The sequence below is a fragment of the Eleutherodactylus coqui genome, chromosome 9 (assembly GCF_035609145.1).
Source record: "Eleutherodactylus coqui strain aEleCoq1 chromosome 9, aEleCoq1.hap1, whole genome shotgun sequence".
NCBI lineage: Eukaryota > Metazoa > Chordata > Amphibia > Anura > Eleutherodactylidae > Eleutherodactylus > Eleutherodactylus coqui.
Window position 1 is genome coordinate 113,135,548 of NC_089845.1, and position 144,179 is coordinate 113,279,726.

A 144,179-nucleotide genomic window follows, 5' to 3' on the forward strand; every position below is an offset into this window, starting at 1 on the left:
TGGCTTCAATAGTAAGAGTGTAGCTATCTGCTTCCTGCCGAATTCAGTTCAATACATGAGTGCAGCAGCCCAACAAATAGCTGATCGACAAGGGGCTTGGACGGTGGACCCCCACCAATCTACTATTGGTGACTTTTCTTGAGGATAGGCCATCAGTCATTTACAACTGGACAACCCCTTTAAATGTATTATATGAGATTAGAAGGAAGGCGCTATATTTCTTCAGTCAGTGTGCCATTCATGTTCATGACAATGTCTGGTATTGCAGATGTCCCATTAGCTACTCCAATATAAATACTGTATATTGATTGCTATTTGGGTGTCTGAATATTTGATGACCGTTATGAAAGTCGTATTTGTGGCTTTTTTTGGTTGTCTATTTTGGATGACACAGGGGACGGAAATCCAGAAACTATGAAATGACTGAAACTACCTTGCCATCTTAATGTTAATTAAGTTGTCAGGAATTCTATTCAAAGTTCCTTGAGTCCTCCAAAGGGAATAATTCTAAGTGCTTCCCTCCATCCACACCTAGGACATATTATCAATGAGGTTTAATAAGTTTTTGTGATACATTGTATAGGAAATAGTCCTTCAAGATAACTGATTGGTTTCAAAGTCAACTATAATAGGGTTGTCTTCGGCTGAACCTTTGAGATCTATTATTGGATCACCGTCTGACTTACAGAGGATATTCTAGTATTTTGGAGGGCCAGTCCAACCCTGGTAAATGATATACCATCCAGAATGCCTAAAAATAAGCGAACAGACTAATCATAATATATATAAAACATCAGTAAATTCAAACAGCCAGTCGGTTTTACCTCAGTTGAGTAATATGAAGACATCCAAATGGTGCAGGGCATTGGACTATATTAGTGTTGCGTGAAGTGTAATATATGCAATATGGTCAGACATGGATGATCAGGTGATATGACTTGAACGTTTTGCTCTTTTTTAGCTCTTGGGCTTCATAGATAAGTAACTTACTGTAGAAGCGTAACATTTTCATGGATAATTGAGCCAAAGTGCCTTATATTATAATCATGACAGGTCTGCCTACCAAAGAAAAGATTATACTTTTTTTTTTTTTTTCGACAGATCACATTGGAATATATTTAGATTATAAAATAACTCCACATGTAACTGCGTGGATAAAGGTTCTGTAACTTAGCAACCGCTTATATTCATACTGTAAATTGTGAACATTGCTACAAAAATATAATTTTAATCTACACAGTTGCTATGTGATTATTCGGTTCTCTTCATAGGTGCCCTCTGCGGTGCCTCTTTTATCAGTGGTTTAATTGTAGTCATGGCGTCAAACAGCCACATCGTCGGCAATCAAATTAAGTAAAAACTATAAAATCCCATGAAATGTATCCCCGTGTTTGACTAGTCATTGACGTCTTGCCTTTTGTGGTTATAAAGGTCCATTATAAAAGTTGCTTATTCTTAGCTTCTATAACAGTCTCCTTTATAACTCCCCCGCATTCTTCACTGTGGGTTGTACAGCAAATATGTATTTATTTTGTTGTTTTTTAATGACTATTTTGTTAATGCTGATTTTTTTAGATACTGATTTTTTTTACATTGTACTTTATGATATAAAATGAATAAATAAAAGATACATTTCATCATGTTTAAATGCTCACTGACTTTTCAAACAACCTATGCATATATGATAGCCAGTGCGATAACTAGCAAAACTCTCATTTACTTTAGCTAAAATGGCATTTTTGTGCTTAAAATCCCTTTAAAGTGCTAGCCACTAGGGGTTTCCCTTCCTCCTAACTTGCTGTCACTGCCTACTGTCAATTTTTTTTACTGGCACAACAGCAAGACAAAAAATGTAAGAGGAGAAAAAGTCATTATGCTGATTGGAGTTTATGAGAACATATGGGAGGGAGAAGGAGAGAAGGAACAACTCCCATAGATACTAACTACAGCTAAAAGTAAGGGATTGTTTACTGTGATTTTGCTACTGAAATAACACCTACACTGCTCAGTACTGCTGTAGTGTCCTCCATGATGATGTTATGTCTGTGTGTGTTACAGACAGTTAGGGCTCCCACCCACTAGCGATATTTTCTCCACTGCGATGCGATTCTAAAGTTAAAGTCTCGCATCGCAGTGTGAGAAAAAAATCGGCATGACGCCGGGGATATCGGCATCACGCCAACATATCGCCAGTCTTTTCAATGGGGCCAGCGGCAGCAGCGCTAGCCCCATTGAAAAGAGATGGAGAATGCCGGGGACTTCTGCCACAGCTGTAACAGCTGTGACAGCTGTGGCAGGAGTTTTCTTCATCCCCGCGGTCCCCACGGGGATGAAGGAAACTCCGGTCACAGCTGTCACAGCTGTAGCAGAAGTCCGCGGCATTCTCCCAATGCTTTCAATGGGGCTAGCGCTGCTGTCGCTAGCCCCATTGCAACCCTTTGCGATATGCCGGTTCTATACCGGCCTCTTTCTTGCGCTGCGATGCAAGATTTTTCTCGTGCTCTCGCAGTGCAAGAAAGAAAATATCGCCAGTGGGTGGGAGCCCTTAGAGACAAGAATTTGCAGTTTTTTGTGCACAGTCTTTAGAACACAACACGGCAGTCAGGCTTCTCCCACCAGGCTTGAGAGGACTAAAAAACAGATGTACATGCTGCAGAGGGGGGAATGGGGAAAATATAGGATACATCATGTAATGGTCAGAAATAGTGTTATTTCACATGTACACACGGGGCACCTTATTCTGAAAAGTTAGGTATGCTTTAAGGATTTTTTAGCCTTGCCTTAGGGTAAAGCAGATTACAGGCTGCTGTTTGTGGCATCCCGTAACCTGTCAATGTGCTTTAGACTATTCAGCTAAGTGGTTAAATGTCTCAAAGGCTTTTCAAACCATCCATGCACTTGGAAGGTGAGCAAAAATTTGGTGTTAGAAGAAAGAGTTTAGATAGTATGCCTGAAGGATCAGACTAGGGTTTGTTTGGCAGTAGCCATGAAGACACATAGGTCATTATAGGAGCTACAAAAAAAAACAAGACATGAAGCATGTGTTTGTTACTGCACAGGAGCTGCAGACACAAGACAGCAAATTGTTATCAAGACTGCAAACTTGTTTCATTTTTTTAATTACGCAAGTAAATATATTACAGCAATAAGAAAACTGGTTGCAAAGCTGGACATAGTCTGTATAATGTAGTGTGTACTGTGATTATTTTCCACGCATTCTCAAAGAATATGTGAGCATAATTCTCTGTGTGCCGACTTATAAAATTGGCTGCCCATAGTATTTTATGGACACACATGAGCTCAAATACAGTTTCCATGACCTTTCTTATTAGTACAATACAATTTGAACCCTTTTTATACTTTACGCATTCAGTATTTATGTGTGTAAGGCCGGCTGCACATGAATGGGTCGGATTCCAGATGCGGTATCCTGCAGCGGAATCCGGCCCTGTCCCCAGCCAGTGACCCCATTTACCTGTTGTTTTTTTTTCTGTACTGTGAATGGTCCAGACAGCTTGCAGTTGGACATGCGCAGTACAGATTTTCCGACACCGTCGCTAGGCCATAACGCAGGTCCCGCGACCCTTCCACAATGTTAATTGAGGAAGGGCCGCAGGTTGGACAGCTTCCATTGACTTCAATGGAAGCTGTCCATGTGGAATCCACTCAAAAATAGAGCATGCTGTGATTTTTCCTCCACGAGCGGGAAATCGTGATAGGTTTTCACTTGTGTGCAGGAAAAAGCGCTTTTCCATTGCATGCTATGGCGGTATTTACGGCGGTAGCCGGGGGGCCGAAACCTGCTCCGAATTCCACAATTCAAAGATGCCTGTGTGCAGCCGGCTTAAAACATGTGGACAAACCCATATAATAATGTTATGATTTATTAATATTTTTAAGCACATCCTACCGTACTTTTCTCCCTTAGAAACCACTCTGCTCCAGCTCATGACTCTGTTATCCAGTACTTAAGGTTATGAGTTCCCTTCCCTGAGAATGAACTCATCCCAGCACTACTGATGAAGGGGTTTACCCCGAAACGCGTTTATTAGCTGGACTTTAAATTTTAATATTCTAAATAAAATGAGAAGTTGGATATTCATCTAATCGTTTTGGTACCTTTATTGGAACCTCCGGAGAGTTGTGCCTACACATCAGATTTTACTTTTAGTATATCCTACCCTCTCACCATCAGGTAATCTGGGTGGGGATGCCTCCTGTTATCTACCATATCCAATCTAAGCACTATAAGACCAGGGTATCTTCCCGGGCCTTTTAGTCCCAGTTTTCATTGTTGGTTTGCTTCACTTCTCTCTACACCCATTTCCCCGAAAATAAGCCCTACCCAAAAAATTAGCCCTAGCTAGACTACATTTTAAAAAAAAAGGAATACATTACCTAGAACGCTCATCCAGGTCCCTCTTGCTGCTCTCCGGAAGTCCGCCCGATTCCCATAGTCATTGGAACTCATACAATATCACTTTCTGCTGACGGGATTCATAAATCCTGCTTCCAGGAAATGATGGCTGTGATTGGTTCTTCAGATGATGGCGCTCAGCCAATCAGAGCCGTCGCTTCCTGCATTTACTGTATGAATTGGCTGAACGGCGGTGAGTGATGGCCGCCCCTGAGCCAATTTAAAAATCTTTCCCACACATGCAATGGCTGTGATTGGCTGAGCGCAGGAGGGATTTTTGAATTGGCTGAGCGTCATCCATCGCTCACCGCCGCTTAGCTAATTCATACAGGAAATGCAGGAAACGATTGCTGTGATTGGCTGAGCAGGCGCTTGTAGGGGAGGGATTTTTGAACTGGCTGAGCGTCAGTGAGTGATGGCGTCCGCTAAGCCAATTCAAAAATCCTTCCCGCGCTCAGCCAATCACAGCCATCGGTGGTGGGGGAGAGATTTTTAAATTGGCTGAGTGGCAGCCATCACTCACCACCATTGAGCCGATTCAAAATAAGACATCCCCCTGAAAATAAGCCAATTTAAAAATCTTTCCCCCACAAGCAATGGCTGTGATTGGCTAACAGTGGGAGGGATTTTTAAATTTGCTGAGCGGCAGACATCACTCACCACCGCTCAGCCAATTCATACAATAAATGCAGGAAGCAATGCCAATGATTGGCTGAGCAGGCACTTGTGGGGGGAGGCATTCTTGAATTGCCTGTGCCACGGCAATTGCTCACCGATGCTCATCCAATTCATACAGTCAATGGGTGAAGCAATGGCTGTGATTGGCTGAGCGCCAGTGCTCCGCTAATCACAGCCATCGCTTGTGGGGGAGAGATTTTTGAATTGGCTGAGCCACGGCCATCGCTCACCGCCATTCAGCCAATTCAAAATAAAACATCCCCCTAAAATAAGCACTAGTACATCTTCTGAAGCTAAAGTTAATATGACACTGCCTTATTTTCGGCGAAGCACAGTATTTGCAAGTTTTGACATTTTCAAGATGCACATTTTGATCTCAGTAATGTTAATGTATAGAGCATGTGATAAACACCCAAACCACAGTTTCCTGTTATGTCATTTTGAACCCACAAAAAGATTTTAAAATACTGTCAATAGTTCTATTGAGGCCAAGGGGTCAGGCACGTACGAAAAAGGAGCTGTCTGTTTTACAGGAAATATCAGACATTGAACTACAGAAAACCTTAGGTGTTACAAGTGCCTCATCATTTTAGATTGAATCAGGTGAGTGATTTCTTTTAGATGCCACATAACAGCATGTCCACTCATCAGTATAGCAAGCAAACAAGGACATGTTTGTCAAAAAGCTAAGTAGTGCGGGAAGAGGGTGCAAAAACATTTTTACTTATGGGAGGGAGGTAACTACCTGCAACTGCAATGATTTTCTGAATATGAAAGATTCACATGCATCAGGATTAGAGATGAGCGAGCACCAAAATGCTCGGGTGCTCGTTGCTGGAGTCGAACTTTTTGCGATGCTCGAGAGCACGTTTCGAGTAATGAACCCCATTGAAGTCAATGGGCGTCTCGAGCATTTTTGTATGGGACCGATGCTCCGCATAGCTGATGACTTGTGAAACTCTGGTAAACCTCAGAAAGTCATGGAAACACCATAGAAACGGATAGGGAAGGGCAGGGACAGCATGCATGGCTGCATCTCAGGCTCCCAGGTCCCACTATTAAGCCACAATGGGGGCAAGAGTCTAGCGTCACCCCCCTAACAATTTTTACTTCGGTAAAACCCTCATTAGCAAGGCACACTTTAGCTAAGCACCACACTACCTGGAACCTGGGTTACATGCTGCCCAACCCCCCGCACGACCCTGCGTCCGCAGCGCACACAAAAGCTTCCCGGCGCAGCCTTCAGCTGCCCTCATGCCACACGCTCGCTTCATAGCTACACCACCCTCATGTCTATTTCTATGTGCGTCTGCGATGAGGAGAACCTGGAGGCACACACTGCAGAGGGTTGGCAGGGCCAGGCAGCGACCCTTTTTGAAAGGGGAGGCGATAGCCCACAATGCTGTTGAGAATCGATGATAAATTGACGTACGATCATCATTCCAATCCCGTGGCACCTCCGTCGCAAAGCTGTCAGGAGCCGCATACGTGGGCATAAAGGGGACTCACATCTCCACAATGCAGCAATACTCTGTGTGGGAAGCACGTGAGTGAGCCCAGAGTCAGGCTTGGTCCCAGCCTCCATCTTTTGTCACCCAAGGTGCCACGAGTTACATAGCAATGGGAAATCCATGTGTCCCCACACAATTCATTCTGTGTAGGTGTCAGATAGTCTTTGTGTTCCTTGGGCTCGCCTATGGCAGAGTGTTACCCCACCAAGGACCTCGGCCCACATTTCTACCCTAGTCAGTCAGTGTATTTGTGCCAGACAGGTAAAACACCGCTATGGGAAGTCTTTGTGCACCCACAGCATAGGTGAGCCCAAGGAACTTAAGGATGGTATTACAAATAAAGTGTCCAAACATGGCAGTTTCACCCTCATTAATCATGGGCATAAAGCAGACTCAGATGCTTGTGCAGCTATGAACATTCTATTAATGCACTAATGCTCCTTTTGTTTGGCCCAAAGCAGTGTCTCAGATAACTGTGGTATCACCATAGAAAATACATGTTGCCCGCAAAGTTGTCAGGAGCCACAAGCGTGGGCATAAAGGGGACTCAGGTGCCAGCACTTCTAAACATCTCCACAATGCAGCAATACTCTGTGTGGGAAGCACGTGAGCGGGCCCAGGGTCAGGCTCGGTTACAGCCTCCATCTTGTGTGACCCAAGGTGCCACGAGTCACATAGGACAATGGGAATTCCATGTGTCCCCATACAATTCATTCTGTGTAGGTGTCAGATAGCTCAACACCGCAATGGAAAGTCTTTGAGTTCCTTGGGCTTGCCTATGCTGTCGGTGCACAAAGATGGTATTACACAAGAGGAAATCAGAGCGCCCAAACATGGCAGAGTTTCACCCCGCCAAGGACCTAGGCCCACATTTCTACCCTAGTCAGTCAGTGTATTTGTGCCAGACAGGTAAAGCAATGCAATAGGAAGTCATTGTGCACTCACAGCATAGGCTAGCCCAAGAAACTCAAGCATGGTATTACACATGAGGAAATAAGATTGCCCAAACATGGCAGAGTTTCATGGAAGAGCCTCGGCCTACTTTTCTGCCCTAGTCAGTCAGTGTATTAGTGTCAGACAGGTATAATGAAAATCAAGATCTGGTACCGTGTTAGCCAGTAGAGCAAAATGTGATTGTTCTCAGCAAGAGAAACCAAGTAATCTTGTAGATATGATACCTTTTAATGGCTAACAAAAATACATGATGTAATAGCGAGCTTGCAAACCAACGCAGGGTTCTTCTTCAGGCTTAATGGATTGGATCTGAATAGGCATGGATATTTATACACACTTATAACATACATACTTATGACAAGGCACAGATATGGATGTGATTGGTTCGCACTTAAAAGGAATTCTGCAACAGCAAACTAACTTTTTTTGTCTAGGCACCAATAGCGGAGTGAAAGTTTTATAGTCCTAAATTACTGTTGGGGGGGGAAGGTCGGCAGGCTAGAAATGCTACAAGAGGTACACTGACATTTTTAACTAAACACTGATAAGGGAGTGAAAGTTTATGGTCACTTAATTACTGTTGATGGGGGGTCTTATCTGTATAATAAATGTCTCACATCTCCCATTCACGCATAAATCCTGGGGAATAATTTAACCCAGTATACAGCGTGTCAAAGGTTGTTATCAATTTATATTCCCAAATTCTTCTGTGGTTTTGTGACTTGAAACCATCCTTCAATATCAAAACTCTCATATCTCCTACGTTATGTCCATGGTTAGAGAAGTGCTCGGCCACAGGCAATTCTCTTTTTCTGTGTTTAATCAAGTGGCGATGAGATCTCATCCTTGCTTTCAGTTTCTGTCCTGTTTCTCCAACATAAAGACCCCCAACAGGACATTTGCTGCACATGATCAGGTACACAACATTGGAAGAGGAACATGTGAATGTCCCTGGGATCTTATAGTCCTGCTGTGTGTTGGGGATCCGTATCCTGTCCACAGTCAGTACATGTGAGCAGGTCTTGCAGCTCCATACATTACAGGGATAAGTTCCTTTTTGTGTGTCAGAGGTTAATGCACTCCTGATTATAAAGTTCCTCAAGTTAGGAGGTTGCCTGTAACACAGAAGCGGAGGGTCCGGGAATATGGTTTTCAGATGGTCATCCTTGTGCAGGGTATGGTGGAGATTCTTTGCGGTTTTCCTTAGTACCTCTAGTTGCCGATTGTAGGTCACTACTAGAGGCACACGATTGTTTCTTTCCTTCTCCTTGTAATAGAGTAGTTGATTCCTGGGTATCCTGGTGGCTCTGGTGATTTGGTCATCAATTGAGGTGGGATGGTAGCCCTGATTTATAAATGTCCTTTTAAGATGGTACAAATGTTCCTCTCTGTCTGTTGGGTTGGAGCAGATCTGGTTATACCTGATGGCCTGGCTGTTTCCATCCTAAACACATCAAAAAGTCCATTGTCTACAGTCCCTCTGAACTGCGCCTTCTGCCACTAGTGCTGTCAGATGGGAAGTTTAGCATCACTTTTTCCACCAGGGCCCTGTGGTATTGCATCACTCTCACACCCCTTTTCTTAGGGAATGAAAGTGGAAAGGTTCTCCTTATACCGTGGGTCGAGAAGGGTGTACACCCAATAATCCTTGTTGACCAGAATGCGTCTAACGCGAGGGTCATAGGAAAGGCAGCCTAACATGAAGTCAGCCATGTGTGCCAGGGTACCAGTACGCAACACATCGCTGTCCTTACTAGGAAGATGACTTTCAGGGTCCTCCTCCTCCTCTACAGCCCATACACACAGAACAGATAACAGACAAGCAGCATGGGTACCCTCTGCAGTGTGCCCTGCTGTCTCTTCCCCCTCCTTTATTATTGAACCAGATACATCCTGATTAGAGATGAGCGAGCACACTCGTCTGAGCTTGATGCTCGTTCGAGCATTAGGATACTCGAGATGCTCGTTACTCGAGACGAGCACCACGCGGTACTCGAGTCAATTCCATTTCCTTCCCCGCATGTTTAGCGCCATTTGCTAGCCAATAGACATGCGGGGAAGGCATTACCACTTCCTCCTGTGACATGCAGCCCTATCCCATCCCCCTGCAGTGAGTGGCTGGTGAGATCAAGTGACCGCGAGTACTTAAAGCGGTCCCGCCCGCGGCTCGCCTCAGAAACACACTGGCAGAGATTAGGGAAAGTGCTGCTGCTGATATAGGGAAAGTGTTAGAGTAGGATCCTGTCTTCAAGAACCCCAACGGCCCTTCCTAGGGCTACATGTGACCGTGTACATTACTGTTGTGGCTGGCTGGGAGCAGTAGTGCACAATTTTTTTTTTTTCATCTCGGGCTGTGCAGGCCATTACAGCTATAGCGTTCTCATTCTGCAGTGTATTATACAGAGTATAGGGAAAGTGCTGCTGCTAATATATAGGGAAAGTGTTAGCAGAGGTCCTGTCTTCAAGAACCCCAACGGTCCCTCTTAGGGCTACATCTGACCGTGTGCATTTTACTTGGGACCTGCCATTCTAGTACTAGTAGTGCTTCCATTTTTGTATAACGCAGCTAGGCCTGTTTGCAGCTTTTCCGTTATACTTTTTTTCTGGCTGCAGTGCCGTAAAATACCGCTCTCGTTGTGAAAGTACACTCAAATTATTCCTAGCCTGCTGCAAACTAGCTCATTTATACTGTTCTCTGTCTGCAGTGAATTAGACGCAGACTTTTGGGGCACAATTCTATAGGGAAAGTAATATACACTATACAGTCCGTATCCTCCATGCAAAAACCCCAAAGCTCCTTCTTAGGGCTACATCTGACCGTGTGCATTTTACTTGAGGCCTGCTGGGAGTAGTAGTGCTTCCATTTTTGTATAACGCAGCTGGGCCTGTTTGCAGCTTTTCAGTAATACTTTTTTCTGGCTCCAGTGCCGTACAATACCGCTCTTACCAGGAAAGTGCACTCAAGTAATTTCTAGCCTGCTGCAAACTACCTCATTTATACCGTTCTCTGTCTGAAGTGAATTAGACAGCGGTCTCACCGCTAAACAGTACTGTAATATTACCAGGGCCACTGCAAAGTATTTCAGCTCTGCCGCTGTGCAGAGCGTCTCACAATACCATTTCCGTTGGTGGGGTTGAGACAGCCGCAGTTACCAGCACTATCCACTGGCTTTACAGTCTTCTCCCCCTCCACACAGCCTCTATTATCTACAAGTTTCTGCGAGCAGTAATTACCCCTAGGTATCAGCGCAAGACAGCGGGTTACTTTTTTCAAGTCACAGCATAGAGCCTCCGCTATCTACAAGTCTCTGTGTGCGGTAAATTAAGGCCCCGTTGTCTGTGTTGTACAGTGGAGTAATTTATTTGGGCCCTGCTCTATTCTTAATTCACCATGATGAGGAGTAGGGTAAGGGTCGAGGACGTGGACGCAGACGTCCAAGTGAGTGTGTGGGCACAGGCCGAGTTCCTGGTCCAGGTGAATCACAGCCGGCTGCTGCGGGTTTGGAGAGAGGCAAGTTTCTGCAGTCCCCAGCTTCATATCACAATTTATGGGTCCACGTGGTGGACCTTTATTACAAACAGAGCAGTGTGAGCAGGTCCTGCAGAAAATGCATCCAGCAATGTATCGACCACCCAGTCTTCTACGCAATCCACTACTCCCGGCTTAGGGACTGCAACTCTGAATCCTCTGGCTGCTGCTCCTCCTTCCTCCCAGCCTCCTCACTCCATGAAAATGACATATTCTGATGAGCAGGCAGACTCACAGGAACTGTTTTTGGGTCCCTGCCATGAGTGGGAAAAACTCGTTCCTCACTCACCTGAGGAGTTTGTTGTGACCGATGCCCAACCTTTGGAAATTTCCCAGAGTCCGGGTGATGAGGCGGGGGACTTCCGGCAACTGTCTCAAGAGCTTTCAGTGGATGAGGAGGATGATGATGATGAGACACAGGTGTCTGTCAGTGAGGTAGTACTAAGGGCAGTAAGTCCGAGGGAGGAGCGCACAGATGATTCGGAGGAAGAGCAGCTGGACGATGGGGTGACTGACCCCACCTGGTTTGCTAAGCCTACTGAGGAAAGGGCTTCAGAGGGGGAGGCAAGTGCAGCAGCAGGACAGGTTGGAAGAGGCAGTGGAGTGGCAAGGGGTAGAGGCAGGGCCAGAGCGAAGAATCCCCCAACTGTTTCCCAAAGCACCCCCTCGCGGCAAGGCTCCGTGCAGAGGGTTAGCTGTTCTAAGATGTGGATGCTTTTTAGTGAGAGTGCGGACAACCCACGAACAGTGGTGTGCAACCTGTGTCACACCAAGATCAGCTGGGGAGCCACCACTACCAGCCTCACCACCACCAGCATGTGCAGGCATATGATGGCCAAGCACCCCACAAGGTGGGACGAAGGCCATTCACCGCCTCCGGGTCAAACCACTGCCTCTTCCTCTGTGCCCCAACCTGCCACACAGATCCAATCCCCCTCCCAGGACACAGGCACGAGCGCCTCCCGGCCTGCACCCACACCCTCACCTCCACTGTCCTCCACCCCATTCAGCAATGTCTCTCAGCGCAGCGTTCAGCTGTCGCTAACACAAGAGTTGGAGCGAAAGCGCAAATACGCTGCCACGCACCCGCACGCACAAGCTTTAAATATGCACATTGCCAAATTAATCAGCCTGGAGATGCTGCCGTACAGGCTTGTGGAAATGGAGGCTTTCAAAAACATGATGGCGGTGGTGGTCCCGCACTACTTGGTCCCCAGTCGCCACTATTTTACCCGGCGTGCCGTCCCTGCCCTACACCAGCATGTCTCCCGCAACATTATACGTGCCCTCACCAACGTGGTTACTGGGAAGGTCCACTTAACCACGGACACGTGGACAAGTACTGGCGGGCAGGGCCACTATATCTCGCTGACCGCACATTGGGTGAATTTGGTGGAGGCTGGGACCGAGTCAGAGCCTGGGACCGCTCACGTCCTACTCACACCCAGAATAGCGGGTCCTACCTCGGTGCTGGTATCTGTGGCAGTTTATGCCACCTCCTCTAAACCCTCCCTCTCCTCCTCCAACGCAACCTCTACCTCTCAATTAAGAAGTGTGAGCAGTATGTCACCAGCAGTTGGTAGCGCGCGGCAGCACAGCGGTGGGCAAGCGTTAGCAGGCTGTGCTGAAACTAATCAGCTTAGGTCACAAGAGGCACACGGCCCCCAAACTGTTGCAGGGTCTGACAGAGCAGACTGACCTCTGGCTTTCGCCGCCGAGCCTCCAATCGGGCATGGTCGTGTGTGACAACAGCCGTAACCTGGTGGCGGCTCTGCAGCTCGGCAGCCACAGACACGTGCCATGCCTGGCCCACGTCTTCAATCTGGTGGTTCAGCTGTTTCTGAAAAACTACCTGCACTTGTCTGACCTGCTCAGCAAGGTGCGCCTTATCTGCGCACATATCCGCAAGTCCACCATGGACGCTGCCACCCTGAGGACCCTGCAACATCGGTTTCAGCTGCCAGAGCACCGACGGCTGTGTGATGTGCCCACACGGTGGAATTCTACGCTGCACATGTTGGCCAGGCTGTATGAGCAGCGTAGAGCAATAGTGAAATACCAACTCCAACATGGGCGGCGTAGTGGTAGTCAGCCTCCGCAATTCTTTACCGAGGAGTGAGCCTGGATGGCAGATATCTGTCAGGTCCTCAGAAACTTTGAGAAGTCTACCTAGATGGTGAGCGGCGATGCTGCAATCATTAGCGTTACCATCCTGCTGCTATGCCTGCTGAGAAGTTCGCTGCGAAGCTTAAAGGCCGATGCTTTGTGGTTGGAACAGGAGATGGGGGATGAGAGTATGTCGCTTGATAGCCAGACGACCCTCATGTCTATATCTCAGCGTGTTTTGGAGGAGAAGGGGGAGGAGCAGGAGGAGGACGGGGAAGAGACAGCTGGGCACACTGCAGAGCGTACCCATGCTGCTTGCCTCTCATCTGTTCAGCGTGTATGGGCTGTGGAGAAGGAGGAGGAGGATCCTGAAAGTTATCTTCCTTGTGAGGACAGCTATGTCTTGCGTACTGGTACCCTGGCACACATGGCTGACTTCATGTTAGGCTGCCTTTCTCGTGACCCTCACGTTAGACGCATTATGGCCAACATGGATTACTGGGTGTACACCCTTCTCAACCCACGGTATAAGGAGAACCTTTCCACTCACATTCCTGAAGAGGAGAGGGGTACGAGAGTGATGCAATACAACAGGGCCCTGGTAGAAAAAGGGATGCTAAACTTCCCATCTGACAGCACTAGTGGCAGAAGGTGCAGTTCAGAGGGCCAAGAAGCAGGGGAGACGTGGAGATCAGGCAGCATGTACAGCGCAGGCAGGGGAACACTCTCCATGATCTTTGCCAGCTTTATGGCTCCCCAGCAAGACTGTGTCATCACTCCCCAGTCAAGGCTGAGTCGGAGGGAGCACTGTAAAAAGATAGTGAGGGAGTACGTAGCTGATCGTACCACGGTCCTCCGTGATGCCTCTGCTCCATACAACTATTGGGTGTCAAAGCTGGACACGTGGCACGAACTTGCGTTGTACGCCCTGGAGGTGCTGGCTTGCCCTGCCACTAGCGTCTTGTCAGAGAGGGTGTTTAGTGCAGCTGGGGGAATCATTATGGATAAGAGTACCCGCCTGTCAACTGCCAGTGCCGACATGCTTACACTCATAAAGATGAACAAAGGCTGGATTTCCCCAGACTTCTCTTCTCCACCGGCGGAAAGCAGCGGAACCTAATGATTCTTTTCGCTGCAACAGGTGAAAAATGCATCCTCTATCACCACTAAAAAGGGGGAATTCGCTTTGTCAATCACTCTCGATATTACTCCTCCTACTACTACTCCTCCTCCTAAAACAGCATGTCATCATGCTGAACTGCCAATTTTTCAGAGGTCCAAAAGGCTCTGTTTAAAAGTTTTTTACAATTTTTCAGCGTTTCAAAAGTATTGATACTTTAACAATTGTTTTCACAGGGTTGCCTCCAGGCTCTGTTACAAATTAAGCAACAGCGAGCTGTATCTTTTAAAAATGTTTATGGGTTTCACCTGCCCTCGCGATGGAGCAATTTTTCAGGGGTGCACTTATAATCTTGGTACACCAATTTTTCTGGCCCTCGCCTATACTGTCATCGGACTAATTTGTCCGTCCTCCGCCTACATTCTTGGTAGCCAAATTTTTCAGGGGTTCGCCTATCCTCTTGGTACACCAATGTTTCAGGGGTTCGCCTACACTCTTGCTACAGAAATGTTACAGGGGTCTGCCTATACTTTGGCTACAGAAATGTTACTGGGGTCCGCCTATGCAGTTTCTACTGAATGGTTTGAGGGGTTCACCTATACTTTTGCTACTGAAACGTTACTGGGGTCCGCCTATACTCTTGGTACACCAATGTTTCAGGGGTTCACCTACACTCTTGCTACAGAAATGTTACAGCGGTCTGCCTATACTTTTGCTACAGAAATGTTACTGGGGTCCGCCTATACTCTTGCTACAGAAATGTTACTGGGATCTGCCAATACTTTTGCTACAGAAATGTTACCGGGGCCCCTTCTATGCAGTTTCTACTGAATGGTTTGAGGGGTTCACCTATAGTTTTGCTACAGAAATGTTAAAGGGGTCCGCCTAAAGTCTTGGTACACCAGTGTTTCAGGGGTTCGCCTACACTCTTGCTACAGAAATGTTACTGGGGTCTGCCTATACTTTTGCTACAGAAATGTTATCGAGGCCCCCTGTATGCAGTTTCTACTGAATGGTTTGAGGGGTTCGCCTATACTTTTGCTACAGAAATGTTACTGGGATCCGCCTATACCTTTTCTACTGAATGGTTTGAGGGTTTCGCCTATACTCTTGCTACGGAAATGTTACTGGGGTCTGCCGATACTTTTGCTACAGAAATGTTACTGGGGTCCGCCTATGTAGTTTCAAATCAATGGCTTGAGGGTTTACCTATACTTTTGCTACAGAAATGTTACTGGGGTCTGCCTACACTCTTGCTACAGAAATGTTACTGGGGTCCACCTATAGTCTTGGTACACCAATGTTTTAGGGGTTCGCCTACACTCTTGCTACAGAAATGTTACAGGAGTCTGCCTATGCAGCTTCTACTGAATGGTTTGAGGGGTTCACCTATACTTTTACTACAGAAATGTTACTGGGTTCCGCCTGTACTTTTGCTACAGAAATGTTACTGGGGTCTGCCTATAGTCTTGGTACCCCAATATTTTATGCGTTCGCCTACACTCTTGCTACAGAAATGTTACAGGGGTCTGCTTATACTTTTGCTACTGAAATGTTACTGGGGTCCGCCTATGCAGTTTCTACTGAATGGTTTGAGGGGTTCACCTATACTTTTGCTACAGAAATGTTACTGGGGTCCGCCTATACTCTTGCTACAGAAATGTTACTGGGCTCTGCCTATACTTTTGCTACAGAAATGTTACCGGGGCCCCCTCTATGCAGTTTCTACTGAATGGTTTGAGGGGTTCACCTATAGTTTTGCTACATAAATGTTAAAGGGGTCCGCCTAAAGTCTTGGTACACCAGTGTTTCAGGGGCTCGCCTACACTCTTGCTACAGAAATGTTACAGGGGTCTGCCTATACTTTTGCTACTGAAATGTTACTGGGGTCCACCTATACTCTTGCTACTGAAATGTTACTGGGGTCTGCCTATACTTTTGCTACAGAAATGTTACTGGGGTCCGCCTATGCAGTCTCTACTGAATGGTTTGAGGAGTTCACCTATACTTTTGCTACAGAAATGTTACTGGGGTCCGCCTATACTTTTGCTACAGAAATGTTACTGTGGTCCGCCTATAGTCCTGGTACACCAGTGTTTTAGGGGTTCGCCTACACTCTTGCTACAGAAATGTTACTGGGGTCTGCCTATACTTTTCCTACTGACATGTTACTGGGGTCCGCCTATGCAGTTTCTACTGAATGGTTTGAGGGGTTGCCTATACTTTTGCTACAGAAATGTTACTGGGGTTCGCCTATACTTTTGCTAGAGAAATGTTACTGGGGTCCTCCTATACTCGTGCTATAAAAAATGTTACTGGGGTCTGCCTATACTCGTGCTACAGAAATGTTACAGGGGTTCGCCTATACTTTTGCTACAGAAATGTTACTGGGGTTTGCCTATACTTTTGCTACAGAAATGTTATCGAGGCCCCCTCTATGCAGTTTCTACTGAATGGTTTGAGGGGTTCGCCTATACTTTTGTTACAGAAATGTTACTGGGATCCGCCTATACCTTTTCTACTGAATGGTTTGAGGGTTTCGCCTATACTCTTGCTACGGAAATGTTACTGGGGCCTGCCTATACTTTTGCTACAGAAATGTTACTGGGGTCCGCCTATGTAGTTTCAAATGAATGGTTTGAGGGGTTTACCTATACTTTTGCTACAGAAATGTTACTGGGGTCCGCCTACACTCTTGCTACTGAAATGTTACTGGGGTCCACCTATAGTCTTGGTACACCAATGTTTTAGGGGTTCGCCTACACTCTTGCTACAGAAATCTTACAGGAGTCTGCCTATGCAGTTTCTACTGAATGGTTTGAGGGGTCCGCCTATACTTTTGCTACAGAAATGTTACTGGGGTCCGCATTTGCAGTTTCTACTGAATGGTTTGAGGGGTTCACCTATACTTTTGCTACAGAAATGTTACTGGGTTCCGCCTATACTTTTGCTACAGAAATGTTACTGGGGTCTGCCTATAGTCTTGGTACCCCAATATTTTATGGGTTCGCCTACACTCTTGCTACAGAAATGTTACAGGGGTCTGCCTACACTTTTGCTACTGAAATGTTACTGGGGTCCGCCTATGCAGTTTCTACTGAATGGTTTGAGGGGTTCGCTTATACTTTTGCTGCAGAAATGTTACTGGGTTCCGCCTATACTCTTGCTACAGAAATGTTACTGGGGTCCACCTATGCAGTTTCAACTGAATGGTTTGAGGGGTTCACTTATACTCTTGCTATAGAAATGTTACAGGGGTCTGCCTATACTTTTGCTACAGAAATGTTACTGGGGTCTGCCTATACCTTTTCTACTGAATGGTTTGAGGGATTCGCCTATACTCTTGCTACAGAAATATTACCGGTGTCTGCCTATACTTTTACTACAGAAATGTTACTGGGGTCCGCCTATGCAGTTTCTACTGAATGGTTTGAGGGGTTCACCTATACTTTTGCTACTGAAATGTTACTAGGGTCCGCCTATACTCTTGGTACAGAAATTTTACTGGCGTTTGCCTTTACTTTTGCTACAGAAATGTTACTGGAGTCTGCCTATGCTGCGGGTGCACAAAGAATTCCCATCGCGGTGTTTTACCTATCTGGCAAAAATACACTGACTGACTTGGGCAGAAATGTGGGCCAAGGCCGAGGTCCTTGGCGGGATGAAACTCTGCCATGTTTGGGCACTTCGATTTCTTCCTGTGTAATACCATCTTTGTGCACCCACAGCATAGGCGAGCCCAAGGAACTCAAAGACTTTCCATTGCAGTGTTGAGCTATCTGACACCTACACAGAATGAAGTGTGTGGGGACCCATGGATTTCCCATAGCTATTTAATTCACGGCACCTTGGGTCACACAAGGTGGAGGCTGGGACCGAGCCTAACCCAGGGCCCGCTCACGTACTTCCCACACAGAGTATTGCGGGTCCTACCTCGGTCATGGTTTCGCGGCCTTATTATGCCACCTTCTCCTCCTGCTTGGGGTCTGGGGATCAGCGCTGGGCAACATGAATTTTCTCTCATGCTATCACAGTTATCTGAGACACTGCTTTGGGCCAAACAAAAGGAGCGTTACTGCATTAATGGAACGTTCACAGCTGCACAAGCATCTGAGTCCGCTTTATGCCTATGATTAATGAGGGTGTGAGCCGAGGCCAAGGTCCTTGGCAGGGTGAAACTGCCATGTTTGGGCGCTCTGATTTCTTTGTGATGTGTAATACCATCCTTAAGTTCCTTGGGCTCACCTATGCTGTGGGTGCACAAAGACTTCCCATAGCGGTGTTTTACCTGTCTGGCACAAATACACTGACTGACTAGGGTAGAAATGCGGGCCGAGGTCCTTGGTAGGGTGAAACTCTGCCATAGGCGAGCCCAAGGAACTCAAAGACTTTTCATTGCGATGTTGAGCTATCTGACACCTACACAGAATGAATTGTGTGGGGACACATTGATTTCCCATTGCTATGTAACTCGCGGCACCTTGGGTCACACAAGATGGAGGCTGGGACCGAGCCTGACCCTGGGCTCACTCACGTGCTTCCCACACAGAGTATTGCTGCATTGTGGAGATGTGTAGAAGTGCTGGGCTGGCACCTGAATCCCCTTTATGCCCACGTTTGCAGCTTCTGACAATTTTGTGACGGAGATGGCACAGGATTAGAATGATGATCGTATGTCAATTTATCATCAATCCTCAACAGCCTTGTGGGCTATCGCCAACACTTTCAAAGAGGGTCGCTGCCTGGCCCTGCCAACCCTCTTCAGTGTGTGCCTCCGGATTCTCCTCATCCAGTACGCACTTATAAATAGACATGAGGGTGGTGTAGCTATGAAGCGAGTGTGTGGCATGAGGCCAGCTGAAGGCTACGCACGGAAACTTTTGTGTGCGCTGTGGACGCAGGGTCGTGCGGGGGGGGGGGGGGGTTGGACTGCAATGCCAGCATGTAACGCAGGAGAAGAGACAGCAGTGTCACCCACAAGCAGTGATTGTCCTTGGTTGCAGGTAGTGTGGTGCTTGGCTAAGATGTGCCAGCGCGTGTGCCTTGCTAATGAGGGTTTGTCCCAAGTAAATTGTTAGGAGGGTGACGCCAGACTCTTGCCCCCGTTTTGGCTTAATAGCGCGGACGACCGACAAACAGTGGTGTGCAACCTGTGTCACACCAAGATCAGCTGGGGAGCCACCACTACCAGCCTCACCACCACCAGCATGTGCAGGCATATGATGGCCAAGCACCCCACAAGGTGGGACGAAGGCCATTCACCGCCTCCGGGTCAAACCACTGCCTCTTCCTCTGTGCCCCAACCTGCCACACAAATCCAATCCCCCTCCCAGGACACAGACACGAGCGCCTCCCGGCCTGCACCCACACCCTCACCTCCACTGTCCTCCACCCCATACAGCAATGTCTCTCAGCGCAGCGTTCAGCTGTCGCTAACACAAGAGTTGGAGCGAAAGCGCAAATACGCTGCCACGCACCCGCACGCACAAGCTTTAAATATGCACATTGCCAAATTAATCAGCCTGGAGATGCTGCCGTACAGGCTTGTGGAAATGGAGGCTTTCAAAAACATGATGGCGGTGGTGGTCCCGCACTACTTGGTCCCCAGTCGCCACTATTTTACCCGGCGTGCCGTCCCTGCCCTACACCAGCACGTCTCCCGCAACATTATACGTGCCCTCACCAACGTGGTTACTGGGAAGGTCCACTTAACCACGGACACGTGGACAAGTACTGGCGGGCAGGGCCACTATATCTCGCTGACCGCACATTGGGTGAATTTGGTGGAGGCTGGGACCGAGTCAGATCCTGGGACCACTCACGTCCTACTCACACCCAGAATAGCGGGTCCTACCTCGGTGCTGGTATCTGTGGCAGTTTATGCCACCTCCTCTAAACCCTCCCTCTCCTCCTCCAACGCAACCTCTACCTCTCAATTAAGAAGTGTGAGCAGTATGTCACCAGCAGTTGGTAGCGCGCGGCAGCACAGCGGTGGGCAAGCGTTAGCAGGCTGTGCTGAAACTAATCAGCTTAGGTCACAAGAGGCACACGGCCCCCAAACTGTTGCAGGGTCTGACAGAGCAGACTGACCTCTGGCTTTCGCCGCCGAGCCTCCAATCGGGCATGGTCGTGTGTGACAACAGCCGTAACCTGGTGGCGGCTCTGCAGCTCGGCAGCCACAGACACGTGCCATGCCTGGCCCACGTCTTCAATCTGGTGGTTCAGCTGTTTCTGAAAAACTACCTGCACTTGTCTAACCTGCTCAGCAAGGTGCGCCGCATCTGCGCACATATCCGCAAGTCCACCACGGACGCTGCCACCCTGAGGACCCTGCAACATCGGTTTCAGCTGCCAGAGCACCGACGGCTGTGTGATGTGCCCACACGGTGGAATTCTACGCTGCACATGTTGGCCAGGCTGTATAAGCAGCGTAGAGCAATAGTAAAATACCAACTCCAACATGGGCGGCGTAGTGGTAGTCAGCCTCCGCAATTCTTTACCGAGGAGTGAGCCTGGATGTCAGATATCTGTCAGGTCCTCAGAAACTTTGAGGAGTCTACCTAGATGGTGAGCGGCGATGCTGCAATCATTAGTGTTACCATCCTGCTGCTATGCCTGCTGAGAAGTTCACTACGAAGCTTAAAGGCCGATGCTTTGTGGTTGGAACAGGAGACGGGGGATGAGAGTATGTCGCTTGATAGCCAGACGACCCTCATGTCTATATCTCAGCGTGTTTTGGAGGAGAAGGGGGAGGAGTAGGAGGAGGAGGGGGAAGAGACAGCTGGGCACACTGCAGAGGGTACCCATGCTGCTTGCCTCTCATCTGTTCAGCGTGTATGGGCTGTGGAGAAGGAGGAGGAGGATCCTGAAAGTCATCTTCCTTGTGAGGACAGCTATGTCTTGCGTACTGGTACCCTGGCACACATGGCTGACTTCATGTTAGGCTGCCTTTCTCGTGACCCTCACGTTAGACGCATTATGGCCAACATGGATTACTGGGTGTACACCCATCTCAACCCACGGTATAAGGAGAACCTTTCCACTCACATTCCTGAAGAGGAGAGGGGTACGAGAGTGATGCAATACAACAGGGCCCTGGTAGAAAAAGGGATGCTAAACTTCCCATCTGACAGCACTAGTGGCAGAAGGTGCAGTTCAGAGGGCCAAGAAGCAGGGGAGACGTGGAGATCAGGCAGCATGTCCAGCGCAGGCAGGGGAACACTCTCCATGATCTTTGCCAGCTTTATGGCTCCCCAGCAAGACTGTGTCATCACTCCCCAGTCAAGGCTGAGTCAGAGAGAGCACTGTAAAAAGATGGTGAGGGAGTACGTAGCCGATCGTACCACCGTCCTCCGTGATGCCTCTGCTCCATACAACTATTGGGTGTCAAAGCTGGACACGTGGCACGAACTTGCGTTGTACGCCCCGGAAGTGCTGGCTTGCCCTGCCACTAGCGTCTTGTCAGAGAGGGTGTTTAGTGCAGCTGGGGGAATCATTACGGATAAGAGTACCCGCCTGTCAACTGCCAGTGCCGACATTCTTACACTCATAAAGATGAACAAAGGCTGGATTTCCCCAGACTTCTCTTCTCCACCGGCGGAAAGCAGTGGAACCTAATGATTCTTTTCGCTGCAACAGTAGAAAAATGCATCCTCTATCACCACTAAAAAGGGGGAATTCGCTTTGTCAATCACTCTCGATATTACTCCTCCTCCTACTACTCCTCCTCCTAAAACAGCATGTCATCATGCTGAACTGCCAATTTTTCAGAGGCCCAAAAGGCTCTGTTTAAAAGTTTTTTACAATTTTTCAGCGTTTCAAAAGTATTGATACTTTAACAATTTTTTTCACAGGGTTGCCTCCAGGCTCTGTTACAAATTAAGCAACAGCGAGCTGTATCTTTTAAAAATGTTTATGGGTTTCACCTGCCCTCGCAGTAGAGCAATTTTTCAGGGGTGCACTTATAATCTTTGTACACCAATTTTTCTGGCCCTCGCCTATACTGTCATCTGACTAATTTGTCCGTCCTCCGCCTACATTCTTGGTAGCCAAATTTTTCAGGGGTTCGCCTATCCTCTTGGTACACCAATGTTTCAGGGGTTCGCCTACACTCTTGCTACAGAAATGTTACAGGGGTCTGCCTATACTTTGGCTACAGAAATGTTACTGGGGTCCGCCTATGCAGTTTCTACTGAATGGTTTGAGGGGTTCACCTATACTTTTGCTACTGAAATGTTACTGGGGTCCGCCTATACTCTTGGTACACCAGTGTTTCAGGGGTTCGCCTACACTCTTGCTACAGAAATGTTACAGGGGTCTGCCTATACTTTTGCTACAGAAATGTTACTGGGGTCCACCTATACTCTTGCTACTGAAATGTTACTGGGGTCTGCCTATACTTTTGCTACAGAAATGATACTGGGGTCCGCCTATGCAGTTTCTACTGAATGGTTTGAGGGGTTCACCTATACTTTTGCTACGGAAATGTTACTGGGGTCCGTCTATACTTTTGCTACAGAAATGTTACTGGGGTCCGCCTATGCAGTTTCTACTGAATGGTTTGAGGGGTCCGCCTATACTTTTGCTACAGAAATGTTACTGGGGTCCGCCTATGCAGTCTCTACTGAATGGTTTCAGGAGTTCACCTATACTTTTGCTACAGAAATGTTACTGGGGTCCGCCTATACTTTTGCTACAGAAATGTTACTGTGGTCCGCCTATAGTCTTGGTACACCAGTGTTTTAGGGGTTCGCCTACACTCTTGCTACAGAATTGTTACTGGGGTCTGCCTATACTTTTCCTACTGACATGTTACTGGGGTCCGCCTATGCAGTTTCTACTGAATGGTTTGAGGGGTTGCCTATACTTTTTCAGCAGAAATGTTACTGGGGTTCGCCTATACTTTTGCTATAGAAAAGTTACTGGGGTCCTCCTATACTCGTGCTATAAAAAATGTTACTAGGGTCTGCCTATACTCTTGCTACAGAAATGTTACAGGGGTTCGCCTATACTTTTGCTACAGAAATGTTACTGGGGTCCGCCTATACTCTTGCTACAGAAATGTTACTGGGCTCTGCCTATACTTTTGCTACAGAAATGTTACTGGGGCCCCCTCTATGCAGTTTCTACTGAATGGTTTGAGGGGTTCACCTATAGTTCTGCTACAGAAATGTTAAAGGGGTCCGCCTAAAGTCTTGGTACACCAGTGTTTCAGGGGTTCGCCTACACTCTTGCTACAGAAATGTTACAGGGGTCTGCCTATACTTTTGCTACTGAAATGTTACTGGGGTCCTCCTATACTCTTGCTACTGAAATGTTACTGTGGTCTGCCTATACTTTTGCTACAGAAATGATACTGGGGTCCGCCTATGCAGTTTCTACTGAATGGTTTGAGGGGTCCGCCTATACTTTTGCTACAGAAATGTTACTGGGGTCCGCCTATGCAGTCTCTACTGAATGGTTTCAGGAGTTCACCTATACTTTTGCTACAGAAATGTTACTGGGGTCCACCTATACTTTTGCTACAGAAATGTTACTGTGGTCCGCCTATAGTCCTGGTACACCAGTGTTTTAGGGGTTCGCCTACACTCTTGCTACAGAAATGTTACTGGGGTCTGCCTATACTTTTCCTACTGACATGTTACTGGGGTCCGCCTATGCAGTTTCTACTGAATGGTTTGAGGGGTTGCCTATACTTTTGCTGCAGAAATGTTACTGGGGTTCGCCTACACTTTTGCTATAGAAATGTTACTGGGGTCCTCCTATACTCGTGCTATAAAAAATGTTACTGGGGTCTGCCTATACTCTTGCTACAGAAATGTTACAGGGGTTAGCCTATACTTTTGCTACAGAAATGTTACTGGGGTTTGCCTATACTTTTGCTACAGAAATGTTATCGAGGCCCCCTCTATGCAGTTTCTACTGAATGGTTTGAGGGGTTCGCCTATACTTTTGCTACAGAAATGTTACTGGGATCCGCCTATACCTTTTCTACTGAATGGTTTGAGGGTTTCGCCTATACTTTTGCTACAGAAATGTTACTGGGGTCCGCCTATGTAGTTTCAAATGAATAGTTTGAGGGGTTTACCTATACTTTTGCTACAGAAATGTTACTGGGGTCCGCCTACACTCTTGCTACAGAAATGTTACTGGGGTCCACCTATAGTCTTGGTACACCAATGTTTTAGGGGTTCGCCTACACTCTTGCTACAGAAATGTTACAGGAGTCTGCCTATGCAGTTTCTACTGAATGGTTTGAGGCGTCCGCCTATACTTTTGCTACAGAAATGTTACTGGGGTCCGCATATGCAGTTTCTACTGAATGGTTTGAGGGGTTCACCTATACTTTTGCTACAGAAATGTTACTGGGTTCCGCCTATACTTTTGCTACAGAAATGTTACTGGGGTCTGCCTATAGTCTTGGTACCCCAATATTTTATGGGTTCGCCTACACTCTTGCTACAGAAATGTTACAGGGGTCTGCTTATACTTTTGCTACTGAAATGTTACTGGGGTCCGCCTATACCTTTTCTACTGAATTGTTTTTTTTTTGTTTTTGTTTTTTGTTTTTTTTTAAAAATCAAATTTTTTATTGCATTTTAATTATAACAACATTTCCGCAACAGTTATTGAGATGGGTTACAGTTTGCATTTTAAGTACAATCTTATCTGCTTTAACAAGGTCTTCGCGCATTGGGAAGTCCACTCAGAGGCTCTTGAAAGTTGGCTTGAAGCCGTTTGAAGTAACACTCCTCCCTACCGCGAAGGCTGCTCCGGACCCCCCTGGCAACAGGCAAGGGTGGTTCTGCTATGTAATATTAGCTAAAAAAAAGAAAAAAAAAAACTCTTCCCATCTCATCACTAGCAGAGTCTTGAAACATTTAGACATGGAGGGGAGGGGGAAACGGGAGGGGAGCGGGGGGAGGTAAGGGGGGGGGGGGATCTCGGTACCCTTCAATGTGCTTAAGTCAGGATTGACCAGAGGAGAATCAGAGGCAGGTGAGAAATCCTGATATCCCGATATGGAGGGCTCACCCATAAGGGGTTGGCACAGGAGGGGTTCTTATAACGCGTCAACTATGCTGAAATTTGCATAATGAACATTGTATGTGTACCGTAGGTCTATTGAAATTAGCATCCCCTAATTGTTCGGAGCATTCGTTACCAAACAATCGCTCTCCAGGGAATCCAAGTATCTATAAATTTGTCATGTGCCCCTCTGGACCAAGCCGACAGTTCCTCTAAATTCGCTAGGGTATCCACCTTATCTCGCCATTGAGTTAGTGTAGGTGGATCTCTCTGTTTCCACTTTAATGGTATAAGGGATTTTGCAGTATCTATCAGCAGGGCAGTCAATTTGTTCCGTAGTGGATGGAAAATCGGAGTCGGTCTCCACAGGAGAACCACCTCAGGGGAGAGAATCAGTCCCGGAGAGATTTGCCTCAGTACATCCCCCACCTCTCTCCAAAATTTAGTCAGAGCCGGGCACTCCCACCATATGTGGAGGAAGGACCCAGTTGCATCCCCACACCTCCAACATAAATCATGTGTGCTTAATTTATGATCATGCAACCACTGCGGGGTCCTATACCATCTTGCCAGAAGCTTATAGTGAGATTCCTGTGAGGTGACGCATGGTGATAGACCAAACGCGGTCTTAAGAATAAGCTTGGTCTCCTCTGGGGACAGAGAAATCCGGAGCTCCCTCTCCCACGAAACGAGGAAGGCAGGGCTCACGTCCCCTGGCGGGGAGACAAAGTGTTTCCGTATATAAGAGACCTTTCTGGTTTGGGCATTGTCCCCCGCTAAGGCTGTCTCAAACGTTGTTAGGGGCCTGGTGGTTTTGTGGTCTTTTAGAAAGTTGTTTATAACTTTTAATAAGTGAATCGAGTTGAGGAAAGACAGGGGATATTCAGGTAGAAGATCCTCTAGCGATGGAAGAGGGTATTTGTACGCTAAGTCAACTACATCTTGGATTCTTTTGTCTGCCAGTGGTTTCCAGATTCTAGCTGTATGTGGGTCCAGAGAAAGACCCATATATCTGTGCAAGACAGATAAGGGTGCGCATGGGGACGGGCTTGGAGCCAGCGTAGGCCCCAAGGTAGCCCAAGCATTCATTAGTCCCTTTGTAAGGGGATTAGTATTCTGTATCCTCTTATGTTTCTCCTGCGGAACCCAAAGTTCCTCCACCATATTAGAGCCATGGGCTCCTTTAGCTAGGGACTGGAGCAGGGGGTCCCTGACTGGGTGTGTTAGTTCCAGCCAGTGATTTAGTTGTGCAGCCAAATAAAACTGTTTAGGGCATGGTAGGTCCACTCCTCCCTCCGAGCGCCTTCTGATTAGCAGACAATGCGCCAGCCTCGGCCGCCTCCCCATCCACAGATATCTTGTGAAAATGGTACGTAGAGACTTGAAGAAACTCGATGGAATAAACACTGGGAGTAATCTGATTTTATAAAGTATGATAGGAATAATGTAGGACTTCAGAATGTTTTTTCTGCCTAACCAGGATATAAAAGGGAGGTCATAGGTTCTGACTAGATTCTTAATCTTTCCCAATAAGGGGAGGAAATTTGTTGTATACAGGTCTTCTGCTTTTTTAGTAATTCTGACCCCCAAGTACTCAAGTGACGAGTCAGCCCAGGTAAAGGGAGATTTACTTATGATCGCTTTAAGTCTATTAGGTGGGATAGAAATGTTTAGTGCCGTTGATTTGGATAGGTTAATTTTGAAATTGGATATCAGCCCAAAATCCTCCAGCAGCCGTACTAGATGGGGAAGACCCGTCTCTGGGTTCGTTACTAGGAATGTTATGTCGTCCGCGTATGCAGACGCAGAGAGGGTCCTTCCTCCTACTCTCAGTCCCTGTATCAGGGGGTCTAGTCTTATTTTTTGGAGGAAGGGTTCGAGGGCAAGGATGAACAGCGAAGGGGACAGGGGACATCCCTGTCTCGTTCCATTACCTATGTTGAACGGGGAGGAGAGGGAATCGTTAATTTTAAGCCTGGCATGAGGCAAGGCATAGAGGGAGAATATCGCTGTAACAAATTCTGGGGGGAAGTTGAAATTTAGAAGGACCTGCTCCATGTAGACCCAGTTTATGCGGTCAAACGCTTTTTCGGCGTCCGTACCCACAAAAGCTAATGGGATATTTTTGCTTTGGGCGTATCTTGCGGCATGTAGCAGTCGGAGACAGCCGTCCCTACCCTCTCTCCCCCTGACAAACCCCGACTGTTCTAAGTTAATCAGTTTGATGATAACTTTTTCTATTCTTTTCGTTAGAATTTTCGCCCAGAATTTCATATCGAGGTTTATCAGGGAGATCGGGCGGTAGCTGCCGCAGGACTCCGGGTCCTTGCTTTCTTTGTGTACTAAAGTAATGTGCGCTTCCTGCGCCTGTCTCGGTAGGGGGGTGCCCTGCAACAATGCATTAAAGAGGTCCTTTAGATGGGGTATAAGGGTGCTTTTAAATGTTTTAAAGTAGCTTAATGAAAGTCCATCAGGACCTGGGCTCTTTCCGGGTGGGGCATTGTCTATAAGATCCTCTATTTCTTGGTCAGTGACCGGTGTCATGAATGCCTCTAGGTCCTCCTCTTCTATTTTTGGGAGGTCTAGGTCTCTGAGGAACTGGTTAATCTGCTCCTTGGCATTGAGAGTAGCTTCTTGAGTTAGAGGTTCTCTGAGATTATAGAGAGATGCGTAGAAGCTTCGGAATTCGTTCGCTATATCGGTTGTGGAGGAAACCCGTTGTCCGCAAGAGGTTTTGATGCACTTTATGTGATTCCTGGCTTTTGCTTTTTTGATGAGAGCAGACGTGTATCTGCTCCCTCTGTTACCCTGCGCGTACGTGATGTGTTTTAAATAAAGGTGTTTTTTATTAAATTTAGACTCCAGTATGAGTTTAAGTTCTTTCCGGAGCACAGTTAGTTCTTCCATGGAGGTCTTGCTGATCGAGAGCTTAGAGACTCGCTCTAACTTAGCAATTTGGAGGAGTTTGTTGTCTATTTCTTTTTGCTGTCTCTTTTTGGCTCTGGATCCCGCAGCAATTAGAAGGCCTCTGACAAACGCCTTATGGGCCTCCCAAACCAGAGGAACTGGTAGTTCGTCTGATTTGTTTAACTGGAAATATTCCTCTAATGATGTTTTCAGCTGTGTCCTCTCTTCCTCATTATCTAAGAGGGAGGGGTTGAGTCTCCAGCGCCATTCTCTGGGGGACTGAGGAGGCAGACAGAGGTTTATGTGGACCGGCGCATGATCCGTGACTAAGATGGGATCAATAGTCGCGTTTGCTACCTGTTGTAACAGGGAAGAAGATATAAAGATATAATCGAGGCGCTGGAAGGAGGAGTGGACCCCTGAGAAAAATGTGTAGTCTTTAATATTAGTATTGAAGCTTCTCCAACCATCCACGACACCTGTCTCCACCAGGGAGCGTTTTAATTTATTCAACTTTTTTTGAGATATTCGGGATTTACCCTCTGAAGAGTCCAATAGGGGGCACATCGTAAGGTTAAGGTCCCCTCCTAGTATTATCTGACCACTGGCAAAATGTCTTAAGGCTTCTACTTGTTTCAGCAGCCATGGTATCTGGTTGGTGTTTGGAGCGTAAAGATTTGCTAAAGTTACTTTATTATTGTTGAGAACGCCCTTTAAGAATAGAGCCCTGCCTTCCTCGTCAGCATAACGCCCCTCACAGGTGAAGGTAAGAGATTTATGTAGCAAGATGGTAACACCCTTTGAGGCAGACGATGGGTGCGTATTGTGATACGCAAGGGGGAACTGTTTCCCCGGCAAGGACAGGCACCTGTCTCCCCTGAAGTGGGTCTCCTGCAAGAAAACAACCCTCGATCCATACCTTTTCAGAAGTACTGCAATATGATGTCTCTTAGCTGGGGAGTTGAGGCCGTTCACATTTAGAGTGGTGATTCGGATTATCTCATCCATAGCGTCTATGAAGAAGAGCTGACCTTTTCTCTTTCTCTAGTCGAATGTGAGAGATGGAAGATGATAAGAAAAAGCGTCAAACACCAATAATCTATACCAATCTGTCAATTCCAGAGATTGAAGGCGTATCAAGATCGGGTGGTGGATAGGGAAAACGCAAAGGAGGGCGAGAGACGGAAGGGGGTGTAAGGGGAGGTAGTACAAACAAACAGTAAACAAAGCAGAAAATACGAACAGTAAATACGTATCAGGGGGATACGTAGATGTGTTGTGAAACTGTCCCCCGGGTCGGCAGCCCTGGTTCCAACCCTGGATCAAACCAGCCACGGGAGACAGAAAAAAGAAGGGGGGGGCGAATTGTCTAAGCCTCCAACACTGAGGGATAGGCAACTAAGAAATCCGCCTGATCCGTCAGGCGCCCCCCGGGTCCACAAGTCAAAAACTGTAAAAAAGAAAAGAAAAACAAAACAAAAAAAAAAAAAAAAAAAAACCTTAAAGCTATACACATTTCAGCTTTTAGGAGAGAAACATTTTGTAAACAAGAGGTAAACCGATGTATATAGTTATTCTAAGTGCTCTAAGGTAGTTTACATCATAACAAATACAAACTTGCGTCACTTGTTTGCATAAACCGCAGATAAAGTGAAGGAGAAGAAGAAGAGGGCTTCCAGCCGGGGAGCCCACGAGCATCACAGGGGAGGATACATTTCGCGGGAAAGTCCTCCGGCATCCTCTCGGGACCAACTAAAATCAGGTCCGCTGGTCTGGGATCGGGATACAGCCACCTCTCATGATGTCAAGTGTCCAGGGTAGCAGTGGGATCTTTTGCCTTTTTCTTTTTCGCTTTCGGCGACTTAGGGTTGCTTGCGACCTGCCACGGCTCCGAAAGTGTTAGACTAGGTAATTTAGGGAATTCAGGCAGAGGCATCCAAGAGGGCAAATCTATTGGCTCAAGCTCTAAATTCTCCCAGCAGCTCTGTAGATCTTCTGGGGAGCGAACTAACAACCTTCTCCCTTTACCGGCTATGCTTATGCCGAAAGGGAACAACCACGAATAGCGAATGTTCTTTGCTCTTAAAACATCCAAGAGCGGGCGAAACAATCGGCGCTTCGCTAATGTCGTCGGGGAGAGGTCCTGGAAGATTTGAAAGTGTGCTTCTCCGTACTTAAGTTCCTTGTTAGTTCTTGCCGTTTTTAGAATCAGAACAGTGTCTTGGAAAGAAAGCAATTTACATATAATGTCCCGTGGGGGCTCAGCGGGGGCAGGTGTCGGTCTGAGAGCCCTGTGGATTCTCTCTATTTTTATTGAATTGGCTCTCTCTGCGCCCAGTAGCTGCTGAAAGATTTCAGAGGCTACCTTAGTAAGTGTCTCAGCAGCCCAGGACTCCGGCAGGCCCTTGAACCTCAAGTTACACCTCCTATTACGATTCTCAAGATCTTCTTGTGCTATGAGCGCTCGGTTGATACTGTCATGATGTTCCCGTAGAATTTTCTCCAAAGCGATCGCATGAGTGGAGACGGAGGTCGTTACTGACTCCAGCTCCTCCACTCTGCGCCCCATCTGCTTGACATCCTCTTTAATTTCAGTGAGGTCAGCGATTATAGGGTTTAGAGCACTAGCAAGTAGCTCTCTCATAAATCCCCTCGAAACCCCACATGAGTCCTCTTCATCTGAGGAGATCTCTCCCCCTCCGGTCTTACTGTTTGATGCAGCAGCTTCTGCCGCCGGCGCTATCTTGACTGACGGGTGCGGAGAGCGGGAGCCGCGCTCCTTCAGGTAGCGCTGCATGCCGGCTTGATTTTTTACTGTTCGGGGTGTGCAGGGTTGGTCTCCGATCCTCTCCTTCGTAGCTCTCCTCATTGTTTGCTCCTGGAAGCTTGCAATAGACCCTCTAGGGCGCCATGCGGAGGGAGCTCCGGGCTTAAGCGGCCATCTTGCTCCTCGTCAGGCTCCGCCCCCTTCTACTGAATTGTTTGAGGGATTCGCCTATACTCTTGCTACAGAAATATTACCGGTGTCTGCCTATACTTTTGCTACAGAAATGTTACTGGGGTCCGCCTATGCAGTTTCTACTGAATGGTTTGAGGGGTTTACCTATACTTTTGCTACAGAAATGTTACTAGGGGCGCCTATACTCTTGGTACAGAAATGTTACAGGGGTCTGCCTATACTTTTGCTACAGAAATGTTACTGGAGTCTGCCTATACCTTTTCTACTGAATGGTTTGAGGGGTTCGCCTATACTCTTGCTTCGGAAATGTTACTGGGGTCTGCCTAAACCTTTGCTGCAGAAATGCTACTGGGGTCCACCTATGTAGTTTCAACTAAATGGTTTGAGGGGTTCACCTATACTTTTGCTACTGAAATGTTACTAGGGTCCGCCTATACTCTTGGTACAGAAATTTTACTGGCGTTTGCCTTTACTTTTGCTACAGAAATGTTACTGGAGTCTGCCTATGCTGCGGGTGCACAAAGAATTCCCATCGCGGTGTTTTACCTATCTGGCAAAAATACACTGACTGACTTGGGCAGAAATGTGGGCCAAGGCCGAGGTCCTTGGCGGGATGAAACTCTGCCATGTTTGGGCACTTCGATTTCTTCCTGTGTAATACCATCTTTGTGCACCCACAGCATAGGCGAGCCCAAGGAACTCAAAGACTTTCCATTGCAGTGTTGAGCTATCTGACACCTACACAGAATGAAGTGTGTGGGGACCCATGGATTTCCCATAGCTATTTAATTCACGGCACCTTGGGTCACACAAGGTGGAGGCTGGGACCGAGCCTAACCCAGGGCCCGCTCACGTACTTCCCACACAGAGTATTGCGGGTCCTACCTCGGTCATGGTTTCGCGGCCTTATTATGCCACCTTCTCCTCCTGCTTGGGGTCTGGGGATCAGCGCTGGGCAACATGTATTTTCTCTCATGCTATCACAGTTATCTGAGACACTGCTTTGGGCCAAACAAAAGGAGCGTTACTGCATTAATGGAACGTTCACAGCTGCACAAGCATCTGAGTCCGCTTTATGCCTATGATTAATGAGGGTGTGAGCCGAGGCGAAGGTCCTTGGCAGGGTGAAACTGCCATGTTTGGGCGCTCTGATTTCTTTGTGATGTGTAATACCATCCTTAAAGGGGTGGTCTCGCGAAACCAAGTGGGGGTATACACTTCCGTATGGCCATATTAATGCACTTTGTAATATACATCGTGCATTAAATATGAGCCATACAGAAGTTATTCCACTTACCTGCTCCGTTGCTAACGTCCTCGTCTCCATGGTTCCGTCTAAATTCGCTGGCAGCTTGCTTTTTTAGACGCGCTTGCGCAGTCCGGTCTTCTCCTTTCAGCACGAGCCGCTTCAGTGTGCTCCCCGCTACAGCTCTTCTGCGCATGCGCAGATGAGCTGTCACTGCTCGGGAGCGCGCTGGAGCGGCCATTCTGTACCTTCCTCTGTTAGAGGAAGGTGCAGAGCCGCCCAGCTGTCCGGAGAAGCCGCCCAGCTGTCCTGCCGTCCAGCTGTCCTGCCGTCCAGGTAAGTGATGGGCCGGGGGGGGCTGCCGCTGCGCCGGAGGGAGGGAGGGAGGGGGCTGGCTGTCGTCGCTGTCGCTGCGATGGGGGGGGGGCTGTCGCTGCGATGGGGGGGCTGTCGCTGCGATGGGGGGGCTGTCGCTGCGATGGGGGGGCTGTCGCTAGGCCGGGGGGGCTGTCGCTGCGATGGGGGGGCTGTCGCTAGGCCGGGGGGGGGGCTGTCGCTGCGATGGGGGGGCTGTCGCTAGGCCGGGGGAACTAGCGCTGGGCCAGGGGGGTAAGTGATGGGTCGGGGGTGATGTTCACTGACAGGTGAAGGCCCCGGAGCCCAGCGCTGGGCTCCGGGGCCTTCACCTGGGCTCCGGAACCTAGCGCTGGGCTCCGGGGCCTTCACCTGGGCTGAGGGTCTAGCGCTGGGGAGCCGGGGGCTAGCGCCGGTTACCTGCTGCCTGGCGGTGGGTGACTGGTCGGCGGCTGCCGGGCGTCTGGTCGGCGGCTGCGCGGCGTCTGGTCGGCGGCTGCGCGGCGTCCGGTTGCCATGGAGACACAGCTGGTAGCGTCTCGGGAGCGCGCACGTCGGGCTGCAGCGAGCGACGGGGAAAGAGCCGGCGGCCATCTTGGGGAAACTTTTATAAGTTGCTGAAACGCTGGAACGGTAAGTACAAACCAGCTAGAAATGTCATTTACAGGGGGGCTTAGTAATGTATGTTTAATTAGGGGGACTGGGCAAAAAAAAAAAATCACTGCTTCCTCGAGACATCTCCTTTAAGTTCCTTGGGCTCACCTATGCTGTGGGTGCACAAAGACTTCCCATAGTGGTGTTTTACCTGTCTGGCACAAATACACTGACTGACTAGGGTAGAAATGCAGGCCGAGGTCCTTGGTGGGGTGAAACTCTGCCATAGGCGAGCCCAAGGAACTCAAAGACTTTTCATTGCGATGTTGAGCTATCTGACACCTACACAGAATGAATTGTGTGGGGACACATTGATTTCCCATTGCTATGTAACTCGCGGCACCTTGGGTCACACAAGATGGAGGCTGGGACCGAGCCTGACCCTGGGCTCACTCACGTGCTTCCCACACAGAGTATTGCTGCATTGTGGAGATGTGTAGAAGTGCTGGGCTGGCACCTGAATCCCCTTTATGCCCACGTTTGCAGCTTCTGACAATTTTGTGACGGAGATGGCACAGGATTAGAATGATGATCGTATGTCCATTTATCATCAATCCTCAACAGCCTTGTGGGCTATCGCCAACACTTTCAAAGAGGGTCACTGCCTGGCCCTGCCAACCCTCTTCAGCGTGTGCCTCCGGGTTCTCCGAATCCAGTACGCACTTATAAATAGACATGAGGGTGGTGTAGCTATGAAGCGAGTGTGTGGCATGAGGCCAGCTGAAGGCTTAGCACGGAAACTTTTGTGTGCGCTGTGGACGCAGGGTCGTGCGGGGGGGGGGTTGGACTGCAATGCCAGCATGTAACGCAGGAGAAGAGACAGCAGTGTCACCCACAGGCAGTGATTGTCCTTGGTTGCAGGTAGTGTGGTGCTTGGCTAAGATGTGCCAGCGCATGTGCCTTGCTAATGAGGGTTTGTCCCAAGTAAATTGTTAGGAGGGTGACGCCAGACTCTTGCCCCCGTTTTGGCTTAATAGTGGGACCTAGGAGCCTCAGATGCAGCCATGCATGCTGCCACTGCCCTTCCCTATCTGTTTCTGTGGTCTTTCAATGACTTTCTGATGTTTTCTGGTGTTTTACAAGTCATGACCTATGCGGAGCATCGGTCCCATACAAAAATGCTCGAGTCCCCCATTGACTTCAATGGGGTTCGTTACTCGAAACGAACTCTCGAGCATTACGAAAAGTTCGACTTGAGTAATGAGCACCCAAGCATTTTGGTGCTCGCTCATCTCTAGAGAGCATTTAAAGTGGAAGAAGTGCAGTCTGGCAAGGACCTCTCTGGGCAAACCTGCAGGAATACTATTGGGTTTGGGCACTCTGTGAGCTCTGTTGATCAGAAGATCTCTTTCCTTTGCATCAGGGATAATAGAAACAAAAAGGTTGGTGAGGAATTCTATAAGTTTGGAATCACTGATATTTTCTGGAATATTCCTGAATCTTATGTTATTCCTTCAAGACCTGTCTTCCAAGTCTGCAAATTTTAGCCTAATTGTTGTGATAACGTCTTCACCCTAGTTGTGCGCATTCACTAAGGTGTTATGTGCTGCCACAAATCCTTTTCTTTTTTCTTCAAGAAACGTGGTTAAAGGGTAGTGCAGACATCTTAATTAAGATCTGTAAGAGACTTAAGCCCCATTTACACTGATAGAAGATCGCTCAAAAGTCGCTCAAACGATAGTTGAGTGACAGTTTTGGGTGATCATCTTTGTATACTTTATAGTATTCACAGCAGGACACAGGCAGAGAGAATGTTCTCAGTGCAGCCGGCTGATAACAGCCTGCTCCACTGATAACAGCTGATCACTAACAGCGATCAGCGACTCGTGCACAAAAACTGTATGATGTCCCTGCATTTAGACAGAAAGAGAATCGCTCAAAAGACTGCTCTGAGCGATTTTTGAGTGATTCTTGTTGTGTCTAAAAGGAACTTTAGAATTAGGACTTCCGTAGTCGTGGCTGGTGTTTCTTGAAATGTGTCTTTACAGGAGTACTATGTTCTAGTATCTTTTTATTGTATATCGGCTGTAGATGTGGCTGTATATAAAGGCTTGATAGCAGTATCTTCCTATTAGTGAGTGGCGGTAGAGTCTATTTGTTTTGGGGGGTTTTCTCTCTTTTTCTTTTTTCTCTCCACTTCTCCTCCCTCTTTCCTCCCTTCTTTCCCTTTTTTCTTTCTTTCCCCTTCCTTTGGAGTTTTCATTATTATAAGTCGGTTAAGTTGCCTAAGTCGCAAAAGGCTGGGTTATAGCTATTACTAGCTTATATCGGAAAGGAATTAATTATGGTACTTAGAATAAAAGGCTTGAACCAGTCACAGGTACAGTGGCTGGGAAGAGATCCCTAAGTCACAGTTGCAGGTATTAAGCTTACCCTTACAAAGGTTATTCATAAAATGGGAGGCTGGAGATTTAAGGAATAAAGGGCCACAGGCCTGAGACAAGAGGAAAAGCTAGGCACCTGTCTTGTTTTTTCCTTTCTCTTATTTTTCCTCTTTCTTCATTTTTTGCTTCCTTTTCTTTCTTTTCCTTTCCCTCCTTTTTTCCCTTCCTGCTTCTCTTTTTCCTCCCTTTCTCTTGTTCTTTTTCCTTCCTCTTCTCACTCCTTTTCCTCTCCCCTCCTTCGCAGGCTCTGCACTCTTTTCACTATATGTAAGTATCTGTGGAAGTGTGTTCTTTTCTCCCCTTGTCCTCACAGATGGCAGCCGTCTGCAGCAAAGAGCAGATCCGGGGGCTCCCACAGTGCCTCTCGATCGCAGGAGGCAGGAGACGCTAGAAGGGAGGCCCCTGCAGCAGATGCAGACAGGCCCATCCCGCCGCGGCTATACCAATTGCTTCTTTTAATCAGCAGTAGTCCCCTTCCTCTTATCTCTTTCATAAATCATTAACAGGCTTTATTAATCTCTTAGCTATGGAATAATGTTTTCATTATGCTCTTCTGTCTTCGAAAAACTGATGATATATTTGTGTTCATTGGTAACAAGCTCCATCACCTTTTAAACTGACAGTTGAAAAAAATCTATAAAGGAGTTGTTGGGGACTTTTACTAATGAAGACCTATCCACAGGATAGCTCATCAATAGTTGATCGGTAGGGGTCCTCCATGGCTTGCGATCCAAATTAATCAGCTGATCACTGGGCATGCATCAGGTTGCACAGTGCTGGAAGCAGGTAGCGCTGTCTGTAGGGCGGTGACCCAGTTTGGTAATGTAGGCACAACTCCTGCGGATAGCTCATCAATAATAAGTCCCAGGGAACCCCTTTAAATACTTCTTAGAATAAATCAAAGTACTATGAACACTGTGCTGTTTATTAACATTATTAATAGAGATGAGCGAACGTACTCGTCCGAGCTTGATACTCATTCGAGTATTAGCATGTTCGAGATGCTCGTTACTCGTGACGAGTGCCACGCGATGTTCGAGTTACTTTCACTTTCATCTCTGAGACGTTAGCGCGCTTTTCTGGCCAATAGAAAGACAGGGAAGGCATTACAACTTCCCCCTGCGACGTTCAAGCCCTCTACCACCCCCCTGCAGTGAGTGGCTGGCGAGATCAGGTGTCACCCGAGTATAAAAATCGGCCCCTCCCGCGGCTCGCCACAGACGCATTCTGACATAGAGGAGGGAAAGTGCTATCTTGGTGGAGCTGCTATAGGGAGAGCGTTAGGAGTATTTTAGGCTTCAAGAACCCCAACGGTCCTTCTTAGGGCCACATCTAACCGTGTGCAGTACTGTGGAGGCTGCTTTTTGCAGTGTTGCACTTTTTTTTTTTTTGTATATCGGCTGTGCAGAGCATTGCGCCCTGCAGTAATTAGACATAGTGCAGGGCCAGTAGTGGTGAGGCAGGGACAGAAGACATATATTGTGAGGTAGGGACAGAACACATATATTGTGAGGCAGGGACAGAAGACATATTGATTGAATATAGGCAGTGGGCCTTTGCAAAAACATTTGGGAAAAAAAATCTATTTGGGCTGCCTGTGACTGTCCTCAGTGTTCTGGGTCTGTGCTGGGTGTAGTTGTCCTCCTAATTCATACGCAGCCAGCTAAGTGTTACAGCATGTTTGTGCAAAATTATTTCCTGGCTCTGTGTTGGCTGTTAAATCACCGCTGTATTCCAGTCCACAGTGCAACACTCTGCAGTTATTTGACATACTCCAGGGCCAGTAGCGGTGACGCAGAGAGAGGAGAGATATATTGATTGAATATAGGCAGTGGGCCTTTGCAAAAACATTTGGGGAAAAAAAATCTATTTGGGCTGCCTGTGACTGTCCTCAGTGTACTGGGTCTGTGCTGGGTGTAGTTGTCCTCCTAATTCATACGCAGCCAGCTAAGTGTTACAGCAGGCTTGCGCAAAATTATTTCCTGGCGTTCCGTAAGCGAAGTCAGCCTCCAACCACAGGCCAATAAGCGGCACATTTAATTACAGCGTTCTGTTTCTGCATTACTGGTAATACAGCATGCTGAGGGGTAGGGGTAGGCCTAGAGGACGTGGACGCGGCCGAGGACGCGGAGGCCCAAGTCAGGGTGTGGGCACAGGCCGAGCTCCTGATCCAGGTGTATCGCAGCAGACTGCTGCGGGATTAGGAGAGAGGCACGTTTCTGGCATCCCCACATTCATCTCACAATTAATGGGTCCACGCGGTAGACCTTTATTAGAAAATGAGCAGTGTGAGCAGGTCCTGTCGTGGATGGCAGAAAGTGCATCCAGTAATCTATCGTCCACCCAGAGTTCTGCGCTGTCCACTGCTGCAACTCTGAATCCTCTGGCTGCTGCTCCTCCTTCCTCCCAGCCTCCTCACTCCATTACAATGACACATTCTGAGGAGCGGGCAGACTCCCAGGAACTGTTCTCGGGCCCCTGCTCAGATTGGGCTGCAATGGTTCCTCTCCCACCAGAGGAGTTTATCGTGACTGATGCCCAACCTTTGGAAAGGTCACGGGGTCCGGGGGATGAGGCTGGGGACTTCCGACAACTGTCAAGACCTTTCAGTGGGTGAGGAGGCCGATGACGATGAGACACAGTTGTCTATCAGTGAGGTAGTAGTAAGCGCAGTAAGTCCGAGGGAGGAGCGCACAGAGGATTCGGAGGAAGAGCAGCAGGACGATGAGGTGACTGACCCCACCTGGTTTGCTACGCCTACTGAGGACAGGTCTTCAGAGGGGGAGGCAAGGGCAGCAGCAGGGCAGGTTGCAAGAGGCAGTGCAGTGTCCAGGGGTAGAGGCAGGGCCAGACCGAAGAATCCACCAACTGTTTCCCAAAGCGCCCCCTCGCGCCATGCCACCCTGCAGAGGCCGAGGTGATCAAAGGTCTGGCAGTTTTTCACTGAGAGTGCAGACGACCGACGAACAGTGGTGTGCAATCTTTGTCGCGCCAAGATCAGCCGGGGAGCCACCACCACCAGCCTCACCACCACCAGCATGCGCAGACATATGATGGCCAAGCACCCCACAAGGTGGGACGAAGGCCGTTCACCGCCTCCGGTTTGCACCGCTGCCTCTCCCCCTGTGCCCCAACCTGCCACTGAGATCCAACCCCCCTCTGAGGACACAGGCACTACCGTCTCCTGGCCTGCACCCACACCCTCACCTCCGCTGTCCTCGGCCCCATCCACCAATGTCTCTCAGCGCACCGTCCAGCCGTCGCTAGCGCAAGTGTTGGAGCGCAAGCGCAAGTACGCCGCCACGCACCCGCACGCTCAAGCGTTAAACGTGCACATAGCCAAATTTATCAGCCTGGAGATGCTGCCGTATAGGGTTGTGGAAACGGATTCTTTCAAAAGTATGATGGCGGCGGCGGCCCCGCGCTACTCAGTTCCCAGTCGCCACTACTTTTCCCGATGTGCTGTCCCAGCCCTGCACGACCACGTCTCCCGCAACATTGTACGCGCCCTCACCAACGCGGTTACTGCAGAGGTCCACTTAACAACGGACACGTGGACAAGCACAGGCGGCACTATATCTCCCTGACGGCACATTGGGTGAATTTAGTGGAGGCTGGGACAGAGTCAGAGCTTGGGACCGCTCACGTCCTACCCACCCCCAGAATTGCGGGCCCCAGCTCGGTGGTGGTATCTGCGGCGGTGTATGCTTCCTCCACTAAACCCCCCTCCTCCTCCTCCTCCTCCGCAACCTCTGTCTCGCAATCAAGATGTGTCAGCAGCAGCAAGTCGCCAGCAGTTCGTGTCGCGCGGCACGGCAGCACAGGGGTGGGCAAACGTCAGCAGGCCATGCTGAAACTACTCAGCTTAGGAGATAAGAGGCACACGGCCCACGAACTGCTGCAGGGTCTGACAGAGCAGACCGACCGCTGGCTTGCGCCGCTGAGCCTCCAACCGGGCATGGTCGTGTGTGACAACGACCGTAACCTGGTGGCGGCTCTGCAGCTTGGCAGCCTCACGCACGTGCCATGCCTGGCCCACGTCTTTAATTTGGTGGTTCAGCGCTTTCTGAAAAGCTACCCACGCTTGTCAGACCTGCTCAGAAAGGTGCGCCGGCTCTGCGCACATTTCCGCAAGTTCCACACGGACGCTGCCACCCTGCGCACCCTGCAACATCGGTTTCATCTGCCAGTGCACCGACTGCTGTGCGACGTGCCCACACGGTGGAACTCTACGCTCCACATGTTGGCCAGGCTCTATGAGCAGCGTAGAGCTATAGTGGAATACCAACTCCAACATGGGCGGCGCAGTGGGAGTCAGCCTCCTCAATTCTTTACAGAAGAGTGGGCCTGGTTGGCAGACATCTGCCAGGTCCTTCGAAACTTTGAGGAGTCTACCCAGATGGTGAGCGGCAATGCTGCAATCATTAGCGTCACCATTCCTCTGCTATGCCTCTTGAGAAGTTCCCTGCAAAGCATAAAGGCAGACGCTTTGCGCTCGGAAACAGAGCCGGGGGAAGACAGTATGTCGCTGGATAGTCAGAGCACCCTCCTGTCTATATCTCAGCGCATTGAGGAGGAGAAGGAGCATGAGGAGGATGAGGAGGAGGGGGAAGAGACGGCTTGGCCCACTGCTGAGGGTACACATGCTGCTTGCCTGTCATCCTTTCAGCGTGTATGGCCTGAGGAGGAGGAGGAGGAGGATCCTGAAAGTGATCTTCCTAGTGAGGACAGCCATGTGTTGTGTACAGGTACCCTGGCACACATGGCTGACTTCATGTTAGGATGCCTTTCTCGTGACCCTCGCGTTACACGCATTCTGGCCACTACGGATTACTGGGTGTACACACTGCTCGACCCACGGTATAAGGAAAACCTTTCCACTCTCATACCCGAAGAGGAAAGGGGTTCGAGAGTGATGCTATACCACAGCACCCTGGCGGACAAACTGATGGTAAAATTCCCATCCGACAGCGCTAGTGGCCGAAGGCGCAGTTCCGAGGGCCAGGTAGCAGGGGAGGCGCAGAGATCAGGCAGCATGTACAGCACAGGCAGGGGAACACTCTCTAAGGCCTTTGACAGCTTTCTGGCTCCCCAGCAAGACTGTGTCACCGCTCCCCAGTCAAGGCTGAGTCGGCGGGAGCACTGTAAAAGGATGGTGAGGGAGTACGTAGCCGATCGCACGACCGTCCTCCATGACGCCTCTGCCCCCTACAACTACTGGGTGTCGAAGCTGGACACGTGGCCTGAATTCGCGCTGTATGCTCTGGAGGTGCTTGCTTGTCCTGCGGCTAGCGTCTTGTCAGAGAGGGTGTTTAGTGCGGCTGGGGGAATCATCACAGATAAGCGTACCCGCTTGTCAACCGACAGTGCCGACAGGCTTAGACTCATAAAGATGAACAAAGCCTGGATTTCCCCAGACTTCTCTTCTCCACCAGCGGACAGCAGCGATACCTAAACAATACGTAGGCTGCACCCGCGGATGGAAGCATTGTTCTCTATCACCATCAAAAACGTGGACCTTTTAGCTTCATCAATCTGTGTATAATATTCATCCTCCTCCTCCTGCTCCTCCTCCTGAAACCTCACGTAATCACGCCGAACGGGCAATTTTTCTTAGGCCCACAAGGCTCAGTCATATAATTTTTGTAAACAATTTTTATACGTTTCAATGCTCATTAAAGCGTTGAAACTTGCACCTGAACCAATTTTTATTTTAACTGGGCTGCCTCCAGGCCTAGTTACCAATTAAGCCACATTAACCAAAGCGATTAATGGGTTTCACCTGCCCTCTTGGTTGGGCATGGGCAATTTTTCTGAGATACATTAGTACTGTTGGTACACCAATTTTTGGGGGCCCTCGCCTACAGTGTAATCCAATTAATTTTTAGCCCACCTGCATTACAGCTGACGTTACATCAGCTGTGTTGGACACTGCAATAGGATATATTTATGTACCACCGGTGGCTTCCTGGCACCCACCCATGCTGTGGGTCCACACGGAGTTGTAACTGCATGTGTCCACTTCTAAAGAACCCCAGTCAGACTGGGGCATGCAGTGTGGGCCGAAGCCCACCTGCATTAAGCACAACATTACCTCAGCTGTGATGGGCAATGCAATGGGATATATTTATGTACCGCCGGTGGGTTCCAGGGAGCCACCCATGCTGTGGGTGCACACGGAATTCCCATTGCGGAGTTGTACCTGCCTGTGACTATTTATAAAAAACCGCGGTCTGACTGGGGCATGCAGACACCTTGACAGAATGAATAGTGTGTGGCACATAGGTTCCCCATTGCTATGCCCACGTGTGCAGCTCCTGATGGCGGTGGCATAGGATTATATTTCTCATTGCTTCTGTACAGCATTGTGGGCTATCGTCCCGCCCCTTTTAAAGAGGGTCGCTGCCTAGCCGTGCCAACCCTCTGCAGTGTGTGCCTGCGGTTCCTCCTCATGGCAGACGCACTTATAAATAGACATGAGTGTGGCGTGGCATGAGGGCAGCTGAAGGCTGGGCAGGGACAGTTTGGTGTGCGCTGTGGACACTGGGTCGTGCGGGGGCGTTGGTCAGCATGTAACCCAGGAGAAGTGGCAGCGGAGTGTCATGCAGGCAGTGATTGTGCTTTGTTGGAGGTAGTGTGGTGCTTAGCTAAGGTATGCATTGCTAATGAGGGCTTTTCAGAAGTAAAAATTGTTGGGAGGGGGGGCCCACTCTTGCCGCTATTGTGGCTTAATAGTGGGACCTGGGAACTTGAGATGCAGCCCAACATGTAGCCCCTCACCTGCCCTATCCATTGCTGTGTCGTTCCCATCACTTTCTTGAATTGCCCAGATTTTCACAAATGAAAACCTTAGCGAGCATCGGCAATCCCAAATAATGATTGGATCACAGCACACGTAAATCCTGTGTATCTCCAGGGAAGATATTCCACTCCAGACGGTGCTCGCTCTCAAAAGTCCTGGATCCTGGACCGTATTCCAAATAGCAAAGGAGAGTAGATAAGAGCAGCACTCAGGGGTTGATTCCAGAAAAACTTTATTGCCCACAACGTTTCAACTCAGAAGAGTCTTTGTCAAGTGCTAGGTTACATACACACCTGCCAACATTAAATAGTCACCATAACTCCGCCTCCACCAATCACATACATAGAAACAACATCACATTACATTAAGTCCACCTTCATTGGGTGAATCAGTTTCACATTACCGGTGCAGCATAATCAAATCAATACAGCCATAGTGTTTTTAACCTCACGTGTGTTGCCGACGGGCGCTGGAGAGGTCGCACGCTGATGCCGTCACTCCTGTCCGGGACTCCTATTCTTAGCATCACAGAATTCAGTCTGTGAGAATCCCATGCATACGTCAGAGTCAGCTGACAGAACACATGATCGGAGCTCACACCCGGCTCCTCCCACGCACTCCGGCCGCTGTACCCAGCAGTGTCAAGGGACTCCTTCAGTCTATTTAACAAATATACGTCACTTGCAACTGACAGAGCACGTGATCGGAGCCTCCACCGGACCTCCCCCACATGCATCAGTCGCTGAAAAGTGCCTGACATGATCTATACTCCTCATTATTAGCTATCACTCATGTTTATACAATATTGCCCCAAATCAGGCTCAGAATCAGTGATCCCTCCGTAAAGCCCAGAGGGATATCCTCAATTCACAGCCATTATTAACTCATCCTTCCACATGTAGTCACATGACCACATGTATAGGTTGTAAAAACAGGGCTTTCGCCCTGAGGGACAGTATCAATTATATGTCATATATACACCTTACGGCACGTACATGTGGACTCATACAGCTAGCGCTAGTGAATACCCAGACCCATACTGATGTACCATTGGCACTATATACCTATGGCAATCAATTAAACAACATGAGACCTCAAAAGACCATCAACGCATAATGTGTTATGCTAGTATGTTTTTATTTTTTATTATGTTATTATATATAATGTAGCACCGGACATGGGAAAGCTGCATCACCCAACGGGACCTATAAAAAAACATCGCGAGCATCGGCGATATACAAAAATGCTCGGGTCGCCCATTGACTTCAATGGGGTTCGTTACTCGAAACGAACCCTCGAGCATCGCGAAAAGTTCGTCTCGAGTAACGAGCACCCGAGCATTTTGGTGCTCGCTCATCTCTATTCATTAATTTGCAGACTGCACAATCCACTCATTACAGAAAAGGAAGAGACTTGAATTATTTAGATCCTTTGCTTCCTCCCCGCAAGTAGACATACAAATAATTAGACAGTTAGGCCGGCTGCACATGGGCAGATTTGCATTGCGGAATCCGGAGCGAGCGTCTGGCTCCAGATTACACAGCAAACACCACCCATAGCATGCTATGGCAAAACGCGATTTCCTCTACACGAGCGGAAATCGATTGTGATTTTCGGCTCGCGTAGGAGAAATCGCATCATTCTGCGATTCTGCTTCCGTGCAGATGGCTTCCATTGAAGTCAATGGAAGCCGTCCACCCCGTGACCCATCCGCAACCATCATTGCGGAAAGGTCACAGGATCCGCGGGATTGCCTAGCGACGGTGCATCATAATCTGTACTGTGCATGTGCCCCGGCCTGAACATCCGCAGTTCAGATTAGAAGAAGGTGGACAGGTACGCTGGGGTCACCGGCTGGGCACATGGCTGTATTACTCTGCGGGATCCCGCATGCAGAATCCGACTCGGCCATGTGCAGGTGGTCTTATTGCACATGCATTTTTGAGTAAATTTTACATTTATGTTTATCTTAAAATAAACACAGTACTATACCTGCCCAGAAACTAAGGACAGTCCATTTTATATATTGCCTTTTTATTGATTCTTCTTATACCCCATGCTTTGAGACCCCTTCTGCCTCCTGACAAGCCTCCAAATCTTGTAGATACTTCTCCAAAGAGCACCATATTAGTGAAAGAAGTGCAATAGAAACTGCCCTAGTATCCTCTATTTACTACATCTAGCCTGGTCCATGACTCACACTTGGGGCACTGCTTCTCTAATACATTTGACTCTATTGATTTGTCCTACAAGTTGACTGCCATGACTTCCAATGACTCACTATTACTGATGATCTTATCTTGAGTTATACTACATGCTGTAAAAACTGTTCAATGTTCTGTTTCTGATTAAATGTTTCTGACTTCCCCATCTTGGGCACAGTTCCCATAGATAAATCCAGCAATGCTTGGGCCCCCAGAAAGTTTGTCTGCACCTGTGTGTTAGTTTAGTCTGTACAACATTAATACAATGTGATTGAATTTCTTTACCATAGTACTGATCCCGTCTACCAGAAGGAAGGTGGGTAAAAATTGACAACTACTAAAACTACTGCTCTAAGCTACAAAATAAGTTGGATAGGATTGTCAGCTCTTGCCCACCTCCGTGGAAGAAGAAATGGACACTCTCTTCACAGCCCAAGCTTGGAAAAATTCATGCATGTAGAAACCATTTCTTAAATCAGCCCTAATTATCCTCATATTTAATGACATATGTGAATTTATGGTTCTGGAACAACATTATGCTAAATCCATCATACAACAGATTCAATGGCACTCAACTAGTCCCATTAGTTACAATGGGGTATGTCAGGGTTTCAATGTGGTTTCTTGCCATTAAATCTGACAGAACTGCCAATAGACACTCAGAATGGATCATCCAAGAGCAAAACAGGATCTAAGGACGATATATTTTTGTTCAATGTTAATTGATCAACATTTTTTTCTAAGCATACTATGCCATCATGCCAAAACAATGTATGTACAATGGAGAAAATACTGTAAGGCACTGAAACCAAAGTTGAAAAGTTCATTATAACTTCAATAATCTGTGAACATGATTTGTATAGATGGCAAATAGTGATTTGTTTTTAGTTTTTTGCCCACAAAGTCATTAAATAATAAGAATTATTTCAGTCTAGTAATAATATATAAAACATCATACAACAGTGAGTAAGAAATAGATTTCTACAATCAGCTGAGGAATTCAACTCTAGACATCCACATCGAACTGCTGGGTTAAGAGCTAATGTACGTAGACCACACCTAACCTATGAATTAATGGATAACTAACTGACTGAGTTGGCCATCACTTCATGGGATTGATTTACTGTCATTTCCTTATAGTCGTCTTTGTTAATACATATCTTCTCAGCCAGCCTCTCTCAGAGTTCAGCTTTTGAACCTGGATTATATGTGATTCACCAATAGATGGCTTTCTTTTGTTGAGTCAACATCCAAAGGCACACGTCTGTGGGTTACTCTTAACCTATGCCTCTTTCTTTAGGACTTCAATGATAAAGATGTCGAAGCTGAAAGATTTCCTTATTCTATTATACTGTATGCAGGTAATATATATATATATATTTCTTACTTTTATATAGTTTTGTTCTTTTTGAGTAGAGTTATGAATGGTGGTTATTTTTCTCACCTTTTTTTAAGAACAGAAAAGACTTTGACCCATCTGTGTATTTTATGATTTAAGGGTTGATCTGAGCATTCTCCTACCTGAAATGGTTTCCTCAGATCCAAAACATATGCCACATAACACCAAATAATGTCACCCCCTCCTTAAATCCTAGTTGGACCCATCTGTGATCTGTATACCATACTGAAGGTTATAAATAGTTTTTGAAATTTTATGGCCACATATCCATTGAGAATTATTGCTGTATATTCTATAGGAAGCGCCTTTGCTGCCGCTAAAAATGACCTGAAAACTAAGTTGTAATGTAGAACAATGCCATATCTATAAATACCAGTAAAGGTCTTTTCCATAGCACCTTGCTAATCCATAGTTCCGAAGATTGTGATTAGAGAAAATAATGACAGTGAATAGACTTCGAGACCACCACCCAGTATTACACTGAAAAATGCTCTCCTACAGGAAGGTCCACTCGAAGAAGCTGGTCAGTATACATAGGATCTGTCGCTGAAGATCTGGTCTAGATCAGGATGATCTTCTCATTTGGAGAGGGTTCACTGTATTTTAATCTATCATTTGGGAGCAAAACATATCAATTATGACTTATACTTGTAATATTTGCACTCAAACGTATAATTTGAAGCTCCTCAAGCCCAATACACAGTCTGTAACAGAGCCCTAACCTACCATGTATCTAATGTGGCAGAAGAGTCTTTAGCGCTCCTAGACACTAGAGTCTGTATGCGACTGCTACTTCTGCTGGTAGCTCAATGGAAGACATTGTTAAGGAGTAGGAACATTCCATATTTTCTCTTTAAATTGCCTTTAGAATATTATCAGATTTCGTTACTTTAACGTTTACTGTATAATGTACATGTAAATGAACTATGAGGTATGGTGTCATTGATTAAGGTGCGGCTGATGGGTGAGTCATCTCTTACCACTCATGTAGTCTGAAGGTCGTTTTTCAAGTTTTCTACTGTAAAATAGCACATATTACTAGTATTAATAGCACAAGACAAATTTGTGGAAAAATGTGCAACTATTTAAACTTTTTTTTAAATGGGTGGGGCTTAGTGGTTAGAGACATAGCCGCACGTAGACTTACTATAATTTACTCCAGAAACTGTGAAAAAGTTATACCAGAAATCTATGCTAAAACATAACTGGCAAAGGTTTTGTTTTTTGCCCGAGATGCGCCAATGTATTTGGAGGCATGCCAAATCCACTGATCATTGAATTTTTTATCATATTTGACTGATAACCTTAAAGAGGTTGTTTGGATTTTAAAAAGTTTTGTTTTAAAATACACCTTATGAGAGTAATCGGAATTAATAGAGAGGGTCATCTGTTCAGGATCTTCACCTCTTGAGCAGTCATGAGAGATAATAAAGAGAGTCTCCGACCCTGGATGACATGTTTGCTCCAGTATAACGTAGAAGACAGCCAAATGATTTAAGGCGAACTGTGTAATCACGTATTTCCTATATGTTGGTGCTATAGGGGGATTGAATTGAACAGTTATTGCCAATTTTCCCCAAACATTGCTGCGGGACACTGAGGATTCTGCAAGGGGGGCACTTTGTCATCTGCTTATTGTCAAAGCACTCTTCTAATAAGTAGGGATTTTCCAAAGCGGAAAATCCCTTTAAAGAATGCCAAACACAAAAAGTGATATATCAATATATTTGGTACTCAGCTTGAATAACAGGACAGGTCATGTATTTTTACACTAGTGTGGCCCTATACTGACCAAAAGCAACCAAGTGTCTCCCTGTCCATTGTTAAAATGTTCATGGTAAGGGCTTAATCAGACGATCGTATTTACTCAGGTATTTAGCCACTTAAAAAAAAAATCGCATTGGATTCCAATGAGTTTATTCAGATGAACGGTTTTTTGGCGCATAAAATAATCGCGCTGAGAAAAATAGCACCTACGCAATCGTTTTTGGTTGCCGGTTTTATACGCCGTGTGAAAAGATAGGTTTTGTCCTATCTTTTGACGTGATACACAGCAAGCTCCCATAGACAGGGGGAGGGAGTTACCCTGCGTACAATGCTAGGAAAAGAAGACGGATTACTCTAATTAAGCATTATTGGTCATTCCATGGAATTCTGCCGATCGCTGGTTTTCATTGCTTCTGTGTATTTTTTTGCATATGCGCAGCAGTGCCCCATGTGAATGGCATGAAAGGCGAAGAAAGATCAGGACTCGATTGCGGCAAATCTTTATTCATGCGATTATACGGGGTGAACGGGCAAATGTTAAAACACACATGGTCATGTGAACATGTTTTTGAAACGGCGTAAAAATTAAGGGTGCGTGATAGATAAACAAAGCATTAAAACTTTTACAGCCTGACACGGCTATGAGATTATGAGAGAGGGGACGGGAATGTTGAGTGATACCAATCTTAGACTTTGACCCTTATAGATCCATGGCTTTGACAAGTGTATTTAACCCCTTAAGAACGCAGACTTTTTTTTTTCATTTTTTCCTCCCCACTTTTAAAAAATTCTAACTCATAATCATTTATCCTTCAATATCACCATCCGATGGCTTGTTTTTTGCGGGACAAGTTGTATTTTTCAATGTTACTATTTAACCTCTTCCTGCTATAGGACATACAGTTACGTCCTGCGGGGTTGGGGTATGTTTGAAGGAAGATCCCTGGGCGACCTCTCTACATACAGCGCTGGTACCCGGCGGCAACAGCTCCACTCAGCCACACAGCTGAGTGGAGTTATTAACCATTTAAATGCCCCAAACTACGAGGTGATCGCAGGGAGCCGTGCAGGTGTCATGGCAGCCAAGGTCCTTCTGAGAGGCCCCAGGGTCGCCTGGGCAGAATGCCCGTGGGGTGGTTTGATAGACTGCCTGCTAGATAGCAGTATGATGTCATGCCAAGGCATGACACCATACTGCAGGAGCGATCAAAGCATTGCTAGTTGTTTTCCCCTCATTTTTTGTGTAACGCTCTGTAGTTTCTATTGGTATCATTTTGGGTTACATACAACTTTCTGATCACTTCTTAAAGGGGTTGTCCCGCGCCGAAACGTTTTTTTGTTTTTTTCAACTCCCCCCCGTTCGGCGCGAGACAACCCCGATGCAGGGGTTAAAAAAGAAGACCGCACAGCGCTTACCTGAATCCCCGCGCTCCGGTGACTTCTTACTTACCTGCTGAAGATGGCCGCCGGGATCTTCTACCTCGGTGGACCGCAGGGCTTCTGTGCGGTCCATTGCCGATTCCAGCCTCCTGATTGGCTGGAATCGGCACGTGATGGGGCGGAGCTACACGGAGCTACACGGAGCCCCATTGAGAAAAGAAGAAGACCCGGACTGCGCAAGCGCGTCTAATTTGGCCACTAGACGCCGAAAATTAGACGGCCTCCATGGAAACGAGGACGCTAGCAACGGAGCAGGTAAGTGAAAAACTTCTTATAACTTCTGTATGGCTCATAATTAATGCACAATGTACATTACAAAGTGCATTAATATGGCCATACAGAAGTGTATAGACCCACTTGCTGCCGCGGGACAACCCCTTTAATTGAATTTTTTTCTTGGACACAGGGTGACCAAAAAAGCGCAATTCTGTAATTTTTTCTGATTATGTTCACTGTGCAGGATAAATAAGGCGTTACTTTGATAGATAAGACTTTTACGGATGCAGCGATAAGAAATATTTTGGGGGGTTTTTAATTAGTTTTTTTTATTAAAAGTATGGCAAAAGGGTTAAAAGTATTGCATCTAGAGATGAACGAGCATGCTCGGTTAAGGAAATTACTCAAGCAAGCATTGGGGGGCAGGGGAGAGCGGGGGTGAACGGGGGGGAGATCTCTCTCTCTCCCCCCCCTGTCTCCTGCCCTCTCCCCCCCCCCCCCCCCCCCGCTCACCCCCGCCGCCCCCCGAATCTTTTCGGACGAGCAGGCAGTTACTCGAAAATGCCGATGCTCGCTCGGGTAATTTCCTTAACTGAGCATGCTCACTCATCTCTAATTGCATCATAACGTGATTTGACTGGCCATCTACCAAGCCATGCCACATGCATGGATTGATAGGCAATCTGCAACGGAAGCTCTGGGGGCTTTCGAAAAGCCCCTGGCTGTCTTGGCAAGTGCCCAACATACTGATCAGGGCATTTATATGTCATTGTCAGAATTTAAAGGGTTAACAGCTCCATCAGTGGGAGTGCTGATCAGAGCTGTTGCAGGCAAGTGTCAGAAACAGCCGGCATTCGCATTGAGTGTAGCGGGATCGGCCACTGATCATCCTCCATACAACCCCCAAACCTCCATGACATAACTGTACTTCCTGGAGTGTTAAGGGGTTAAAGAAAAGAATAAATTGGTCATAGCAATTGCTAAGCTACTACGAATCTGGCAGAGCAATAAAACCATTTCATATCATGGACAATAAACCCAAACGGCGGTTACATTGTTAACCTAACAAGATAAATGTTTTCTCTATTATGTTACTATGGTGAATACATTTTCTGGATATTGGACACTGAAACAGAGGATTCTAGAACAAAGCAGTACATGGGCTTTTTCATATCAGTATATGGGCTGTAGCAACACGGGGCTTACTGAGTATTCCAAAGGTCACTTTTACTTCTTGGTTAGTTTATTCAATGTAATTTTTAACAGAACAGAAACATCTGGGTCTCCAGAAAAATGATAACATATGCAAAGTCCTTTCAATTTAATCCTCCACAGTCCCCAGGAGAAGCAATCAAGTCCACAGCTGCCAAACAGTAACTAGTCCGTTCACCTTCACAGACCTGTAGTAGTCCAGAAGCGCAGCTCATCACCATGCTGTAGCATCTCCAGACCTCAATCCCAGGGCCAGAGTTCCCCAAGCGTCCTGCCGCAACCACGCAGCTCTCCGCCTAGTCACAGCGTCTCTCTCTGCTTACAACAGGAGTCCATTTAACCAGAAGTCTGGTCACAACACAAGTCTGGTTCTCCCAGACACACACACCCCTTTCCTCACTTCCACCTGACTCTTTACATAGCTTGCTGGTTCAGGTGTAAGATCTGTCCGGAAGCAATATTGGACTGATCTATATCACAGAAGCTAACAACTTCTGTGACATATATCTTCCATTCCATACCATACCTGTGGGTTTTTTCCTTTTTCTCCAGCAGCACCCCTACATATCCCTCCCCCTTGATGAAGGCCGTAGGCCGTATCACACTCATTCTTCTTTCTGGCCCTCCAGGGTCAAAACTCCATGCTCGGTGTTCTCTTTCTACTTTTACTTGTCTGACTTCTTTCTTCTTGTCTTCACTCTGCTCATCACATCCTTGCAGATCTGTCAGACTGTGCTCTCATAGCTTGCAAGTTGGCTTCCAAGTGCAACTTTATATCCTCTGTGGCTTGTAACTTATAGTCAAGTTTCTCTACCTGAACCTTCATTTCTTCTACTTGTTGTTCCAAGGCTTTAGTAGACTTTTCTAGTTCATGTACAGTCTTTTCATCATCATCCTTGGAGCTAACTAAGTCCTCCATTTCAGTGCAGAACGGCTTGTTAAGACTTTCAAACTGAGCCTCCATTTTGAAGGTCCCTTCTTGCTCAAGAACCTTGTCTCTGTTTTCTTCCAGTTCCTCTTGTAACTCATGCTCCAGCATGGCCTTGCTATGGATTACAGTCTCCACTTCATTTTTCATTTCATTCTGGTTTATAATTATCATCTTTTCCTCACTTTGTAACAATTCTATTTCTTCTCTTAGTACAATGTTGTCATCAGTTAGAACCATTAGCATTCTTCGAAGTTCCTTTACCTCTGAATCTGACTTTTGCTTGGTAGTATTCAGTTCACTGATGAGTTGGTCCTTGGAGCCAGCATGTCCTTTTGTGATGCATTGATGTAAAGTTTGCAAGTTTTTGGCTTCTGATAAATTTATGCATATTACCAGAATTGACTTTAATTGTAAATCTGGTGTCCTTTATTCTCAGGAAGAATAGTAAAACAACTAAGTAAATTATGAAATAAAAGAGGAAAATGCAGTAAAAATCTAGCAGTAAAATAATTTACTGTACACATTACTTTTTTTCAGGCAGTGGTATCACAAAAGACTGGTCCTTTTACAAGCCTGACTATACATGTTCAAGAAGCTGCTCCCGCTGCAGAAATATATAAGGTAATTATGTAACATTTGAAAATCTCGGTGATAAGTACATAGGTTTTCACTCTAAGAAATTCATCATTCACTAAAATTGATTTTCTTCATAGAAAAGTTAGATTGCATATGTTCTTTTATGCCTCAAGGCCCATTTACACAGAAAGGTAATCTTTCAAACAACTGATTTTGCGATCTATTTGCATAATGTCTTAATAAGCATTAACATTTTATCGTCTTTATTTGCATGTAAAAGTGCCTCCAGGAGCTGTTTGCAGAGCCCAGCTTGTGATTAATCACATGCCCAGCTGTGTCCATAGCAGAATACAATGTAATCTCCCGACTCTAGTGGAGATAACAGCATGTGGTCTGTTGAGAAATACTTTATCTGTCACTAGAGAGTAGTGACAATTAATTTAGAATTTCTCAAAAGACAATAATAATGTCAATAATTAACATACTAATATACATACTAAAAATTACGACAACCTTATGTCCGATTAAGGCATATGGAAATCACAGAATGGGCCCCCCATTAGGAGTCACACCAGAGAGCTTCCTGGTACAAGCTCATCCAAATTGTCCATATAATACATGGTGGGCCTATTTATTGAAATAGCTAAGATGTAAACTATATTTCCGTTGAAGCAAAGCCTGCAAGGAAAATTTATGACCAGTCGAAGCTTGAATTAGATGATCGCTTAAATTTAAATAGGTGTTGTCTTCATTAGACAACCCGTTTTTAATTCATAAATAGTTCATTCTCTTATGGCCCTTTTACTTGGGCAAAGACTCTCACGATTCTCATTTGCCTGGTGGATCAAGCTTGTGACTTCATCACCAGCTCGCCCACGCTCATTGAGGATCATGCGGTCCTCGGACACTTGTCTTCAGTGTTTCACATTCCTATGTGAAACACTTAATGATCAGTGTTTACACGGTACAACAAGTACCCAGGTCGGCATTGGTTTTTATGCTGGCAAAACTGAGCGACAAATGAGAACCTCATGATTCTCACAGGTCATTCAGTCATTGGCTTGTGTTTTAAATGAAAGATTATTATCCTGTTTTGCTCATTTGGTTATCTGAATGATAATGGTCCCATGTAAATGGGTCTTTACTAGAGATGAGCGAACGTACTCGTCCGAGCTTGATACTCGTTCGAGTATTAACGTGTTCGAGATGCTCGTTACTAGAGGCGAGTACCATGCGATGTTCGAGTTACTTTCACTTTCATCTCTGAGACGTTAGCACGCTTTTCTGGCCAATAGAAAGACATGGAAGGCATTACAACTTCCCCCTGTGACGTTCAAGCCCTATACCACCCCCCTGCAGTGAGTGGCTGGCGAGATCAGGTGTCACCCGAGTATATAAATCGGCCCCTCCTGCGGCTCGCCACAGATGCATTCTGACAGAGATCAGGGAAAATGCTGCTGGTGCCGGAGCTGCTATAGGGAGAGCGTTAGGAGTTATTTTAGGCTTCAAGAACCCAACGGTCCTTCTTAGGGCCACTTCTGATCGTGTGCAGTACTGTTGAGGCTGCTTTTAGCAGTGTTGCACAATTTTTTTTTTTTGTATATCGGCCGTGCAGAGCATTGCGTCCGCAGTCTGCAGTCATTGTACAGAGTATAGGGCCAGTACTGGTGAGGCAGGGAAAGAGATATTCAGGCTATATAGGCAGTGGGCTTTTTGCAAAAAATTGGGGAAAAATACTATATTTGGGCCGCCTGTGACCGTCTTCAGTTTACTGCGTGTATGCTGGGGGTAGTAGTCCTAATTAATACGCAGCTATGCGTTACAGCAGGCTTGCGCAAAATTGTTTCCTGGATCTGCTGTCTCTGTTACATGATCGCCGTCATCCCGCCAGAGGGAAACAGTATACATAATATTATACGCTGCCTACAGTATCTATCTGCTTGGGGTAGTAGTCCTAATTAATACGCAGCTAAGCGTTAGAGCAGGCTTGCGCAAAATTGTTTCCTGGATCTGCTGTCTCTGTTACATGATCGCCGTCATCCCGCCAGAGGGAAACAGTATACATAATATTATACGCTGCCTACAGTATCTATCTGCTTGGGGTAGTAGTCCTAAGTAATACGCAGCTAAGCGTTAGAGCAGGCTTGCGCAAAATTGTTTCCTGGATCTGCTGTCTCTGTTACATGATCGCCGTCATCCCGCCAAAGGGAAACAGTATACATAATATTATACGCTGCCTACAGTATCTATCTGCTGGGGGTAGTAGTCCTAATTAATATGCAGCTAAGCGTTACAGCAGGCTAGCGCAAAATTGTTTCCTGGATCTGCTGTCTCTGTTACATGATCGCCGTCATCCCGCCAGAGGGAAAGAGTATACATAATATTATACGCTGCCTACAGTATCTACCTGCTGGGGGTAGTAGTCCTAATTAATACGCAGCTAAGCGTTACAGAAGGCTTGCGCAAAATTGTTTCCTGGATCTGCTGTCTCTGTTACATGATCGCCGTCATCCCGCCAAAGGGAAACAGTATACATAATATTATACGCTGCCTACAGTATCTATCTGCTGGGGGTAGTAGTCCTAATTAATACGCAGCTAAGCGTTACAGCAGGCTTGCGCAAAATTGTTTCCTGGATCTGCTGTCTCTGTTACATGATCGCCGTCATCCCGCCAGAGGGAAAGAGTATACATAATATTATACGCTGCCTACAGTATCTATCTGCTTGGGGTAGTAGTCCTAATTAATACGCAGCTAAGCGTTACAGCAGGCTTGCGCAAAATTGTTTCCTGGATCTGCTGTCTCTGTTACATCAGCGCTGTCATCCCGCCAGAGGGAAACAGTATACATAATATTATACGCTGCCTACAGTATCTGTCTGCTGTATCAGCTCAGCATTTTAAAAAAATAGAAGCAAAATATTTAAGGCCAACTACTGGCCTTTGGCCACTTGACTGCTTCTGCGCTGTGAATTCCACTAGCTCAGTCATACGCACCTACGTCTCACTACAGGCGTGCGCAAAATTGTTTCCTGGCTCTGCTGTGCGTTCCGTAAGGCAAGTCAGCCTCCAACCACAGGCCAATAAGCGGCACATTTAATTACAGCGTTCTGTTTCTGCACTACTGGTAGTACACCATGCTGAGGGGTAGGGGTAGGCCTAGAGGACGTGGACGCGGGCGAGGACGCGGAGGCCCAAGTCAGGGTGTGGGCACAGGCCGAGTTCCTGATCCAGGTGTATCGCAGCCGACTGCTGCGGGATTAGGAGAGAGGCACGTTTCTGGCGTCCCCACATTCATCTCACAATTAATGGGTCCACGCGGTAGACCTTTATTAGAAAATGAGCAGTGTGAGCAGGTCCTGTCGTGGATGGCAGAAAGTGCATCCAGCAATCTATCGACCACCCAGAATTCTGCGCCGTCCACTGCTGCAACTCTGAATCCTCTGGCTGCTGCTCCTTCTTCCTCCCAGCCTCCTCACTCCATTACAATGACACATTCTGAGGAGCAGTCAGACTCCCAGGAACTGTTCCCAGGCCCCTGCCCAGAATGGCCAGCAATGGTTCCTCTCCCACCGGAGGAGTTTGCCGTCACCGATGCCCAACCTTTGGAAAGTTCCCGGGGTCCGGGAGATGAGGCTGGGGACTTCCGGCAACTGTCTCAAGAGCTTTCAGTGGGTGAGGAGGACGATGACGATGAGACACAGTTGTCTATCACTCAGGTAGTAGTAATTGCAGTAAGTCCGAGGGAGGAGCGCACAGAGGATTCGGAGGAAGAGCAGCAGGACGATAAGGTGACTGACCCCACCTGGTTTGCTACGTCTACTGAGGACAGGTCTTCAGAGGGGGAGGCAAGTGCAGCAGCAGGGCAGGTTGGAAGAGGCAGTGCGGTGGCCAGGGGTAGAGACAGGGCCAGACCGAATAATCCACCAACTGTTTCCCAAAGCGCCCCCTCGTGCCATGCCACCCTGCAGAGGCCGAGGTGCTCAAAGGTCTGGCAGTTTTTCACTGAGAGTGCAGACGACCGACGAACAGTGGTGTGCAACCTTTGTCGCGCCAAGATCAGCCGGGGAGCCACCACCACCAGCCTCACCACCACCAGCATGCGCAGACATACAGTATGATGGCCAAGCACCCCACAAGGTGGGACGAAGGCCGTTCACCGCCTCCGGTTTGCACCGCTGCCTCTCCCCCTGTGCCCCAACCTGCCACTGAGATCCAACCCCCCTCTCAGGACACAGGCACTACCGTCTCCTGGCCTGCACCCACACCCTCACCTCCGCTGTGCTGGGCCCCATCCACCAATGTCTCTCAGCGCACCGTCCAGCCGTCGCTAGCGCAAGTGTTGGAGTGCAAGCGCAAGTACGCCGCCACGCACCTACACGCTCAAGCGTTAAACGTGCACATAGCCAAATTTATCAGCCTGGAGATGCTGCCGTATAGGGTTGTGGAAACGGAGGCTTTCAAAGGTATGATGGCGGCGGCGGCCCCGCGCTACTTAGTTCCCAGTCGCCACTACTTTTCCCGATGTGCCGTCCCAGCCCTGCACGACCACGTCTCCCGCAACATTGTACGCGCCCTCACCAACGCGGTTACTGCCAAGGTCCACTTAACAACGGACACGTGGACAAGCACAGGCGGGCAGGGCCACTATAGCTCCCTGATGGCACCTTGGGTGAATTTAGTGGAGGCTGGGACAGAGTCAGAGCCTGGGACCGCTCATGTCCTACCCACCCCCAGAATTGCGGGCCCCAGCTCGGTGGTGGTATCTGCGGCGGTGTATGCTTCCTCCACTAAACCACCCTCCTCCTCCTCCTATGCAACCTCTGTCTCGCAATCAAGATGTGTCAGCAGCAGCACGTCGCCAGCAGTCAGTGTCGCGCGACACGGCAGCACAGCGGTGGGCAAGCGTCAGCAGGCCGTGCTGAAACTACTCAGCTTAGGAGAGAAGAGGCACACGGCCCACAAACTGCTGCAGGGTCTGACAGAGCAGACCGACCGCTGGCTTGCGCCGCTGAGCCTCCAACCGGGCATGGTCGTGTGTGACAACGGCCGTAACCTGGTGGCGGCTCTGCAGCTCGGCAGCCTCACGCACGTGCCATGCCTGGCCCACGTCTTTAATTTGGCGGTTCAGTGCTTTCTGAAAAGCTACCCACGCTTGTCAGACCTGCTCGGAAAGGTGCGCCGGCTCTGCGCACATTTCCGCAAGTCCCACACGTACGCTGCCACCCTGCGCACCCTGCAACATCGGTTTCATCTGCGCGTGCACCGACTGCTGTGCGACGTGCCCACACGGTGGAACTCTACGCTCCACATGTTGGCCAGGCTCTATGAGCAGCGTAGAGCTATAGTGGAATACCAACTCCAACATGGGCGGCGCAGTGGGAGTCAGCCTCCTTAATTCTTTACAGAAGAGTGGGCCTGGTTGGCAGACATCTGCCAAGTCCTTGGAAACTTTGAGGAGTCTACCCAGATGGTGAGCGGCGATGCTGGAATCATTAGCGTCACCATTCCTCTGCTATGCCTCTTGAGAAGTTCCCTGCAAAGCATAAAGGCAGACGCTTTGCACACGGAAACAGAGGCGGGGAAAGACAGTATGTCGCTGGATAGTCAGAGCACCCTCCTGTCTATATCTCAGCGCGTTGAGGAGGAGGAGGAGGAGCATGAGGAGGATGAGGAGGAGGGGGAAGAGACAGCTTGGCCCACTGCTGCGGGTACTCATGCTGCTTGCCTGTCATCCTTTCAGCGTGTATGGCCTGAGGAGGAGGAGGAGGAGGATCCTGAAAGTGATCTTCCTAGTGAGGACAGCCATGTGTTGCGTACAGGTACCCTGGCACACATGGCTGACTTCATGTTAGGATGCCTTTCTGGTGACCCTCGCGTTACACGCATTCTGGCCACTACGGATTACTGGGTGTACACACTGCTCGACCCACGGTATAAGGAGAACCTTTCCACTCTCATACCCGAAGAGGAAAGGGGTTTGAGAGTGTTGCTATACCACAGGACCCTGGCGGACAAGCTGATGGCAAAATTCCCATCCGACAGCGCTAGTGGCCGAAGGCGCAGTTCCGAGGGCCAGGTAGCAGGGGAGGCGCAGAGATCAGGCAGCATGTACAGCACAGGCAGGGGAACACTCTCTAAGGCCTTTGACAGCTTTCTGGCTCCCCAGCAAGACTGTGTCACCGCTCCCCAGTCAAGGCTGAGTCGGCGGGAGCACTGTAAAAGGATGGTGAGGGAGTACGTAGCCGATCGCACGACCGTCCTCCGTGACGCCTCTGCCCCTTACAACTACTGGGTGTCGAAGCTGGACACGTGGCCTGAACTCGTGCTGTATGCTCTGGAGGTGCTTGCTTGTCCTGCGGCTAGCGTCTTGTCAGAGAGGGTGTTTAGTGCGGCTGGGGGAATCATCACAGATAAGCGTACCCGCCTGTCAAGCGACAGTGCCGACAGGCTTACACTCATCAAGATGAAGAAAGCCTGGATTTCCCCAGACTTCTCTTCTCCACCAGCGGACAGCAGCGATACCTAAACAATACGTAGGCTGCACCCGCGGATGGAAGCATTGTTCTCTATCACCATCAAAAACGGGGACCTTTTAGCTTCATCAATCTGTGTATAATATTCATCCTCCTGCTCCTCCTCCTGAAACCTGACGTAATCACGCCGAACGAGCAATTTTTCTTAGGCCCACAAGGCTCAGTCATATAATTTTTGTAAACAATTTTTATACGTTTCAATGCTCATTAAAGCGTTGAAACTTTCACCTGAACCAATTTTTATTTTACCTGGGCTGCCTCCAGGCCTAGTTACAAATTAAGCCACATTAACCAAAGCGATTAATGGGTTTCACCTGCCCTCTTGGTTGGGCATGGGCAATTTTTCTGACGTACATTAGTACTGTTGGTACACCAATTTTTTGGGGCCCTCGCCTACAGTGTAATCCAATTAATTTTTAGCCCACCTGCATTAAAGCTGACGTTACATCAGCTGTGCTGGGCACTGCAATGGGATATATTTATGTACCGCCGGTGGGTTCCAGGGAGCCACCCATGCTGTGGGTCCACAGGGAGTTGTAACTGCATGTGTCCAGTTCTAAAGAACCCCAGTGTGACTGGGGCATGCAGTGTGGGCCGAAGCCCACCTGAATTTAATCGGACGTTACCTCAGCTGTGATGGGCACTGCAATGGGATACATTAATGTACAGCCGGTGGGTTCCAGGGAGCCACCCATGCTGTGGGTGCACACGGAATTCCCATTGCGGAGTTGTACCTGCCTGTGACTATTTATAAAAAACCGCGGTCTGACTGGGGCATGCAGACACCTTGACAGAATGAATAGTGTGTGGCACATAGGTTCCCCATTGCTATGCCCACGTGTGCAGCTCCTGATGGCGGTGGCACAGGATTATATTTCTCATTGCTTCTGTACAGCATTGTGGGCTTTCGCCCCGCCCCTTTTAAAGAGGGTCGCTGCCTAGCCATGCCAACCCTCTGCAGTGTGTGCCTGCAGTTCCTCCTCATGGCAGACGCACTTATAAATAGACATGAGGGTGGTGTGGCATGAGTGCAGCTGAAGGCTGCGCAGGGACACTTTGGTGTGCGCTGTGGACACTGGGTCGTGCGGGGGGGGGGGGGGGTTGGGCAGCATGTAACCCAGGAGAAGTGGCAGCGGAGTGTCATGCAGGCAGTGATTGTGCTTTGTTGGAGGTAGTGTGGTGCTTAGCTAAGGTATGCATTGCTAATGAGGGCTTTTCAGAAGTAAAAGTTGTTGGGAGGGGGGGGGGGCACTCTTGCCGCTATTGTGCCTTAATAGTGGGACCTGGGAACTTGAGATGCAGCCCAACATGTAGCCCCTCGCCTGCCCTATCCATTGTTGTGTCGTTCCCATCACTTTCTTGAATTGCCCAGATTTTCACAAATGGAAACCTTAGCGAGCATCGGCGATATACAAAAATGCTCGAGTCGCCCATTGACTTACTCGAAACGAACCCTCGAGCATCGCGATAATTTCGTCCCGAGTAACGAGCACCCGAGCATTTTGGTGCTCGCTCATCTCTAGTCTTTACTCTGTACAGCATTTCTTTGTTACAGCTGTGGCTTCATAGCTGCTCTTTCTACTCCTCCCCAATCCTGGGGACAGGAAGTTTCAACTTTAGTCAGCCATTTTGAAGTTTCTGAGCTAAACCTTTTGGTTACCTAGTCAAGAAATTGTATGCATACACAAACCTATCTGCCCTTCTTTTAGTCACTACATTATGTATGTGCTTCATTTACACATACTTTAGTCCACCCAAAACTTTTCTTGCCCCATAAACATGCATGATTGGCTCAGCCTGACGTGCCTGTCGTTTACACAGGAGGAGAGAAATAGGCAGCTGTGAGGCGCGTATGGAACTTTTTATTTCTTGATCAAATGAGAGATTGAGCAGGTTATCTACATGGCATCTGACCCATGCTTTCCATGCTGGGAGTTTGCTGCAACAGTCTAGTCTACTGTGATAGTGTTTACTTTGATTGATAGGATTAGTAAGTAATAAGCACTGCAGCTAAAGGCCCATTTACACGTAACAATTATCTCTCCAAATTCATTCAAACAACCGAAAATGAGCAATAATCATTACAAGTAAACACGAACATCATGCGATTTCCATTTAAATGATGATTTTAAGGTGAACTTAAAATCCATTGTTCAATTAGTGAGAGATAAAGTATTTCTCAATAGACCGCATGCTGTTATCTCCACTAGTGTTTGGAGATTACATTGTATTCTGCTGGGACTGGGAGCACAGCTGGGCGGGTGATTAATCACGTGCTGGGCTCTGCAAACAGCTCCTGGAGGCACTTCTACATGCAAATGAAGATAATAAATTGTTAATGGCCAGTAACACTTTATGCAAATAGATCACAAAATCAGTTGTTTAAAAGATTATCTTCCTGTGTAAATGGGCCTTGAGGCATAAAAGAACCTATGCAATCAAACTTTTTTATTATACAGGATATTAACAGAAACACCCATCCAGGAGCACAAGTAATCTTTCCACCATACACATGAGGGTGTGTAGAGCATGCTTGTGCATGCAGATTCTTTGCATTTCTTGGCAATGTAATTTCCATTGTATTTGTGTCCAATTAAGCCCACCTACTTGCATGGCTTCATAGAGACTGAGAATATGCATTGAAGATTGCCAACATGTCCACGTCAATAAAACAATTAACCCCTTCCTGTGCTATCAGTCTGACTCAAGCAGGAAACTGCATTGAGAATCATGGGTTTGGCTATGTGCACCTGGAAACCTCCTATGAAATCTATGTGCTGCAGTTCATGTGTTTTGCCCTATTTCCCCATAAAGAATTAACATTTCACAGTATTGTTCATTGGTATACGTCATTGCCATTTTACTCTACATATCACCAGTATCTTGCATCACAGACACTGGCATGGTACATCACAGTATGATCAATCTAGATTTATTTTATGACTTACATCTTGGCCTGATTTTAAAAAACTTACCTATTGCTGCCGATTCACCGTAGTATTGTCACAGGACCCTTTAGTTTCCTTTTACATGGCAAGAAAAACTGGAACAAGCATGCAACTAGCAGTGAAGTAACGGTCATATATCGTTCACTTGGCACACATTTACACTGATCATTAATTGGGTTGTTTCAATCATTCATTGAATCATAACCACCTCTAGTCAACCCTTCTGCCACTTCTTTCTAGTTATTAAATTGTTACGGCACCAGTTTACACAAATCTCACACGAATATGAACCCCATTCTTTTGAATGAGGTCATAGACATGAGCAACTTCCTATCTTTCGGTGTGCCCTCGCATTGCATCGCCCATTGTTTTTAATTGAGGCGGCAGCAGCATCACACCACATGCTAGGCGCATGCAATGCAAGGTTTCCCATTGAAAACAATGGGAGAAACTCTGCAATCCTCCGTTGCAGCTGTCAGCCACACCGGAGGATTGCTACTTCCCTGAAGTGATGTGAGGTAGTTTTGATATAAGAACGCCTTGCATCTGTAAGGATATTGCATGTTCATGAGCACTGCTTCGGGGCGGTGATTCAGAGTCTGATATAGCACTTGCTCCTGTGAAGTTAGCCTAAGTTGACTGATTTTTTTAATTTCACTGATTGCATTGATTCATCTTTGGCAGCAGTGAATAAATGCATTGTTGTGCTAATGCATCTTAAATTGATTCTCTTTGGTAATTCTAGCGCTCGAATACACATGCTCCACATGCATACCCTTGCACAATGCGGGAAAGAGCACTTTTGCCCCCGGATAGGTATTTCTTTGGACACTCTGTATATGATTGATTGCTACATACAGAAATCCTTTTTAACAAGCATTTCCACAAAAAAAGAACAATTTTGATATTTATATCTGTTTCTGGGAGAGCAGGGCAGTAACCAGTATTATTTTCAAAAGAGTTGTTATCCAACTTTCTAAAGGCCCATTTACATGCAAAAACAATCTTTCAAATGATTGAAACATTGACAGTTTTAGCAATCGTCTTGCATAAAGTGTTAATGGACACTAATGTCCATTAACACTATATCAGCTTCATCCGCATGTAAAAGGGCCTCTGGGGGCTGTTTGCAGAGCACAGCATGTGGTTTGAGCTCTGCACACAGCTCCATTGTTTTCGCATGGCCTGTTGGCAGAATACAATATAATGTCCGACTCCCGTACAGAACACAGCGTGCGGTCCCTGTTATATCTCTCCAGGTGAATGATGGATTTTAAGCTCACCTTAAAATCATCCTTGGGCCAAAGAGTGAACGAATTTTCAGTGACAATCACTGTGTGTAAATGGGCCTTAAGTCTGGTGAATGGCTAATTTGCCATATCCATTTTGGAGTCTGGGAAAGCTTGTGAAAGCTGCAATGGTGATCTTTAATGGCAGTTATGTCCGGCTGTCACTACTAATTAGTGGATTGAAACAGATAAAAGTAAGAGTGGGTTCTATCATAGCAAAGTCCAGAATGACCTTCCACATCTTGTTAGCAAGTTCTAGTATTGCAAAAAGTAGCATAATTAGGGATGAAGTATTGCCATAGAGTAGATCTTCTGCACAGAGGAACCTGTAGATCGCAAAAAGTCACCACATTCCCCCATGACCCACAAAAAGAAACAAAGTGCCATCACCTTAGCAGGACCCCTGAGTCTTCGGGGCCCCAGAACAGTTGCTATTCCTGCTATGACAATAGTTATACTCTTCCTGGGGCTACAAACAGACATTTAGCTGCTAGATTGAATGGGTGTGCTCTTGATCGTTTGATGACTTAGTAATGGATAGCACAACAAGAAAGAAAATGAATATATCTGGCCTTTCATCTCTATGATGTGTGACTATGACCCACATGGATATATAAAAACTCAATGCAAGCTACGCCAGTTAAGTTTATGACAGTAGAGGTTTCATATCGTGCGTGGCGGTTTCCTTTATTAATTTATTGTTGGGTGTCTTAGGCTTGTCCTTTCTTGGCACAGAGAAAAATTGTAAATGGAAAGGTCTTGGGAAATAGGATACATAAAACACTCCCATATATTTGTTCACCTGCTTCCCATCCCTCAACTTTAGCTGAAACTGTTCCAAAAATCACTTTTATTCGTTTGTAAATATGACATCACTTGCAATTGTAGGAGGTCATAAAATGCAACTCTAAGGGGTAAGCAGATACAATTCATGTTCCTGTCAAGATCACACACAGTTTGTAGATTGCAAAGACAAATGAAAAGGGGATATATTGCTTTATAGCCTCAGGTGAGAATCAGAGTAGGGAAGACTTACCTTAATGCCTAAGGGCAGGTTCGCACTTTTCCAAAACTAAACACAAGGCCAGCCTGGCCCACCAGAGGAGGCTGACTTTATATGAGTCGGAGCCCTGCTCTCGGCATCCCCTACATGGTTAAAAATGTGCATACCAACCAGGGCCTAATTAAAAGTGCCATACAGTATGTTTCTCAAATAACAATACTGTACTGTACTTTGGCTAAATAATACTCCCATACAGTTGCCTAAATATAATTAGTATTACCTTTTGTGATAATCACAATTTTTGGCTGCTATCAAAAGTGCCCACTTTAGTAGGGGTTGCTGACTTGCCATGGTTGGACATCTAAGGCTTGCCCAGACCCCAAAAGTTTAGTTGAAAAGTGCTCTTGAAATAGATTTGGGGCCAATAACGTTCTGCTAAGATCTTTTTTATGGGTTAATCTCTGATGAGATCAAGGCACACCAATCCCACACTGGCTAAATGTGGAGATTGTACCTTTTTTTTAATTCACAGGAAAACCCCAATAGGAAAATACCCTAAAACAACCATTTTATGGATAAATAATTAAAACTATTGGGTATAAAAGGGCAAACACACATACACCTAGATTCTATTGTAAAAAAGAAGCCATAGTACAAAGGTGAACAAACCCCAAAGATGTGAAAAGGGGATTCTCATGTGCATAAGGAAAGACAAGAAGCAATGGGATGAAACTGAAAGGGAGGAGACACATATTAGATATTAGAAAAAACTTTCTGACAGTGAGGGGGATCAATGCGTGGAACAGGTTACCACAGGAGGTGGTGAGTTCTCCTTCAATGGAAGTGTTTAAACAAAGGATGGACAAATATCTGTCTGGGATGATTTAGTGATCCTGCACTGAGCAGGGGGTTGGACCCGATGACCCTGGAGGTCCTTTCTAACTCTACCATTCTATGATTCTATGATGGATGATAGGGCCTAATAAAGCGGGATTGTAAGCTGGATAGATCCCCCACATAAATACCATCCGGCTAGCTAGTACCTCTTTGTGGTGTCTGACTCCAGCCCAGAATCTAGGTGTATATGTGTTTGTCCCTTTACACACCATGGTTTTAAATATTTATCAATAAAACGGTTGTTTTAGGTTATTCTCCTGTCGGGTTTTTTGAATTATAATTTTGTGTTTTATTAAGCCTCCTTGCCTCTGTGAAACTTTTTATTTTAATTCAGGAAAGTTTTATTGAACAAAACAAGCAATAAACAAAGCGGTGCAAACATAATAAAGCATAAAAAAACATACATAAACAGAGCCTGTGTCCGTGCGGTTTATCATAAGCAGGAGCACAGCATATAATAATTGCAGAATGTGTGAGCAGCAGCACGCATGCAATCAGATGGCAAAGCAACAAGGTCTACAGTAGACATATGAAGAAAGAAAACCAAAAAAAGCAATAAACAACAGCAAAGAGAGATAAATGGGGAGTAAACCCTAAAATTAAAAATTTCAGTGACTTAAAGCACCAAGTACCCCATAGCGTGTGGCAACCAACTACTGGTAGTGGTAGAAAAGTAACAAGAGCGCAGAAATTGTATGACACAAAAGTGTAGCCCACCAGAGGGTTGGCGGCAGACACCATTCCCTAAATGGTCACCCAGTAGAGAGTAGGGATGCACAAACCAGGCCCAGTGTCTCAGGTTGTATGTGGGGAGTGAATCCATGGGAGCCATACAGTGTAGTATTCATCCGAGACGCCAGGATGGAGGTAAATCATTATTTTTCATGAGGCATAGAGGAATTTATACTGCCTATACGTTGTGCTAGGGAGGGGATGGCATCATTCATCCAGTTGTGTGCCACCACTTGTCTGCCCTGAAAGATCATCTCATGAAGCAACTGCTGCTACTTGGGAGACAGCTTAAATAGCCTGTCCAGTTGTAAAATATATATGGCCTATGCTCAGGACATGTCATAAATAGTAGATCAGTGGGGGTTTGACGCCCACGATCTCCACTGATCAGCTGTTTGCTGAGGATGGTGCACTCATGAATTGAGATGATTCCTGCAGGAAGCAGATAGCACTGTTCCCACTGCTGTGGTAAGACTTGACATTACAGTAAACGTTTCCATTGAAGATAATAGAAACTTTGCCTGTAATACCATGCCCGACCACTGCAGTGGGAACGGTGCTGTCTGCTTCCTGAAGAAATCAGCTCAGTATTAGAGATGAGCGAGCACCAAAATGCTCGGGTGCTCGTTACTCGAGACGAACTTTTCGCGATGCTCGAGGGTTCGTTTCGAGTAACGAACGCCATTGAAGTCAATGGGCGACCCGAGCATTTTTGTATATCGCCGATGCTCGCTAAGGTTTTCGTTTGTGAAAATCTGGGCAATTCAAGAAAGTGATGGGAACGACACAGCAACGGATAGGGCAGGCGAGGGGCTACATGTTGGGCTGCATATCAAGTTCCCAGGTCCCACTATTAAGGCACAATAGCGGCAAGAGTGCCCCCCCCCCTCCCAACAACTTTTACTTCTGAAAAGCCCTCATTAGCAATGCATACCTTAGCTAAGCACCACACTACCTCCAACAAAGCACAATCACTGCCTGCATGACACTCCGCTGCCACTTCTCCTGGGTTACATGCTGCCCACCCCCCCCCCCCCCACACGACCCAGTGTCCACAGCGCACACCAAAGTGTCCCTGCGCAGCCTTCAGCTGCACTCATGCCACACCACCCTCATGTCTATTTATAAGTGCGTCTGCCATGAGGAGGAACTGCAGGCACACACTGCAGAGGGTTGGCACGGCTAGGCAGCGACCCTCTTTAAAAGGGGCGGGGCGATAGCCCACAATGCTGTACAGAAGCAATGAGAAATAGAATCCTGTGCCACCGCCATCAGGAGCTGCACACGTGGGCATAGCAATGGGGAACCTATGTGCCACACACTATTCATTCTGTCAAGGTGTCTGCATGCCCCAGTCAGACCGCGGTTTTTTATAAATAGTCACAGGCAGGTACAACTCCGCAATGGGAATTCCGTGTGCACCCACAGCATGGGTGGCTCCCTGGAACCCACCGGCTGTACATTAATGTATCCCATTGCAGTGCCCATCACAGCTGAGGTAACGTCCGATTAAATTCAGGTGGGCTTTGGCCCACACTGCATGCCCCAGTCACACTGGGGTTCTTTAGAAGTGGACACATGCAGTTACAACTCCCTGTGGACCCACAGCATGGGTGGCTCCCTGGAACCCACCGGCGGTACATAAATATATCCCATTGCAGTGCCCAGCACAGCTGATGTAACGTCAGCTTTAATGCAGGTGGGCTAAAAATTAATTGGATTACACTGTAGGCGAGGGCCCCAAAAAATTGGTGTACCAACAGTACTAATGTACGTCAGAAAAATTGCCCATGCCCAACCAAGAGGGCAGGTGAAACCCATTAATCGCTTTGGTTAATGTGGCTTAATTTGTAACTAGGCCTGGAGGCAGCCCAGGTAAAATAAAAATTGGTTCAGGTGAAAGTTTCAACGCTTTAATGAGCATTGAAACGTATAAAAATTGTTTACAAAAATTATATGACTGAGCCTTGTGGGCCTAAGAAAAATTGCCCGTTCGACGTGATTACGTCAGGTTTCAGGAGGAGGAGCAGGAGGATGAATATTATACACAGATTGATGAAGCTAAAAGGTCCCCGTTTTTGATGGTGATAGAGAACAATGCTTCCATCCGCGGGTGCAGCCTACGTATTGTTTAGGTATAGCTGCTGTCCGCTGGTGGAGAAGAGAAGTCCTGCCATGAGGAGGAACCGCAGGCACACACTGCAGAGGGTTGGCACGGCTAGGCAGCGACCCTCTTTAAAAGGGGCGGGGTGATAGCCCACAATGCTGTACAGAAGCAATGAGAAATATAATCCTGTGCCACCGCCATCAGGAGCTGCACACGTGGGCATAGCAATGGGGAACCTATGTGCCACACACACTATTCATTCTGTCAAGGTGTCTGCATGCCCCAGTCAGACCGCGTTTTTTTAATAAATAGTCACAGGCAGGTACAACTCTGCAATGGGAATTCCGTGTGCACCCACAGCATGGGTGGCTCCCTGGAACCCACCAGCTGTACATAAATGTATCCCATTGCAGTGCCCTGGACAGCAGAGCTAATGTCAGATTAAATGCAGGTGGGCTTCGGCCCACACTGCATGCCCCAACCTGACCGGGTTTTTAATTCATAGACACAGGCAGTTACAACTCCCTATTGTGAAGTCCCTGTGGACCGACAGCATGGGTGGGTGCCAGGAAGCCACCGGCGGTACATAAATATATCCCATTGCATTGCCCATCACAGCTGAGGTAATGTCATGTTTAATGCAGGTGGGCTTCGGCCCACACTGCATGCCCCAGTCAGACTGGGGTTCTTTAGAAGTGGACACATGTAGTTACAACTCCCTGTGGACCCACAGCATGGGTGGGTGCCAGGAAGCCACCGGAGGTACATAAATATATCCCATTGCATTGCCCATCACAGCTGAGGTAATGTCATGTTTAATGCAGGTGGGCTTGGGCCCACACTGCATGCCCCAGTCAGACTGGGGTTCTTTAGAAGTGGACACATGTAGTTACAACTCCCTGTGGACCCACAGCATGGGTGGGTGCCAGGAAGCCACCGGCGGTAGATAAATATATCCCATTGCATTGCCCATCACAGCTGAGGTAATGTCATGTTTAATGCAGGTGGGCTTGGGCCCACACTGCATGCCCCAGTCAGACTGGGGTTCTTTAGAAGTGGACACATGTAGTTACAACTCCCTGTGGACCCACAGCATGGGTGGGTGCCAGGAAGCGACCGGCGGTACATAAATATATCCCATTGCATTGCCCATCACAGCTGAGGTAATGTCATGTTTAATGCAGGTGGGCTTCGGCCCACACTGCATGCCCCAGTCAGACAGGGGTTCTTTAGAAGTGGACACATGTAGTTACAACTCCCTGTGGACCCACAGCATGGGTGGCTCCCTGGAACCCACCGGCGGTACATAAATATATCCCATTGCAGTGCCCAACACAGCTGATGTATCGTCAGCTGTAATGCAGGTGGGCTAAAAATTAATTGGATTACACTGTAGGCGAGGGCCCCCAAAAATTGGTGTACCAACAGTACTAATGTACCTGAGAAAAATTGCCCATGCCCAACCAAGAGGGCAGGTGAAACCCATTAATCGTTTTGGTTAATGTGGCTTAATTGGTAACTAGGCCTGGAGGCAGCCCAGTAAAACTAAAAATTGGTTGAGGTGAAAGTTTCAACGCTTTAATGAGCATTAAAACGTATATAAATTGTTTAGAAAAATTATACGACTGAGCCTTGTGGGCCTAAGAAAAATTGCCCGTTCGGCGTGATTATGTGAGGTTTCAGGAGAAGGAGGAGGAATATTATACACAGATTGATGAAGCAAAAAGGTCCCCGTTTTGGATGGTGATAGAGAACGATGCTTCTATCCGCGGGTGCAGCCTACGTATTGTTTAGGTATCGCTGCTGTCCGCTGGTGGAGAAGAGAAGTCTGAGGAAACCCAGGCTTTGTTCATCTTGATGAGTGTAAGCCTGTAGGCACTGTCGGTTGACAGGTGGGTACGCTTATCCGTGATGATTCCCCCAGCCACACTAAACACACTCTCTGACAAGACGCTAGCCGCAGGACAAGCAAGCACCTCCAGGGCATACAGCGCGAGTTCAGGCCACGTGTCCAGCTTCGACACCCAGTAGTTGTAGGGGGCAGAGGCGTCACCGAGGATGGTCGTGCGATCGTCTACGTACTCCCTCACCATCCTTTTACAGTGCTCCCGCCAACTCAGCCTTGACTGGGGACCGGTGACACAGTCTTGCTGGGGAGCCAGAAAGCTGGCAAAGGCCTTGGATAATGGTCCCCTGCCTGCGCTGTACATGCTGCCTGATCTCTGCGCCTCCCCTGCTACCTGGGCCGCGGAAATGCGCCTTCGGCCACTAGCGCTGTCGGATGGGAAGTTTACCATCATTTTGTCCACCAGCGCCCAGTGGTATAGCATCATTCTCGAACCCCTTTCCTCTTCGGGAATGAGAGTGGAAAGGCTCTCCTTATACCGTGGGTCGAGCAGTGTGTACACCCAGTAATCCGTAGTGGCCAGAATGCGTGTAACGCGAGGGTCACGAGAAAGGCATCCTAACATGAAGTCAGCCATGTGTGCCAGGGTACCTGTACGCAACACATGGCTGTCCTCACTCGGAAGATCACTTTCAGGATCCTCCTCCTCCTCAGGCCATACACGCTGAAAGGATGACAGGCAAGCAGCATCTGTACCCTCAGCAGTGGGCCAAGCTGTCTCTTCCCCCTCCTCCTCATGCTCCTCTCCCTCCTCCTCCTCCTCCTCCTCCTCCGGCCATACACGCTGAAAGGATGACAGGCAAGCAGCATCTGTACCCTCAGCAGTGGGCCAAGCTGTCTCTTCCCCCTCCTCCTCATGCTCCTCCCCCTTCTCCTCCTCCTCAACGCGCTGAGATATAGACAGGAGGGTGCTCTGACTATCCAGCGACATACTGTCTTCCCCCGCCTCCGTTTCCGAGTGCAAAGCGTCTGCCTTTATGCTTTGCGGGGAACTTCTCAAGAGGCATAGCAGAGGAATGGTTACGCTAATGATTGCAGCATCCCTGCTCAGCATCTGGGTAGACTCCTCAAAGTTTCCAAGGACCTGGCAGATGGCTGCCAACCAGGCCCACTCTTCTGTAAATAATTGAGGAGGCTGACTCCCACTACGCCGCCCATGTTGGAGTTGGTATTCCGCAATAGCTCTACGCTGCTCATAGAGCCTGGCCAACATGTGGAGCGTAGAGTTCCACTGTGTGGGCACGTCGCACAGCAATCGGTGCACTGGCAGATGAAACCGATGTTGCAGGGTCCGCAGGGTGGCAGCGTCCGTCTTGGAGTTGCGGAAATGTGCGCTGACCCAACGCACCTTTCCGAGCAGGTATGACAAGTGTGGGTAGCTTTTCAGAAAGCGCTGAACCACCAAATTAAAGACATGGGCCAGGCATGGCACGTGCGTGAGACTGCCGAGCTGCAGAGCCGCCACCAGGTTACGGCCGTTGTCACACACGACCATGCCCGGTTGGAGGCTCAGCGGCGCAAGCCAGCGGTCGGTCTGCTCTGTCAGACCCTGCAGCAGTTCGTGGGCCATCTGCCTCTTCTCTCCTAAGCTGAGTAGTTTCAGCACGGCCTGCTGACGCTTGCCCACCGCTGTGCTGCCATGCCGCGCGACACCGACTGCTGGCGACGTGCTGCTGCTGACACATCTTGATTGCGAGACAGAGGTTGCGTAGGAGGAGGAGGGTGGTTTAGTGGAGGAAGCATACACCGCCGCAGATACCACCACCGAGCTGGGGCACGCAATTCGGGGGGTGGGTAGGACGTGAGCGGTCCCAGGCTCTGACTCTGTCCCAGCCTCCACTAAATTCACCCAATGTGCCGTCAGGGAGATATAGTGGCCCTGCCCGCCTGTGCTTGTTCCCGTGTCTGTTGTTAAGTGGACCTTGGCAGTAACCGTGTTGGTGAGGGCACGTACAATGTTGCGGGAGACGTGGTCGTGCAGGCCTGGGACGGCACATCGGGAAAAGTAGTGGCGACTGGGAACCGAGTAGCGCGGGGCCGCCGCCGCCATCATGCTTTTGAAAGCCTCCGTTTCCACAAGCCTATACGGCAGCATCTCCAGGCTGATGAATTTGGCAATGTGCACGTTTAACGCTTGAGCGTGCGGGTGCGTGGCGGCGTACTGGACGCTGCGCTGAGAGACATTGCTGGATGGGGCCGAGGACAGCGGAGGTGAGGGTGTGGGTGCAGGCCAGGAGACGGTAGTGCCTGTGTCCTGAGAGGGGGGTTGGATCTCAGTGGCAGGTTGGGGCACAGGGGGAGAGGCAGTGGTGCAAACCGGAGGCGGTGAACGGCCTTCGTCCCACCTTGTGGGGTGCTTGGTCATCATATGCCTGCGCATGCTGGTGGTGGTGCCTCCCCAGCTGATCTTGGCGTGACAAAGGTTGTACACCACTGTTCGTCGGTCGTCAGGCGTCTCTGTGAAAAACTGCCACACCGTAGAGCACCTTGACCTCTGCAGGGTGGCATGGCGCGAGGGGGCGCTTTGGGAAACAGTTGGTGGATTATTCGGTCTGGCCCTGCCTCTACCCCGGGCCACCGCACTGGCTCGGCCTGTGCCCACACCCTGACTTGGGCCTCCGCGTCCTCGGCCGCGTCCACGTCCTCTAGGCCTACCCCTACACCTCAGCATGCTGTATTACCAGTAGTGCAGAAACAGAACGCTGTAATTAAATGTGCCGCTTATTGGCCTGTGGTTGGAGGCTGATTTCGCTTACGGAACGCCAGGAAATAATTTTGCGCAAGCCTGCTGTAACACTTAGCTGGCTGCGTATGAATTTGTAGAACTACTACACCCAGACACAGACCCAGAACACTGAGGACACTCACAGGCAGCCCAAATAGATTTTTTCCCCCAAATTTTTTTGCAAAGGCTCACTGCCTATATTCAATAATTAATATGTCTTCTGTCCCTGCCTAAGCGCTTCTGGCCCTAGGGTATGTCACAGAACTGCAGAGTGTTGCACTGTGAACTGCAATACAGCAGTGATTTCAGAGCCCAGACAGAGCTAGGAAATAATTTTGCGCAAGCTTGCCGTAACATTTAGCTAGCTGCGTATGAATTTGTAGAACTACTACACCCAGCACAGACCCAGTACACTGAGGACGGTCACAGGCAGCCCAAATAGATTTTTTCCCCCAAATTTTTTTTCAAAGGCCCACTGCCTATATTCAATCAATAATATGTCTTCTGTCCCTGCCTCACCACTACTGGCCCTGCACTATGTCTAATTACTGCAGGGCGCAATGCTCTGCACGGCCGATATACCAACAAAAAAAAAAATGTGCAACACTGCAAAAAGCAGCCTCCACAGTACTGCACACGGTCAGATGTGGCCCTAAGAAGGACCGTTGGGGTTCTTGAAGCCTACAATAACTCCTAACACTCTCCCTATAGCAGCTCCAACAAGATAGCACTTTCCCTCAGCTATGTCAGAACGCATCTGTGGCGAGCCGCGGGAGGGGCCGATTTTTATACTTGGGTGACACCTGATCTCGCCAGCTACTCACTGCAGGGGGGTGGTATAGGGCTTGAACGTCGCAGGGGGAAGTTGTAATGCCTTCCCTGTCTCTCTATTGGCCAGAAAAGCGCGCTAACGTCTCAGAGATGAAAGTGAAAGTAACCCGAACATCGCGTGGTACTCGTTACGAGTAACGAGCATCTCGAACACGCTAATAGTCGAACGAGTATCAAGCTCGGACGAGTACGTTCGCTCATCTCTACTCAGTATATATGCGCACAGGCCTCAGCAAAAATCCTGGATGACAGACCCTCCCCGATCTACTATTTATGACCTGTCCTGAGGATAGGACATAAATAGTTTATAAGTGGACAATCTCTTTAAGTGGATTAAAACAACACAACCTATCAAGCTGGGCCTAATGGTAAGCGGAACAGGAACTCCCATCAGATCATTTAAACATCTAACGACTTGCACCCAGAAACCTTGTATATAAGGGCACTGCCAATTTAAATGGTTGACGATCCTGGCTCTACTTCACATTTTGGGCAAACATTCTTTCTGACCAGATAGAATTTAGACACCCTAGCAGAGGGCATATAGGCTTGATTAAGGATAAACAGCTGTGTGGCTCTCTCAGGATACCATGCTGAAACGTATTTAGGCACCACCAGGATATCCTCCCACTCAGCATTCGAGATGTCTTCCAGAATCAACTCTCATTTAGACTGACTGGGAGCAAGAACAGTATCCTGACGATAGGCCACAAGACTGTTATATATGGCAGAAATACTGCCTCTAGGGCTACCCTCCATTAACATTGTAGGCAGATAAGTCAGGGTACTCCAGGGCCTAGACCCCATATTGCACATGGTACTCATGGCACAGGGGAATATATCAAAAAAGCATATTATTGGCCAGATTAAATTCCTCTTTAAGGTCTCTCTCACACAGGAAGTGGCCTTGCCGTTGGCACGCCAGCTTACATGTTTTGGGCCTAAAATACTAACACCCGCATTTATTGATGGCGCTTTCCATTGCTGCGTTTTCGAGCAGACTCTGTTCTATATTTGTCTGTTTAGCACACCTCATCACCCATCATAATGATGGGGTGCCCTAAAACACGCTGTCAGCCACAGGGAGCTGTGGCCAAAAGCGAAAGTAAAATCGAGGCAAAGCGCTGCATTTGAAATCACGGTGCTTCAATGCGTTTATGTGTGAGAGCGGCCTAAGAGTTTCGAAGGATTTAAGACTCCTGAAGTTAATTGTTTGGTCAGGATTTTGTATACTGTGCTGAAGCCACACAGAGAGGACTGGGATATTAAGGAATTCGAGTAACGTGGTACCATAGGGGAGTATAAGCATGAAAAGAGAGATTGCCATAAGGTTTCAAAACTCTTGCCCAGACCTGCTTGGGCTGGAGAAGTATGTAATTCTGAAAATTGTACGTTGTTAATGTTTCAGCCTACTTGAGTGCCTGAGTGCCCATCCATATTTCCTACTAGATCAGTGTTTCTCAACTCTGGTCCTCAGAGACCCCCAACAGGTCATGTTTTTAGGATATCCTTTAGTAAGAACACCTGTGGCAATGTCTGAGGCACCGTCAATAATATAGAAGATGTACTTAGCCAGTTGCCAGGTAGGAACTATTAAACCCAGTAAACCTATTATCATACACAACATCAGCATTAGGAGAGTCCTCCAGACATTTTGTTTTGACTGCAGAATGATTTTAATATTGTACTTGGAAAATCAGACATTAAAATGTGATTGATTTTTGGCCAACATATCTAGTACTTTTTGGAAACATTCCCAAGTATTCCTGAAAGTCAGTATTGCCAAATGTAAGGGTTTCCATCTAAATACCTATATTTTCTACTTCTTTGAGGGAATGCCTATTAGCAATAAGTGTCTTATGTAATGGAATTTGCATTAAAAATATCTAATAAACTTCTGTTTTCTTCTAGTTTGATAAACAAAACCAGAGATCTGCAAAATTTGTCCTGGAAGGTGAAAAAGATGGTATCATTGAGATGGAACCTTATAGCGGAAAGCTGATTACAACAGGTCCTCTGAACTGGGAGATGAGACAAATCTACGTATTAAAAGTAATGAGAATATGGACATTTTCTATTCTAATTCTATATGTACATCTCCATAGAATGAAGCGGAGACCACCACCCAACATAATGTCAGAATATATAAAAAGAGCATTGAGACATTTAGTAAATGTGTTCCGATACTTTTTCTCTTCCACCACTTGAGTATTCATACATGAAGAATAATTAGCTATAAATGACTATGTTACTGAATTAGTTTTCTTGCTGTGAACGAACCAGGAAGCATTTTATTCTTTTAGTTTGAGAGGAAATTAATTCAGTGTAAAATCATCAAATTTGGCAACGTGTGACAGGCAGGATGATGACTTTGAATCTTGTTGGGTTCAAATCCCTGTAGAGTTGATGGCTATAACTCTTACGGCCCGTGTGTGAAATTTGTGTGTAAATTATATGTCTGTTCTTTATCTATAGGCAAAAACTCTTGACAGTAATGAATTGCTCGTTGAAGGTCCACATTCTATTACTATAATCGTAGACGACATCAATAATAATGTACCATTTTTCAACCAGTCCAAGTATAATGCTGAAGTCAGAGAACAAGCTAGGCCAGGTAGGTTAAGAAAGAACAGTCTTAAAGGGACTGGGTCAAGATACAAAGTTATCCCCTCTACCCAGGGTAGAGGATAACTTTATGATCGGTTGGGGTCTGACCACACACTGATCTCAAGAACAGGTTGTCCCTGCATGTATGGAGCAGAGGTCATGTGCCAGCACTCCATTCATTTCAATGGGAGCTCAGAAAATTGTCAAGTACGAAACTTCTTCTGCTCCAGTTAAAATGAATGAAGCAGGAGTACAGATATGCAACCTCTTCTCCATTCATGTGGGGACCTTCTGGATTGGGATTAATAGTGGTCCCAACATACAACCCCCTTGGTGTATTAATAATGCTTTTTTTCTGTACTTGTTGTCTTCATATCAGCTAATACAGTGTTTTTCAATCCATTTCTCAAGGAACCCCATGTATCATGTATTGAGACATTTCTTTATACCGCATATATGAATCCATAATTGGCACATGTTTTCACATGCTGTAGCGTAAATCTCCACCCTTATATACAATTTTGAATTTTTATCTAAATAGGTTCAAAACTTTGTGCTCATTAAAGGTATTGGACCACTACAGCAACTTATCACCTATCCAGAGGATAGGTAGTAAGTATTTGATCAGTGGGGTCTGAATACTGGAACCACCAACAATCAAGAGAATGGGAATCCAAAGTCTCCAGAGCATTGGTCATGCATGCACACATATTCTTCATTCTTCTCTATGGGACTGCTGGAGATAGCCAACTACAGCACTCAACTATCTCTGGCAGTCCAATGATCAAACAAATAGCTATGGTGTCCAACTCCTTCAATTTCTTATTATATCTTGATAGCAGAGGGTGCTCCAATTTTCTGATACAGAACTCAAAACCCACTGCATAGATATACTTATGAGAAAATTTGCAAGATACCTGCAGCCACCACTAAAGGGCACTTACTGTATTCGGCTATACACTAAAACCCAATAATAAGACTGGACCTTTCCCTGGTGATGTTTGCAAGCAGCCCATCTGATCTTTTAACCTACTGTATGTCTATACATGGAATTTTAGAACTCTGTATAGGAAAAAAAAACAAGCCTTAACCATTATAAACATATATTAAGAAATTAGCTGGACTTTCACTTTAAAGGGCTGGTGCAGTTGTAAACCATTGATGGCGTTCCTGCAGGATGGACAAACAGTAGTATATCCCCAGGGGTTTGTTGCCCGAAAGCCCCACTGATCAGCTGTTTACTGGGCCAATGTGCATGTGTACTGAGTTGATTTCTGCAGGAAGCAGACAGCTCAATTTCCACTGCAGGGGCCATGCCTGGTATTGCAGGCAAAGCTCCCATTGAAATTAATAGGCCTGTAAAACCAAACCTGACCACTGCAGTTGGAACGGAGCTGTCTGCTTTCTGCAGAAATCAACTCAGTGCATTAGTGCTCCAGTCTTACAAACAGCTGATCAGTGGGGATCCCGGGTGGCAGACTCCTGCCAATCTACTATTGATGGCCTATTCTTAAAATAGGCTATCAATAGTTGACCATTGGACAACCCCTTTTAGAATTGAATTTGGAAATAACTAGTGTAATATGTAGAATGAAAAAGCTCAAACTATGCCTACAATAGAGACAGCTATGTTGTATCCAAATCCGTTTTCATAAGGGTGTAAAATGCCATTGCACTGAAGATAAGCCTGAGCCTGATTACTGGTTCAATCTGTAAAATGGCTGCTAAATTGCTTATCTATTATAAAATTAAAATATATAGGAGTTTAAAAAAACTGTTTTGATGCACATTTTAATCCTAACTACACCCTCTTTCATTCTGCAATGCACACAAGACTAAAGGGAGGTGTAAACAAAAGACAGTCTTCATGCTTATTGATGTCATGATTGTAATGGCACCATTCTATACTCTGGTGAGCCAGTCCAACCCAACGGTTCTTAGGTCAGTTCTTTTTCAGATACGAATGCCTTGATGATATAAATGGATAAGTGCCAACATTGGTTTGGCCATGGCTACTTCTGCATTATACTTTCGATTTCTAATTAATGAAAGATTATTCAAACAAATCTGCAGGTGGATCTTAAAAAACACATCTATAGATAAGCTATAGTTTACAAAAACTTTTTTGCAAATGCCTCTTTGTATCTTTACCAATTTAGATATACCATTCATAAGAGTTTTTGCCACGGATAAGGATGACCCAGCAACGCCCAATGCTCAACTTGTCTACCAAATCACGCAACAGATTCCAGACCCAGCCAGAATCATGTTTTTCCAGATCAACAATGTAACGGGGGAAATTTCCACCACTTCAGCTGGTACGTACAGAGCAATCAATTGACTCTAAGAAGGCTCCTTACAGCTTAATATTAACCCAGCCAACAGCTGGTTCAATTGCTTCGGCTGCAAAAGGAAGCATTTCATTGACAAAGTCTGTGGGTCGTAATCCGGCTCATCTGATTATTTTATCTCAATGGAAGGACGTTAATCTTTTTGTAACTAAAATAAGTGCAATCTCTTAACTAACAGATCTTCCATGGAAATACAGCGCTATAACAACTGCTTGGCTATTACAGTTAGTCAAGGGGCATTATGAATCTACTCTGAATTCTCATACTTGTAGAGTTTACATATAAGTAGAGTTAACATTGCAACTGAAGACATTTCATGCCTAAATAGAGTTTATTTCATGGTTTGTCCTTTTCCACATGAATTAATTAGATGCATGTATCCAGTCACACAGCGGACCTCACAATACTCTGTGTTCATAGCACTTAGATGTACATTGACATCAAAATGACCACAAATCCTAATATGTCCACACTTACAGTATATATGTGTCAATGCAATATGTACATTTAGACATGTGCTGCCAAAGACGTAGCTATAGGGGGTACAGAGGTAGCAGTCATAAAAATAACACAGGGGCCCTGTTACAAATTTAGCATTAGGGCCCAGGGGTTTCTAGCTACACATCTGTATGCAGCATTGGACATTTACTTCAGCCTGCTGGATGTTTATATCCCTTGTTTCTTTCTTGGATACATTTAATAAATTGAATGTCTACAAAAACAGAAGAGATTAAGGTCACAGAGGGATAATGACTGCATTTGGTTACCAGTTCCTATAATTGTGTTTATGTGTGTCAGCTGGTTTTCTATTATGTAAATCCTTGTTATTTCAAACGACTTACTTGTTTACTGAAAATCATGATCAGTCATTTTTCTAGGAGTGGTAAGAGAAAATCGACAAAGTGTAGTAGTGGTGTGTCTGTGACCAACGTGTATGGAGCACTGAAAAGTCGAATGCCATGGGTCTAATGTTCAGGGGTCTGCTCTGAGCTGAAGCTCAGTGGTGGATACAAGTTGTTTTTTGCGGTGGATCAGCAGTACAATAATGGGGTCCACACCTACCCCATGCATCTCAAGCGGAACACTTATTTCCAAACCATCGAACCTCCACTAATGAGAAAGTGATGGCATAGTCTAGCACTTTACCATCACTTTCTATGATGGAAATAAACCTTTTAAGGTTCAACATGGCTATTGTTTCACATCTCACAAAGAAGGGAACATTGTTTCCTCTATGTTGTTTCCAGTATTAGAATGTTACTTATGTGATGAGTCTTATTAGACCCAGTACAGCCCTTTGTTTGACAAACACTACTCGAAGGCCTCATGTCCACTAGGAAATTCGGGCCCGCGCGGATTCTCCATGCAGAATCCCGCAGCAGGAACCTCCTTTCCCGCGGACATAAGGCCTGAAAAAAGGTTTAACTCACCTGTCCGGACGCTGCAGGTTCCCCTCCGTCAGATCTTCTTTCCCTCTGCCCGGCACGCTGGTAGCATGCCGCGCGCATGTGCCGTGCACTCTTTTTTTTTTCTCTTTGAACTCCTGCTCTCCCGCGCTCCCACGCCGGAGAGCAGAAATACAGCTGCGGGTGTACCGCGGGAGATCCGCAGAAAATGGAGCATGCTGCGTTTTTTCTCCCGCACGTGAAAAACGCAAATCCATTAAAATGCCATCTGCGGGTGCAAAATTCAATTTAATTGACCGCGGATGGCCAATGATTCCCTATGGGCAAAATTGAATGCGGAATCCGCAATTCAATTTTCCTAGTGGACATGAGGCCTTATCGCGGCAAAAAGTAATAGGTAGTTAACTTACACTGGACATAAACATACGTTAATTGTAGCCAATACGTTTCTTGATTCCACCAATATCAATTGAAATTGACAGCAATCTAGCATGTTGGCTGCGCAACTGTCCCCCACAATCTGGTGTTTGAGAAAACAAGGGTCAGCTTGAAAAATTCTTTGTATGACCAGGAGATAAACATCATAAATGCTGCATTTACCTCTTTCTACATGAATGATTGAAAATCCTTTATTCTAGTTAGCAATGCTTGCTGATGGAATTTCAGAGATTTTTGCAAGAAGAGATGAGCTTGATGCCTAAGTAATAAATATTACTAAAAACTTCCTCATCATCTCCTCTGCCATATGTTAGCACTTCTTGGAGGCACATTTTGATGTCCTGCAGCTGGGACTGTCGGAAACCCTAGGCAGTGATTGCCGCATGGCAATTGACCCTTATGCTCTCTCTATAAGGCTACTTTAACACTAGATTTGCAGTGTACATTTACCATATGTACCTGGAAAGATCCAAGCACATGCGGCAAATGAAACAATAGATTCACCATCAGAGACCACTTTGGCCTTTGTTCCGGTTGTTTCCATCATGGTTTCCAATGTTTTTACTGCATGGAGTAGCAAAAGGGACTGGCTATTCCATGCAGAGGCATCTAGAAAATACGTATACAGTATGGTACACATTTTCTTACAATGGTAGACAAATGCCACACAAATTGCAGTATATGAAATATTTCTTTGATCATATGTATTTGTGCATTTGGCTCAGTTTAAGGCTAAATTTTCACCTGCAGTCTTTGATGGAATTTTTGCTGACGTTTTTGAGTCAAACATAGTAATAGATCCAAGGTATCGAAGATAGAGCAAAAACTGCATGTGTAAATGCAGGAAATTTTCATCATCAACTATGTTTGCTTGAGGCATTTTTTTTTCAACACAAATGACAAACAGTTTGCTCTTAGTATATAATAAAGAACTAAAAAACAATTGTGAACACTTTATAGTAAAGTCTACACCGCCAAGCACATGGACTAAGCACAGTTACAATGCAATGCTGGTCATGGACTATCTATGGCAAGTGATCATTTTTTAATTTTTTTATTGCAGGAACTCAAAATATAAAATTTGGGGATAAGCCTTATGAACTTTTTTTGGAAGTATCAGACCGTACAGAAAGACCCTTTAGCGATACTACAAAGGTGTTTATTACCATAAATGAAAATCTTTGGAAAGCGCCGAGCCCAATCACCATAGAGGAAAACTCCAAAAGCAGTCATCCATACAACATCACCAAGGTAATGACTGAAAAGTACTGTAGTATCAGTAAGATAGTTTGTAAGACTGAAAAAAGACACATGTCCATCCAGTTCGACTTATTATCCTGCAATGTTGATCCAGAGGAAGGCAAAACACCCAAATGAGGTAGAAGCCAATTTTGCTCATTTAAGGGAAAGAAATTCCCTCCCAACTCCAAAACTGGCAATCAGAATAATCCCTGTATCACCAACCCTTCTGAAGTAATCAGTGACTATAACAGTGGTGGCAAACTTATGGCACGCACGCCGGCAGCTGCTCGCCATGGTAATGAATAGCAGACAGGGTGCCTGAGGTCCCTTGTGCTCTGGCTGAGGTTTTCATTAGGAATATCTCTGTACTTTGCTCTATTCAGCTCTCCATCAACCCTGACCAGTCTTCCTCTTGCAACCACTGAAAAACACCCCCTAGCATAATGCTGCCACCACCATGCTTCACTGTAGGGATGGTATTGGGCAGGTGATGAGCAGCGCCTGGTTTCCTCCAGACAGAATGCTTAGAATGGAGGCCAAAAAGTTTAATCTTGGTTTCATCAGAAAAGAGAATCTTGTTTCTTAGTCTGAGAGTTCTTTAGGGGCTTTTTGGCAAATTTCAGGTGGGGTTTCATGTTTCTTTTCAGCCACTTTGCCATAAAGCCCAGCTTGGTAGGCCATAAAGCCCAGCTGCAGTGATGGTTGACCTTCTGGAAATTTCTCCAATTTGCACACAGGATCTTTGGAGCTCAACCAGAGTGACCATTGGGTTCTTAGTCGCCTCTTTTACCTAAGCCTTTCTCCCCCCATTACTTATTTTAGTGGGTCGGGCCTGCTCTGGGGAGAGTCTTGGTTGTTTCAAACTTCTTGCAATTAAGAATTATTGAGACCACGGTGCTCTTGGGAACTTTTAGTGCAACAAAAGCTTTTTGTATCCTTCTCCCGATCCGTGTCTCCAGACAATTCTGTCTCTGAGGGCTACTGACAGTTCTTTCCTCCTCATGCTTTGGTTTTGGCTCTGATATGCATTGTGAGCTGTGAGACCTTATATAGTCAGGGGTTTGCCTTTTTAAAATTATGTCCAATCAACTGAAATTACCCCAGGTGACTCTGATCAAGGTATAGAAACATCTCAAAGATGATCAAGAGAAATCTGAGCTATGTCATACCAAAGGGTCTCAGTATTTATGTCAATGCAAAATGTTAGTTTTTAATTTTTAAAAAAAATTGCAAAAATTTCTAACATTCTGTTTTCACTTTGTCAATAAGGGGTACTGAGTGCAGAATGATGGGGGAAAACTTTTTTTAAAAATTTGCACAAGGCCAAAACATAAAATGTGAAAAAACTGAAAGGGTCTTAAGACTTTTCGAATGCATTGTAAATCCCTGGGCCAGTGATGTGCAAAGGTAGCAGTCACACAAAGATAGTAGTTCCTAAGTGGGCCCAGAGGTGTCTATGCCACGTGAGAAGACACCAATATTATAAATGACACATGGTAGGTGGGGGTCTATTAAAGATTTTGCATCCGGTCTCAGGAGCTTGAAGGTATGCTCCTGGTCTTGTTAATAGGAGGACTAGTGGATTCCTACAGTATATTGCATACAGAGTCTAAGCATGCGGCGTGTCATCTGATAATGACTGTTCTTGGCATTGTTAATGCCCCATGAGCCAATTTCTCATCAAAATAACATCAGATTATTCTGCTGAACCCAATAAAGCAAAACCTCATATTGCAAAATTCACTACAAATAATTCAGTAACGTAATGAGAGTACTTTTGAAAATGAACTTGGCTCACATGTAACATACAGTACAAGGGTAACGCAGGGAGGGAGAGCAACGTTATGGTGTTTAAAAGCGGAGTTTGTAAAACAATCCACGCAATGGAAAATGTAACCAGACGTTGTGTGTTTCAAGAGCCAAGCTGGCCTAAACGCTGATTATATTAATGCTTTGTGAAAAGAACAGCATCTTAACCCCCTTCATTGTTGGAGAGCAGATACTCGGGGATTTCATTTTTCATTCGTTAGTAGTATATTTGCTAACTACGGAGAGTAAGAACATTAATTAAAGGGCTTATCAGGGACCTTACTGTTGAAGAACTATCATCAAAATAGTTCATCAATAGTTGAATGCTTAAAGGAGATGTCCCGCGCCGCAACGGGTTTTTTTTTTTAAACCCCCCCCCCCCCCCGTTCGGCGCGAGACAACCCCGATGCAGGGGTTAAAAAAACCACCCGCACAGCGCTTACCTGAATCCCGGCGGTCCGGCGTCTTCATACTCACCTGCTGAAGATGGCCGCCGGGATCCTCTGTCTTCATGGACCGCAGGGCTTCTGTGCGGTCCATTGCCGATTCCAGCCTCCTGATTGGCTGGAATCGGCACGTGACGGGGCGGAGCTACACGGAGCTACACGGAGCCCCATAGAGAAGAGGAGAAGACCCGGACTGCGCAAGCGCGGCTAATTTGGCCATCGGAGGGCGAAAATTAGTCGGCACCATGGAGACGAGGACGCCAGCAACGGAGCAGGTAAGTATAAAACTTTTTATAACTTCTGTATGGCTCATAATTAATGCACAATGTACATTACAAAGTGCATTATTATGGCCATGCAGAAGTGTATAACCCCACTTGCTGCCTCGGGACAACCCCTTTAAGATCTAAGCCGATATTAGCTGATGTAACTCCAAATGTAGCACTCTGCACCACATGAGGCTCTGTTTGATGTGTCTGGGGATCTGAGGAAGAAGTTATTACTTCGAAATACATTATGAGGATACATAATGAGGATCAGCTGATCAGTGGGGATTCTGAGTGGCAGATCCCCACTGATCAACTATTAATGACCTATCCTGAGGATAGGTCATCAGTAGTAAAAGCCCAGAATACCCCTAATAATTCCCAAATTTTTTTCAACACTTTTTCAATATTTCCTGTTGTGGAGCCATGGAGAGGGACAGACTCAGACTGTTTTCGAATTGTGGGTTGGACCGAAATAATTTAAAGGGATTGCACAGGATTAGAAAAACGTGGCTTTCTTCCAAAAACTGCACCACCGCTATCCACGAGTTATATCTAAATTAGAATAATGAGCTGCAATACCTGATACAGTTAAAGCACAAAAGTGATGCAAAAAAATACCAAAGTCTACTTCTGAACAACCCCTTAAAGGAGTTTTGTGTTCAATGAGAAATGCAAGCAGGAAAACAAATGAAAATGTGTCTGCATGGTTTTAAAATGTAGTAAATGTGATTGTCTTCTTTGTGCATTAGGTTACATGGAATGATCAGAATGTTGTGTATGAACTACACCAAAGAGACAAGCTTTTGAGGTTTCCATTTACTATTGATAAAAGTGGAAATATTTATGTCACAGAACCACTGGATAGGGAGGAGCATGATCAGGTAAGACATGGCGGTATTGTAGGACGTGTAGTGAGGGACAATCTTTCTATTCAGGATTGGGATTGAGCTCTTTTGGCACCTAAAGCAATCAGTTCAAAATCCCCACCCCACCCCCCAATTGGTGTGATAGCTGACAAATATTAAAACATTTTGGCAGTACCTACTGTACTATTGAGCAAAAGACAGCTCCCTGATCTCTGACAAACCAAGATGGCTGCACTCCTTTCTGACCACCTGAGGCACACTGTGCATTGGTAGTCTAAGGGTGCTTTCACACATGAGCCTGAGGTTCCACTTTCCTGCTTCGTTTGGGGAGCAGGAAAGGGGAATACCCTCTGCAAAACAATTCTGTCTTTGAACGAAACTGTGACGGAACCTCCAGCTGGTGGTTCCAACGCAGATGTGAAACCACCCTAAGATACTACACTCTGCTCTGATTGGCTAATACTACTCATGTGAGGTAACTATTACCCAGCAGTATTTTGCTTCCGTTTGTTAGCCCAAACCAGGAATGGGTCCAAAACATGGGAGGTGCACATCTTTCCATCATAGTTTCTGTCTTTGTAGATTTCATGTATTATAAGTTTGAAGAGTTATGATGTTATGCTGTTCATATTTCTCACTGTATTACGTATTCTGGTAATATTCTCTAGCCCCTGGTGAGTACAGGTCACCTAGCAAAAGTCAGGGGAGTGATAGGCTAGGTTAGTGACAGTACAAAAGGAGAGAGTGGGCTTAGCTAAATTGGTCTTACAAGCCCAGAGCTAAACTTGAGCTTGAGAGAAGTCGGGGATGAACAAGGAGAAAGCCAGTGCAGTGGTAAAGAGAACATCTAAACTGTGAGCACTAAAAATAAAAGTTGTTTAATGAAGTCAAAAGAGGAAAGAGGAGAGAAGAAATAGAGCCAAATAAAGGAAGAGGAAAGACAGGAAACAAGAGAACTAAGTCAGCCAGTCATAAGCACAGTCAGAGAAAGACACTAGAAGGAAAAGTAAAGTGTACAAATGCAATTATTTGTACCCATCCCTGAACAGAATGCAGAAGTAATCAATGCCTGCAAATGTCATCGTTAATTGTGGCTGCAAGCAAATGTGAAATCTTCTTTGCCTGTTGCAAAAAATAAAGTCGTTATAGATTACTTCACAACCCGACTCCCGGAGTCCCTCCCCACCACCTCCTCCATCTACAACTTCTGCACTGAGGTGCCACACTACAAGCTCCAGAGAGGACAGAGGTTCTACCCCAATTTTATTTTAGTTCTCCACTTTTGTATTTTATGGTTTTGTTCAGAAAGGGTCACTATCCATACACGGACTGGCTTCACGACAAACGGGATCTTTCCCTACCTGACTCTGCAGGTAGAGCCACACTTACCCTGTCTGACCCCACGGGCAGCAAGCAATAAGAACTTCCAAATTTACCACTGTGTGCAGTGCCGAGTCAGGCTGCGTTTTACCTTCCGAGAGGACCAGCAGGTCTGTGCTCGGTTGCCACATTTGTTATTGTGAACAGGTTTTGCACACATATTTAGTACATATGCAAGAAAATAAGACCTGCTCTATCTTTCTGTGTATTGTGCAGCAAAGGCCTCCATAGACGTCTATGGGAGGTGTGCAAATGCGCAATATACTGTGCAATTCTGTGAAGAGCAGAACACATCTAGACCTCATTACGCTGAACAGCCTTTTAAATCAGGGCAGGGGTGTTTTATGCGTAAATGTGAACATGCCCAAAACGTACAGTACTGTGTGCTGATACTTTCGCAAATCAAGCTCTTTCACTCCACAAACATGTTACAATCCACCCAGCACTAAGGGCTGCCCCACATGAATGCATTTGTGGCCACATATAGAACCCATCGACTTCAATTATTTCCTTCCCATGTTTTTTTTCTGTGCACATCTCAAGCGTAGGGAATAAAATCGTGACATGTTTTATTTTCGGGCGCAACTGTGCACCAAAGGCCTCCATCTACCCGAAATCACTTACCGAACTGTGCGATTTCGTGGGCTTAAACGATACCACCTGGGCCTACTAGGTCAGCTGGCCCGCTTACAGAGTCCCGCCTACTCAAACATGGCGCTACTAGGACCATGCTGATGTGAACAGTCCCGGCAGCACAATAAAGTACAGTTAAATGTGCTGATACGGGCACAATAACCTGCAATCATGCGCCCTGCATAGCGCATATAAGTCTCGCGATATCAAGCGTATATGTGCTTACGCCTGTGTGAGGCTGTCCTAAGAGCTCCTTTGCACACATGTATGCGTACATAAGGTATTTTTGCACGCATATCGGTGCATTTTTCTGTACTTTTTGCACATGCAGGGCATGTTCACATGGGCCCAGGAAAACCCCCTACCGTGATTTAAAAGGCTATTTGGATGTGTTACTTTTTTCATGGACTTGTGCAGTGTATTGCGCACTTACTCATGTATGGAGTGTGCATTCCCACACCTACCATAGGCTGCTATGGGGACCCTTGATGTGCAAATGTGCTCAACAATAGAGCATATTCTATTTTTTCCATAGCGCAAAAGAGGATCAGAAGGGACTCATTGAAATCAAGGGGTTCTATTCTCCGCGTATAGCACGCGCAAATACATCCATCTGAAGAAGCTCTAAGGGTGGTTTCACACGGGCGAGAAAATTGCACGATTGTCACCTGATGTGATAGTCAGTAAAAATCAGATTAGGAAACCAATAATTTTCAATGGTTTCCTTCCCATTAGTGATTTTTTCACTGATGCAATGTTGAGAGGACAAAAAATTGCGGCATGCTCTATCTTTCTGCGAATTTTATATCTCCCATGTTTTCCTATGGAGCCTTCTTTTTATCGAAATGCATTGCAACAAACAAACATTGCAATGCGATTTTAACAATAGAAAGTCCCACTGACTTTTGCGATAATTGTGGGAAAAAGATGCGATTTGCTGCGATTTTCTCATGGCGAAATCACGATCGCCCATGTGAAACTAGCCTTAACGCCCATTTAGACCCAATGTTTCTCGCTCAAAAATCACTCAAAGCCGTCTTTTGAGCGATAACCGTTGCATCTAAATGCACGGACATCATGCAGTTTTCGTGCACGTGTTGTTCCTCGCTCAATTCTAGTTTTCTTGAATTGAGCGATAAACTCTTATCAGTGGTGCAGGTTGTTATCATGGTCGGCAGCACTGATAAGATTCTTGCAGCCCGTGTCCTGCTGATATTTCACAGGGGGGAGCGAACTGTAAGCACGGAGAACAATGCAGCTGTTTGCTTATGCAGAATAGCTGTATTGTACACCTAGTGATAGTGGCAGTGTCCCACTCGGCCTGCATAGCTCTCAAGTAGCTATTTAGCTACTATAGACTATGTAAAGATGATCCCTCAAAACTGTCACTCAAACTATCATTGTGTAAATGGGGTCTTACACAGTCATGGTCTGCAGCAAGTACAATGGAGGGCAGGGTTGCTATCTTCCTCTTCAAGTTTTTTTCTGGACAACTGAGTTAAAAAACATGAACAGCCCAAGATTTTTATGGACATGTGCCCCACCCCATTAAATAGGTCATACTCCCAAATACACTCAGCCTAGAGCCCTTGAGTGTGATAGTATTCATTCGCTAGTTATCCAAAATCAAGATATACCCCAAACTTCCAAATTAATAAGTTTAAAAACCAAATGAAACACATACCCCAAACCCCAGTTAAATGCAGACCAGTTACTCCAAAATTAGATGAATCCAGACTCGAAAGTGACTACAAATCCATAACCTCATACTGAAGTAATATAAACCACAGGGATTTTTAGCCCCAATGGGCTAAACACTATACCACAGCAGTGTACACTGGGCTATAGAAATAGTATCCCAGTGTCGCCAAAATGCTTTAATATTTGTCACCTATCACACTAATGGGGGGGGGGGGGGCGCATTTGAAGCAATTGCCCCAACCCTGGATGAACAAATATAGTCTCAAATCAATTTATGCAAAAGTGGAGATGCCCTTCGATCTAGTCAAATGTTGGAACAATTTATTTAACATTGACCTATATGTTTCATCTAAATATCATCTCTCCGACCTCACATATTATTTACACATTATTTTGCAGTATATCTTCTATGCATTGGCAAGAAATAATAATGGGATTTCTGTGTCGAGACCTCTGAAAATTGAAGTAAACGTTAAGGACATCAATGATAACCCCCCAGTGTGTCCAGCAGCAGAGACAATTTTTGAAGTCCAGGAAAAAGAAGCTATTGGTAAAATGTTATGATGTTTCACACATGAATTTTGGATTTCGATTTGTTGGTTGGTGGCTCAATACAGGGGCATAGTTATAGGAAGTGCAGGGGCAGCAGTTGCCCCCGACCCTGCCTCATAAGACAACATCAATCATACATAATAAGGGGAGGAGGGGAAGACGCTGTAACTGATTATACATTGGGTTCCATTAGTTTCATCTCCTTGCTCCTTAAAAGGGTGCTCTCACAACTTAAAATTGATTCGGTACTACTTTGTACTTCCTGGCTGCTGCAGGACATGTGACTGCTGCAGCCAATCACTGGCTATAGAAGGTCACTGCCTTGCCCAGTGATTGGCTGCAGCAGTCACATGTCCTGGTCAGCAGCCATCGGGAAGTACAAAATCATTTTGGAGCAATTTTCAGTTTTGGGAAAACTCCTTAGGGTGCGTTCACACATTGCGAAAATGCTGCAGAATACCCGCAGTGGAAATGTTTACTATTAAAGCAAGTGAGATTAAAGCAAATCCTGTTCCCATGTAGGGGGAAAAAAACGCTGCAGATTGTCTGTTGCAGTGTAGCTCTCACCTGCTGTTTTGTTGCGGATCTGCTGTAAAATTAACCAACAAACCCTCAGCATTTCTGCAAGGTGTGAACGCACTCTTAGAGTATGCTCACACGGCAGAATTGATGCAGAATTTGCCGTGGTGATTTCTGCCTCAAAAAACCTCATCAAAATCGATGTTTGGAATTCTATACACAGATTTTACCCATTGACAGAGCAAATCTACTTGTGGATCTGCGCCGAAAAATTGTGGCAAAAAGTTTTGGATTTTGACACCTTTTTTTAGGAGGAGTTCACTCAGAAACATCTGCGGTAAATTCCACCTTGTGAGTAATGAATAGGTTAGAGATGCCTTCATAATAGTGCCAGCCACAGATGCTACAATAACAATGTAGCAACCGAAGAAGCCCATATAACAGTGTACCAACCAGAAAAGCCCCAAAGTTGTACTAGGCACGGAGCATGGATATTGTACCTTCATAACTCTGTCAGTCACAGATGTCCCATAAATGCAGCCAGAGATGCCCAAAAAAGACCAGCCACAGATGCCCAGGAGGCCCAGCAACATATGCCCCCATAACAATGTACAAGATAATCATTGCCAACCACAAGTGTCTCTATAAAAAGTCTACCCACATGCTTAGGAAAATTTGCATCAAAAGTCTGTGGCAAAATCAGCATATTACATTATTGGGAACAAACAAGCACCACGTCCTCACGTCTCCGGTGGTTGGCAGAGCATGGTGATGTTAAGCAGCACCAGAAAGGAGACCCATTTGCAACGGGGCACACTGTCCTCTATGTCCACCCCTGGTATACGCAGATTGGCATCTACCAAATAATTGTTTGCTTCTTCAGGGATTACGCACAGGTTGTCCAAATGGACACTTAAAGGCACCGTTCAGACAAACTGGGTCTGGGGGGTCAGTGGTGGTGCATGATTATTCTTTGAAACCCTATGTCATGCACATACAAGCACCATGTGCATAAAACAATGTACCATTTTTCCTTTAGGTGTCCACGTGGGACAAGTGAAGTAGACCCCTGATAAAGCAGCATGATCCTTGAAAATATGTGACATTAGGAAACCTATCAGATGTCCCATTTTTTATGGGATTGGCCCATAAAAAAAATTCTTAAAGGGAATCGGGCTTATGCAAATGTGTCTCAAAATGGGCATTCCTGGGCAGATCAGTAAAACTTTAAATGTCCCACAAGTAGGATTTAAAGTGCAGGGAAATTTGTATTAGGATGAATTTTCCATTTAAGTCAATAACATTAGGATTCATAGGATTATGTCATTTTAGGGTCAAGGTTCACGTTGATGATCTATATTTAGAGACTTTAAGACAATTGTGTAGTTGAAGATGTTTGTCACAAATATTTCTTTGTCATGCAGGAAGTGCTATAGGCATGCTTATGGCCACTGATATGGACGAGCACGGTCAATCAAATTCAGTGCTAAGATATACACTTGTGGAACAATTGCCTCAAATACCTACAAAAAACGTGTTCCTAATCAGCAAACATAAAGGAGAAATTCAACTGGCTATTGACGGCCTAAATATGCAGCTAGACAAGCAATATAGGCTGAAAGTGGAGGTGTCCGATGAAGGGGAGCCTTGTAAGTATCCTTTAAGAAAGCCGAAAAAAAATCAAAGTCATTTGGATCTCTGATTTTGTCTCGGGAGGGACACACATTTTGTTTATGGCTCCTTCTCTGGTTTCTGTCTTGGGGTTTCATTTCAAATGCCAAAAATGGCATTGACACAGAAAGCTAGATAAAACCTTAGAGTTTAGGTTTTATTCACACGGGCGTATATTGGCCGCGTTTTCACAGCCGGACGATATACTCCACCCATCTGATGCATTGGTTTCCGATGCATGTGTTCAGATGGGCGATTTTTCGCTGTGTAAAAGCACCCAGCCGGCCAAGATAGCACTTACGGTGTGCATTCCCGCCAGGCACTTTTAGGCCGGACATAAAAAATTGTTCTGGAACTATCTTTTCCATCTGGAATATGACCACTGCCATAGACTCCTACCCTTTGATTTCAATGGGTTTTTATCAAAAACGGAAATATTTCTGTTTATCTCCATTTCATTCCATTCCGTATTATTTCCATTTTTAAAATTGAAATTAATGGTGAAGAACGCTGAACTATTTTTTATTTTACATTTTTATTTCTGTTTCTCTGCTCCTTAAACAGAACAGAGAATTGGAAATGCTTAAGCCATTATATAGTTTTTTCAATTTTTTATACAAAAAAAATATTAAAAAACTGTTTTTCTCTTCTCCTTCTACAAGATCCATGACATTTTTAGTTCATTCTTGATGGAACTGTATAGTACCTCTGGTAGGGTCTAATAAGCTTCAGTTCATGGCAGACACGGAAGTCATTATTGGGGACGGGCAATGGATGACAGAGAGAGCCCGCCTCCCCCTGAAACCACTTAGATGCTATGGTTGCTATTGGCTGTGGCATTTAAGGGGTTAAATGTCTGGGATCTAATGTTTCTCCAATCCCAACTGCTAGAGTTGGGGCCTGGCTGTCAATGGACAGCTGAGTATCTGCTCCTCTAGGCATGCGACACCCTCACCACACTAAGGCCATGCTCACACGAGAGCAAAGTGTTACTTGCAGATTTAGTGACTTTTCCTTTCAACATGATAGACTGCAATTAATATGTCTTTTCTCTTTACAGCTCTTAGTGCAACATGTTTGGTGACAATAAATGTAATCGATATCAATGACCACATTCCTATATTCGAGAGTTTTGATGTGAGTATATAAGGATCTTAAAGTCTTGTCTTCTTTTGTCTTTAGACTTTTGGCCTTATTTGTCCTCATACTTCAACTAACTTTCTCTTGCACTAATTTAAAGGGGTATTCACAATTATGGCTGAGATAGGAACAGCCATCTGAATGCAATGGCTAGAGGTGGCCGGGATTACGGAAACAACTCAACTGGCTATTCTAGGCAATTTCAATAGAAACAGAGATGTGGAAGCAGTGTAGGACAGAAAGTTTTACGGTTTCCATGATCCTGGCTACTCCAGGCATTAGAGATGAGCTGGGATGAGGTCGGGAAGAGCTTTTTTTCAAGATAGTTGTGGGTAGAGGTAAGAGCTGCATCTATCAAACATGTATACCATATGCCGCCTGAGATGGGAACATGTCTTTAAACTCATGCAACACGTGATGACAAATCTAGGGGTGGAAATAAGGGTAGCAAGCCCTATAATAATAGCAAAATGGGTTCTTCTCCTGGCACTGTTTCATATCATCGTGCCATACATGACAGTCTGGACCTCGCTGGTCATTCTACCCATATCATACAACAAAAAATGTCCTTTTGACCCATTGACTTCTTTCCTCTTCCCTGATTTAAGTGCCTGTCCTTTACAGGCCCTATAGAAGCCTCCTTGTCTGCCTCTATGGTCTGTATGTCCTTGGAACTTGATAATTACAAACTTGAATGCCAAATCGCAGGACATTTTAACCACCCCCTCCCCCATGCCAACGTTATCAGAATTAACATGATGCCCTGTTTTCTGAAAAATATCATAAACCCGCACATTTTGGTGATTTAATTTGCAGCACAGTTCTGCGAACATCTGTGTGGAACTGATGAAGATTAGTTCACTTTTTCATTAGTTTTAGGAGTAACTAAACTTTTTAAAAACTTTTGCCATGTCAGAGCAACATGGTAGAAAGTCTTAAACAGTGCCAACTTCATGGGCTAGTCCTCAGGCTCTCTTCTTCTTTCTATGATCCCTGCCTCTCTTTCTTCCTTCCTGCTGCTCTCTTTCTCTTAATTCCTCTTGCCTTCCTCTTCTCCCCTTACTACGGAATGGATCGGTCCGCAGGAAGGCAATGTGGGCATTGCTCTGCAGTCACTCAGATGACATCCCTTGCCTGCTGGTTTCTTGAGGACAGGCCCCTTGTTTCCATTTGTTCACCCCCCCCCCCCCTCTAATTTGTTGGGGATTTCTCGTCTGTTTTTTTTCATTTGGGTTATTTGTAGCCTATAGAGTTGAGTATATTTAGACCCTGGGGGAATCTCCTGCCTTAGTGACTAGCTCCACTTATTTGGGGACAGCTCGCTCTGCATCCTCCCCGTCCCTTTTATTTTTTTTAAGTGTTTAATGTATAACTGTAACACCATTAATATATAGCAGTTTACCTGCACTTTATATACTTGTACTTTACTTGGAAAATCTGGTATACTTGTAAAACTTTCGAAGACCCAATAAAACTTGTACGTTCAAAAAACAGTGGGAGTCCTGCTGCTGAGATCCCTGGGGGTTGCTCAAATAAAAGGGCTGCAGCGCTAACCCAAGCACTGTCCCCCTTCACCTGTTACTTACTTATCGGCTCCTCTCGGCAGCTGAAGGCAGAAGCATAGATGTCTATAGAAGTCTATGCGTCAATCTTCAGCTGCCGAGAGGCGCTAACAGGCAGCAAAGTCAGGCGAATAATGTAATATTGAATAAGTACCCTCATAGAGTTCCTTCAATGGAAAAATTAATGTTGATATATTATGGATATAGTCTTTTGTTCTATCTATCTATCTATCTATCTATCTATCTATCTATCTATCTATCTATCTATCTATCTATCTATCTATCTATCTATCGATGGGACCTTTATATGGGACAGTTGTCAATCACTTAAGCACCCAAAAGTCATCTCATTGAATGAAGGCGAAGCACGCTGGGAATAATTTCTGGTTTCCCACCTGGATTCACAGTAAATGAACGACTCCCCATTTACAAGGGCTAATCATCCTCTGATTTTTGATGCTTGCATAGACTGAACAATGAACAATAAGCTAATGAATGATCATTCTTCGTTCAGCCGCTAACAGCATTTACTCTGAATATTTAATGGATTCACTATCTATGTAAATGGGCTCTATGTCTATCTATCTATATCCGCCGCTCTGTCTGTCACATATCTATCTGATCATTTGAACTCTGTGTCATATATTTTCAGTATGGGATTGTAACCTTGCCAGAAGACATTCCTTTGGAAACACTGGTGAAGGAAATCCAGGCCACAGATAATGACCAGTGGGGCACGGGAAGCTCTCACATTAATTACAATATAGTTCATGGAGATCCATATAAAATGTTCAGAATTGACACAAATCCAGTCAATAATCGTGGATATATCAAAGTGGTGGCTGTAAGTGACAGATTGCTGATAACCTTCCTGCTGGATTTTGTAGTTTCAAGCTGACCTTCAACTTCCTTCTCTCTCCTGCAGCCACTGGACTATGAAACATTTAGGGAGCATGATCTGGTGATAGACGCTAGGAATCCCGAGCCGCTGTTCTCAGGAATAAGTTATAACGACAGCTCCACCACATATTTGAAGATTAGAGTCACTGACGTGGATGAGAGGCCAGCTTTTACCAATTCAATATTCCAAGCACAGGTCCCAGAAAACATCACTATTGGAACTTTTTTAATAAAAATAAATGCATCAGATCCCGAAGGTAAAGACATACGGTAAGTAGCTTGCTAAGCACACTTTGCTTGTCTTCTTATGTTTATGACTGTTTAAGTATTCTGTAGACAGGGGAATGAAGGGGACATGTTAGGCCATCAGTGTTTCAAGGGATTTTCTGACTTAAACATTTTTATTTTTAAACAGCTGGCCATGCCATAAAATAACAAAGGAAGCAATACTCGCCTCTCTTCTTCCCCCAGAAAGCAGCACAGTGGCTTCAGCAGCCCTCGCGTTCTATATTGATAGTAAAAGTCAGTTGACCATTGTAGCCAATCAGAGGCTGCAGCATTAACTGCCCATTCTCACAGCGTCAGCACTAACATCCTGGGCGCCATGATAACAGGAAGAGTGACACACTGTGGCCTATCACTGGCTGCAGCGGTAACCTGTATTCTGCTGTCAGTACAGAACGGGAGGGCTACATAAAGCAAGCATAGCTTGTTTTATTTTGTGGCATGACCAGGCCCCTTTAAGGATCTGTGGGGTGCAGAGTGCTAAGTCAGCAGAAATGGAGTCCTAACTCTCGCTCTTGACCTGAAGGTTGCAAGTTCAATCCCCGCTTGCTTAAAGGGGTTGTCTCGCGAAAGCAAGTGGGGTTAAGCACTTCTGTATGGCCATATTACTGCACTTTGTAATATACATCGTGCATTAAATATGAGCCATACAGAAGTTATTCACTTACCTGCTCCGTTGCTGGCGTCCCCGTTGCCATGGCTCCGTCTAACTTCGGTGTCTTCTTGCTTTTTTAGACGCGCTTGCGCAGATCTATCTTCTCCATTCGGCTCGGCTCGGCATCACCGGCATTTTGGCTCCGCCCCTTGTACGCGTCATCGCGAAGCTCCGCCCCCCGTCACATGTGCCGATTCCAGCCAATCAGAGGCTGGAATCGGCACATGTGACGGGGGCGGAGCTTCGCGATGACGCGTACAAGGGGGCGGAGCCAAAATGCCGGTGATGCCGAGCCGAATGGAGAAGATAGATCTGCGCAAGCGCGTCTAAAAAAGCAAGAAGACACCGAAGTTAGACGGAGCCATGGCAACGGGGACGCCAGCAACGGAGCAGGTAAGTGAATAACTTCTGTATGGCTCATATTTAATGCACGATGTATATTACAAAGTGCATTAATATGGCCATACAGAAGTGCTTAACCCCACTTGCTTTCGCGAGACAACTCCTTTAAGATAGTCAGCTCAAGGTTGACTCAGCCCTTTCATTCTTCTTAGGTCAGTAAAATGAGTGTAATGAGGGTAATAAACTGCTGTTTTAATCTTGTTTTCATAAGTATGGCTTCTTTGTTCGATCATTGCTAATTGTAGAAAACTCTGGGGTGAAACACCCAACTGACAAGCGGAATGGTAACACCCAATTTGTATCGCGTATTCCGCGATTGCCGTTCGCGCAGGAGATTTGTGGTGAAATGGAGGCATTGAAAAGGCATGCTTTTTCCTTCACACTCATGGATTTGAATTGCGTATCACACGAATGGACAAACATCGCAGTATGCCCTTTTCTGTTGCGGAATCCGAGTGGATGGCCTTCATTGATATCAATGGAGGCCTTCTGACCTGTGGCTCATAAGCAATTAACATTGTGTATGAGCTGTAGTTACCCACGTCATCGCTAAGGGATGGCTATGAAAATACAAATAAACAAAGAAAAAACTGTACTGCACATGACCGCCAGTGAGCCTCCATGGACGTGCGCAATACAATTAAATGCAGGTTTACTAGTCGGGCTCACAGCTGGAATCCACGGTGGGCCTCCTGCATGCAGAATCCAATCCACCCATGTGAGCCGGCCTTAGTAGAGTATTACTGCCACATATGTTTTTTTTTTTACAATAGTTACTTTCTTGACTTGCATAAAATGTAACATACTCACTAGATTTGGACATTTCTGAAAGGGATATTTCTCCGCAGGTTTTCTCTGAAAGGAGATACATTTAATTGGCTCAGAATTGATGAAGTAACTGGAGAGATTTTCAGCAAAGCCATACTGGACCGTGAACAGGCAAACACTTACCCCGTGGAAGTGATTGTTGCAGAGAAACGTAAGCCCATATACATCCTTTGTAACACTATTTCTGGAATATGTCATTGACAAGGTTATTTATACAGTATAGGCAGCTAATGGGGCTCTTAGAGAAGAATGCTACTGGCCACAAAACCTCGGCTAATCCAATGTGTCACAAACTTTCAGTTTTAGATTTATGCATTTTTGAATTAAATCAACAGGCTTATTATATATATAATTTTTGGTGCCAATTTTCTGTGTATGATAACATACCTCTAAGTAATACTGCCATTAAATTAACAAATAGTACCACTATACAAGGACCAAATAATACCAGCACACCATAATCGCTACAAACCCAGGGACTTAATTATACAAGCACACTGCTACTGAATAAAGACACTGCATAAAGACCAATATTACCCCCACAAAATGACCATATAGTGCTAGATACCAGTTATATATTGATAATCTGTAGATCATGTCAGAGATGACAGTATGCTTATATTAAATGACTCACAAGTGATTCTGTCTCTGATTGGAATTGTTCACTTTCACTTTTCTTCTTCATCCGGCCCAGGCCTCCAGGAAGTCTATTTCCAGCCATGACTTGTCTCTACAGAATTTAACACAAAAATATTTAGGATTCCTCACTTTTCCAACACCTATCCTACATGTTCCCCACCTCTACACACATACACAGACTCCATCACTGAAGGGACCAAAGGTTTCAATAATGACTTATGGAAAACCCTGTGAACCCTCCAGGTAGCTGGCAAACCCAGTTCATAGGCGAGATGATTCACTACACGTGTGATGACAAAGAGCCCCACGTAACGTGGGAACCTTTAATTTGAGGATGAAACCTTTAATTTGAGATTTTTAGAAGACAGGTATACCTTTTGTCCCCACCCTGTAAGGTTCAGATACTAACAGACTCCTCCCACTATGCAACTGCATACGAGCCCCCGTTGCTTCCAAGTTTTTCTGCACCTCTTTCCATACTCCCTGCAGCGTATCTGTGGCGACGTCAGCTGTAGGACAGACAGATGGAGTAGGGATCTCTGTAAGGAAGCGAGGATGCTGACCGTATACACAAAAGAATGGAGATACCCCAGTGGAAGAACAAGTGCGGTTGTTTAGCGCAAACTCTGCCAACGACAGGAACTCTGCCCACTGATGAGCCTTTTCGCTAGCAAACAACCATAAATATTGCACTAAATCTTGGTTCTTCCACTCAGTCTGACCATTGGTTTGCGGGTGGAATGCTGACGAGAAGGAAAGCGACGTTCCCAGGTTTCTGCAGAAGGCACGCCAAAACTGTGCAACAAACTGAACCCCCGTGATCAGATACAATGTTTTCGGGAACCCCATGTAGGCGAATGATGTCTTTTACAAAAATCTTGGCAAAATCTATTGCTGAAGGTAGCTTCTTTAACACCACAAAATGTGCCATCTTTGAGAACCGGTCGGCAACCACCAGGATAGTGGTAAACTTCTGGGATTCCCGTAGATCGGTGATAAAATCTACCGATAACTGCGACCACGGACGAGAAGGTACCGGTAACGGTCCCAGAGGACCCTCCGGAGGATGCCGACGACTTTTATTGCATTCACAGACAGAGCATCCCTTTACAAAGTCGCAGATCTCCTCAGACATGCCTGGCCGCCAGAAGTGTCTAGAACAAAGATTCAGAGTCCACTGCACCCCCGGATGGCCTGCAAAAACCGACGAGTGAGATTCTTCAATGACTCTGAGACGTAAGGTCTCTGGCACAAACCATCTGCCCTCTGGCACCCCCAAAGGAGCGTCCTGCTGACAGTTCTGTAGTTGAGGGACGAGGTTACATTCTACAGCTGCTACCACCACCCCAGGTGCCAAGATATTCTCAGGAGTCACTGTCTCACTTACCGTCGACCCGAAACTCCATGACAGGGCGTTCGCCTTCTTTTCTCCTGGAATATAAGTCACGACGAAATTAAACCTGGCGAAAAACAATACCCACCTGGCTTGACGAGCAGTGAGTCTTTTAGCATTGGCGAGGTATACCGGGTTTTTATGATCCGTATACACAGTAATGGGATATCTAGCCCCCTCAAGATCGTGTCGCCACTCTTCCATGGCCCACTTGATCGCCAGTAACTCACAGTTACCCATGTCAAAGTTACGTTCTGCCGAACTAAACTTCTGTGAAAAGAATGCACAGGGACAATACCCGGATCTCCCACTGACTTCCTGAGACAATACAACTCCTACCCCCACCTCAGACGCATCTACCTCAATAAAAAATGGTCGCCGCGCGTCCGGCTGTACTAACACCGGGGCAGTAGTAAATGCTCTTTTTAGATGACTAAAAGCCTCTAGGGCCGCAGGCGCCCATCTTACCAAGACGGCTCCCTTCTTAGTAAGGTCAGTCAAGGGTTGAGCAATAGCTGAGTAATTCTTAATGAATTTACGGTAAAAATTTACGAAACTGCTGGAGAGCCTTAAGGTTATCTGGTCTGACCCATTGGGAGATTGCTGCTACTTTATCAGACTCCATCTGAATCTCCGTAGGTGAAATCACATAACCCAGGAAAGACACTTGTTTAGTACCAAATAAACATTTCTCCAACTTGATAAACAGTTGGTACTCACGCAAACGGGTCAGAACCAACTTCAGGTGCCGCACATGTGAATCCCAGTCTGCAGAATACATCAGAATGTCATCGAGATAGATGACCAGAAATACCCCCAGGAAGTCATGGAAGACCGCGTTCATAAAACCCTGGAACACAGTGGGGGCGTTATATGTCCGAAGGGCATAACCAGACACTCAAAATGTCCTAACGGGGTGTTGAATGCGGTCTTCCAGTCATCTCCCTCTCCAATGTGAATTAAATTGTAAGCCCCCCCCCAAAAGTCCAGTTTGGAAAACAAGTAGGCCCCTACCACCTGATTCAACAAGTCCGGAATCAGGGGCAAGGAGCACTGGTTCTTCACTGTGATTTTATTCAAAGCCCGATAATTCACACAAGGCCTCAATGTCCCATCCTTCTTTTCAACAAAGAAGAGACCTGCCCCGGCAGGGGATCTGGACAGCCGGATATGTCACTTGGCCAGAGACTCCGAGATATAGGACTTAAGGACTTCATGCTCATACCCCGACAAATTGAAAATGGCTCCCTCAGGGATGGGACTGTCGGGATTAAGATCAATACCACAGTCCCACTCCCTATGGGGAGACAAAGTCTCAGACAGTTTTTTTGGAGAATATTTCCTGAAAATCCGACAAATACTCCGGGACCAGCACGGTATCTGCTGAGCACATGGTTATAGTAGTTAAGTGATTATGATAGGATGACCCCCAATGTGTCAATTCCCGCGTGGACCAATCAAATTGGGGATTGTGCAGTGCCAGCCAGGGCACACCAAGCACCACATCAACAGACATCTTTTCCACATCCAGGAAAGACAGATTCTCAGAATGGAGAGCACCCACAGTGAACTGTAGAATGGGAGTCCTCCATTGGACAACACCTGTGGAGAGAGGGGTCGAATCAATACTGATGAAGTGTATGGGGGGCTTCAGCATGGAAAATTCGGTCAACAGAGGTCTTACAAAATTTAAATTAATCAGATTGGCGGCAGCACCCAAATCAATAAAGGCTTGACCGGACCGAATAAAATTCTGGAAGCCAACCTGACAAGGCACCAACAACGTAGGGAATACCTGTGATCCTAGGTGATCCTCCTGACAATCGCCGAGGATCTGTAGTTTTTCCACCGGTTCAGACTGATGTTGCCGTTGCTTCTATGGACAGGTTGCTACCCGATGTCCGGTTTCCCCACAGCAGAGGCAAAGATGGTGAGACATCCGCAACCGTCGCCATTTCCCGGGACTTAGCTGGTCCACTTCCATAGGCTCGGCCCAAGGAGTTGACATGAGAGAAGTGGGAGCGGGTCTGCAGGACTCCCTAGTTTTACAGGCCTGACATTCCTTTTCTCTAGATCTCAGTCTCCTGTCAGCCTTTACTGCCAATCCCATCGCCTCCTTAAGTGTTACGGGAGCGGGATGGAAAATAATTAGATCCTTGACAGCATCAGAAAGACCCAACAAAAAACATCTTTGAGGGCACCATCGTTCCCGGAGGTTTCACCGGCATACTGTCTAAACTTAGAACAATAGTCTTCAGCACACTGCTGCACCTGATGCAAAGCCATGAGGTGAGACACTGCTAACCCCACCCGGTCCGGCTCATCAAAAATACCTCCTAGTTTCTGAAAAAACGAATCAACAGACTACAGAGAAGCCGTAAGGAGTAAGCCCATGTCTGGAGGGGACCCCGCAGTAGGGACATAATCAATCCCACCTTCTGGGACTCTGAGCCGGGGATCCGGACCGCATCCAGAAATATAGTCTACATGCCTTGTACAAAACTTGCTTCTCTTCCCGGAAAACACCTCAGGGAGAGGACACTTGGGCTCAGGGATAGACGGAGCGGCAGGAACCTGCGCCAACACCCGCTGCTCCTGGGCCACCATACGACCGGACAGGTCTTGAATCACGCCCACTAGATCCTGAAACTGACTTTCAGGGACACTCCTGGTCTCCATTGGAGAGCAAAAACAAAAACTCAGTGGGCAATTTTAAGGGCCAGTTATTATGTTACGGTATCCTACCCGATGATACGCCAGCCTGGGTTGCCCTAGAACTTACATGCAACCCCTGTCTCTGCCTACTTGCCTTCACTCCTGGCTAAGCCCCGGCAGGCAACTGGGCGGCGGTCCCTGCTCTCACTAGAGACCGAGAGGGGGGACTGGCGTACCAAGATGGAACAGGGTAGAATACCAACAGGAAGGGCAGATGAAGAAAACCAACGGGAAATACACGCAGACCGAGGCAGATGGGATAACCTGGGAGATATAGCAAAAGCTGACAACCAGGAGACTGACAGAGGCAGCATGCTAGCACACTGAACAGAAACCAATAACTGGCAGTGAATGGACCCCACTGCAAGCCTTATAAACAGAAGCCTCCGCCCAGGGGGGAGAAAGGGAGGCGACTACCTCCCAGCAGAATCCCATAACCAGGGGCTCATGCATGGAGCTGCACTCACAGGCGCGTGCGCATGTCGCCGTCCGGACCCACGAGCGCGCGCACCGCGCCGACCAGCCACCCGCGCCCCCGGCAGCTGGACAACCAGCCAGGGGGACACGCCCCGACCACAGGACCCGGCGGCCTGCCACCCCGGGAAGACCCGCACCCGCCACATGATAACAAAATGTTTGTTAAAAGGAACAAAATTAGAGGGTGTCTTGCTTTATAGTTGAAAGTTAAGCTTTTTGGGCCACCCTAGCCCTCATACATAATATCCCCTTTGCACCCTCCATATTTAATAATGTCCCCTTTGTGCCCACATACATAATAATGCTCCATTTGCATCCCTTATAGATAATAATGCCTCTGTTGAGCCCACTATACAAATTAATGCCCCTTTTGTGCCCCCCATACATAATGTGCCCTTTGTATTTTCATCAATTATGACCACTTTTTATCCCCATACATAATAATGTCCCCTCTCTGGCCTCATACATTATAATGCCCCCTTTGCAGCCCCATAAATAAAAATGTCCTTCTTTGTTCCCCATTAATAATAATGCCCCTGTGCGGTGTCCACACATAATAATGCTTCCCTTGTGCCCCTTATACATAATAATGCCCCCTAAATGCTCCCTGTACATAATAATGTCCCTCTTTGTGCCCCCATACAATAGCTTTAGTGCCCCTCTTGCAACAATAAAAGTTAAAAAAAATTGCCACCTGTTGTGTTCCAACAATAAGCGACTAGGTTTCTTCAGTCCATGGCCCAGCAAAGGTGGCATGATCTGATGATATTATTGTAGCGCCTAACGTCCTCTGAGTACAGTGAAGTTTTGGAGGCCATGGAGTTAAAGTAGCCTGTGGCTTGCCAATGGCTGTCTGCTCCTCCATAGTTTTCAACTGGATGTGCATACAAAGGATGTGGATCCATTTGAGACTGGCAGGCTACCAGGGATCTGGGCTGGCTCCCTTCCAATTTGAGCTTGATCATTACACCACTGAAGGCATCTCATTTATGTCTTAAGATTTACAGCTCTGTCTTGTGACAGAAGCAGCCTAGAGGGTCCCCCTAGACTTCTCATGTATGCGTGCGCCCCCCATTCCCACCTCCACTTGATTAACCGTGTTAGGCTTTTATTAGTATAGTACTTGCATAGTCGCTGGTGGAGAGGAGAAGCATATATATAAGGAGTATATGAACATGTATTCACAACATAAGTGCAAATGTGCTGTAAATCATCTAAGGCATATTGGCAGTTTGAAGGGATTGACCTGGAGAGAACTGGGGTCCAGAGACTATGATTTGACTATTCACTCCAGCTGGTTCAATGAGGAAATGTCTGTGCTATAGCAGGGCCCCTCCATTGAAGTTTATGGGAGGTATGGAAAAAACTGAGCCAGCCCATATCCTGTGGATATGCCATAAATCCTTAAAATGCAAAAACCCATTTCAAGGAACCTGTCACATAGATTTCACATAGTAAACCATCATCAACCCATTAATGCACTGTTCAACAGCATTACAGGAATGTAAAAATTCTAAAAAAAAAAGTAATACTGTAGAAAGAGTATAAGTTTTAATCTAGAACATGACTTATCCACTTCGGGGAATAGATACGCCATGTGGGTTGTAATCACACCGATTCTGGAGCGTTTGATGTACCAAAGAGGTTCTGACATCAGTAAATTGTCTCCTTAAATTTCTTGCTTCCTGATCACTGGAAGCAAAGTGTATTTGTCCAGTGAAGCCAAGTGTATTTGTCCAGTGAAGCCAAGTGTATTTGTCCAGTGAAGCCAAGTGTATTTGTCCAGTGAAGCCAAGTGTATTTGTGCTGAGCTCATTTTCCCGCACAGCACATGCACTAGATGCTTAGAGAGGTAGTCACGGAGCATTCCACCAAGCTGATAGCCACAGCAGAGCTGTTAGCAGCACACAAGGGTGTAAGGGGGATATGACTTATTGTTGTTTAATAATAGTATGCAGTTGTTTTCTCTGCAATGGTTCTGTCTCTTTCAGAGGAAATGGGTAAGGAGGAACAGCTGAACAGGAATACCAGGCAGGAAGTAGCTGAGAGAGGTGCTTGATGCAGGACTGAGGTTGAAGCAGGAATCTCTCTGAGATTGTAAGGGCAGTTACCTCTGGGAGAAAGAGATAAAACCACTGAGAAACTTGCAAAGTGTGCAGAGAGCAGCTAAGCTGTAGACAAGGTGGAAAGGGGGTCTTCTCCCAATTTGTGCTGTAGTATAGTAGCCACAGTCCTACAGACAGTATCCTCCAGGAACAGAGTAACAGGCCGGTCAGAAAGAGTCAAGAAGACACCTGAAAAGCGAAGCTGTAGTCCCTCCATTCCATCCCCTCAACCCGCACCAGTGAGCCTGGAAGAGAGTCGTCCTTGTTCATCCAGGCATAGAACTGCTACAGTTAATAAAGCATTGTTTGTTCAGCAATGGCGACTCCTGTGCCCTATGTAAGTCAAGCTGACATCAACTGGGAAAGCCCTAAGCCTGCTGCCCGGGGTACCATAGGGCAGGCTCACACAACTGTGTGTGCCATGTGCGAATTTCTTGTGTGCGAGCATGCATCAATTACGCAATGGCATGCATACTTGCTACATAGCACCAATCCCTATGCGTTATCTTGGTGTATGCACACGAAATACATGCCAAGATAGACCATGCTGGGTTTTTTTTTCCGAAAGACTAATCCACGTCGAGAAAAAAAAATGCAGCTATTAGTGGCCCACTACAAATCAATGGGCTGTTGGCATAGCTTTTTGTGCATGGAAAAAATTGCGCACAACGCAGAATGACAATACGTCCTTGTGAAACCGGCCATACAAGGAAAGGAAACAAGAGCACAGATGCAAGATCTTTTACTAAATAGCAAGTTTGTGGAACTTTAACAAAGTAATAAAATGTTGGTGGTAATTTAATGTGGGAATTTAACCCTTTCCAATCCACTGTCTGACCTCTGAAGACATTATGATTTAAGGCTGTACAGCTCCGATGTTGGAAGACGTCCGTCGGGGTTCTCTTACTGTATATTGCCAGCCTCTCTGCTTTCGGAGCCTATCCAACGTGTCACCTCATGCAGTATTGGCTTTAGCCAGCATATAGCGCCGTTGTATAACGGCAGAAAAAGAGTAAGCCCCCTAGGAAAACCAGCATACAAATTGGATTGGAAAGGGTTAATGTGACAGGTTCCCTTTAAGCTCTAGAAACCAAATCTTTATATTCCAAATGTGTTCACCAGTGATTAACTCTTCGTACCCTTTTATGTTTTTACAGATAATTCTGCAAAGAGTTCATCTGTTTATTTCCATTTGTACCTGAATGATGTCAACGACAATTATCCGCAGCTAGCCAAAAACTACTTTAACGATTTTGCTTTCTGTTATCCACTGAGACGACCAGAATCATTTGTATTCAGTGGCAAAGATGCTGATGATGTTCAAAGGCCCATGTCACTGAAATTTATTCTTGGTGAAAATACAGAAAAGGACTGGACGATTCAATATCTGAATGGTAAGTGTCAAGAAACCGGATCACTTGCAGATTCAGTAGGCAAAAATGCCCAGGGACTGAGGATCCTTGGGTGCAGCAGAGGAGATCATTCTTAGGGCTTAAACAGATGAGCACATACGCGAACACACTTGCCACGTATTCGCGCATGAACCAGTTTTTTTTGACTATTCAAACTCCATGCTATTGCACATGAGTTAGAAAAAAAAAAGCGGGAGGATAGGTCTTGCCCTATTTTTCTCATGCGTAGGAAAACTAGGGCAAGTCCTATCTTTTCTCGTACGTAGTATTTAATCTGATTGATGTCCATGTCCTTGTTGTTATCACTGCATACACATTGGGGTAGATTTAATAAAGAGGTGTTCCCATCTTGTCTAAACATGGCCGAGATAGAAACACCACCGAATACAAGGTGGCTGGGTGATTAGATTGACAAAAACAGCCAAACGTGGCTGAGCTACGCTGTTTCCGAAGCTCCCATAGAAGTCAAGCTATGTTGTTTCCGCAGCGTGGGAGTTGCTCACTGTGTTACATTGTTTTTGTAACTCCCACTATTTCTGCCCACCAGACCAAGGCCAAAGATGCACCAAATCTATCAGTATCACAATCTATCTGATAGATTTGGCACATGTTTCACTGAGGTTCCTACTGTAAGGGCTTCTTCACATCGGCATATTAGCGTGCTTATTTGCACACGCAAAATTTGTTTGTGCAATATACAGAGAATAGAGCCCATTGATATCAATGGGTTTGTACACACTTCCTGCTTTTGCGCGTGCGTTTCACATGCACAATAAAAAATAGGACCTGCTCTATTTTGTGCCCAAGGAAGTCTATGGGATGTGTGCAAATAAACGCACATTGTGTACAAAGATTCGCAATATGCTGCACAATTTTGTGAAAAAAAAGAACTAATCAGGAACTCATTAGGATAAATAGCCATTGAAATTACCCAGATCAGCTCTGGCCGTGACTATTGACACTACAGGGGGATGTTTTGCCCTGTAACTGTGACTTCTATGGATGCTGCTCCTATGGCTGCCCCAGCTATAGTGGAAAAGTGTGTAATTAAAAAAAAGAAAAGCCATGTGAATGATCCCCAGAGGTCCTATGTGACAAAAAGTTACAAAAATAAGTAAAAAAAATTACAGAATAAAATAAAATATATACATAAAAAGGAAAATGACCCAAAGCCGACGCCAACCAAAACAGTCGCCGTATGCACCCTGTAATTCGAAACCATACATATTATATATCAAAACGTCCGAAACAAAATGAAGAACCCGTTCCCGTACTTTGTTAGTCTAAATATACTCGTTTTTTGTTTTTTTTTTAATGTAAATGTTAATAAAATCATTTTTTAAGCTTTTTACCACAAATAAAACTAAACAACGGAAAAAAATCTCAGTGAGAAAAAATATTTTTTAAAAAGCCCTGTATGTCACTAGAAAAAACACGCAGAAAGAAATCATTTTGGTAGCTGAAGGAAAAAAATTAGGGTCGTAAAACCACCACATGGGATACAGTATAATCTGTTAAAAGTGTCTGGTCCTTTAGGTACAAAACAGTCTGGTCCTTATAGGGTTAAAACCCATAGGTTTCAATGGGTTCTCTCACATTGCTCGACTTTCTGTATGCATTTTCGCCAACGGCGAAAATATGAGACAGGCTTTATTTTTGTACACACCCAAAGGTCAATAGGAGTCTATGGGGATGCGCAAATGTCTGCCTGTGTGCATAAAATTGAATTTGTAACTGCATGATTTCGCAGTGTTAATTACTAACACTTGCAATTAATTAGACTAGCCCACCTGTTTAAAAACGGGTGTGTCTCACGCCGATGTGAACAGGGCCGGCAGTGGGGCAGAGTTTAGTAAGGAGCGTGGATCTGCTCGCCAGATAGCGCATTTCGACCGGGCGCTTTAACACCGGGCAGGAAAGATAGTCCTGGAACTATCTTCCTGGCCAGAATATGTCGGCAGCTGCAAAGACTCATAGACAGCTGCATGAGAAGGGAGATGGGAGGGAGTTTAGCGGCGTGACTGCTAAACTCCCACTCCCTTCCCTGCTCCTCTCCTTCCCTTGCCCACTGTTTGAGCTAGCTGCTAAGCTGCTGCCCCCTCTCATTTCTGGCTGCGCCAAAGGGCGGAGAATGGCGAGAGAGGGGGAGGGAAGGGGGAGACCGTTTAGCACAGCTAAACGATATCCCCCCACCCAACCACATTGCAGGCTCGGTGTATATGCGCAGGACCAGGGCCGTCTGAATTTAATGTTTGTGCGCCCGTTCACGTGGTTTTACGTTGCCGGTGGGTGAACGTAAAAACGTTGATGCCCGTGTGAATGGACCCATAATTGCATACCTCTGACCAGACATGATCATTATTGAAAACTCTCTATGCAGTATAGTGCAAGCAAATATATTTACCAGACTAATAGTTCTTTTATGCATTTTCAACAGCAACTTCGGCTACGCTGACCATGAAGCATTCCAATTTTCAGGTGGGAGATATCAATGTTCCAGTAATTATTAAAGACAATGGACGTCCACAATTGGAATCTAATGTTTTTGTACCAGGTATGATAAATGCATTTGGAAAAAAGTACACTATAATAAGATGACTAATGGGTCAACCAAACTGACTCCATCTAATTATTATACCTCAATTCCAACACATTATTTTCTTACAGAAGATATAAATTTGCTAAAAGTTGACTATATTTTCATTATTTTCCTCATTGTCACAACGTCTGTCCTAGCAGCTATAAAAGCTGCATTTAGAGAATAAAGCGAAACGGATAAAATATAGCAGAGACTGGCGATCAATAGAGGTCTAAAGTTGGGTAGATATGATATCAGAGGCGGTATAGGGTTGATAGACAGCGGGGTATTATGCTATAAATTCCAGATCCTAATAGATATTTGGGGTACACTGTCTTAAAGGGGTTGTCCCGCGAAAGCAAGTGGTGTTATACACTTCTGTATGGCCATATTAATGCACTTTGTAATATACATCGTGCATTAAATATTGGCCATACAGAAGTTATACACTTAGCCCTCCGGTGCTGGCGTCCCCGTCTCCATGGCAACGACCGAAGCCTTCTTCTGCCTGGATTAGACGCACTTGCGCAGTCTGCCCTCTTCTGTCCCGCTCCGGCGTGCTCGCGCCGCACAGGTCTTCTGCGCATGTGCAGAAGACCTGTGCGGCGCGCGCACGCTGGAGCGGCCCCTTCAGCGGGACAGAAGAAGCAGACTGCGCAAGCGCGTCTAATCCAGGCAGAAGAAGGCTTCGGTCGGCGCCATGGAGACGGGGACGCCAACACCGGAGGGGGTAAGTATATAACTTCTGTTTGGCCAATATTTAATGCACGATGTATATTACAAAGTGCATTTATATGGCCATACAGAAGTGCTTAACCCCACTTGCTATCGCGGGACAACCCCTTTAAATTGTCTTGCAATCAAACGTCACAGTCAACAAAGTCCTAGCCAGTTTAGGCACTTGTTGTGTTTTATCTCAAGCACACCTGATCCAATTAATTAAACTCTTAATTAGTTGTGGAAGGGGCTACCCCCAATGCGTTAATACAGTCTCTATGATGTCACTATCCCAGAGTCAGCCCATAGGAATAGGGAATAGGGGTAAGTCTACCCCCTCCACAGGTCCCAAAAAGTTTCTATAAACTCTGTAACTCCTTCATGGGGGAGAGACCAGAATGTGTGAGCTGCTGTGAGGGATGCTGAAGCAGAGACTAGAGCAAAGCAGAGTGCTCAGAACATCATCCCAGGTGACTGAGGAACTCAGCATTTGCGACAGAGGAACTTTGGGTACTGTATGGAGTCTGCGGGTGTCTTAGAGCATTGACGGTGACAGAGCTTGAAGATGGGGATACAAGTGCAGGTGCAAACAGGCCCTGTGATAGTGGACTGAGTAAATGAAGATCCACTAGGAAATATCTGGACAACGCTTTTCTTCTTCTCGTACTCTACGAACCGTGAGTGACCTCCATAGATATAGTGGATGTACACATTCATAGGGACACAGTCAGTATAACAGGCCTGTTATTAAAGGGGTTGTCCCGCGCCGAAACGGGTTTGTTTTTTTTTCAATAGCCCCCCTGTTCGGCGCGAGACAAACCCGATGCAGGGGTTTAAAAAAAAAACCCGGATAGTACTTACCCGAATCCCCGCGCTCCGGTGACTTCTTACTTACCTTGCGAAGATGGCCGCCGGGATCTTCACCCACGGTGGACCGCAGGTCTTCTCCCATGGTGCACCGTGGGCTCTGTGCGTTCCATTGCCGATTCCAGCCTCCTGATTGGCTGGAATCGGCACACGTGACGGGGGGGAGCTACGAGGAGCAGCTCTCCGGCACGAGCGGCCCCATTCAGAAGGGAGAAGACCGGACTGCGCAAGCGCGTCTAATCGGGAGATTAGACGCTGAAATTAGACGGCACCATGGAGACGAGGACGCCAGCAACGGAACAGGTAAGTGAATAACTTCTGTATGGCTCATAATTAATGCACGATGTATATTACAAAGTGCATTAATATGGCCATACAGAAGTGTATAACCCCACTTGCTTTTGCGGGACAACCCCTTTAAATCTATACAGGAACACTGCAGCTATTATACACAAAAGGGACATCACTCACTGGGACTTGTTTCAATTCTGTCTTCAAAAATAAACTTTGTATATAGTTTTGGAACTCCGTGGTCTGCATCATATTCCTGTAACCTGAGTCACAACTACCACCTGCAACAGTTGCATGAAATGTGCTTGAGACAACACTTGATTTGCAAATGTGTGCTGTTAGAAATATTCAGACGCTTGGATAGAATCCCTCATAGGGCTTCTTTCACACGGCAAGGTGCGCCGTGCTTAAAACTTATGACTAACTCTGACACAATTTGCATTTAATCGTCCATTCACACAACTGGACGAAATTCCTCGGTCAGCAAAAGTATTTTAAGGATTTTTAAATGCCTCAACTAGAGGCACCTGTCACTGTTTAACAGGTAAACTCCCTCCCCCTCCCTTTTTCGGACGGCTCCTATAGACTCCCATAGGAGTCTATGGAGCCTCCTGCATTGGTCCGTCAAAATATAGAACGCACCATTCCCACCCACGGAATCCGACCCACCCGTGGACATGAGGCCTAATACCAGATTAGACAATAGAGTGAGGTGACCTGTTTAGAGGAAGACCTTGTATTAATAACATGTTTTCTTTTGCAGTGCGGATATGCTCATGTATCAATACCAACATGTGTGACATAATCCCAGTAGAGGAACCCTGGCACCCAAGTGTTGGGATGGCTCTTGGAATTTTATTTGGAACCCTGGCAGTAATAGGTTGGTTTACCTTCATATGTCCGATTGGAACATACCAGAAGGCAGGAAACGTCTGTGTGCCTCTGAGTAGCATCAGAGGCACACAGATGTCTGGTATTGCTCGGCCTATAACAGAAGTGTCACATGGATCCCAAATATAACCATATAATCAAGGCCTAGATTGCAACAATATTTTTAGTTTTTTCATCTCCACATTTCAAAGCCATAACTGTGTAAACTTCCAATCAAGGTGTCCTTATGAGGGCTATTTGTTTTGAGGAATGAGTTGTATCTTCAATGGCAGCATTTTGGGGTACATATAATGTATAACTTTTTTTTTTTTTTAAATTGTGGGTAAAGTGCCAGTCTCTTTGTTTTTATGGCATTGACCATGCAGTTTAAAAGCCACGATAATTTTGTTCTGTGAGTCATTACAATTACAACAATACCAAATTTATATAGTTTCATTTTACTAGTTTTGCACAATAAAAACACTTGTTGTTACTAGACTATTTTTGTACTGCTGCATGCAAAGACCCACAATATTTTGGGCCTGTAGGCTTGATTTTTTTCCAGGATTATTTGATATTTTCATTTTTACCATTTCAAAGGTACAAAGATCTTTTTCATCAGTTTCTGCTCTTTTTGGAGGGGAAAGGGGGGAAAAGCACAATTCTGGTTTTGTTTTTATATTTTTATTGTGTTTACCATGTAGGATAAATAATGTGTTCCTAATACTGAAAGTCAGTACAATATGTAGCGATACTGACTATGTATAGTTTTTTTAAATGTTTCCATTTTTCCCATAATAATGTAAGGCAAAAATGGCAAGTTTTAATTTGGATTTTCCTAAACTTCTTAATTTACTTTTTTTTTTAATGTAACAAGGGGATTTGAGCATTAGACCCTCTGAGCACCCCCCCCCCCCCCCCCACTCCCTTTCTCTAAAAAATTAGGGCTCCTGTCCACGGACGAATTTTCATTGCGTTCCCCGCAGCAGTAATCTGGCCGCTGGGAACGCAGTGAATGCTCTCTATAACGTTGCTGTGGAGAGCGCAGCCCCCCTGTCCACAAGCGGAGAATCATAGCGATTTTCCGCTTGCAGCCGGCAAATCGCAGCATGCTGTGAACACACAGGGTACGGAGCGGAAGCAGATTGCTCTGCACCCTGTGTAGTGCATCTCTGTGGCGCTGGTAATTGCAAATGCAGTTGTCATTGATTTTAATTGAAAATGTGCCTGCAGTTACCAGCACTGGCCACTACACAGGGATCGGAGTGATCTGCTTCCACTCTGTACCCTGTGTGCTTTGCATGTGATAATGTGTGCCGGAACAGCTAATCAGTTGGACCCCAGTCAATTAACTATTGACCTATCTAAATAGATTATTACTAAAAAATTATGCCTGAAAAAACCCTTTATTTTCGATCTTAAGAGCTGGAGCATAGCAATAGCTGTATAATACAACCTCCACCATATGCACAGTTCTTCAGTCCACACCACCACTCGTGGGAATGACCCTCTTATCACAACGTTAAAAGTTTGACATGGAGTAGGAAGGAGTTAAAGGCATTTTCCCATTTAGACATTTATGGCATATCTAGGAATGGACCCACAGAACATTACCTTCCCCAAACAATATTTTACCTACTTTTTCTTTAACCTATGCACATATATATATATATATATATATATATAGACATATAGTACATGCGTGCAAGATAATATTCAACTGGTTCTATTTTTTTTCAGGTATAATAATTGCGGTTGTTTTCATATCAATCAATAAAAAGAAGAAGAAGGCCAAAAAGACGACTGGTGTCGCACACCATGCTGCAGAGACTGTAACCCTGACTACCTGAGAAAACTTATTAGAGGTTTTCGAACAGCATAAAGTTCCATTCTAATACCTGAAACGGTGCACTCATGAAGCATGCTGCAAGACGCTTATTACTGTGGATGTTTTTACTTTTAGAGAATTATGTGTTTAAATAAATGGAACAGTATTTTGGAGAATAATGAGAACTTTTTGAGTTTTTCATCATAATTTCATATTAAGTTGTTAATTGTGCAGCAGATTGAGAGGTGGGGGGGGAGGGACAGGAGGAGGGGTAGGCACAGCCGGCGGCCATATATGCTGCCACTGTGAAAGACCAATCTATGGATTTAAAAGAGAGATGAAGACAAGGGACTGGGCAAGAGAGGTAGAGCTAGGGGACCCTATTATAACTACAGTACGTGATAGGATAGACAGCTGGCATTGCATTGGAAACTGTACATGTGTAGAGAAGTTGGGAGCTGAGGAGAATATGAAGCATGGTTTATATATGTAAAGAGGGAACTCCTGTACCCCTTTACTTTGTGTGGTATATAGCTGATCTGGCGTTGTGTTATCTGTGGGATTTATCTGCTATCTGCTGACTAAGAATTGCTGTTGTAATGTTGATTTATTCTGTTTTTTATTTCTTTGTTAAGGCCCATTTGCATGCAAAGGTAATCTTTCAAACAACTTAAAGATTGAAAGATTTAGCAATCTATTTGCATAAAGTGTTAATGGCCATTAACACTTTATCATCTTCATTTGCATGTAAAAGGACCTCCAGGAGCTGTTTGCAGAGCCAAACATGTGTTTAATCACACGCCCAGCTGTGCAAACAGATGCATTGTTCTGCTCATGGCTGAGGGTAGATTACACTGTTATCTCCCGTCTAGTGTAAGATGACAGCCTGCAGTCAAATGAAAAATGCATGAAGCCCGCGTTTAAATGTTATGATTATCGCTCATTTTCGGTCGTTTGAACGAATTTTGAGCAATAATCATTACGTGTAAAAGGGCCTTCAGTTTCTGATAGTTCATGTGAGATGTGCAGACACTGGGACCCATGCAGGGTATATAAAGAAGCTACGTCATTTCAGGGGGAGTTTTTGGTTGCTAGAAGTTGGGAGCAAGAGAAGGATGGTCTCAGGCCCTCTCCTCTGTTTAATGGGTGTATCACAACCTGGTAACCAAGGTATGATTGCAAGACAGTGGAGTTTTGGATCCACTGATGGAAGCCGATATGCGGCAGCAATATGTAATTTCAAAGCTGGCTCTGTGTCTATGGAGTGATGAGGTCCCAGCATCTGCTGCCATCCCATTCGGTGACTCTAGGTTTGAAAGAGTTTTGTAACTGTGAGTTGTCTTAGATCCCTAGAGACATCAAATGAAGTTAAATTTGGGCACAGCATCTATGTGGGCTCTCCTTTAGTCCCTCTTCTGCCAGAGGCCTCTCTCCATTACATGCTACCCATACAACTGGGTCCATCTCTCCTGATATGGCCTCAAGTCCAGGGCTAGCCCAGTGGCCCTCAGGATTCTGCAGGCTCTCCAGTCAAAGACCATGGAGCCCATTTCATATTCACTGAGCGGATAATGTATTAGAGATGTAAGACTGAGTGGCTAGGGCTGGTCTGAACAGGATCAGGTTCAATGGGTGGTAAGTCTAGTGGGATTAAGTCTTGGGAACAGGGGTCTGCCTTTTTTGTCCATCTTATCCTTGTCCTGGTCGCTCTCTGACTAGTATACAACTGGTAGCTCTGGTGTGGTGTGTAGCAACCAGTAAGCAAGCCCTCAGTTTGACACTTCAAAGAAATCCTGGCTCTCCATAATGCCTGCAATACGTGGAACTTTATTCAAACAAAGGCACAGCACACATTTCTATTCACACAATTATCTTGTCTCCTGCAGAGAGTGGGAACCATCTTCTACTTATCTACTCTAAGCAACCAGGGACCAGCACATAGCGCAAGGCAGCAGACACTCTTCCACAAGCACTGAGGGCAAATAGCTTGAACAATGTAGAATGTTATAAAACAGTGAAACCTACAGTTTGTTCAGCAGCACACGTCTGTTACATCACAGCTCATGTTCTATGAGGGCTTTTTGCCGTTGCCACAAATTAGATGGAGATAATGACATTCTGCTTGAAAGTAAAAGATTAAAAAAGTTACTTTAGTTAACAGGTAATCTAAAGCAGGGGTCTCAACTCCAGTCCTTAGGGACCACCAACAGGTCATGTTTTCAGGATATCCTATGGTAAGAACACCTGTGGCAATGTCTGAGGCACTGATGATAATTACATCACCTGTGCAACACTGTGGAAATCCTGAAAACATGACCTGTTGGCGCTCCCTGAGGACTGGAGTTGGGGAACACTGATCTAAAGTGAGGAATAAAAAACAAAGGGGAAAAATTGGAGAATTTTTCTTTCCTACTTTCCTCCCAAAAATGTTTCTAAATGTTTTTTTTTTCCTGTGGGATGAACTAATATCTATGACTCCCTCATGCGTGCCTGAATTTAAGCAAACATACAGTTTTGTTGTTTCGCACCCTTCATTTATTTTGCTGCTTAATTCAGATGAGTACAGACCAACCTTTAGTTTCATTGGTAATCCGTGCGAAAGCAATCCGCTAAACTTGAAACCAATTAAACTCTTTGAAAATAGTTTCCATTGGAATCAATGTAAGTCTAATTAATTAATTCTAAGCATTCCAAAAAACACACAAAACCACATTTTTGTACAGCGTTTAGCACTGCATTTTCAGTGCAGCGCCAAAAGCTGTACAATGCTCCCATTCATTTCAATGGGGCAGGCGTTTTCGGCCCTGCGTCGCCCATTGAAATGAATGGGCAGCGGTTTCAGCGTTGCCAAAAGTACGGCACAACTTGGTACCGCATTTTTTGCAGCGCTAAACGCCTTAGCTTACACTACCTTGCAGGTGCCGTTGATGTCCCGGAGGCCACTCTCTGAACCTCCGTGTAGGCTGCTGGGCACTTGTCAAGCCGGCAAAGCATCTTGCTAGTGACGGGGATTGAAATCCCCACCTCCAGCAAGAGATTACTCTGATTTGGCTGAGTCAACTGAGATCAAGCCCGCTCAGCAAATCACAGCCAGCGCTGGATGCTCCAATCACAGCCATTCATCCATGAATGGCCGTGATTGGAGCAATCCATGAATGCCCATGACTGGACAGCGAGGTCATGTGGGCCGCCAGCTGCCGCAAAACTAGAAGCAGGCAACGAAAGTAGGGGCGAAATTCTGTGTTGAAGAATCAGCTAAACTGGAAATCGGCGAAAGGTGAAAGCAACAAAAGTAGAGGTATGATTGTACTGGGGCAGTCAAAATCCATCCGTATGACCGTGTGAAATTCTAGCATCTTGATTTAGAGACAGATGATGACTATGAACTAGAAACAAAGTGCAGGCACATCCACATGCACCGACACTACAAGAGTTCAACCTCGCTATCTCTGTGTTGTGGAAACTTTTCCCACCAGAGCTACAGCTCATTAGCTGGATATGAAACTCTATCTTTTCAAACACCTCTGATAGTTTTCTTTAGCAGTACAAATTATTGCTTGGAGGACGGCTGCCAAGAGACATGCTGCCAAACAGCTTAACTTATGAGGCCTATGGAAAGTATGAAGATTGCTGTTGTGACCTTTATTCCATTTTGAAATTCTGTTCTTTTCTAAATACTTGGAAAAAGATGGGAAAATAAATGCAGAAGATTGTTTTGTGTTTCTTATGGTCATGTCCCAGGTCACACTATAAAATGCTATATTTTTCATTTTATTTTTTAATTATTTTAATTTTTTTAAAATTTAAGTACATTATGATTGACATACACTGGAAAGTACATTGGCAAAGCAATAAATGTATAAGAAGTATAATCCAGAACAGTATCAGACTGAGGTACCCAGGGCCCACTAGTGGAATTGATACTGAGGGCCTACTTTCCATTTATACAATAATGGATGCCCAGTTTTAGGGCCATTTTACAAGGGCTGAGAAATTGTTCAGAATCCCACGATCAGCGAGAATCTGAATGATTATCGTTCAGTCTAAATGCATAACTGACTAAATGATGAACGATAAATTTGCTCATCATTCAGTTTCTGCAGGCATAAAAACTGAACGACGGATCAGGCAGCGTAAACAGGTAGTCATTCATCTATGAACAACTGCCTATTTACTCTGAATGGAGGAGGGTGGGCCAAAACAATCTCCGTCCGGCTCGGCCTTTATTCCCCAGTGATGCTCATTCCTGTGTAAAAGCACCCATACTGTTAAATTAGTGTTAAAATAAATCCAACAGTTTGCAATATCCTGAAGTGCAGATATTTAATCCATCACTATAGCTCACAGGAAAGCTAAATGAGAGCAGAAGGTGATAGGCAGAATGTATATATGCAGATAAAGTACCAGAACTGAGCCTACTACATAGATACAGTAACAGAACCAAATTTACTACATAGATACGGTACCAGAACCAAGCTTACTGCATTCCTTACTAGCAATACCATGAGAGAACCAAGTTTACTACACAGGTATGGTAAAAGAACCAAGCTTAGTACACAGATACAGTACAGTACCAGAGTTGAGGTTTGTGACATAAAAACAGTACCAGAACAGAGCTAACTGTATAGATATGCGAACAAAGCCAAGCTTACATTTGTCAGAAGAAAAACAATTCTAATACCAGTACTGTACATACGAAAAATAATTGATCTATCAAAAACAGAATATAGCTGGCATACAGCGTCCTCTTGTTTTGTAGTACACTTTGATACATTTGTAATAATGCCCCCTTAATGCCTCCAGTCAATAGTAATGCATCCATTATGCCCTTACTCACTGGTACACAACTGTGTCACAACTTTTCTTTGCAGAATTTGGCACGGACATCTTTGACTCCTCAGTTTCCTAGACACTTGGCTTTGTTTTCAAAACCTTTACATAATTTTCCCATCCCCAGAAAGTAATAATGCCACCCATGGTGACCTACACAGTAATAATATCCCCCTTTTTGTGCTTCCTGTAAGCCATATACAGTAAGTGCCACTTTTAGTGCCCCCAACACACAGTAAAAGTGTCCTTAGTAATATTGGCCACTTTTGTCCCCACTCAGTAATAATGCCCCCTTTATGCCTCCAGTCAGTAGTAATGCATCCATTATGCCCTTACTCACTGGTGAAGCACCTCTTATGCCCCCATTTGGTTATAGTGCTCGCTTATGCCTCTAGTCAGTTTATAATGTCCCCCTTATGTCTCATCTCAGTGATGATGCCCACTTATTTCTCCACTCAGTCAGTGATAATGACGCCCATAGGCCCCCACTTGATAACATTGCCCTACATTGCCACCACGTGGTATTAGTGCCCCTTTGGATCAACACAATAGGGTTATATGTTGTAGTTGTAATTTTCCCATAAAAAATAACAATATATTTTATTAAGCTAATAATTCACGTCTTACTATATTTATTCCAGGCCATCGCCTCCACTGAGAAAATGCAAACTATATATGGAGGACTTTGCATTTGTAGATCCCGTTGGGCTCCATGTGGGCTGTCATATTGGAGCTCTTGCCTCAGTGAATCACTACATTCCCCTTGTGTACTAATCCAAGTTGACACAGGGTAAATATACACAACACTGACAAACATGAAGGTAGAGGAGAGAGCAGAAGTGCTAGTGTATGCAGGTATGCCGGTGGTTGTCTGGGTGACTAAAAGATGTAATTCCATATGTTCAAAATGGCTGTTGATGGTTGTGAAATAAACTTATCTCACTACAATCCAGTGACATCTTCATTACTTGGTCACCATTCTGCTGTCCATGGTGGGGTTGGCCAGGATATTGTCTCAGCCAATCACTAGAGCATGGTATATTTAGAATTCCTTTCACTAGTTGCCAATTATTTACCTTGAGTTACCTATTCTGTGCTACTGTCTGTGTGTTTGACTGGCTACACTGTTTCTTTGTCTGTACCTTGACTGGATTCCTACCTACTACTTTTTTCGACCATGGCAAGTTTATGGGCCTTGTATCTGTTTGTGAACCTCAGTACTGCATTTGGCTTCTGTCTACCACAACATAGACATTGGCTGTCTCTTCTTAGGCACTATGCTTGTCTATATGGTTTTGACCCAGCTACACGACTACGAAACTTCACGTTGTTGTCAGCAGCCATATGATCTTTCATCTCTTCCCCTTCTGGTTTCTATACACACTAACAGAACAAACTACAAGAAAACCAATAGACACCATAGTCGTGAATCAGTAGAGTTCCAAGACCCCAAACAAACCTGCAAGGTAAAAAGGGGTGCTGAGGGCGAAGTCATACGAAATTGCAACCTGTAACAAATGTGGAGCAACCATTGTTCTTTCTATGAATATTTGTGAATGATGTTTTTTATAGTTTACAATTGTTTGGCCCCAATATGAAAAGCAGCTCTGAAGCACAAACTACTGTGTAGACTGAGAGATGATAATTTACATAGATATAAGGAAAAGGACAATGATCACATAGTTATCCACAAAGAATCATTGTGTAAAATAAACTTGCTTCCCTCTTACAGATGGAAAAATAAGGCAGAATTGTTTTGGAAATGATCCAGCCCTTTGGATAACCTTGGGATGTTTAAACTGGACTTTACAGAAATATTTTCCATTTCCTTTAAGAAATACTTCAATCTTATGAAGTTCCTGTTTTTTCCTCTTTTTGTAAGCTTAATGATGTTATCATTCAAGCTTACTGTACACAGTTCACGACATTGAATTCTCAATATTCAAGTTTTCACGCATTGAACGGCAAGAAGGCAAGACAGTGTCCTGCATATTCATATTCACAAACAGTGCTGTATCATATTAGCCAGAAACATCTATGTAATGTTAAATACTCTTTCATAAAATGGCAAAAGTATTATAGAGATGATATGTTTATTGGACAGCCAAAAAGTCTATAAGCAAGCTTTCGAGGCTGCTTAAGGCCTCTTCATTAGGTGAAGCGAGATTATAACTGAGGAAATACATATGCAACAGGGCAGATACATGGTGTGATTAATTTACATGTAGTTCCCCCAGCAGTATTAGATAAACATGCTTCCTTCTGCAGGAAAAGGACATTACAATTTGGGATGAACAGAGCTTGTTCTACTTTTATCGGCTGTAGCTCCGGTTCTATCAAAATGCTTTTGGAGTCACTTAAAGCTAGGATTCAGAACCAGAGCTACAGCCATTTGAAGTGGAGTTGGGCCCCCTTCTTCCTCCTCTTTGCTCTAAACTGTACAATGAAAAATGACAGCGGAAATTTCAAGTCATGAATTTAAACAGCAGGCAGCACAGAATCTCGGTGATTCTCCTGTATATCTAACTGTCCCAAGGGAAGCAGTAACATGACTTTTGTTCATGTTGTCACCCCCTATCAATCAGAGAGCATCTTTGCTCTCTGATTGTCACATATGGGTTTTTTTCTCAGAAAAGGAGTGAAAGGTTAAGGACTCACTCCTCTACAGCGTTTAACCTTGCAGATGCTGCAACCATTACTGACTGTAGCATCTAAATGTTTTTACACAAAAAAAGGTAAAAACTATTGTCTCCTTAAAGAAGGCATTAAATATTGTAAAAGTAAAAAAAAAACAAAAAAACCTACACATAATTGGTATAACCACATCCCTAACAACTTGTAATATTACATTATTTACCCAACATGGTAAATTCAATTTTGAAAAAAACAAAACAATTGCCAAAATAGCAATTTTCTGATCATTTTGCTCCCCCAAAACAAGAATAAAAAATAATTTAAAAAATCGTAAATACCTCAAAATGTTGTCACAATAAAACAAGCCTTTACAGTTATATCGATGGAAAAATGTAAAAGTTATGATGGTCAGAAAATGACAGCACAGAATTTTTATTTTCAAAAATATATTATTTTTTTTAAGTAATACAGCAAAAAAGAAAACTCTTTATGCATTTAGTATCATTGTGATCGTACTGCCCCACAGCATAAAGTTATCATCTCATTTTTTATGAACTTTATACACAGTAAAAATAAAGACCCCACCACCACCAAAGATGGCAGAATAGTTTGTTTTTCCATTTTACTCCACTTAGAAATTTTTTAAAGTTTTTAAGTACATTATATTGTATATTAAATGGTACCATTGAAAAGTTCAACTTGTCACGTAAAAACGAGCCCTTAGACAGCTAAGTCAATGGAAAAATAAAAGACGTAATTTTTTGAAAGTGGGGAGGAAAAAGACAAAAGTTTTTTTTAAAAAGACAGCATCACTAAAAAGGTAAATAGCGATAAATGAGAGTCATTGAACTAAGGTTTGTGTAAAAAATGAAAGGGGGAGCTGATGATTTGAGATGCCACTGATTAGGCTGATGGGTGTGAAGTGTCCAGGTAATGAGACAATAACCCTGGGGCCTTATTAAGTCCATGAATCAATGTCTGGAAAGTCCTTATAAGTTTCAATTCCCTTGTTTTTCTGCTTGTCACTTTTACAAAGTCCTTTGTGTAGTAAGAATTTTAGGTTCATTAAACTGTGATCCGGTCCATAAAAATGGTTCCCCGCTGCTGTGTCCAGCTTCTTTATAATTGTCTGTGCAGATTCATTCTGGTCTGTAGTTTCTGTTTTGTGTCTTGAATATAAATTTTAACAGGGCACCTTTTACACTGTATCCTGTACATCACGCTGGAGAATGTCCAGGGGAAAATGTGATTCTATAGTCCTGTTGTGTGTTGGGTATATGGATGGTGGTCATTGGTAGGACGTGGGTATAGGTCCTGCATTGTCTACAATTACAAGTGAAAGTGCCCATCTTTGATGATGGTGAGAGTGCACTTCTGATGAGGAGCTTCATGAGGTTTGGTGGCTGTTTGTATGAGGTCAGAGGTAAATCCAGGAATATTTCCTTAAATCTACTGTCATTGTGAAGTATGGGTTGGAGATTAGCAATTATTTTTTTCAAGATGTTTATCTGGGAACTGGATGTGACCACTAGAGATGTCCTGCTGTTCTCTTCCTTCTGTTTGTACTCCAAGAAGCTACCCCTTGGAGTCCTTGTGGCTCTGCTCATCTATGACCAGTGGATGGTATCCCTGTTGTAGGATAGCATTTCTCATAGATGACAGAAGTTTCCTGTCTTTACTGTCTGAACAGATGCGAATGTATTGCAGAGCTTGACTGTAGATGATGGACTTCTTTATGTGCCATGGATGGAAGCTGTTTCACCTTAGAAGTGTTGGAAGGCTTGTAGGTTCGTGGTAGATTGATGTTTGTATTGTACTATTGTTCATGTACAGTACATGTCCAGGAAATGGTATATGGTCGTGTCCAGGAAAGGTATCTGAGATTGAGAGTGGTTGAGAGGGAGCTCGATAGTTGGATAAACTTGTTGTTCTTCTGGAAGATCCGCAACTCATCTTCAGAGCCTGTCCAGATTATTAGTAGATGTATGCTAGATGTTCAACCACACAAGTAGACAAAAATTCTTGTTTGCCATGAAAAGGTTATCATATTGTGGTGACATTTTGCTCTCCTACTGCAGGTATATGTCTTTCCCAAATGAGAAGTTGTGGTAGAATATGAACCTGATCTGTTGTATGGTTGGCTCCATATCTAGAAGTTCTTTTGGAGGAAGTACTGGCATACAACTATGCCATCCTCATGTGGGATGTTGGGGTACAGGGATTCTACGTCCATAGTGGCTAGTAATTTACCCTCTGGTAATGGGCCCAGGGCTGACAGTTTGCAGAGTATGTCTGTACACATATGAAGACATTAGAGAATGCCAATCCAGGTCTGTTTTTATAGAAAATGGGGCTTTGAGCAACCAGCTATGAGGAACCTGTTCATCATTTCATAATCTGTAGAAAATTAAAATTCATGGACTTGTAAAGGAATTTGACCAAACAGATGATGGGAAAGATCTCTATTAGAGATGAGCGAGCATACTCGTCCGAGCTTGATACTCGTTCGAGTATTAGGGTGTTCGAGATGCTCGTTACTCGTAACGAGTACCACGCGGTGTTCGGGTTACTTTCATTTTCTTCCCTGACAAATTTGCGCGCTTTTCTGGCCAATAGAAAGACAGGGAAGGCATTACAACTTCCCCCTGCGACGTTCAAGCCCTATACCACCCCCCTGCAGTGAGTGGCTGGCGAGATTAGGTGTCACCCGAGTATTAAAATCTGCCCTCCCGCGGCTCGCCACAGATGCCTTCTGGCATAAATCAGGGAAAGTGCTGGTGCTGCTGCTATAGGGAGAGCGTTAGGAGTTATTTTAGGCTTCAAGAACCCCAATGGTCCTTCTTAGGCCATAGAAATCGCAGATCGCACCTATGTGCGATCTGCGATTTCTGTTCTCTTCTCTATATGCGCTCAATGGGGCCGGCGGCAGCAGCGCTGACCCCATTGAGAACATATAGAAGACAAATCATTCTTCTCTGCCACAGCTGTAACAGCTGTGGCAGAGAAGAACGATGTTTGCCCATTGAATTCAATGGAGCCAGCAATACAGCAGGTTCCACTGAAAGCAATGGGCTGCCGGCGATCGCGGGATGAATTGTTGGGAAGGGCTTAAATATATAAGCCCTTCCCTGCAATTCATCCAGAAATGTGTTACAATAAAAATATATACCGGCGTATAAGGCGACGGGGCGTATAAGACGACCCCCCAACTGTCACCTTATACGCCGGGAATACAGTGGAGCAAAGAATAAAAATCATTACTCACTTCTCGTGGTGTTCTGCGCCGCTGCTGCAGGCTGTCGCTCCCTCCTGGTTCCCGGCAGAGCATTGCTTTCTCTACGAAGGGCTTTAAATCCCCGCCTCCAGAAACACACGTGCCTTCAGCCAATCACAGCCAATGACAATGATGTCATTGAATGGCTGTGATTGGCTGAAGGCACGTGTGTTTCTGGAGGTGGGGATTTCAACCACTGCGTCCAGAAAGCAATGCTCTGCCGGGGACCAGGAGGGAGCGACAGCCTGCAGCAGCGCCGCAGAACACCAGGAGAAGTGAGTAATGATTTTTATTCTTTGCTCCGCTGTATTCCCGGCGTATAAGGTGACAGTTGGGGGGTCGTCTTATACACCCCGTCGCCTTATACGCCGGTATATATTTTTATTGTAACACATTTCTGGATGAATTGCAGGGAAGGGCTTATATATTTAAGCCCTTCCCGACAATTCATCCCGCGATCGCCGGCAGCCCATTGCTTTCAGTGGAACCTGCTGTATTGCTGGCTCCATTGAATTCAATGGGCAAACATTGTTCTTCTCTGCCACAGCTGTTACAGCTATGGCAGGGGAGAACGATCTTTATGCTGACAGTGGGGCGGGGCCCACTCTTGCCGCTATTGTGGCTTAATAGTGGGACCTGGGAACTTGAGATGCAGCCCAACATGTAGCCCCTCGCCTGCCCTATCCGTTGCTGTGTCGTTCCCATCACTTTCTTGAATTGCCCCGATTTTCACAAATGAAAACCTTAGCGAGCATCGGCGATATACAAAAATGCTCGGGTCGCCCATTGACTTCAATGGGGTTCGTTACTCGAAACGAACCCTCGAGCATCGCGAAAATTTCGTCCCGAGTAACGAGCACCCGAGCATTTTGGTGCTCGCTCATCTCTAATCTCTATACTGTCCCCGATATATTTATACATAGTTATTAGTTCGCCCCTCGGACGTCTTTGGGTATTGCAGTCCTCCCATTCCATTTATAGCTTTAGTTACTCGCCTTTGAACCCACTCAAGCTCTTCATGAGTATTGTTGGCCAAAACTGGACACAATATTCTATGTGTGGTCTGACCAGTCATTTTAAAAGAGAAAGAACATAATTATTCTTAAAACATAACACGTTGAATACGGTGAATTAGAGATTCTAAATCAGCATAATAGCCATGGCGGGTGCTTCAGGCCCTTCCACACTTGGGGCTAATTGACATAGTAACTCAAAGTCATAACTTGTCATCATTCTGATGTTGACTGATAGGAGGTGCTCAGAATTAATGTCTATCTATTGTTACAGTTTTTCTATCCATAAATCAGTTGTATTCTATTATGGGAAATGGCATCTTCCTAACCTTCCAGCCGCGTATACCTCCCCGTTCGAGTGCCTGTAGCTTCTCTGTACAGTAAGCATTTATATATAGGTATTTTTATGTGTGTATTTGTCTATGTCTGAGCCACAAATTATTGTTGCTGCAGCCAAAGGGACATTGATCTCATATTTCCCATAGCTCTGTGAGTATTTATTACACTTCTGTAACTATTTCAATCACTCTAATGGGTTTCCATGTAACTCTCCAGGTCCACGTGTAGCACTATAGACATAGAATACAGCTGGAGCATGGCCAAACCGCAATAACCACATCCAGAATATAATTACATACTCATGTTGCTTTACTACATGATTTTCCATTCCTGCATCAATTCATCAAAATTCATATTCATGATGTAGTCATTAATGTATAAGATTGTGGGTTCATTAGATTTTCCGTCCCTTTGCCTGTATGTTCTAAAGAGGAATTCAACTTTCTTTGGAAAATGTATGTGGCAACAATTGTGAGAACATTTCTTACGCAGCCGTTATGTGGTGCATCTTCTTCAGTGTTCTCTTACAATTTGTAACAAGAACGTCATGTCTTTATTCTCAGCTGGATGTGATGTCTCCGACTTCAGGGAATATGAAGGAATCCATTGTGTCTCAGTGCTTTGGGCAGAGAATAGTTGCTCTGGGTGCATTCCTTATGTTTCTTATTGTTGCTTTATTATATTACTGGCAGAGCATTATAAAGCAATATTACAAATGCAAGCAGTGTACGTCATATTTAACCTTTGTAGAATGGATCATGAATGTATTTTTAAATGTTTTTTTCTTATTAGGTGCATATTAGAGATGAGCGAGCACCCAAATGCTCGGGTCCGCGTTATTTGAGTCGAGCTTTTCGTAAAATTCGAGAGCTCTACTCGAGTAATGAGCCCCATTGACTACAATGGGAGACTCAAGCATTTTTGTATGTGGGACGCAGGGTCCCAAGCTTTTTTTTTTGTTTTTCTTGGTTCGTGTACTCTCTCTCTCTTTCTCTCTCTCTCCCTGCCTGCCAACCAGCCAAAAAATTTTCCATTGACGCGCGTGCAGGGAGGGGCCAAAACAGGCATGTCACAGCGGGGAGTAGCCAAAAACTGGGGCGGGGTCGAACACAGCGTTATGCTCGTTCGAGTAACGAGCACCATCGAGTACGCTAATACTCGAACGAGCATCAAGCTCGGCAGAGTATGTTCGCTCAACCCTAGTGCATATATAAACCCTCATATATAAGTTCTTTTTTTACCAGAAAATATAAGTATGGAAACACCCATATAGAATGAAAATGGCTTGGCAGATGGTAATCCGATCTTACATACGAGCTACGGGAGAAGTGGGTAACCTATTTGGCCATGTCACTAAAATATGACTTGCTTGAATGGATTTAATTAGATTTTTTTTCCAATCCAAAAGCAGGTGTGGGATATATCGAACCGGCAGAGAATTTAACCAAACAATGGGGTGCTTCATTTAAACACAACTGTATTCAATTTATTAACACATAATTCACTGCATGGGCTCAGAAATGCTTCCAGAAGTTATTGTTTGGGAACACAGTTCCCTATGCAATGCATTAATGCAAGTTAAAGCTGTATCATACAAGGAAGAAGCCATATATTAACACACTCCAGAAATGTCAGCGTCTTCCATGGGCCAAAGCTCATTTCAAATAGACTGAAGCAAAATGGAACACTGTTCTGTGGTCAGTTGGATCAAAATGTGAAAATCTTTTTGGAAACCACGAAGGCCATGTCCTGTGGCCTCAAGAGGGGAGGAACCATCCAGCTGGTTATCAGCGCACAGTTCAAAAGCTGACATCTCTGATGGTATGCGGTTACATTAGTGTCTATGGCATGGGCAGCTAACACATCAGGAAAGGCACTATCAATGCTGAGCCGTATATAGAGGTTTTAGGATAACATATGTCCCATCCAGACAACGTGCCTTTCAGGGAAGGCCTTGCAAATTTCACAAACCACATACTGCATCTATCACAACAGCATGGCTTTGCTGAAGAAGAGTCCGGGTGCTGAACTGGCCGCCTGCAGTCCGGACCTTTCACCAATAGAATAATTTGGTGCATCATGAAACAAAAAAATCCGGCAAAGACAACCCAGGGCTGTGGAGCAGCTGGAATCCCACATCAGACAAGAATGGGAAAACATTCCTGTCTCAAAACTCCAGCAATTGGTCTCCTCATTTCTCCGATGCTTATAGACTGCTGTAAAAAGAAGATGGGATGCTACACAATGATGGACACGGCCTTGTCCCAACTTTTTTGAGATGCGTTGCTGCCATCAATTTCCAAATAAGTTTTTTTTTTTTTTAATGAAATGGAAAATGCCTAACTTTCCCCTTCTGATATGCGTTCTATGTTCTATTGGGAATAAAATATGGTTATATGAGATTTCCAAATCAGTGCATTCTTTTTTTTCTTTACATTGGCACAGCGTCCCAATTTTCTTGGAACTGGGGTTGCGCAGCAAGAGTTAAGTTACATGTGTCTGCAATCCCTGTTTATACTGTGCTGATTTGGCAAGTGAGATCAGAGAATTTCTTCTATCAACAAAACCCGATGAACTCAGGATACATAACCAGTGCCTGCTGCTCATCTCTATAAGCACTCAGCAGCATCTTCTGCTCGGGGAATATCCCTCATCATGAGCCAAAAGTCACTAGTTTTAAAGGAGCGTGTGAAGTACATAGAAATATCCATAGTGCTGCTTGGATTGTACAGCATAAGAAAAAGACATATTTTTCAAGAAACAGACCCACTTTTGTCCAGAGTCTATATGAATTCTGTAATATTAGATTTAACCCATGAATAAGAATGACACTGTTTCTAGAGGAAAAGCAGATCTCTTTTCTAATTTTGAACAATCCCTTTAAGTACTGTATACTATAGTGTTTTCATGTACTGCTGGTGCTCTTTAACATTACTCATTTCCATTGGAGCTGTGGGCAGAATAAATGAGCATTTACCTTGGAGCTTCTGCAGGAATAAGAGCAGTTTGTTAGGGATAAAAGCAGATAGATGTCTATATAGGGTCTAATCAAATCCAGCGCTAATTCCCAATACTGGTGTCCTATATTGAAATAACAATAGTGAACTTGACTAGGAAGCCAGGGATGTGCTACATGATGATACGGCACATGGTTCCCTGGGGGCCCCAGAACATGGAGTTTAATTTTGTGTTGTGGCCCCTGCAAAAGAGAGTAAAACCTAACTGCAAAGTTAAAGACTAGCCTGTGAGAAACAGAAATCTGGTTTTCGCATCTCTCCCGCGGGATCGCTACAATGACTGAAGTAAGGTAAGCATACTCAAAGTGGCGAGTTATTACAGCCACTCGTCCATGGTATCCCTTCGCATGCAGTTCCCTACAGATAGCACTGGTACTAATGGATCTTCCAATGGCTTGTGAGACCTACTGAGTGAGGGTTTCGGCAGACGATGTGTGTGATGCCTTCACCAACTTGTACAAGGCTTCATTTTCCATGTTCTGTTAGTTTTCAAGATCTGTCAAAACGTGGTTGCAAGACACAAAGCACATGTTTTCCAGTCCCAAATAACAGTCAACAGTGGACTTTGGAAGATTCAAAGGCATTGAGATAGCCTTTACTGATTGATTGCTCAGGTGACATCCCACCACCATACTCCACTGGAAGTTTGTGAACTCTTCACCTCATGGCATTCTGATGGGTTCTATACTGGGATATGATGTGTGATCCTCTCCTTTATACCTAATGCTCACACATCCGATTTGCATATCCTCTTTGCCTGACAGTACAAGATTAGTGCGTGTCACAGTACTTTTGTCAACATAGTGTACTAGATTCTCAAAGAGCCCATATAAGACAGCAATTCATATATAATACAGTCATAAACCACTAAATAACACTGTGTGTGTGCTCCTGGGTTTTATGTCCTCAGGGACTCCCTTGAAAACAGGGGCTTTGGGCAATTGCCTAGTTTTCAACCAAACCTGCCCTTATTTAAAGAGGTTTTACAACACTAGGCAAAAGTTGGCCAAAGCTTGACAAGGGTACAAAATAACAGTCTAAAGCATACTCACTGGTCAGTTTTCCTGGGTCTATCGCAGGCACTTTGGTTCCTAACACTCCGGAACCAGAAAGTTACTATAGCGGTCATGTGCTGTTTATTGTACATGTGGCTACTAAGTCATTCACAGGCTTCAGTGTTCATGTGTAATCCACTGGAGCCTGTGATTGGCTAAAGGGGTTACATACATGAATGGAACATGGCCGCCGCATGTTCTGGAGCGGCAGAGACTAGACTGGCCTTGATGTATCCCAGGGACATCGGACTGGTGAGTATGCTTTAGTTTGTTATTTTCTTTTCTCTCCAGCTCTTGACAAACTTTTGCCTAATGTCGGAAAACCTTTTTAATCATTGTGATATATTTCAGTGATTGTGGCAGAGCTCCTTATATTGTACTTACAGATATGCTCTTGCTGCTTCTAATATTGTATGTTTACATACGTTTGTTTTTTATGTATTTTACTATTACAAAATTTTTAATTAAAAGCAATGCTAAATCTGATTACATAACTGACCGCATGTTCTCCCGCTGCCTAACCTTACTAGAGCAAATTAAAATGTCTCTAATCCAACTTGCATTGGGAGCATTGCCTTGAGCCATGTAATGTAATTTACTGTACTATTCTGTTTTCACAAAATGTTATTCTTGCTTTGTTTTCATTTCCATTTGTTTTTTTTTTTGCCTCTTCAGAAATAGATTATTATTAAATATTGAGATCCAGTAGCCAAAATTATTTAAACATTGAAGAACACAAAGTTTACGTATACTTGCAGTCAAGTCACTGGGCATTCATTGTGAATTTAAAAAGTGGGCTATGTCTAATTATGGATTAGGTTACAGACACAGAGCACAGATAGCACTGGCACAGAGTGCTGCCCAGTTCCAGGATGTATAACTGACAGCCCAGGAACCTAAGGGTCAGTTTAAATACCCCAACATAGCACTTGATAGGTTAACTGGGTCGAAAGACAACCCAGCCAGCCTATCAAAGCTGGAAGCAGAGGAAAATACTGACCCCTCAGTGTCCAGTGCCAAATGACACTGTGCATGCGCCACTCAACTCATCACGTAGTCTGGGGCTGATGTGGTGGCATCACCCAGGACCTGCTACAGCAAGTTATGATGCAGTTGGCACCATGACATATAGTTCCAACTTTGGAACAACTATGGAACAGCAGTCAAACCATCCATCTATATATAAATTTGCAGATCCACTTTTAATTCCATCATAATTCTCGTTTTTACCATTATACATGCAGAACACACAATCAATAAGATTTTATAGGTCATTTGTGAATCCTCCCATAAGAAATAGACCCTACTAGCAAGAGATGGCCTCCGGAGCCAGGTTCTACTGAGCCTTTGGTGCCCATTATTTTGTCAGAGGGTGAAAGGGCAAGGAAGCTGGGCTCAGAGCCTCCCTGGTTTTCCGTGAATAAATTAGAATAGGCCCGGTGGGTAGCAAATCGATTCAGCTGTGGGACAGGGTATACCTGGCTAAACTCTTGCAGAGATATCATAGTGCTCTTATCCTGCTGAGTGGCAGTGGGGTCAGCAGGGACTCTTGTCCTGGTTCTGGCCATATAGGTTTAGGACAGGACCAGGTCTTAAAGTGAGCTTTATTGGTGCTTGTTTTGTGGAGGTTCCTAAGGAAACTAAGATAGGCTCAATAAACCTTAATAAAGGTGCATACAAAGAAACAATTTGAGTTCCTGTTACTGGTTTGATTCAGTTTCTATTAGGCTTATATGTATTGGCAGAGCCCCGTGTGGTGCAGAGTGCTAAGGCAGCAGAAATGCAGACCTGAAGGTTGCAAGCTCAATCCCTGCTTGGTTCAGGTAGCCAGCTCAGGGTTGACTCATCCTTCCATCCCTCTGAGGTTGGTAAAATGAGTACCCAGCTTGGTGGGGGGTAATAAATAAACTACCTAAAAGCGCTGTGGAATAAGTTGGCACTATACAAATAATAAGATTTTTCTTTAAACTACAGCAAGAGTCCTTACCCTTGTCACAGTCCTTACTTGGTTATCGGGAATGAAAGTCCTGGCGTGACATAGTCGGGCGGGAAGGAACCAGGAAACGCTTGACTCTGAGTTTCTCTAAATGCTGCACTGTCTCCGTACTTCAGAAGAATATCATGCCCTTAGGGCAAATTTTACTGCAACAACACAGGAGAGACTTCTCTTATCTTCCTCCATTTATGGCTTATCTGCTTCTACCTCACCCTTCATTCCAGTTCCTGCTCAGAGTCCCATTCGCTTATTCCCATCCACCATAAAGCTACAGCACTGTCATACATCACCACAAAACAAAGACCGATAGAAAAAATACTCAACAAGAAGCTGTTCCCCATCTTACAAGTGCTTGATCCCCACTGATAATCCTCTAGGTCAGTCCAAACCTTGTTATGGGCAATGGTGAAGATGGATAAGAAGCAACTGCAAAAAAATAGTCTTGACCTGTAACCTATGGCTAAGTATTTCCAGTATTCAATCAGCAATGCAGAGGCTGAGCTACCATATATGCAGCCTTATCAAACAGCTGCATGGGGCCCAGGAGGTAAAGGGCCCCATAACTAGCAACTTTCCACTGTCTACTATATTGCATGTAAGAGAAAGAGCTAACAAACATCAAAGCTCACAGTTACTGGTGGATTATATGAGACATGAAGCCTTCTTCAAACACATTTTTTTCAACATATTTTTTGTGCTGATAAAAAAATAACTTAAATTTAAAGTATTTTTATTGCATTTTTTAAAAGCATTTTGATGTTTACATTTTTTACATATAGTTTTTCGATAGAGTAGCTAATAGGGAAAACAACAGAAAAATCACCATACCCAAAGCATGCTCCATTTAAAAAAAAAAAACACAAGATAATGCCACAACCAAAAACTAATTGGAGCAGATTTATTACTGGTGTCATGCCAGAATGCTGCTGTATGTTGATGTGGGCCTCGTGTGACACTGAATGCAGTTCTAAGCTCTCGCTCACAACCTGAAGGTTGCAGGTTCAATTCCTGCATGGTTCAGGTAGTCGGCTCAAGGTTGACTCCTCCTTCCAAGGTCGGTAAAATGAGTGCCCAGTAAATAAATTACCTGAAAGCACTGCAGAGTAAGTTGGCGCTATACAAATCCCTTCCCTTTTGGTGCAAATCAATTTCGACAGATTTATTATTGATTTCAAATAAAGAGAACAGATGTTACGCCTCTTTACTTTTCAAAAGTGTCTACAAACAAGGGTGAGGTCTGAGTGGATGGAGGGTTTTAGAAGGGCTTAAGATTTGCAACTTTTTAAAAAGTCTCAGAATTTGTTGCACTCGCACTCTAGTAGCTACAACGTGTTCCCACATCTCTAGCCATTTTTAAAGACACGATAAATTTATTAACATTGCGTAACATTTGATTAATTTATCATTCTTTATACAGGAGAAGGGAAAAAAGTTGCCAGAAAAGTATCAGCAAAACTACCCCTGATGATAAATTCCCTCCATTGTTTATAGTGTGCTTCATATATCACTATGGACTTTCATTTAACTGGCCGAAGCTTTTTTTGCTAATAGGAAAGAACAGCACAAACAGTCATTTTTTCCAATAAAATGTTGCATGTGAAACTACCATTAGGGGGCGCTCTTTGATGATATGACAGCACATATATTGATCTTGCACATAGACCCCTTGCTGTTTGTGATTGCAGCAATGGACTATTCAACTAAAACCCACATTGCTTTAATATGACATCTACGTCAAATTGGAAAATGTACATGTATTAATAACGTTGGAACATTTTGCCTCATGACAGTGGTTACAAGTCCCTGCGGCATAAATGGGAATTGTCATTATGACTTTGAGGTCAAGACACGGATTTGCTAGTAACACATAAAAAAAAACGCACAAACACGGGGTGGAAAATGTGACGGCAGCTCATGTAACGTTGATAAAACTCCCCAATGCCCAGTGCTCCTTTCCATGAAGCTGATTTTAATCTTCTGCTTTATTTTCCGGAGCTGAATTGTTGTTCGGAGCATTTTCTGCAATCAATGAGCCAAGCTGGATTCAGCGGAGAGACGGCTCTCAGCTGCTATGGACTCAGATTTTCCATTCGAAAGGGTCAGTGACAATTAAGTCATATTACCAAAAGCCAGAGTTATGTGTGTGTCTTGGCAGGAAATGCTAATGGAAAGGGAAAATAGCAAGAGCAAAACAGAAAGCCTTCATTTTTGCATCATACGACAAATCTAGAGTTGCTCTTGTATTTTCCTATGACATCAATATTCTCTATTTTTGAAGCAGCATTTAGACTGATGACTGGTACGTAAATAGCAGCCACATTTTCTGCTGTTCTGATCATATGCGCCAATGTAATCAGAAAAATATCTGACCTCAGATATACTGTACATGTTCTAGTCTAGTTATGCAGTGAGGGGGGTGTATCACGCAGATTTGCCGTTCAGGAGAATGGGAGCTGTGATGATGGTGGCTATATTGGTCGTCATCCATTTTCCCAAGAAGCGGTATTATTAGAAACAGCTAAAAGAGTTTTAGTCATTGTAGTAGAAATGTGCGAATCACATGAAATAAAACTGATGAATTCAGAAACATCATTACAGAACTCTAATTTCACGGGTACTCCTATATATGACATCACTCATCTGTTTCTATAACTCATATGGAGGTTGAATGAAGTGACTCAGTACATGATTGATGAAGATGAGGGAAAACAAAGGAGAAAAGGGTGGAGCAAAAACTGTATGGTCGTGTTTGACGTGAAGGATGAATCTACATATGTGGTAGAGGAGTAGAATGAAGATTACGGTAGTGGAGGTGCCGCCTGACCAGATAACGCCCCACCTAAGTGGACTAAATAGGACTACAAGACTGGCGGTGATGGCGTAACACTCCAAGCTGAAAAAATATGGAAAGTGACCAAAAGGTGTGACCCGGCTGAGCCACAGTATACAGGCAAACAGGACCCCTTTAACCCTTTGGGACCCACTAATTGTTTGTATATTTTAAACACCAGCTGAACCGATGAAAGGGTTTATCCCCGAAATGCGTTTTCATATGCTGGCCACCTATCTCATTCAATAAAAAGAGAAGTTTCCACAGCTTTTGGTCAGTATCAATATTTTCTAGCTTGGAGTGTTGTGTAATCAACACCAGTCTTTTAGTCCTTCTATTTCAGTACATGCTTGACTGACACCTCTTTAAATGGGTTGCCCGGTGGTCCAAGTTGTCTTTCAATAGAGAATCCTACCGCCTTGTTGTAAACATACATTTGGCATTTGCTGTCCAGTATCTATCAACACTCTGGCAGCACATCATGTGACGTATGACATTACCATGTCTTCTGGACCCAGTGATATCCTGAATACAGATCACATGGGCAAGTAATTATGCCATCTTCAGTTACCACATCCAAAGGGCTGTCTTTATGCATCTATGTGTTGAGAAAGAGAGCCCCTGTTCTAGAAGGAGAACAGGAAGAGGAAGTTCTTCCTGTGTTGTGAAATAGCAGTCTATACAAGTAGAATCAGTCATCTGACTACAATGGGACTCATTGAAAGTCTCTTGTGAAAGTAATCATGACCTGACAAATGATCAGATCATGCTGGGAGTTGTAGTTTCACAAACAATAGTACCACACATATATCTGACATAAATAAAAATGCAGGATGGTTGTCAGGATGCCACCAGGACCCATTGCGGTGGTGCCATAGCTGACCTTTAGCTTGTCTGTGAGTTTCCCGAGGCTTAGCTTTGTCTTAAGGATCACCGCCATGAGTGACATCAAGACGGCTGAGTTGATGGAAGCCCCTTGATATGGAAGCCCTGGATGCCCTCCCAGACTGAGAGGAGACTTAATAGTTGTCTTCAAATATCTGAAGAGCTGTGATAGTGCAGAAGGATCAGCCCTATTCTTGTGTGCACCCGATGACCCTGGATGCCCCTTCCAACTTTATGATTCTAATTCTAATCTGTCCTTTTCCTGTGTCTCCTAGTTTAAACCCCTAATTGAAATTAATTTTAGCACATAAGTTTATACTTCCATTTGGGAAAGTTGTTCATGTCAGGCCCCCCATGATAAATATCATTGGCTACAGTGATATTTTAATCAATTTGTGCAAGCCCATCTGTCCCTGTGATCCTGCACTGAGCAGGGGTTAGACCCGATGACCCTGGAGGTCCCTTCCAACTCTACCATTCTATGACTATAGAGAGATAGTGCTGTGAGTGACCATACAAGCCAAGTGCAAAATCCTACTGCAAATGTTTCCATGGTTTCCAATGGGTTCTTTCAGACTACAAAACATCTCTCATGTGAAAGAACCCATTGGAAACCATGGGCTCGAGGCTGCTTCCACACGGGCTACCAAAAATTGCTTCAAAATCATCACCACAATGTGAAACCCATGGTTTCCAATGGGTTCTTTCACATGAGCAATGTTTTGTAGTGAGATTTTGTAGCCCGTGCTGATGCAGCCTGATCACATACATGCATTTAATATTGATGTCACATCTCTACAAAATCTCGCGATATTGTAGCCCATGTGAAAGAGGCCTAAATATATAACATACAAATAAATATATCACATATACAGACTATAGATACTTATGATTATATATACATTATAGAAATAAACAGACCAAATACACCAACAATAATACCTGCAAATATATTGCATTATACAAATAATATATCACATATATAGACAGTACATATATAAATAGGTTTCCTTAAACAAATAAAAAAGAAATTCAAAAATCACGTATGCAGACAATAATACCTATAAATACATTACATTATACAAATAAATATATCACTTATATGAACAATACATACCTATACACATTATGTAAGAAAAATTATAACATATACGGACAATAAATTCCTATGTAGCAATGTATATATTACATCATTCATATAAATATATCACATATACAGACAATATATAGCTATAAGTATATATCACATCAATAAAAATATCACATACCTCAACAACACATACTACCTATAAATACATTACATATTACAAATGAATGTATATATACGGACAATACTTATAAATATACTACATGATACAAATAGATATATCCCTTATGCAGATAATACATACCTATAAGTACAGTATATAACATAATACAAATAAATATGTTACACATACGGACAGTGCATACCTATGAATATTGTATATGACTTATTCAAATAAAGATATCACATATAGGAACAATACATGCCTAAGTTATATACATCATACAAATAAATATATTACATACCAATGAATTGGGCTGGGGTTAGAAGTAAAGCCTAATGTATATAATTTGCAGCAGGGCACCTTTCGTGTTGTCTTTCCTTGCATTCATTGAAAGTTGGGAGGTGTACTAACGTATCCTACCTATCTTACACACACACACACATATATACAGTGGCATGTTTATAGTGGACAATACATACATATAAATATATTACAACTGGAAAGAACACATGCATACAAATAAACATACAAGTGATACCTTGGGTTGTGAGTGCTTCAGCTTACAAGCTTCTTGACTTGCGAGCGGGCTCACTCCCAAATTTTTGCTCTGATTAAAGAGCAAAAACTCAGATTACGGGCCTGCTTCTCCATTGCAGCATTGATTTCAATTGGCCACCGCTGCAATGGCCCCATTGAATGCAATGGGCTGCCGGCAACCCCTGCAGTGATTTTCAAGGAAAGGCTTTAAATATAAACCCTTCCCTGAGCGCTCAGCCAATCAAAGGCAGCTCTTTCAGGAGGCTGAAAGAACTTCAGAGCAGTGCAGGGAGGACAAGCGGCTACACGCGGCTGAACCCCGGCAGCGGCGGAGAGGTGAATATATATTTTTTTTATTTTTTACACATGCTAGGGATGATTTTCAGGGAATGGCTAATATTTAAAGCCTTTCCCGAAAATCACTGCAGGGGTTGCAGTGACCGCCCCATTAAAAAAAATGGCAGAACGGATTAATGGCATTTCAATTCATTTCAATGTGGAAAATTGATTTGCCATATGAGTGTTTTGGGTTAAGAGCTTCATCACGGAACAAATTAAACTCCTAACCCAAGGCACCACTTGTAGTTCACAAATGGATATTAATATAAATATCACCAACAAATCATTTTTAAACATCGCAAAAACAAGGTACCTAGATGTGCATATTCCTCGTGGAATCAGGTTGAGGAACATATCAAATGCCTTCCCTTTTAAACTATCATCCTTACACACTGAGCACATTGCAAAGGGATATTGCTGAGATTTTGTAGGGTCAATAGGCCACTTCTCCCCTCCCATCTCCCTCAACTATGCGATATGCGAACAGGGTCTCAGCAATATGTGAATCCCTTACTGGGAGTCCTAAAAATAATAAACCACAAGTTCACAGTCACCTTCTAATTTAAAAAGAACCAAAAAAAGTTAAAAGCAGACAATAATAGCATTCTGCAGTTAGATTTATGTTACAAATTGTTTTGTTTTGTCCAGATTATGGGCAAAACTATCTCATGGAGTTGTCCCAACTTGACCACCCCTGCCTATATACAGTACCCAATTAGGGTATATTGTAAGGGGAGGCCCCATCTGCACACCTATTATTTAAGGCAGAGGAGAGACCCATTGCTAGACCAGCTTATACTCTGAAAGAATCAGAAAGACCATGTAATACATACTCACCCATTCATTTGGGAGGGGTCATGTAATATCAGTAATCATAGCTGATGGATGGGGGTTTGAACAGCCAGACCCATGAATATAAACTCATCGCTGGCGAGTCCACATTCAGAGATGGGGTTATCCAGATAAGACAAACCCTGTAAGGTTCACATATTACATATTTTGGGCTTTTGGAAGGGCAAAAATGTAGTGTGCAGATGTGCATGTTTTTCATAGAACCAGGCTGAGGACCATTTCTTAGAAATAAAAAGAACAGAATTCTATTATTTTTATCTTTATGCTGGAGGGAGCCTCATCGGGGAGGTCCCTCTCTATCCATGCAGCTCTCCTATTGGTAAGCAGGTACCATTGGCCCAGGACACGACCCACCAATATTCCATCAAGACCACAGGTGAGGCACCTGGACACCCTCTTGGGTCCAGGTGTCTACACCAGGTGAGTCCTAATAGACCGTCTCCTGAGGCGCTTTCCTGTGTTTTCTACTTATTTCTTAGAAATGTCTTTCTTTTGAAGATTGGGCCTGATAATTACAGCAAGGAACACATCATACAGGCATTTCTGCTGAGAATTTTTGGGTAAATGGCGCAATTGTGAATTTCACCCCTCTCCTCAGGCTACACTAGAGAAGAGCTACATACCTGGACTTTTCCTCTTTAAGAACATAGGGACAGAAGATGGCCAGGCTTAGACCTTTACACCAATTATGATGTCATGTAATGTCTAGGATGTCATGTGCCCTGTGATACATTTCATGCCACGTGCCCTGTGATATATATGTGATTCAATGTGAACTGTGTTGTTTTGTATATCGAATTTAAAACATTAAAGAGATTTCCAGGGCTTTAAAAAAATGTATTGGCTTGAAAATAGTGTAAAATAAAGAAAAATGTATATTCACCTGCTCCAGTGTCTCCCTGTGCAACATTGGATCCCCAGTGCCTACTACCATGTGCGGTTCATTGTGCAGGTATTAGTGTATCTTGACGCCACCATGAAGCTATGAGTTTGACAGGAGGAACGCCCCTGTCACACCCCCAGCTCCCGAGTGGCTCAATAATACCGCTGCTGCTAGTGTACTGTGTCCCTCGCTCCTCCCCAACTGCTTACCCCGAAGCTCCTGGCTGCTTGGTGTCCCCACCACTGTGCTGCCCTGTTCTGCAGCAAAGTGGAAGACAGCGCTGGTGTCAATCTTAGGCCGCTGTGTCACTGCTTGGCGGGGCTCTGGTCACCGACTCTTACACTGGGGCTTGCGGCGGGGCCGCAGCAGATGCTCCGCGTCGATTTCTTTCGCTGCTGTGTGACTGCCAGACGGAGCTCAGCTCACTCACTGCTCTGCTGGGGCTTATGGCGGTGCCGCTCCTCACACTCCCCACCAGTGCTGTGTGACTCCTGTGCTTGCCGTTCTGCTGGTGATGCTCACCACCGCTGTGTCCTGCTGCACCACTTCCATGGGCTCAGCTGTCAGTGGGTCTGCGGCTGTGGCTTCACCCCTCCATTCTCCGGCAGTGTCTCCTCCGCGGCCTCCAATTATATGAGCAGCAGAACAGTGCAGGAGGCTGCAAAGGAAAGAATGGCCAGCGACGGAGGAGGATTTCTGTGGAGCCTACAGCCAACATTATTGCCATGGCAGATGATGGCCACCCATTCTCCTGAGCAGCCAATCCTGGTAGAGGCGTTGGTTGGGGGGCATGTACCTTGACTCTACCCATTCTGCTGGTGGCGTCAAATACACTAATACCCATTGTGCATGTGATCACTCAGCCTATCAGAGGCCTCAGTGGTACACAGCCCTTTAAGGAAGTGCTCTCCTGTAGTTAATGGGCTGTGAGCTAAATACATCAGCAGCAGTTACACAAAACTCAGATTATTCATATTGATTTCTCAGAACAATAATACGCATGGGGTTTACAACCTTTCTAACACCCACTGATTCAATCCTAGAAACAACTAGAGAGGTCAAGTACTGATTAACCAATCACAACCATTCAATGATGTCATTCAATGAATGGTGATTGGTTAATCAAGTGCCGTCTCTCATTAGCTGATGTGGTGCCCGATTAACCAATCAGAGCATTAGCTTACTGGAGGCAGGGTATTAACCCCTTCCTGCTGCAGGGCGTAAGTTTACGTCCTGGCAGCGGGATACTTCCCGCAATTGGACGTAAACTTACGCCCTGCACTTACAGTGTCGCCGCGGTGACTATCGCGGCGACACAGTAGTGACGTTTGCTAACATCGTTAGCAGACAATCACTACGTGCGGGCCAGGGACCAATCACAGTGGTCCCACCCCAGCGATCGCTGTGATTGGTCAGTGAAGAACTCACTGACCAATCACAGCTCGGCAGCAGAAAGCTGCCTCACAGTGCTTCCGGCGGTTGTAGAGAGCGATAGAGCGGTGTAAAAAATAAAATATCATAGCGATCTGTAGTGTAGGGAGAGTGTAGTGAGGTGTGATCAGTAGTGTAGTGTAGTGAGAGTGTAGTGAGGTGTAATAAGCAGTGTAGTGAGAGTGTAATCAGTAGTGTGTAGTGTAGTGAGGTGTGATCAATAGTGTGATCTGTAGTGTAGCTGGGATTTGTAGTGCAGTGTGTGATCAGTAGTGTAGTGTAGCTGGGATTTGTAGTGCAGTGTGTGATCAGTAGTGTAGTATAGCTGGGATTTGTAGTGCAGTGTGTGATCTGTAGTGTGTGATCAGTAGTGTAGTGTAGCTGGGATTTGTAGTGTAGTGTGTGATCTGTAGTGTGTGATCAGTAGTGTAGTGTAGCTGGGATTTGTAGTGCAGTGTGTGATCTGTAGTGTAGTGTAGCTGGGATTTGAAGTGCAGTGTGATTAGTATAGTAGTGTAGCGCATTTTGTAGTCCCCCTTCCCGTCATTAGTTTGTCAGTGTATCTGTCTGTGTAAAAAAAAAAAAAACCTTTTGTGTTCGCATTTTATAGTCCCCTTCCCGTCATTTGTCAGTGTAGTGTAGTGTATAGTTTGTCAGCGTAGTGTGCAGTTTGTCAGTGTATCTGTCCGTGTAAAAAAAAAAAAGAAAAAAAAGAAAAAAAAAAGTTCCTTTTGTGTTCCCATTTTATAGTCCCCTTCCCGTCATTTGTCAGTGTAGTGTAGTGTATAGTTTGTCAGCGTAGTGTGCAGTTTGTCAGTGTATCTGTCCGTGTAAAAAAAAAAAAAGAAAAAAAAGAAAAAAAAAAGTTCCTTTTGTGTTTCCATTTTATAGTCCCCTTCCCGTCATTTGTCAGTGTAGTGTAGTGTATAGTTTGTCAGCGTAGTGTGCAGTTTGTCAGTGTATCTGTCTGTGTAAAAAAAAAAAAGAAAAAAAAGTTCCTTTTGTGTTCCCATTTTATAGTCCCCTTCCCGTCATTTGTCAGTGTAGTGTAGTGTATAGTTTGTCAGCGTAGTGTGCAGTTTGTCAGTGTATCTGTCCGTGTAAAAAAAAAAAAGAAAAAAAAGAAAAAAAAAAGTTCCTTTTGTGTTCCCATTTTATAGTCCCCCTTCCCGTCATTAGTCAGTGTAGTGTAGTGTATAGTTTGTCAGCGTAGTGTGTAGTTAGTCAGCGTATCTGTCGGTGTAAAAAAAAAAAGAAAAGAAAAGAAAAAAAAAGTTCCTTTTGTGTTCCCATTTTATAGTCCCCTTCCCGTCATCAGTCAGCGTAGTGTGAAGTTAGTCAGCGTAGTGTGAAGTTAGTCAGCGTAGTGTGTAGTCCGTCGGTGTACTGTGTAGTTAGTCAGCGTAGTGTACAGTTTGTCAGCGTAGTGTGTTCGTGTATTGTCAGCATATCTGTCAGTCTAAAAAAAATAAATAAAAATAAAGTTTGTTCTGCATTTCTGCCCCCGTTCGCTGGTCACCCCATCCCAGTGAACCCGCAGTGTCCTATACAATAAATTTTTTTTTCTGAAGTGCATATTACACTTTTATAATGGCCCGCAGGAGATATACTGCTGAGGAGGTGTACGCAATTATTGCCTCTGACTCAGATTCTGCTAGTAGGGATGACGCGACTTTTCTCGCATTCTCCTCCTCCTCATCTTCATCCTCATCTAGTGAATCTGAACTACCTGTACCCCCAAGAAGGCGTCCAAGGACCGCCACTACTGTGGACCCCAATACACCTGATGTTAGTTGGGGTACTCCTGAAAATTTTAGACCCCAGATCCCTGACTTCCATGGCAACCCAGGGATTCAGTTTGATACTGAAGGGCTCAGAGCGAGGGACTTTTTTATGTTTTTTTTCCCCGATGATTTTATTGCACACATAGTGACCCAAACGAATTTGTATGCCCAGCATTTTATACAGCAAAATCCCACCTCCAGCTACGCAAGACCCGATATGTGGACCCCTGTGGATCCACTAGAAATAAAAAAATTTTGGGGTCTTGTGTTAACCATGGGTTTAGTGAAAAAGCCAGCCATCCGGGCGTACTGGAGTACTGACATTTTGTATCACACTCCTATGTTCCGCATGGCAATGTCAAGGACACGGTTTGAGATGATCCAAAAATTTTTGCACTATAACGATAATGCAGAGTGCCCCCCAAGTGATCATCCCAATTATGATCGTTTATATAAAATCAGGCCAGTAGTGGAACATTTTAATTTTAAATTTGCCCAGGCATATACCCCCCCAAAAAATATTGCAGTAGACGAGTCCCTGGTGCACTTCAAGGGGAGGCTTAAATTCCGCCAGTACCTGCCCAGTAAGCGGGCACGGTATGGCGTGAAATTGTACAAACTGTGCGAAAGTACATCGGGGTACACGCATAAATTCCGCATTTATGAGGGAAAGGACACCAAAATTGAGCCCCCAGAATGCCCCCCCGTGCTGGGAGTAACAGGGAAAATAGTGTGGGAACTAGTGCACCCACTATTAGACCAGGGTTACCATCTATACGTGGACAACTTTTATACCAGTGTCCCCCTGTTTCAGTGCCTCGCTTCCAGAGGAACAGTGGCATGTGGTACCATCCGAAAAAATCAGAGAAGCCTCCCTAAGACGCTGCTTGGGCAACTGCTCAGAAGGGGTGAGAGCCGGGCCCAATGCAGCGACAATATGTTGTGTGTCAAGTATAAGGACAAGAGGGATGTCCTTATATTGACCACAATCCACGGCCACAGTAGTACCCCCTGCCCAGTACGAGGTACCAGTACAGAAACCCCCAAACCAGACTGTGTCCTTGACTACAATAAGAACATGGGAGGTGTGGACCTATCAGACCAGGTACTGGAGCCGTATAATGCCATGCGGAAAACACGGGTGTGGTACAAAAAACTGGCTGTGCACCTCGTACAGATGGCAATGTACAATGCCTACGTGCTGTATCGGGGTGCAGGCCAGAGGGGCACCTTCCTCGAGTTTCAGGAAGACGTTATCAAGGCCCTAATATTTGGGGAACAGGAGGTGGGAGAGCAGCCCAGTACTTCTGGAAGCGAGGCCACGAGGATTGTACCAGGGCAGCACTTTCCCAGTGAAATTCCCTCCACTGGGAAGAAGGGAAGGACCCAAAAAAAGTGCAGAGTGTGCTACAAACAAGGGATAAGAAAGGACACCATACATCATTGCGAAACGTGCCCCACACAACCCGGCCTGTGTATAAAAAATTGTTTTAAGACATACCACACATCCCTGAAATTTTAATTTGACTGTTGCCCTGACGTTTTACCCCGATGTACTTCGCACAGCTTGTACATAAACCCACATGCCAAGTCCTTCCCTTCTGGGCCCTGCCATGTGCCAAAACAGTTTACGCTCAGATATGGGGCATTTCTGCACATAGGAGCAATTGGGTAACGCATCATGGGGTACCTTTTTTCCTTCTGCTCCTGGTAAAAAATATAAATCTGGGCCTAAAGCTAAACATTGCTGGAAAAATTAGAATTTTTTTGTATTCAACTCAAACTGTTAAAAAAATTCCTGAAACATCTATGAGTTCAAAACGCTCACTACACCCCTTACTAAATTCCCTGAGGGGACAAGTTTCCAAAATGGGGTCAATTCTTTGGGGTTTCAAATGTACTGGTACCTCAGGGGCACTGCAAACACTATATGGGGTCTGAAAATTATTCCAGCAAAATCTGCATTCAAAAACCGCTCCTTTCCTTCTGAGCCCTGCTATGTGCCCAAACAACAGTTTACGCCCACATATGGGGCATTTCCGTGCCCGGGAGAAATTGGGTAATGCATCATGGGGTACCTTTTCTCCTTCTGCTCCTGGTAAAAGCTATAAATCTGGGCCTAAAGCTAAACATTGCTGGAAAAATTAGAATTGTTTTGTATTCAATTCAAACTGTTAAAAAAATTCCTGAAACACCTATGAGTTCAAAACGCTCACTACACCCCTTACTAAATTCCCTGAGGGGACAAGTTTCCAAAATGGGGTCAATTCTTTGGGGTTTCAAATGTACTGGTACCTCAGGGGCACTGC

General features: G+C 45.1%; 2 protein-coding genes across 2 annotated transcripts in view; both read left to right on the forward strand.

The window, feature by feature from the left end:
• GEM (GTP binding protein overexpressed in skeletal muscle) overlaps positions 1–1,621 on the forward strand; it is an 11,572-nt gene extending 9,951 nt beyond the window's left edge. The window contains exon 5 of the mRNA XM_066578338.1: positions 1–1,621. This exon is cut by the window's left edge and continues 1,533 nt beyond it. The gene's annotated coding sequence lies outside the window, so the exon portion shown is untranslated.
• Positions 1,622–46,155: 44,534 nt separating this feature from the next.
• On the forward strand, positions 46,156–113,087 carry CDH17 (cadherin 17). Its single transcript, XM_066579013.1, has 17 exons — positions 46,156–46,214; positions 52,356–52,439; positions 75,279–75,419; positions 75,843–75,981; positions 78,134–78,292; positions 81,233–81,420; positions 84,685–84,816; positions 88,915–89,065; positions 91,011–91,235; positions 92,318–92,394; positions 94,612–94,803; positions 94,885–95,129; positions 97,050–97,180; positions 105,516–105,752; positions 108,208–108,324; positions 110,987–111,103; positions 112,834–113,087. Exons 1-17 carry the CDS (start codon positions 46,161–46,163, stop codon positions 112,941–112,943), a joined length of 2,499 nt encoding a protein of 832 aa, XP_066435110.1. The 5' UTR covers positions 46,156–46,160; the 3' UTR covers positions 112,944–113,087.
• The last annotated feature ends 31,092 nt before the right edge of the window (positions 113,088–144,179 follow it).

Coding starts and splice junctions, on each gene's coding strand:
- CDH17 (XM_066579013.1), top strand. CDS start 46,161: ATGATAAAGATGTCGAAGCTGAAAGATTTCCTTATTCTATTATACTGT. Junction 81,421..84,684: donor ATCCATACAACATCACCAAG/GTAATGACTGAA, acceptor TTTGTGCATTAG/GTTACATGGAATGATCAGAA. Junction 111,104..112,833: donor TGGAACCCTGGCAGTAATAG/GTTGGTTTACCT, acceptor ATTTTTTTTCAG/GTATAATAATTGCGGTTGTT.